The sequence below is a fragment of the Trachypithecus francoisi genome, unplaced genomic scaffold, assembly GCF_009764315.1.
Source record: "Trachypithecus francoisi isolate TF-2019V2 unplaced genomic scaffold, Tfra_2.0 Lachesis_group4, whole genome shotgun sequence".
In the NCBI taxonomy this organism is placed as follows: domain Eukaryota; kingdom Metazoa; phylum Chordata; class Mammalia; order Primates; family Cercopithecidae; genus Trachypithecus; species Trachypithecus francoisi.
The window spans coordinates 117,615,652-117,757,133 of record NW_022681469.1 but is presented as its reverse complement, the minus strand read 5'-3'; the positions used below and the strand labels follow the sequence as shown (position 1 = coordinate 117,757,133).

Here is a 141,482-nt window from a genome sequence, read left to right as displayed (position 1 = left end):
ACAGAGTGGGATCCTATCTCAGAACAACAAAAAACTGACAACCAATGAAACGTAATCTGTAAAATCTGGCTTCAGGTTAAGAGAGTAAAAAGAGGCTTTCATGTGGCCAGGTGCGGTGACTTATGCCTGGTAATCCCAGCTCTTCGGGAGGCCGAGGAGGGCAGATCACGAGGTCAGGAGTTCAAGACCAGCCTGGCCAAAATTGTGAAATCCCGTCTCTACTAAAAATACAAAAAAATTAGCCAGGCATGGTGGTGTGTGCCTGTAATCTACTTGGGAGGCTGAGGCAGGAGAATAGCATGAACCTGGGAGGCAGAGGTTGCGGTGAGCCAGTATGGCGCCATTGCACTCCATCTCCGGGCGGCAGTGTGAGACTCTGTCTCAAAAAAAAAAAAAAAAAAGACTTTTATGTATCTTGTCAGTTCCTAAGAGCCAATGAGTGGTAGGGTAATTTAGCCATCACAGTGGGAAGAACTAATTTAACACCAAGACTGTGATTCCCCTATTGTAGCTCCAGTATGAAGGAAGCATCTCAGGCATGCTTCTGGTTCCTGAGTTAACTCTAGTGAATAAGGTAGGCTGTGCTGTCTCCCCACCTCCCCCAGGCATAGGGGCAGAACAGCTGGGACCCAGTGGGCCAAGTGAGGATGTAAGTCAAAGCCAGTGCTTATTAAAGCACCTAATGCTGTACTTTTCCCATCCAGGGGAGGCAGAAGAGGATTGAGGAGGCAAATCCCCGAGCCCAGAAGACTCCAGTCAGAAAATAAGATGGTCTCCATGGGTAGTGGCCAGTCCCTCTGGCCTTTCAGAGCAGTGGCTTTGGCCTTGTCCACTTAGGTAACAGGCTCTGCTGCTGGTAGCTGCTTAAGAGCACAAAGTGAACCAGTGAGAAGGTTAAATGGAGGAGAAAGCAAAGTTCTTACACAAGACAAAAAAAAAGTACCCCAACAAGGACAGGAAACAAGCTCAATGACATAGGCACAAACAAGTGACAAACTCAGAACGTGGGGCCTTAAGACTGGCAAGTAGCCTGGTCTCAAAGAAGCCAGTATCAGGCGCAGGCGCAGTGGCTCATGCCCATTAATTCTCACACTTTGGGAGGCCAAGGTGAGAGGATTGCTTGAGGCCAGGAATTCAGGAACAACCTAGGCAGCATACCCATCTTTACAAAAAATAAAAATAGGTTTATTGGAAGGCCATGTTGAAAAAAAAAAGAAAAATTTAGCCGGAAGTGGTGGTGCAGGCCTGTGGTCCCAGCTACTCCGGAGACTGAGTTGGGAGGACTGTTTGCGTCTATGAGTTGGAGGCTGCAGTGAGCTATGACTGTCGACTGCACTCCAACCAGGGCAACCGACACCCTGTCTCTTAAAAAAAAAAAAAAAAGGGCAAAGAAACCTAATATTGAAATGCAATTAATGAATTTTAATGGGAGTCTAGCTGGTGCGGGAGGGGGATTAGAAAAAGCTATCAAATGCATTCTGAGGACAATTTAGAGAAATTTGCATATGGATTGATATTAGGAAATTATTAATTGGGTGATAACAGTATGGTGGTTATATTAGAGAATGTCCTTTTTTTTTTTTTTGAGACAGGGTCTCACTGTGTCGCCCAGGTTGGAGTGCAGTGGCGCGATATCAGCTCACTGCAACCTCTGCCTCCTGGGTTTGATTCTCGTGTCTCAGCCTCCCAGGTAGCTGGGACTACAGGCACGAGCCACCACACCCAGTTGTTTTTTTTTGTATTTTTAGTAGAGACAGGGTTTCGCCATGTTGACCAGGCTGGTCTCGAACTCCTGACCTCAGGTGATCCACCCACCTCCCTCCCAAAGTGCTGGGATTACAGGTGTGAGCCACTGCGCCTGGCCGAGAATGTCCTCTTTGTAAGGAGAAATACGAACGTTGGGAGTAAAATGCCAACAGCGACTTACTTTCAAGGTTCCACGACACACAGAGGAATGTACCTGCCATATCAAGGAGTGGGTCTGTAGCCGATCACTGTAACGTTCTTTTCAATTTTTGTGTTTGGGATTCGAACGCCTCAATACCACCTACTTACCCTTTACATGGAATTAAACATTCTAATTCAAGATGTCTGTTTTGGGACCACCACATTTCAACTATCCATATTTAAAATCACAAGGCCAGAGTCACATCAGTGCTCAAAGGCAGCAAAAATCCTATTTCAAGCTCAACCATTTTAGAAGAATGGACGGCAGTAGTTACCTCTAAGAATGGCAATGAATGGGTGATCGGGTAATGGGCATGCTGGCAGAGTTTCTGATAAACCAGGGGTCTGCTAACTACTGGCCAGAGTAAACATGTCAAGCTTCGTGGACTGCATACGGCCGCCTCACACTTTTGTATTTTGTAAGGTGTGTGCACTGCCAGTTCAAAAAATAAAAACCAGCTGGGTGCAGTGGACCATGTCTGTAACCCCAGCACTTTGGGAGGCTGAGATGGGAGGATTGCTTGAGGCCGAGTTCAAGACCAGCCTGGGCAGTATAACAAGGCTACAACTCTACAAAAAAATCAAAAAATTAGCCAGGTGTGCGTGGTGGTGGTGCACACCTATAGTCCCAGCGACTCAGAAGGCTGACATAGGAGGATCATTTGAGCCCAAGAGGTAGAAGCTGCAGTGAGTTGTGATCATGCCACTGCACTCCAGCCTGTGCAAGAGTGAGATTCTGTCTCTCCAAAAAAATAAAGAAAAAAAAAACAAAAACAGCTCGAGTCATAGTGTTCCTCAAAGTAATTCCTACAGCCTTTCCTCTCCAATACTCTGGATAACAGAGTGCCACGTGAGTGCCTTACATAACCTGAGATGTCTTGACTCATTGTCTTGCCAGTGTGATCCAGCCACTCTCGCCCTAACTCCTCACTGACCACAGCTCTGTGTGGTTAATGAGAGGTAGAGTTTGTGGCCATTCCGATTCAACCGCATTTATCCACATCAGAGTTGGAAAATTCAGATCAGTGGGCTCATTAGCAAGCTGGTATGCCACATGTTAATGTTCTGATTAGGCCGGTGACCCCTTATTGTCAACTCCTAGAACAGGATTACCCAGCTAGCGCTCAGAAGGTTGTTTCTCCAAGCTGGCTTTGGGAACTGTGCACCCAGGAGGGAGGTGCCATTCTTAGTCACTCAAATCACCCAGTGAATCAACATGCAGTTTCAGCTGACCAGAGCGGAGGCCAATGCATGTGGTCAACACACATAAATAGAGTGGAGGAAAACTGCTTTCCTGCTTTGCTGTACTATAAGGTCCCACTGAATTACCTCATGTATGGCCTCTCCACTCTACCCCTGACCTGAAGTTCTTGGAATGGAGACCTCTGATGTTTCACACTCTTATTTTTAATCACCTTTCAGACAAAGTATCAGTTTTTGTTTGTTTTTGAGATGGAGTCTTGCTCTGTTGCCCAGGGCTGGAGTGCAGTGGCAGAATCTCGGTTCACTACAATCTATCTCCAGGTTCAAGTGATTCTCCTGCCTCAGCCTCCCAAGTAGCTGGGATAAAAGACGCGTGCGGCCGGGCGCGGTGGCTCAAGCCTGTAATCCCAGCACTTTGGGAGGCCGAGACGGGCGGATCACGAGGTCAGGAGATCGAGACCATCCTGGCTAACACTGTGAAACCCCATCTCTACTAAAAAATACAAAAAAAAACCTAGCCGGGCATGGTGGCGGGTGCCTGTAGTCCCAGCTACTCGGGAGGCTGAGGCAGGAGAATGGTGTAAACCCGGGAGGCGGAGCTTACAGTGAGCTGAGATCCGGCCACTGCACTCCAGCCCGGGCGACAGAGCAAGACTCTGTCTCAAAAAAAAAAAAAAAAAAAAAAAGACGCGTGCCACCATGCCCAGCTAAGTTTTGAATTTTTAGTAGAGACAGGGTTTCACCATGTTAGGCAGGCTGGTCTCGAACTACTGGCCTCAGGTGATCCGCCTGCCTTGGCCTCCCAAAATGCTGGGATTACAGGTATGAACCACCACACTCGGCCTAGTATCAGTTATTTTTAAAATTCTAGAATGCACTGAAAAAGAGGCAAAAAAGACCTTTACCACTGGTGCCTGATCTACAGACTGATTTAATTCATGTAGTATGAGGTCTTTTTTGTTTTTTGTATCTGAGAGCAGGCCTTGCTCCGTCTACAAGGCTGGAATTCAGTGGCGTGATCACAGCTCACTACAGCCTCAACCTCCTGGGCTCAAGCAATCCTTCCACCTCAGCCTCCTGAGTAGCTGAAACTACAGGGGCACATCACCATGCCCACTTAATTTTTGTAAAGACAGGGGTCTCACTAGGTACTATGTTGCCCAGGCTGGTCTTGAACTCCTGGGCTCAAGCAGTCCGCCCACCTCAGCCTCCCAAAGTTCACAGGCGTGAGCCACCGCACCCACCTAATGAGAACTTTCTTAACCTTACTCTGCTTCTGCCATTCAACTTCAACTGTTTAGGTTCACCCCTTTCCAACCACTCATTTGTGTGATACTGTATTTTTTTCAAATACTTCAAGTGAAACAACGTATCACAACAGGCCAGGTGCAGTGGCTCGTATCTGTCATATCTGTACTCCTAGTGCTCTGGGAGGCTGAGGCAGATCACTGGAGGCCAGGAGTTTGAGATCAGCCTGGACAGCATAGTAAGACCCTGTCTCTAAAAAATAAAATGGCCCAGCTGGACACGGTGGCTCACGCCTGTAATTCCAACACTTTGGGAGGCCAAGGCAGGTGGACTGCCTGAGTTCAGGAGTTCGAGACCATCCTGGCTAACAGGGTGACACCCCATCTCTACTAAAATACAAAAAAATTAGCCGGGCATAGCAGCATGCGCCTGTAATCCCAGCTATTCAGGAGGCTGAGCCAGGAGAATCACTTGAACCTGGAAGGTGGAGGTTGCAGTGAGCCAAGATCACGCCACTGGACTCCAGCCTGGGCAATAGAGCAAGACTCCATCTCAAAAATACATGGCCCAGTATGGTAGCGCTCCCAGCTACTCGGGAGGCTGAGGCAGGATCACGTGAGCCCAAGAGTTTGAGGCTGCAGTGAGCTATGATAGAACTGCTGCCCTCTAGCCTGTGAGACAGAGCAAGACCCAGCCAGACCCTGTCTTAAGAAAACACTTGGCCGGGCGCGGTGGCTCAACCCTGTAATCCCAGCACTTTGGGAGGCCGAGACGGGCGGATCACGAGGTCAGGAGATCGAGAACATCCTGGCTAACACGGTGAAACCCCGTCTCTACTAAAAATACAAAAACTAGCTGGGCGAGGTGGCGGGCGCCTGTAGTCCCAGCTACTCGGGAGGCTGAGGCAGGAGAATGGCGTAAACCCAGGAGGCGGAGCTTGCAGTGAGCTGAGATCTGGCCACTGCACTCCAGTCCGGGCGACAGAGCGAGACTCCACCTCAAAAAAAAAAAAAAAGAAAAAAAGAAAACACTTATCACAACAGACGGGACACCTAAGCAGAGTACGTCTTAGCTCCCAAGAGATCTGCAAAACGGTAAAACAAAGCTACTCTTGCACCTGTAATGGGACATGATGCCGAAGGAACAAGGATGAAATAGTGGCAACTTTCAGGGGATCTATCTTCCTTCTTCTTCAGTGACCGTTAGAGCAAGCTTGACTGTTCTGATCTTGTCCATATCTGTGCCAAAAGTTTGTCAAAAATTTCGTTTTGTTTTGCTCTCGGTAACTGCCACACTAAAAGTGCTTGGTCAGCCATGTGCCATGGCTTATGCCTATAATCCCAGCACTTTGGGAGGCCGAGATGGGCAGATCACCTGAGGTCAGAAGTTCAAGACCAGCCTGACCAACATGGAGAAACCCCGTCTCTCCTAAAAATACAAAATCAGCCAGGTGTGCTGGCACGTGCCTGTAGTCCCAGCTACTTGGGAGGCTGAGGCAGAATTGCTTTAACCCGGGAGGTGGAGGCTGCAGTGAGCCAAGACGGCGCCATTGCACTCCAGCCTGGGCAACAAGAGTGCAACTCCATCTCAAAATAAATAAATAAATAATTAAAATAAGTAAAATAAAAGTGCTTGGTCAATGTGTGCTGAAGAGTTGGTTGCTGCCGCTCGGCCTAGTTTCTTATGGTCTCCTAGCGGTGTGAAAGCAGGCTGGTGTGAGCAGACCAAACTCTGGCAGGCAGATGTGGGTTATCAGTGAGTTACCCACGGGACCTCAGGTATAGCTGTCACTCCTAATTTCACAGCCATACACTTGCAGTGGCACCCAGGGTAGTTCTGGGTGACAAATGAGCCAACACAAGTGAATTCATTGAGTATATGCCAAAAGCCTATTCACAGTGTGTTATCATTCCTGAAATGTAAATTGATGTCTCTCAGAAAATTAAGAAGCTTGGCCGGGTGCAGTGGCTCACACCTTTAATCTCAGTACTTTGGGAGGCCAAGGCAGGCGGATCACTTGAGGTCAGGAGTTTAAGACCAGCCTGGCCAACACGGTGAAACCTGGTCTCTACTAAAAATACAAAAATTAGCCGGGCATGGTGGCAGGGTCCTGTAATCCCAGGGCTGAGACACAAGGATAGCTTGAACCTGGTGGAGTGAGCTGAGATTGTGCCACTGCACTCCAGCCTGGATGACAGTGAGATTCTGTCACACCCCAAAAAAAATAATTAAAAGCTATGATCCAGTTATTTAAACCTACAACCACACCCACACCCACACTCACCCAGGCTAAGAAGTCTGAATAATTTGCCCAGGAATCAAAAGGGGCCATAATTCTGGGAGGATCACCTGAGACCAGGAGTTCGAGCCCAACCTAGGCAATATGGCCAGACCCCGTCTGTTTTTTGTTTTGTTTTTTTAAAAAAAGGCAGGGCTGGGGGGTGCCATCAAACTCAGGTCTGTATTTCTCCCCAGTGGTAGCCCAGAAAGGCCCTCAGAGATCCAGTTGAACAGGCTCATTTAATGTGAGAAAAATGGAGGCCCAAAAGGTGCAATGGATTGGTTTGGTTTTGTTTTTTTTTTAACAGAGATAGGGTATCAATATGTTGTCCAGGCTGGTCTCAAACTCCTGGCCTCAAGTGATCCTCCCCCCTCGGCCTCCCAAAGTGCTGGATTACAGGTGTGAGCCACTGCTCCCACCCTAAAAGGTGTGATTTTTTTTTTTTTTTTTTTGAGACAAGAGTCTCGCTCTGTCGCTAGGCTAGAAGGCAGTGGTGCAATCTTGGCTCACTGCAACTTCCACTTCTTGGGCTCAAGCGATTCTCCTGCTTCAGCCTCCCAAGTAGCTGGGATTACAGGCACTCACCACCACGCCCAGCTAATCTGTGTATTTTTAGTAGAGACGGGGTTTCACCATGTTGGCCAGACTGGCCTCAAACTCCTGACCTCCAGTGATCCACCCTGCCTTGGCCTCCCACAGTGCTGAGATTACAGGCGTGAACCACTGCACCCTGCCTGGTGCCATGGTTTTTTAAGTCCCCAAACCCAAATCTGATTCCTGGTTGGAGGCGCTTTCCAGTATATACTGTCTTCCCCCTTTTTCCCGCCAACCCAACTTCATTCGTTGGGCTGGGGAGGGAAGAGAACACCAACATCGGATCCAACCTTCAAAAGCAAAGGACAGCCGAACTGACACAATGAAGCTGAGGAACACTGGCATCAGATCTGTAAGTTTATTTGCTCAAGGTACGACAGCTACATAATGACTCACATTCATGATATTCCATCACTGAGGAAACTGCTAAAGATGGTCCGTGTGTGAAATAATTCCCTAGAGAAACACGGAGCTGGAAAAATAATCACTGATTAGACCTTAAAAATAGTTCACCGCATAACATGACAAAAAGCACAAAGGCTCATTCAGAGAACATTTTCGTTGTTCTCCGACACTGTAATAGTTATAATTTCACCATGACAAACACCAGACATTAAGATTAAGCTAACACTGGTGTTTCTTTTGCTCCCCCCCTTTTTAAAAACAAAATATATAACTGCATGTCACTATAGCAACATCCAAAACAGATCAATTTGTTACAATCACTATTTGGTAGAGCAAACTTTACCCCCAAAAGGAAAAATTAAATTAAAAAAAAAAAAGAAAAAACCTTTAAAAAATTTGAAGACTTAATTTTTTTGTCATAGGAATACATAACACCTACAGTATAAGTTAATCAATTTCAAGCTACTGTATAGAAATACAACACTAGCATGCACAATATTGTATCAATAGAGTAATGGAGGAGTAATCATTTCACTGGAGAGACAGTATCATAGGCAAGTGCATTTCTTTAAAAATAAAGAAAAGAAAAACCATTCAAAGCTGCTTAAATATCAAGTCTCCCATTCCCTCTCCGTTTTTAGCCCTCAGGTGTGATTTTTATCTTGCATTATTCTAAAAAGCAGCCAGAGCCAAAGCTGAAATTTAAAGGAAAAATAGGTTTTGTAATTCCAGTAAATCATTTCCAAATGCTACAAGGAAAAACGCAACACTGCTCACTGGACATGAAGATAAATTAGGGAAAGCCCCACCTACCCCGCCCCCCCACCTCCGTTTTCCTCCCATGGCAATGACTTTAGGCGCCTGTAAGAGGCACAAAAGCAGCAAAGCTTCTTCTACTACTTCTTCTGGTAGGCTTCAGTTAACTGGGACTTTTGCTGTAGCGTGAGGAGGGGGCCTTCTAAGGAAAGTCATGCTGGGTAAACTGTGCAATGTTACAGAGCACATTGAGTCTGTGGTCATCATGGTTCTTCTATCTTCACTGTCACCTATATCCTGTTACACATACTCAGTTCCTAATTGTAAGCTCAATTTTGGTATTAGCAAAAGCATCTGTCAGTTTTTCCTCAATTACTCACACCTTTTCTTGCCTAAACAAAATAAACAAAGAAAACAAGTGTGGTGTCATCACACATCTCGGGAGTTCCTCTTGTCACTGACTTTACTTTAAAAAAAAAAAAAAAAAGAATGCACATGCGGGCCACGTTCACAGATAGACAGATTCACCCGAAATGAGAATGGAGGGCCTTAAGGCTGCCGAAAACAAATGGGTGGAAATAGCAATGTTGTTTCCGTCAATTCCAAATGTGCACTGGCTGCGCAAGACAAGCCAATCTCCAATGTCTACGCTTTTTTCATTAAAAAGAAAAACTATCTCGAGAGGAAAAAGTTCTGGTCAAACAGGAGTTCAGTGTTTGTTATCGGGTACCAGTTTTTTATCTTCCTACAATTACTCGGGGAAGGAGTGTCTTCGGGGAGGAAAACCCGAAACACTGCCAAGGCTCCCGAAATTGGACAGAATGGTTAAGGATACAGAGCTCTTCCTTTTGGGTTTTTCTACCAGTAGGCTTCTAGCACCTGAATTTTCACACACTGCACCACAGACCTTCTCCAAACGCCTCTCCGACCCCATAGCTTCTCCACCCAGCTGCGTCCGCCCGCACGAGGCGCAGTGGGAAACGCCCCAGTGCAGAGTGGGCGACGGCAGTGTGATCCCTGAGGGAGCTGCGGCAGCTTCGGAAGCGGGATGTTCTCTGAAAATACCAACACGATCCATGACATACAGACCTGAATTTTCTCTATTTTTGTGGCATTTCACGTTTCTCTCAAGAGGATTAATAATTTTGGTGGTGAATTTACGTTAAGAGGAAAGAAGGACCGAAAAAAAAAATCCCACAGCCACCTGCCGAGCACCTATGAACCAAAACCTGAAGTCACTTTCATTCTCCTCATCTAGCCTAGGAGACCAATCAACAGCAAAACCAACCTGGATAAGGCTGAATAAGGATGTTAAAGCCCAAACAACTAGCAAAGGAAAAGTACACAATTGATGGCTTGGTGTTACATATGGCTGTAATGTAGAAATACTGTAAACTGCAATTTAGTGTTAATACTGTCAACTAATCAGAGACTTCGGAAAACTGGCAAGGCCTAAACCATAAGGACGAATGAGACCTCAGGTTCTAAGTCTGTCAGTCTGGGATTTACACTGTTCCATGTCTGTAGGCTACACCCTGGAAAACATGCAGAGCCAAGACAGATGAGATAGAAAGTACCCAAAACGAGACACGAGAGCGTATGTACATAAAAATCCTTACTGGAACCACAGAACTTACTGAATGAGGGCCATTCCTCTTTAAGTTTTCTTTTCATCTGAAAACCCTATTACCTAGCAATAAGTTAAATTAGAGACAGACAGCTCCACTTGCATGAATCTACAGAACAGTCCAGACGCCAGTGTGAGGCTGCTATTCCAATACCAGCACAGCTAGCCTGACTTTCCACTAGTGGTATTTTGGCAAAAATGTCAAAGAGGCGATCAAAGACAGGACAGGTCGTGGGTTTCTCCCTGGGAAGGTCATCCCTCCCTTTCCCTCCCCCACCCGACCCCCAACTCATGGGAAAAAAATAAAGACTGCAGTAGTAGCATCCGCGTGCGCTGCCAGTCCCCCTGGGGCCTTAATTGTTGCCTTCGCCGCCGTCGTCGTCCTGCTGGTCGCTCGTCCAGAGCGTGAGGTTATCGCGGAGGAGCTGCATGATGAGCGTGGAGTCCTTGTAGGAGTCCTCGTTGAGGGTGTCGAGCTCGGCGATGGCGTCGTCGAACGCGGTCTTGGCCAAGTGGCACGCTTGCTCCGGGGCGTTCTGGATCTCATAGTAGAAGACGGAGTAGTTAAGAGCCAGGCCTAATCGGATGGGGTGGGTGGGTTGCATGTGCTCTTTGCTGATCTCGTGGGCTTCGCTGTAGGCCTTCTCAGAGGATTCCACCACCGTCGCCCTTTTCTCTCCAGTGGCCACTTCGGCCAGATAGCGGTAGTAGTCCCCTTTCATCTTCAGGTAGAACACTTTGCTCTCGTACTGGGTCTCGCTGCAATTCTTGATCAGGTAGTTATCCAGCAGGCTCAGCACATCCTGGCACACCGCCTCCAACTCCTTCTCTATCTTCTCCCGGTACGCACGGACCATCTCTATCTTCTTCTCGTTGCCGTCCGCAGATGTCTTCTGCTCAATGCTACTGATGACCCTCCAGGAAGAGCGGCGTGCCCCCACAACGTTCTTGTAGGCCACAGAGAGAAGGTTTCGTTCCTCATTCGACAGTGGCTCATTCAGCTCTGTCACCTGTCAGGAGGAAAGAACAGAGTTGTTATGGTACAGAAGGTGTCCACTAGGTTAACTGTATCTTTGAGACACTAGAACAGAGCTTTGTTGAGTAACATGATGAACAGAAGGAAATTACGTTGCGTGGGCTGGGGGAAGGGGGCTGCAGGCGGAGCACACACAAGGCAGGGAAAAGTGCGGCTGGATCAACGGATCAATGGTGTCTGAACCCCAGCTTCCTCCCCAGAAAAGGATGCAGGCTTATCACGTGTGTTCTACAAAACATTGTCAAGTCTAGGCCTTAGATGAGAGACTGTGAGTACAGATGGTCTAACTCCGCGGTTTTTTAGGAAAACAGACCGACAAATTCCTCCTAATCCTGCCCTGTCTAGTAAACTTCAGTCCCATCCCTTCCGGATGAGAAAATACTGAGTCAACTTCAAGCTGACTTCTGAGAAACATGGAGGCCTTTCTGATCATACGCACGTGAATTCTAAACCTCAGTGAGTCCAAATAAGGGGCCTGGGATTGAGTCTGATCCCTGTGATACTTTAGCAACCCAGGCAACATGTATTTGTGGCAGTGGGAGTGTCTGACTGAATACAATTTTACAACCAGCAATACAAAAGAATGAGGCAAGCACAGCGCCTCTGAGCTGAGCTGGGCAACAGGAATCAATGCTTCTCCCAAGATGGCCATTTCTCAAGGCTCCCGCCCTCACCACCCCCAAGATTAATCACCTTCAGAAAACTAAAGTGGCATCTCCAACCAATGTTGTATATTTTTATGACTACAAATCACTGCTTATAATAAAAAAATTCAGCCAATAATACTAAATTTATTTACCTGGTTTCTATAGTATCAGAGTCATACAATATTACATTATTTGTCAATCATATGAAATACATTATTATTATTACTATTATTATTGTATTTGAGACAGGGTCTCATTCTATCGCCCAGCCTGGAGTGCAGCGACGGGATCACAGCTCACTGCAGCCTCAACCTCCCTAGGCTCAGATGATTCTCCCACTTCTGCCTACCCAGGAGCTGGAACTACCGGCATATGCCAACTGGCTGGGGATGGGGTGAAGAGAGGAGAGAAGAAAAGTGGTTACTCCCTGTCCCCTGTGTAGATCAACCACAGCATCTGCATAACATTATATGACATACAGAGATAACAGGTAGGGAGCTAGAATCCAAAAAGATCTACTAAACCAAGCTTATCCAACCTGCGGCCCACGGGCTGTATGCAGCCCAGGATGGCTTTGAGTGCAGCCCAACACAAATTTGTAAACTTTCTCAAAACATTGTGATTTTCTTTTTGCAATTTTTTTTTTAAGCTCATCAACTCTCATTAGTGTTAGTGTATTTTATGTGTGGCCCAAGGGAATGTGGCCCAGGGAAACCAAAAGACTGGACATCCCTGTACTAAACTCCTGGGGCATGGAGGAACTGAACTACCAGACTTTTTTCTATGTTTGAATCATTATGTTCAGTATATTGGCACATCCCTGTAATCCCAGTGCTTTGAGACACCAGGTGGGGAGGACTGCTTGAGGCCAGGAGTTCAAGACCAGCCTGGCCAACATAACAAGGCCCCATCTCAAAAAAACTTTTTTTAAAAATTAAAAACGGGGGGTATGCTTGGCAAAACCGGTTACAATCACTACTCCAAGCAGCATCTACTCAGAGATAATTAAATCAAAACATAAACCAAATCATCTTATTAGTTTATGGCAGGCGGTTCATCTTCTGAATGAACTCATCAGCCAGTGCTGTATGCTCAAATATTCTCCAACTGATCGGTAGTGTTTTAAAGTCAACCTTTTCCTAGACATTACTGATGCTCTGTTTTAATGCTGGAGAACAACGTTACTCCTGCCAGCCGTGCCCTCGGTGAACCAGACTCAAAAGAGGGGAAGCACAGGGGGTTGGCACTACTTGAGTTCAGAGCAGAAGGAACCAGGAAAGAGATGCTTTGCTCCACCACCTCCTGTGCCCTGGCCTTCTGCAAACACTCCTGCATGAATAAACAATAGGCACCTCGTGTCTCATTCTGCACTATCTGTCATCCAGCAGCCCGCTGTCACTCATGCTGAATTCTGATGTGTCCACAAATAACTGGAAGATTGGGCTTTTCCCACTTTCATCATTTGCTAAGCAATCATGGGGACAAGCCGCTTCATTTCTCTGGGTTTTGGTTTTCTTATCTGCAAAATGGGGATTTCTGTCCTCTTTCATAAGGTAATATACAGGTATATCAGATAAATAAGAAAGTCTTTCTTTTTTCTTTTTCTTTTCGAGACATGGTCTTACTCTGTTTCCCAGGCTGAAGTGCAGAGGCATGATCACAGCTCACTGCAGCCTCAAACTACTGGGCTCAAGCAACCCTCCCACCTCAATCTCCAGAGTAGCTGGGACTACAGGTGTGCGCCATGCGCCACCATGCATGGCTGATTTTTTTTTTTTTGGAGACAGAGTTTCAAAAAGACCTGGTCTCGGCCGGGCGCGGTGGCTCAAGCCTGTAATCCCAGCACTTTGGGAGGCCGAGACGGGCGGATCACGAGGTCAGGAGATCGAGACCATCCTGGCTAACACGGTGAAACCCCGTCTCTACTAAAAAATATAAAAAACTAGCCGGGCGAGGTGGCGGGCGCCTGTAGTCCCAGCTACTCCGGAGGCTGAGGCAGGAGAATGGCGTAAACCCGGGAGGCGGAGCTTGCAGTGAGCTGAGATTGGGCCACTGTACTCCAGCCTGGGCGACAGAGCGAGACTCTGTCTCAAAAAAAAAAAAAAAAAAAAAGACCTGGTCTCACTCTGTCACCCAGGCTGGGTTGCAATGGCACGATCTTGGCTCACTGCAACCTCTCCCGGAGTTCAAGCGATTCTCCTGCCTCAGCCTCTCGAGTAGCTGGGATTACAGGCGTGTGCCACCATGCCTAATTTTTGTGTTTTTCCGTAGAGACAAGGTCCTGCTTGTTGGCCAGGTTGCTCTTAAATTCCTGGCCTCAAGTTATCCACCCACCTTAGCCCCCCAAAGTGTTAGGATTACAGGTGTGAGCCACTGCATCCAGCCATTTTAAAATTTTTAGTAGATACAAGGTCTCACTATGTTGCCCAGGCTGGTCTTGAAACCCTTAGTTCAAGTGATCCTCCCACCTTGGCCGCTCAGAGTGCTGGGATTACGGGTGACAGCCATTGTGCCCAGCAAACTCTTCTTGAAAAAGTAAAATGCTACAGAAATGTGAGGAACTTGAGGCGGAGTCTCGCTCTGCCGCCCGGGCTGGAGTGCAGTGGCCGGATCTCAGCTCACTGCAAGCTCCACCTCCCGGGTTTACGCCATTCTCCTGCCTCAGCCTCCCGAGTAGCTGGGACTACAGGCGCCCGCCACCTCGCCCGGCTAGTTTTTGTATTTTTTAGTAGAGACGAGGTTTCACTGTGTTAGCCAGGATGGTCTCGATCTCCTGACCTCGTGATCCGCCCGTCTCGGCCTCCCAAAGTGCTGGGATTACAGGCTTGAGCCACCGCGCCCGGCCAGGAACTACTTTTAAGAATACCCTGAATAATTTTCCTTTTAGTTCTCACTACAGGAGATGTCTACATTTCTTAACGATCTCCCAGCTCATCTTCCTGTTATCGAGTGTCTCTTCTCTGTTTCATCCTCTTCTCTGTTTTAAGCGGAAACTGCCTTAGCTGCCTCACATCCCTTCCTTTCCATAAACCCTAGTTCTATATAGCCTGAAAAAAAACTGCCCAGACTTGGCTTTGGAAGGAGCTAAGTCCTCGGGTGCTGCTGCCACCGGTCTCTGGCATACTTTCCTGAGTGTGCGGACGCTGAAGACAAACCATCCCGCAGCGCAGGCCTCATGATGCCTCCAGTGCAAGGGGAGGCCAGCGTGCCGAAGGCCACAGAGATCAAGTTCTGGCCTTTCCCCTAAATCATGCTGTCTTTATTTCAAGGGCCAGGAGCTATTTAAAGCTCAAATTACCTCACCAGTCCTGGGGGGGGCTCCTCCTGCCGCAAATGAAGTCTCCCTGCAGAGCCCAGAGTGGCAATCTGTACTTATGTAAAGTCTGTCTAGCTGTCCCCAGACAAATTGGAACAAGAAGATTACGAAATGCCAGTATCACCTTTGGATGCAGTAGCTCGACCACATTTGGAACACGCCCAGATGTTCTCTGCCAGTGAAAAACTAAGTTAGAGGGGAAACCCTTCAGCTCTAAAAAGTCTAAAGAAAGGCTGTTCTGAACACCTTAAACTAGAATTTTAAAAAATCTTTTATCCTTTAGATCAAAATTACTTGCATGAAAATTAATCTGTTATTTTTAAATTAAGAGATCCCCACCATACTAGTTTTAAAGGTCAAAAGATAACCTCTTAAAATAACAGAAGTTATTTTAATAGTGTCTAAAAAGATTTAATCAATACAGAATGACAGAATAACTATTCAATGTGGGACGATACAGGATCCGTATCATTTGGGAAGGGAGGTAACATTTTTCAAAACAGTCATTAAATTTGTTGTTGTTGTTTAAACAGAGACAGGGTCTCACTGTGCTGCCCTGGCTGGAGTACAGTGGTGTAATCATGGCTCACTGCAGCCATGCCACAAACTCCTGTCCCTCAGCCTCCAGAGAAGCTGGGACTACAGGTATCTACCACCACGCCAGCTAATTTTTAATTTTTTTTGCAGGGGCCAGGGTCACCATATGTTGTCCAGGCTGGTCTCGAACTCCTGAGCACAAGTGATCCTCCGGCCTTGGCCTCCCAAAGTTCTGGGATTATAAACGTGAGCCATCCTGCCTAACTTTCTTCTTCTTTAAAAAATAAAAAATTAAAAAAAATTAAAAAAGAAAGAAATAGGGTCTCACTCTGCTGCCGAGGCTGGAGACAAATGGTGTGATCACAGCTCATTGCAGCCTCAACTTCTTGGGCTCAGGTGATCCTCCCACCTCAGCCTCCCACCACGCCCTGGTTAATAAACTGTTTCTACGAATGGGACACTTGTAAACATGGTCCTCAAAATTTCCTGTCATGACTGTTGGAAAATGTAGGTTTCAGTTTTTATTCCCCAGAGTTGTATGTTCTGCTTAAAAACAAAATTAAAATTTCTGCCTTCTCTACTACCACAAGCTCAAGTTCAAATTTATTTTGGTGACTTAAAAGATGTTAAAGATAGCTGTAGGTAAAATGGTTAGAAAAATCTATGTTATTCTCACCAACAGTTTAAAAAGTAGAACTCCCCAAATCCCAGCTGCTAAGGAATCAGATATTAATTAGTGTCAACTATTTTCCCCTAAGAGTTGATGAGGAGAGAAACCTTTTCTACCTAAGATTAGCAACTCTTGAAATTCTTGGAAAGCTGCTCAGATGACTTTCTGACCTTAAGTCATGGAGCACCAGGTCATTCACAATTTCCTTATCTAACAAGAGCCTTACATTGTAATGGTAGGGACCAGGCACAGCCGCTCACCTCTGTAATCCCAGCACTTTGGGAGGCCGAGGTAGGTGGATCACTTGAGGTCAGTAGCTTGAGACCAGCCTGGCCAACATGGCAAAACCCCATCTCTACTAAAGATACAAAAATGAACCAGGTGTGGTGTGCATGCCTGTAATCCCAGCTACTTGGGAGGCTGAGGCAGGGGAATCACTTGAACCTGAGAGGCGGAGGTTACAGTGAGCCAAGATGGAGTCACTTCACTCCAGCCTGAGCAACAGAGCGATCTGTCCCCCTCCCAAAAAGTTATGAATACAATTCTGCATTTTTAATCTTCTTAAATAACTCCTGGGGGCTCAAGCAATCAATCCTCCTGCCTCAAACTGGAACTACAGGCATGCACCACCTCACTCAACACTTTGATTTAATAAAACTGAAAATCCCTACAAAGAACTGAAGTTCACATCCAAAAACTAACCCAGGAGAGATGAACAGGCAGAGCACACAGGACTTTCAGGGCAACAAAACTACACTGTGTGATACTCAGACGGTGGCTACACGCCTCTATACACTTGTCCAAATCCACAGAATGTAGAACACCACGAGTGAGCTTTACTGTAAACTGTGGACCTTAGGTGATAATGATGATACATTCATTAATTAGTTTAAGTGTACCCCTCTGGTGGGGGCTGCTGAGGGAGAAAGGCTGCGCTTGTGTGGGGGCAGGGGGGTATATGGGAACTCTACTCAATTTTGCTGTGAACCCAAAACTGCTCTAAGGAAGTCTGTTTTTTTCCCCCCAAGACAGAGTTTCGCTCTGTCACCGAGGCTGGAGCGTGATGGCGCGATCTCGGCTCACTGCACCCTCGACTCCCGGGTTCAAGTGATTCTCGTGTCTCAGTCTCCCAAGTAGCTGGGATTACAGGCACCCACCACCACGCCTCGCTAAATTTTTGTGTTTTTAGTAGAGACAGGGTTTCACCATGTTGGCCAGGCTGGTCTCGAACTCCTGACCTCAGGTGATCCACCCGCCTTGGCCTCCTAAGTGCTGGGATTACAGGCGTGAGACACCATGCCCAGCTTTTTTTTTTTTTTTTTTTAAACCTAGCAGGTGCTAGGTATGAGACTTGGCTCCATCTTACATTTTCTGTTCTCCTAGAATTTGAGAGTATTGTCACCTGAAAGGGCCAAGGGGCCATGAAAAAGAGAAATGCAATGAGTGCTAAATAGAAACAGAAAGAATTCTGACCAAGGGCAGGATGTGCGCTGATGTCCATATTAAGGATACACCATGCAGACAGTGGAATAAACCATTGCAAATGGATGGGACACGGTTCTCCTTCATCACAACTCATCGTGTATTCGAAAGACAACCTATATTTACTAAATAATCGACTGAACACTTTTGAAAATAACCTTATGTATCTGAATAACACGCCTCAAATGTGAACTCTATTCTGTGCAGAAGAGCTAACATAACAGGCTTGAGTCTGCTGTCTTTTGAAAGGTCTGCTTACAAGGCTGGTCTCTGGCTGGCACCTGAGAACACGGATTTAGGGAGGGTTCCCACCATTCCCTGATAAAGATAGCTCACTGTCGCCAAACTGTTGGTACAAACAATCTGGTTTATGTTAAACCTGTTTTCCTTCTGGGAATCTGGATTTGGACATGTGCTAGGTAGACAGAGGGTACTTAGGTAACCAGCCCCCAGCTGGTCTCTAACAAGACCCCTGGTAGGCAGCATTTCTCACATATTGTCACATATTGTCACAGTTTGGAATAATGACGCATATCCCGTGTGATTTCCCTGGGAGAGGACTCTTGAAAGTTTGTGCCTGGCTTCCTCTGATTTTCGTCTCATGAACCTCTTCCCTTTGCTAATTTTGTTTTTGAGATGGAGTCTCGTTCTGTCACCCACGCTGGAGTGCAGTGGTGCGATCTCGGCTCACTGCAGCCTCTGCCTCCCAAGTTCAAGTGATTCTCCTGCCTCAGCCTCCTGAGTAACTGGGTCTACAGGTGCCTACCACCATGCCCAGCTAAACTTTCTACTTTTAGTAGAGACAGGGTTTCACCATGTTTGGCCAGGCTGGTCTTGAACTCCTGAGCTCAAGTGATCTGCCTGCCTCAGCCTCCCAAAGTGCTGGGATTACTGGCATGAGGCACTGTGACCGACCTCCTTTGCCGACTGAGCTTTTTTTTTTTGAGGCGGAGTCTCGCTCTGTCGCCCGGACTGGAGTGCAGTGGCCGGATCTCAGCTGACTGCAAGCTCCGTCTCCCAGGTTTACGCCATTCTCCTGCCTCAGCCTCCCGAGTAGCTGGGACTACAGGCGCCCGCCACCTCGCCCGGCTAGTTTTTGTATTTTTAGTAGAGACGGGGTTTCACCGTGTTAGCCAGGATGGTCTCGATCTCCTGACCTCGTGATCCGCCCGTCTCGGCCTCCCAAAGTGCTGGGATTACAGGCTTGAGCCACCGCGCCCGGCGCCGACTGAGCTTTGCATACTTCACAGTAAAAAACCACAGCCATGAGTACAAGTATTCGCTGAGTCCCAGCAAATCACCAAGCCTGGAAGCAGTCTTGGGGACTTTCAACACACATTCATTCCAGAAAACTTGATACAACATGTTCTATAGGTCCAGTGACTAAGTAAAATATGCTTAATGGCCACTACTTATCAAATAATTAATTCATCAAGTATCCATGCACCATCTAGTATATACATCACATTGTACCACAACGTGAAGACACAAAACGTTAGTGGGATGTACTCAAGGTACTCAGTCTACACGGAGAAAATACAACTTATTCACATTGGAGTATCAGTCAGAGAATACTCTTAACGTAGCAAACTGCATGGCATACTTGGAGAAAATTTTAATTAGGAAGTAACAACTTTAGTTGGTTTTTTTCAGCAGCAATCACCTTGGCTAAAAACTGTGCAGAAGGGAAACATTCATTTGAGGAAAAGCAACAGCCTCAGAGTCGTGAAACTTCTATCCAAGGCCAAGCCAAAGTCTCACCGATGAGAGGACAGCTGGGTGACAGCCTGGGTTTGGCCGACAGTGCCAAGTCCCACTCTACAAGGCGGGTATTACACTCACTTTACAGGTGGGACTCAGAGAAATAACATGACTTTTCCCCAGAGTCACGTCATTAACACTCCACAGAGCAGAAAAAACTCCAGCCCTTGGGCTTCAAATGTTGTGCTCTTTTTCTATGCTAAGAGTCTCTGATGACGTAACTACTGCAATACCACGGAGAACGGGCTGATTTCTCTAACACATAAAAACCTCCAAAGAATTTCTAAGATCAACCAGTAACACAAAAATGGGCAAAAGGAACAGAGAAAAGGAAAACAGGAAAAATGCTCAACCTCATTCAGTGAATTTTTCTCCGATCACACTGCCAAGGCTTCCTAGTGAAGGTGACAGTGTGGGTAACAGGCACGTATCCAGTGGTCATGTGCACAGGACAGAAATCTAGATGGCACTAAAAATCATCTGTGCACTCACACTGCATTTCTAGAAGGGTCTGAACGCAAGACTGGCTGGGAAACAGTCAAGGGTGATTAGGTTGGACTTTGTACCGACGACTAGTAGTACCTATTCCAACAAACACTCTCCACTAGTTACCGTTATTCATACCTACAATTGGAGCTTAAAGACAACCCTGAAAGCCAAGTTTTCAGAAAAGCCCAATGCCAGTCATTTTATATAAACAGTTTATGGATGTATACAATAAACTCAGACCCACACTTCTTTGCTTTCTGTATGTTTTAACTTAGTTGTATAAAAATAATGGTAATAGGCCGGACGCTGTGGCTCACGCCTGTAATCCCAGCACTTTGGGAGGCTGAGGTGGGCAGATCACCTAAGGTCAGGAGTTTGAGACTAGACTGGCCAAGATGGTGAAACCTCGTCTCTACTAAAAATACAAAAATTAGCTGGGCGTGGTGGCGCGTGCCTGTAATCCTAGCTACTCAGGAGGCTGAGACAGGAGTCACTTGAACCCAGGAGGCGGAGGTTGCAGTGAGCCAAGATTGTGCCACTGCACTCTAGCCTGGGCAACAGAGCAAGATTCCATCTCAAAAAATATATATAGAAGTAATAATAATAATGTATAAAAATGATAAAGATACAATGAAGAACAAAGGATATCTTTATATGGTTAAAAATAGTATACAGAATATATACTCTACTGTTGACCCTTGGACGACACAGGTTTGAACTGCACAAATCCACTTACATGTGAATTTTCCTCTACCTCTGTCACTCCTGAGACAGCAAGCCCAATCCTCTTTGTCCTCCTGCTCAGCCTATTGAACATGAAGACCATGCGGATGAAGACCTTTACAACGACCGACTTCCGCTTAAGGAAGAGTAATATAGTTTCTCTTACACTTTTCTTAATAATATTTTCTGCCAAGCGCGGTGACTCACACCTGTAATCCCAGCACTTTGGGAGTCCAAGGCGGGTGAATTGCCTGAGCTCAGGAGTTTGAGACCAGACTGGGCAACATGGTGAAACCCTGTCACTACTAAAATACAAAAAATTAGCCAGGCGTGGTGGCATACATCTGTAATGCCAGCTACTCGGGAGGCTGAGACAGGATAATTGCTTGAACCTGGGAGGTGGAGGTTGCAGTGAGCCGAGATCACGCCATCACACTCCATCCAGCCTGGGTGACACAGTGAGGCTCCATCTCAGAAAACAAAACAAAACACACACAAACAAAAAAAACAAAAAAGTTACACATGGGATTTGACTGTGCCCCTAACTCACACATTGTGCAAGGGGCAACTGTATGAATCAGCCCTGTTTTACTAACAATCAATTCTATTATTTTTCCAGTTTATTCTCTACAAACATAACCTATGGCTTCCAAATATCACCTGTCCTTTCCCATAGTTAGAATTTCCTATACTTGAATCATATACTACCTGGACAAGGCCAATATCAATAATGCTTAAGAGCATTTTTTTGTTTTGTTTTGAATTCAATGGAACTATTTCCAGTGATTTCATTCTTAAATGTCAGCTCTTGGTTTAATTGTGTTTTTCTCTATCATGTTAAGAAAGTATCCATCTAGTCTATATTTTTCTAATAAACTTCTGTGATCAGAAATGGATTTTTCAACAAAACTATTAACTCCTCGCCCTCGAGACAATCATTTATGATTAAGTATCATTATTCCTAATTTAAAGAAAATTAAGGCTCAGAGCTGAAGAACAGAACTCAAATACACTGACTCCAAATCCTGCATGCTTTCCACTATACGAATAGTTCTTAACTAAGGAGGGAGGGCTTTTATAATAATCTCTCCCTTGCCGATTCAGATGGGAACCATGCATATTTATTTCTCTAGGTGAAGAATTGTGGCAGTTTCTCAAAATGCTTCCTTAGCAGCATTATGACTCAGCAATTCCACTCACAGATAAACACAAGAGAAATAAAAACATACGTCCATAAAAAATTCTTTGTTTTTGAGACAGGGTCTCACTCTGTCAACCAGGCTGGAGTGCAGTAGTATGATCACGGCTCACTGCAGCCTCAGGCTCAAGCAGTCCTTCTGTCTCAGTCTAGCTTCCCGAGTAGCTGGGACTACAGCCATGTGCCACCACGGCTGGCTAATTTTTTTAAGTTTCTGTAGAGATCGGGGTCTCACCATGCTGCTGCAGCTGGTCTCAAACTCTGGGCTTAAGTGATCCTCCTGTGCCCCAGACTCCCAAAGTGCAGGGGGAGCTATTGCACCTGGCCCATACAAAATCTTGTACAGGGGCTGGGAGCGTTGGCTCATGCCTGTAATCCCAGCGCTTTAGGAGGCTGAAGTTGGCAGATCACTTGAGGTCAGGAGTTTGAGACCAGCCTGGGCAACATGGTAAAACCCATCTCTACTAAAAATACAAAAATCAGCCAGGCGTGGTGGCTCGCATCTGTAATCCCAGCTACTCAGGAGGCCGAGACACGAGAATCACTTGAACCCAGAAGGCAGAGGCTATAGTGAGCCAAGGTGGCACCACTGCACTCCAGCCTGGGTGACAGAGCAAGACTCGTCTCAAAAAAAAAAAAAAAAAAAAAATCTTGTAATGTTCACAGCAACATTAGTCCTAACAGCCAAAAGGTGGAAACAATGCAAATGTCCATCAAATGAGGAATGGCTGAACAAAGTGTAGTGTGATCTATATAATGAAATATTATTTAGACACACAAATGATGCACTGATAACATGCTTCACTGATGATCTTGAAAACATTTTGCTCAATGGAAGCAGCCAGTCACAAAAGACTGCATACTGTATGATTCCAGTTACATAATACGTCCAGAATAGGCAAATCCATAGAAACAGAAAGCAGATTAGTGGTTACTTAGGGCTGGGTTGGGAGGGGAGGTGATGGGGAATGACTGCCAATATGGGGTTTCTTTTTGGGTTGATGGCACGTTCTAAAATGTGGTGATGGTTATCCAAGTCTGAACATACTGAAAACCATTAAATTGCACACTTTAAATGGGTGGATTGCATGGTATGTAAACTGTATCTCAACAAAGCTACTGAAAAATTGTTACACTATACGACAATTTATACAGCACTGTCACACACACCAGCAATCAAACATCAGCTCTTTTGTTTGAAATACAAAATTCGAAATACCTGACGTTTCATAATATGTGGACTTACACAGAGAAAACTCACTGGAACGGAGCACAGACCTCTGGCTCTTACATTTAATCTTCCTCTTGTGTCCTCCTAGTAGTATAATGCAGGTTATATTTCTTAATATCCTCTCCAAAAAGGGGAACGAAAGGGCTTGTTTTAAGTTTATGTACAGCTACCATAAAGGAAAGAAGAAAAAGGGCAGGAAATTTACATGTCCTGCCATGGGTATCTGTCATTATGAAGCATTCGATCCCACCAATATGGAGGAAAAAATCAAAGAAGAAACACTAAGACAACGTACTCTGAAATACAGATAATCCACTCTGCACTCCTTTCCCTCTTACAAACCCCGCTGGGTGAAGGATGGTCTCTGACCCTCTGTTGCACACTTCTGTGAGAACTTGGTTGAATTCCACCTTCAGAGGTTAATAAGTACTTGAATTCTTCATATCAAGGCTGCTTATTTCCCTACAACTGCCATTCGCTGGCCTTAAGATTGTTCTCTCTTGAGGGCCAGAATCTATTTTTGAAACTGGTGAGGTTGGTTCTCGTATCCTAGAGTCTTCTCTAACCTGTTTCCACAGCCAGGCCACACCTGCCTCCCTGCCCCGATCTTCCCCTAAATGCGCTCCCGCTTATCAATAACCCTCAGTCTGCTATTTAGTATATCAGGCTTCAAACCTCCACTGGGCTACTTTCTGAACTCATCAAACAAATTAGCGACTATTTCTAATTAATTACTAGTTTTATCATAGATCTGATTTGGAAGTCGGCGGGGGGGGAGAGGACTTTCCCAACAAAAAATTAAACTATTAAAAAAATTAACCAGCCGGGCGCAGTGGCACACGCCTGTAATCACAACACTTTGGGAGGCCGAGGCGGGAGGATCACCTGAGGTCAGGAATTCGAGACTAGCCTAGCCAACATGATGAAGCCCCGTCTCCACTAAAAATATAAAAATTAGCCGGGCATGGTGGTGGGCGCCTGTAATCCCAGCTACTTGAGAGGCTGAGATAGGAGAATCGCTTGAATCCAGGAGGCAGAGGTTGCAGTGAGCTGAGACTGCACCATTGCACCCCAGCCTGGGTGACAGAGCAAGACTGTCTCAAGAGAAAAAAAAAAAATTAATTTTTTTTTACGTGTAAAAGTTGTTGTAAACTATGGCATATTGCAGCCATTTTTAACAATCAGCTTTATTAAGGTATCTACTGGGTAGAGGCCAGGGATGCTGCTGAACACCCTACAATGCACAGGATGGCCTCCATATCAGCAAAGGATCATCTGCTCCAAATGCGTATACTGTGGAAGCAGAAGAACCCTCCTGTGAGTTCTCAATACCCCAGCCACCAGACTCAGACTCTTCCCATCACACCTCTCTCTGCTTCTTCACATTAATATAACGCTCATACTCCACCCCTAGAATCTAGGCTCGGCCATGTGAATCAGCATCACCCATGAATCATGGTGGGACCTTAACTCAACAGTCACCTCTGAATGTGTGCTGAATGACATCAATCTACACATGACGCACCCAGCAGAGATTGTTTTCAAAAAGGGTCCTAGTAACACCTCCTGACTCTGTCATTCCTTCCACCCACTTCCTTTCCAATATGAATCCAGCTACTCCCATCAACAGATTGGATATCTCTCTACCTCCACAATCTGAACTTGGTCATGTGACTTGGTTTTGACTAATGGAGCCTGAGCAAGTATGAGATAAGCAAGGCTGTATGAGATAAGCAAGGCTGTATGAGATAAGCAAGTGCCTGTGCGTTGGGACTCGCTGCTGGGATCTTCCACCACCACGTGAAGAAGCCTGGGTTAACCTGGAGGTGAGAGACTGTGGGTGAGGCCACTGCAGTTCACCCAGTCTCAGTGCAGCTGGCCTAGACCAGCTACTCAGCAAACCCACAGATTTGTGAGAATCAACAAATACTTGTTTGGGGTACTTTAAGACAAGCAAAAACTAATACGGTATTTCAAAGCTCCAAACTAAACTGACTTATGAAAAGCAAATCATACTCAATTCCTATTGAGATGGCAGTCAGAGCCTGAGATCTGTTGTTCTCTACAACTATTACTGTTAAGCAACACCTGCACCAAGTGGAATGGAACAAATGAATCTGGGGAGCAAGGTACAGGACTTTAAGCAAACAATTCGGCTTTTTTTTTTTGAGTCAGAGTCTCGCTCTGTTGCCTAGGCTGGAATGCAATGGTGCAATCTCAGCTCACTGCAGCCTCCACCTCCTGGGTCCAAGAGGTCCTCCCACTTCAGCCTCCCGAGTATCTGGGACCACAGGTGCATGCCACCACGCCTAGCTACTTTTTGTATTTTTAGTAGAGACAGGGTTTCTACTAAACCTTGGCCAGGCTGGTCTTGAACTCCTGAGCTCAGGTGATCAGCCCGCCTCAGAATTAGGCTTGTTAAAACACTTATTAACAATCAGGGCACATGACAAGCCTCTGCAGCTCACCTAACTCCATATCAGGAAGACACCTCATCAAATGCCATGAAAAAATCCAGATATACTATGTTCCAGCACTCCCATGGCTGGCAGTCAAAAACCCTATTCCAAAATTAGTTCGATCAAAATTAGTTAAAAAGGTTCTTAAACACACCCATATTGACTCCTACGTGATAATCTCTTTCAGGTCTGATCTTTGCTTCTACAATTTCTCCTGGAATCAATGTCATGCTCACTTTAAATAGGGTTATTTATCTGTGTCCAGACCTCTGGTTCCACTTCCATTATCCCAAGGCTATTCTCAAAAATGAATTATAAACGTTTGTTGAACTAGTCAATTGGGACAACTTACCCCAAACCACACTCTTGATCTTAAGCAGAATCATTCACTTTTAAAGTCAAACTCTTGTAACTTCCCAGTCCCCACTCTTACCTATAAGACTTACTCTTGGCTGGGCGTGGTGGCTCACGCCTGTAATCCCAGCACTTTGGGAGGCCAAGACGGAAGGATCACACGGTCAGGAGATCAAGAGCATCCTGGCTAACACGGTGAAACCCTGTCTCTACTAAAAATACAAAAAATTAGCTGGGTGCGGTGGCGGGCGCCTGTAGCCCCAGCTACACGGGAGGCTGAGGCAGGAGAATGGCGTGAACCCGGGAGGCGGAGCTTGCAGTGAGCCGAGATCTGGCCACTGCACTCCAGCCTGGGCGACAGAGCGAGACTCTGTCTCAAAAAAAAAAAAAAAAGACTTACTCTTGAATTCTGTCCTTTCTCTCTCAGCACCTTCCCTTCAGGCTTTATTCACTCCCTGCAAGGTTCATGGAGACCCAGCAACTCCATTCTTTCTGCAGGCATATCATGTCTTGTCCTTCTGCTACACCATCCCTAAAATACCCACATCAATCCAACCCCCTGCCCCTCCCACTCTCACAACCAAGATTTACGTGAGGGAGGAGGACACAGAGAGAGAACTAGAGGTTGAAGTCACTATAAACCTGGCAATCCTAGGTTACTGCCACCTCTTCTTCCTAGAGGAATGTGACCATTAGTTAGGTCCATCCTAAGGCCTTTCTTCCAAAGGTAGCTGCACCTATCACTACCTCCTCTGTTAAGTGCCAACAAAAGATGTTTCTTCCCCCTCCATGGAATCCCATTATTCTATTACATTCTATCACATTCTTCTATTCTCCCTCTCCTACTCTTTCCCATTAACATACAGCAAAAGTTAAGGTTTAAAATAAATACATGAGACAGGGAGCAGTGGCTCATGCCTGTAATCCCAGCACTTTAGGAGGCTGAGGCAGCCAGATCACGAGGTCTTCAAGACCAGCCTGGCCAACATGGTGAAACCCGCTTCTACCAAAAATACAAAAATTAGCTGGGTATGGTGGTGCGAGCCTGTAATCCCAGCTACTTGGGAGGCTGAGGCAGCAGAATTGCCTGAACCCAGGACCCGGGAGGTGGAGGTTTCAGGAAGCCGAGATCGCACCACTGCACTCCAGCCTGGGCTACCAAGTGAGACTCCACCTCAAAAAAATAAATAATAAATAAATAAAATAAACAATAAATGATGCATTTCAATCCCACCTCTTCCTGGTTCTTTCAAAATCAAGGTTCTGGAATTAAGTCTGCAATTGTTACCATTTCTTCCATGTTTCACTTCCTCCTCAACCCACAGCCCTACACAGTGGTCACTGTCTTCTGATCCCGTGACCCCACGCATGCAGTGCTCTTGGCCTTCATCTTAAGTCTGAATTCACAGAGGCATCTAACCCTGATGACCACTCTTTCCTGAGGCTCTCCGCCCCTTGTCAGCCTTCTTTCCTGGTCTTTCCTTCCTCGTTTCAGTCACTATTTAAGTGCCAACCACTGCATGTCACATTTTTCTCTGGGTGACCTTTGTTCTGCATGGTTCCAACACACATGGATACAAAGAAGGCTCCCTCTCGAGAGGATATTATATTCTGCAGGGGTTAGGCCAGCTTGGTTATTAGTGGATCCTAAATGTTTCTTTGCTTACACTGTGCCAGGCGCTGTTATAAGCGCCAAACTGACCTGTAGCCAAGTTAATTTGCCTCCACTTAAGTGTTTCCTCAAATTCAGCATAACATCTGAATTCATCTTTTCCACCATTTTCTCCTCTTTCCCTTTTTTTTTTTTTTTTTTTGAGACGGAGTCTCGCTCTGTCACCCAGGCTGGTGTGCAGTGGCCGGATCTCAGCTCACTGCAAGCTCCGCCTCCCGGGTTTACGCCATTCTCCTGCCTCAGCCTCCGGAGTAGCTGGGACTACAGGCGCCCGCCACCTCGCCCGGCTAGTTTTTTGTATTTTTAGTAGAGACGGGGTTTCACCGTGTTAGCCAGGATGGTCTCGATCTCCTGACCTCGTGATCCGCCCGTCTCGGCCTCCCAAAGTGCTGGGATTACAGGCTTGAGCCACCGCGCCCGGCCTCCTCTTTCTTCTTCTATCTCCGGCCACCCATTTCTCCCTCTCCAATCTGCCCTCGCCATTCTTGTCCAGGTCCCTGAAGACTAGACCCGACAATCTACTCCTCAGCCTTCCCTCCCTCTGCCTCACTGTCCTACTCAGTTTCCACACTGTTGCCTGGGATCTCTCCACACCAAAAAGTAGATTATGGTCCTCTTCAGCCTGAAGAGACTCACCATGGCTTAAGAAGAAACAAACTCCAGAAGGCCCTTCATGAACTGGTTCCTGCTAGCCTGTTTCAACTCATTTCCTGCTACTCCCTCAAAAGCACACCACCACGGCATTCCCTGAATGCCACCAACAGCAACTAAACAAATCACGCCACCGATTCTCCTTTTCCATACTGAAACTAAGCATCCCATGCCCTCTGCCTGGCTATTCCTTCCTCCAACCTCTCCCCCTCCTTCAAGCCCCACAAAGACACTGCGCAGGCATCACTTCCTCTAGGAAACCCTCCTTGACGACCAGTGTGAACTCAGTGTCTGTCTCCAGTTGCACAGCATTCCGGGCTTACTTCAATTGATTTTGCAGAATCAAGATCCCCAGAGATGTTCAACAGGAATCCCATCACAACCGTATCTTTCCTAGGATTTGAGATCAGTGCATTTATTTCTTCCAACTGCCTAAAATGTCTTCAAAACATTCAAATGCTTACATTCAAATACTCAAATGTCTGCCGGGCACGGTGGCTCATGCCTGTAATCCTAGCACTTTGGGAGGCCAAGGCAGGTGGATCACCTGAGGTCAGGAGTTCAACACCAGCTTGACCAACATGGAGAAACCCTGTCTCTACTAAAAATACAAAAAAATTAGCTGGGCATGGTGGCGTGTGCTACTTGGGAGGTTGAAGCAGGAGAATCGCTTGAACCCGGGAGGCAGAGGTTGCAGTGAGTTGAGATCGCGCCATTGCACTCCAGTCTTGGCAATAAGAGGGAAAATCTGTCTCAAAAAACAAAGAAACAAAAAAACACTCAAATGTCTACAAAAATCTTATACACAATATAAAAAACTAGCATCTCTTTTCTTCCTTTGATCTTCACCCAAATCCTCAAAACATGTTCCAAACTCCAGTTTGCAAATTCCACATAAAACCGTATTATACTGGTTTTTATTTGCTACACAAAAGGTTTTCTCTTCCTCTGAGATCTATTTCTTTTGAGTGAGGTATCCGCTTCCATTAAGTTCTGAGTGGTACCCTCATGCCTCCTGGCAATATCTCGAAGACTCCAACAGAAAAACTACAGCACTTACCTCATGTTAAAAATCTTAAGCTCTCCTTTGTTAAATGACATTTAAAAAACACACTGCAGGCCGGGCGCGGTGGCTCAAGCCTGTAATCCCAGCACTTTGGGAGGCCGAGACGGGCGGATCACGAGGTCAGGAGATCGAGACCATCCTGGCTAACACGGTGAAACCCCGTCTCTACTAAAAATACAAAAAAACTAGCCGGCGAGGTGGCGGGCGCCTGTAGTCCCAGCTACTCCGGAGGCTGAGCAGGAGAATGGCGTGAACCCGGGAGGCGGAGCTTGTAGTGAGCTGAGATCCGGCCACTGCACTCCAGCCTGGGCGACAGAGCGAGACTCCGTCTCAAAAAAAAAAAAAAAAAAAAAACACACTGCAATCGTGGGATCAAATGATGTTTTCTGAAAGAAACAGGGTTACACTTGTATTGAGTATACATCTTGCAACTGTCCTAGAGGAAATGTGTTCTTCTGTATTTAAACCTAGACGACACGCCACCACCTCAAGGTTCACCAATGGAAAAATTATTAAATATGCAGTAGTTTAAAAGGATTTTCCATGCATCTGCAAGCAATGGAACATAAGCTAAAATTAATTAAAAGAGATCAATTGAAACAACAGCTGGTATCCACTTTACCCATGACCCCTTTTCTAGAAAAACAAAAAAAACTTAAAATAAGAGCTTTAGACTTTGTTTTTTTGGAGACAGAATCTGTTGCCCAGGCTAGAGTGCCGTGGCACAATCTCAGCTCACTGCAGCCTCTGTCTCCCTGGTTCTAGTGATTCTCATGCCTCAGCCTCCGAGCAGCTGGGACTATAGGCGCATGCCACCATGCCCGCTAATTTTTATTTATAGTAGAGACAGGGCTTCACCATGTTGGCCAGGCTGGTCTCAAACTCCTGACCTCAGGTGACCAGCCCACCTCCACCTCCCAGAGTGCTGGGATTACAGGCGTGAGCCACCCAGCCTCCCAAAGTGCTGGGATTACAAACCAAGAGTCTTAGACTTTGAAAAAAATTAAGGCAAGTTAAACATTTCCACCTTTAAAATGAGAAGACTATCACTTTATAAAACTGTTGTTAAATTAATTGGGAAAAGTATATAAAAATGCTTCCCAAAGTGACAGTAAATATCAAACTATATTACAATATTTTATCTAACAGTGTGTAATTTAAAAAATCTTTTGTCTTCCCAAAAGATTTTAGTCAATGCAGAAATTTAGAGAATAGATGTAAAAAAATTCATGCCAAAAAGTACCCTAAGTTTTCCATTGTGGTCCAGATGCTTAGCTTAACTCATCAACATTTCAGAACTACAACAGCTCAGCAAATAATGGTACTATATTTTTACAGCAGATATAAACACTTGCTAAAGTGTTTTGGTCATCATTTATTAATACACACATACACATACACACACACACAGTCAGATGATAAACAGAGAAAACCAAGATCAAAATGCAACAGGTACCATAAAATGAAAATAAGAGGTAGTTGTAATTCACTCAGCAAGTGTTTTTGAGAATCTACATGCCGCAGTACCAAATAATGTCAGTAGAAATATATTCTACCTAAGTTTTAAAAATTTAATCTGTTAACGATAGCTTTGTTTGAAGTTTTGCCATATTGTTTTTCCTTCTTCAATAAATAGATCAACTTCCAAAAACCTGAAGCCTTTTTCTACAGGGCCAGTAAACGATGAAAAACAAAAGCACACCTGCAGGCAGATCACTTGAGGTCAGGAGTTTGAGATCAGCCTGGCTAACATGGTGAAACCCAGTCTCTATTAAAAAGGCAAAAATTAGCCAGGCGTGGGGGTGAGCACCTGTAATCCCAGCTACTCGGGAGGCTGAGGTAGAAGAATTGCTTGAACCCAGGAGGGGGAGGCTGCAGTGAGCTGAGATTGCACCATTGCACTCTAGCCTGGGCAACAGAGAGAGCCTGTCTCCAAAAAGCCATCTTCCATACTGGTAAAATAATCCCTGAGAAGGCCAGAAAGAGTAAGAAAATGTAATACAGATAAAAGACCAATATGCTGAAAAATGGTAAAGCTGGGTGTACGGGGGTTACTATACTATTTGTCTTTATTTTGTATGTCTGAAAGTTTCCATTAGTCAAAGGGAAAAAAAAGCAATCACTCCAAAGAAGCATAAGAGAGATGCGCCCTGCCTCAAATAAGCCAGCACTTGAGCCTACCCCTGCTTCAACCTCATTTTCCTTCCTAGAGGACAAAGGGCGACGGGTGCCTTTTGAATTCTGAAACGTGCACATAATACCTATTCAAACAAATTTTTCAAAACTTTCAAGAAAGAATACCCTGACTAGTGAGGACCTTAAACATTATTCTTAGCTGGTTTTCCAGCAATTCCCCTCTTGGGTCTGTCTTAATGTACGAATTGTGCCTGAAAGATACCAGATGCTCCTTGACATACAACTCGTTTACAGGGACGTGACCCTCCTAAGTGGAAGAGCTTACTGAATGCCTACTGCTTCTGCACCATCGTAAAGTCGAAAAATCGTCAGGTTAAGGACAGGCACCGTGGCTCATGCCTGTAACCGCAGCACTCTGGGAAGCCAAGCCGGGCAGATCACCTGAGGCCAGGAGTTGGAGACAGCCTGGCCAACATGGAGAAACCGCATTTATACTAAAAATACAAAAATTAGCCGGGCATGGTGGTACGTGCCTGTAATCTGAGCTACTTGGGAAGCTGAGGCACGAGAATCGCTGGAACTCAGGAGGCAGGGTGGTAGTAAGCTGAGATTGCGCCACTGCACTCCAGCCTGAGCAAAAGAGCGAGACTGTCTCAAAAACAGAAAAAAAAAAGAAAAGAAAAAAGAAAAGATCAGATCATCAAGTTAAACCATCTGAAATCAGGGACCATCTATACCCTCATCAATATTATTTACAAATGTAAATTTGGAAACAGCCTAAATACTAAGTAAAACAAAATCAAATTATGATATATCCACAGGATTATTCAGCTACTGAAAATAACGACAGAGTATCATTGAAATGATGTCAAGTGAAAAAGGCAAGGTGCAAAAGAATATAAACTGCAGAAAAAGACACGATGGAAATATCCCTGCATGTGAATCATTATGGTGATTCTTGTCATTTTCCCCCAAAATTTCTAGCATCCTAAAGGCCACCAACATTTCTGTCTTCAGTAGGCAATCCCATTGTTGACAGCCTTCCAAAGACTACAGACTCCCTTAAACAGGCATGGCATTCCAAAATCCAAGATACTCTAGAATATTCCTTCCCTACTCCCTTGTCCCCACTAGCTTTCCTCGCCTTGGAAGGCCCTTTTCTGTCACTCATATTCTCCTCTCCTGTTCATTCTTCTTGCCTTTCTGGGTAGGGTCATTTTTTTCAACCTAGTAGGAAAAATAATGTCCAGTCTTAACCTCTGTTACACAGATATAAGACCCAATGTAAAGGTTTGAAAATAATAACATCTATTCTCTATAGCAGGGGTCCCCAAAGGGTCTGTGGCCTGTCAGGAACCTGGCTGCAGAGCAGGAAGTCTGTCACTCCCCACCGCTCGAATTACCTGAGCTCTGCCTCCTGTCAGATCAGCGGTGGCATTAGATTCTCAAAGGAGTGCCAACCCTACTGTGAACCGCACACGTGAGGGACGTAGGCCGCACTCCTTATGAGAATCTGATGCCTGATGATCTGTCACTGTCTCCCATCACCCCTAGATGGGACCATCTAATTGTAGCATAAGCTCAGGGCTCCCACTGATTCTACATTACGGTGAGTTCTGTAATTATTTCATTACATACCACAAAGTAGCAATAATAAAGTGCACAACAAATGCAATGTGCTTGATTCATCCCCAAACCATCCCCCTACCCCTCGCCCCCAACCAGTCCATGGAAAAACTGTCTTCCATGAAACGAGTACCTGGTGCCAACAAGGTTGGGGACCACTGCTCTATAGCCTACCCAGGCCAGCCAGGTCTTCACATTAAAACATAGTGCCAATGAGTCTGGGGTTACCTGCATGGCTACTAACTATGCTGCACCTCCACTGCAAAGACATGCTCACTGCTTCATGTCAGATTGCTACAAAAGGAGTCTGTACAGAGAAAGTCAAAAATTCAAGCTGATTTCTACATTCTTCAAGAACCAGCCCCAGAGGCATTTTGTTTCCCAGATCTGGGTTTTTAAAACATGGTAGCTTAAGAGTCATGAGAAATTTCTTTCAGACAGCTCAAGAAATGTAAGTCATCTCTATGGCTTCAAAAGAAACCTGGCTTTTTAAAGCCTTCCCCCTCACTCGCTTAGCCATTCCTCACTTCCCTGCCCACGGCAGCTGCTCTTCATACTCAGCTTGCGGCAGGTTGGGGGTGGATCAGTGACTCCTCTTCAGCTACTGTCATTACATGTTCAGCTGGCTACTGTTGTCACTGTCATACTCCCAGCTCGGACACCCCTGCTCAGAGGAAAGCTGGGTACCTGGGTCCCACTCACCAAGATGGGCTTTATCTCTCCAAAGACAGGTACCTTTCCAAAGGTTAAGAAGCCCAAGAGTTTATTTGGAATAATTTTATTGTTTTAATGTTACGTTAAAAAAAATCTTAAAGTCTTAGTTAAATTGCTATATATGTAAGAACACTCTTTCCTATTCACAACCAAAACTTTTTTTTTTTTTTTTTTGGAGATGGAGTCTTGCACTGTCACCCAGGCTGGAGTGCAGTGGTGTGATCTCGGCTCACTGCAACCTCTGCCTCCTGGGTTCAAGTGATTCTCCTATCTCAGCCTCCCGAGTAGCTGGGATTACAGGCACACACCACCATGCCCAGCTAATTTTTGTATTTTTAGAAGAGATAGGGTTTCACCATGTTGACCAGGCTGGTCTTGACCTCAAGAGATCAACCCACCTTGACCTCCCAAAGTGCTGGTATTACAGGTGTGAGCCACTGCATCTGGCCCACAACCAAAACTTAATGCCATGCAGCACATAGTAGTAGTATTCAACTCAGGTAAAGAAAAATCTATTTCTGTAGGACACATGCTTAACAAGTGAAATGCTGGCAGCAATTTAACTAAGACTTCACCAGTTCTTTAAACAGAAAGAAAAGACTCACGCACATGGTCTTTTAAGATTTACAATTTTTATTTTTTCTACAAAATCATGGTAGCAAACCAATTATTTATAACTATTTACCTTAAAATTAAAGCTTTCTTTTGGGAATTTTTTTTTTTTCGAGATGGAGTCTTGCTCTGTCACCCAGGCTGGAGTGCAATGGTGCAATCTCAACTCCCTGCAACCTCCGCCTCCCAGGTTCAAGTAATTCTCCAGCCTCAGCCTCCCAAGTGGCTGGGACTACAGGTGAGCGCCACCATGCCCAGCCAATTTTTTGTATTTTTAGTAGAGACAAGTTTCACCATGTTGGTCAGGCTGGTTTCGAACTCCTGACCTCACGATCAGCCCGCCTCGGCCTCCCAAAAGTTCTGGGATTATAGGCGTGAGCCACCGTGCCCGACCCAGGGAATTTTTTAAATCAGTTTTCGTGTAACTAAATTTCTACCACTCAAATTCATAAATTCATTTAGCAAAATATCAAAATTTTCAAGGTTTCTACAAATGACAATTTTAAGTAAAATAACATGGTTTGGTAGTTAAGCAAAATGATAGCTGACACCTAAAATGGAATTTGGGGAAGATACAGAAAAATGATTCTGAGAGGAGAGGCCAGAGGGCAGCTGGTATTTGGTAGTCTTTGTAGAAAGGCAACATTTAGCTGCTTTATAATTATAGACTGGGCTGGGTGTGGTGGCTCACACTTGTAATCCCAGCACTTTGGGAGGCCAAGATGGGCAGACTGCTTGAGTCCAGGAGCTCAAGACCAGCCTGGACAACATGGCAACACCCCGTCTCTACAAAAAAAAATACAAAAAATTAGTCCGGTGTGGTGGCACGCACCTGTAGTCCCAACTACTTGCGTGGCTGGGGCTGGAGGATCACCTTAGCCTGTGAGGTGGAGGCTGCAGTGAGCCATGCTCCAGCCTGGGTGACAGATTGAGACCTTGTCTCAAAAAAACAAACAAAACCAAGCAATCAAACGCACACGTAATTATAGACTGGAATATCTGGTAAAACCCTAAATAGCTCTAAAAAGAAGGCAAAGAGAAGATAATGTTTTATATCATTTAAAAGTGATATTTCCCTTTGACTATTGAACACAGAAAGTGGTCCTTGAGGCTGAGCACGGTGACTCACACCTGTAATCCCAGCACTTTGGGAGGCCGAGGTGGGTAGATCACCTGAGGTCAGGAGTTCAAGCCCACCCTGGACAACATGATGAAACCCTGTCACTACTAAAAATACAAAAATTAACTGGCCGTGGTGACTGATGTGCGCCTGTAATCCCAGCTATTTGGGAGGCTGAGGCAGGAGAATCACTTGAACTTGGGAGGTGGAGGTTGCAGTGAGCCCAGATATCACACCACTGCCCACTGCACTCCAGCATGGGTGACAGCAAGACTCTCTCAAAAAGAGAAAAAAAAAAAAAAAGGTTAGGACCGGTGATCTTGGCAGTGGGCAAAGAAGGGAAAAGTAACGGTCCTTTTCCCATCCAGCTGCTGACAGTCACGGTGTACTGAATGTCTTAGGCTAGTGTCCCATCAGTTGACAGCCTCAAGCTGCAAGAGCTCCCCAGTCTCAGTCCTGCATCCTGCTCATTAGGAAACCACCACCACACAGGCGGCAAATCACTGATAATAAAGCCAGCCTTGGGGCTGAAAATGAGTCACAAGAACACCAGCAAAATTTCCATAATCCCCAAAGAGGTAATGATTTGCTCAGATTTCAAGTAAATTGTTCTTATTTATTTGGGTGAACATTATACGGTGTTCAAGTTCCATAACTTTTTAAGTGGGAATACAGTACAAACTTAACTAAAGCTAATTCCCTTTTTTCAGTTCAGAGGCTTGTAAACGAAGACAAAGGGAAAGACAATTATCGCCGGCTGTGAGCTGTTGTGGGCACTCCATTATCGACACATTCCTGAATCGGTAATGGCGTGCTGAATTCCAGCCAGCTGTAGGCCAGACCGGCATCACTTTTTAAAAGTAACCACTTTCTCCTTTCTTGAACATAGGTGATGGCTGCAAAACACTGAATGTACCCAATGCCACTCAACTGCACATCTGAAATGTGATGTGACTGTGTTAAAGTTATGTTATGCAACTTCCACCTCAATAAAAACACAATGTTCTCTCCACTCTTTTCAATAATTTAGACAGTGGCTTATTTATTTATAAGGCTTATTTATAAGGCTTCCCTGAATACAAGAGATGAACTCCTACCCAAGGTCTGCAGTTAATCCAGGACTGCAATGAGGATGAACATTTAGCGCCATGTTGAATCTCAGTAGAATTCAAAAGACACATAGGAGATTTCCAAAATAATCAGAAAAAGCACTTAATATCTGCTTCAGTTACTGTGAAGGCTAACACATGAATAGCAAGCTGTATGATCTGTATTCTTTCCACCCTCAAGAAGAGAACAATTCAGCCACATGACTCAGAATAATGGTTGGCAGAACTCCACCTCTGAAGAGTCTACAGAGGTACCATTACTCCATTAGTGATAATGGCTATTGATCTGGAAAAGCTGGGCAGGGGGGTGGCTAGGGAATGGAATATTTAAGATAGTAAGAATTTGAAAGTCTACTGATCCCACTAGGAAGATTTAGAAAAATTACTATAGCCTTTTGCCACCTTTGCCCCCACCACCCCTCATTGAATTAAACTGCTTAACCCAGTAACTTCAACAAAATTAGTAGCCCTGAACCTTTTCTCCCCCCGAGGCAAGTACCAGTAGCCTACTTAAAATATTAACTTCTCAAGAGACTATTAAAAGTCAAAGGACAAGACAGTATTGTCTAATACATAGGATACATTAGGTATTCACCCTCCTTCAATACAAGACTAAACATGTGTCTTAAAAGACCTAACATTCCTCTTTCCTTCTTTTCAAAATACTGGATAATACAGTATTTCTGTCCTGGTTGCCCACATAGAACTATCATTCTGCACAGATTCCAATAGTGTTAGCACCAGGATAATTTCATTAAACTCAAATAAATTTTAATCCATCAACAGGATGATTTCGGCCTTAAAAGAGAGCTCACTTGAGTGGTAAGACTGGGTTCTTTCTCTGCAGTTTCCAAATTCTCCATGATGACTTTTATAAACAGGAAGAAAATTTCTTAGGTAGTTGCCATTTGGGAACACCTACTACATTTCTTATTGAATCCGCACAACTTTTTCAAGTACTGTCCCATTTTACAGATGAGGAAAATGAGGGACAGAGCCTATTTCCTTAAAGTCACAGAAAACAGAGTTGAAAAAAGGTTTTTATTTTACAAACTGTTCTTTCCTCTATACTGTGAAGGTGCAGAAGCACAAATCTAGTAAAAAACAAACTTCCCAAATCTCGATTTAAAAGGTTTTGGAACTGGTTCTCATTCCCTAACAGTAACTGAAAATGACTCAGTAGAAAGTCATCATTTTTTTAAGGTTTTTATTAAAACCTGCCAAATTAATTATCTGAAATAAACACAAGTAAACATCTCATCTCTGCACTATTATCATAAACTATATTCTTGTTTAAAATTTCTTTTATTCCATAAAATATATTATCGTTTAAAATTTCTACTTTTATTCCATCATTGCCCAGTATTTTAAATAAATGAGATGAATGTTTAAAAATATAAAAAAAGCATCTTATAAACTTTTGTGAGAAAGCTAGCAATAGGGTGAACAAGGCCTAGCTAGAGGTCACGGATTTGCATGTTTAAGGGTAAATGAAATCCTTATTTTTTGGACTAATTCTTATCTGGTGGAACATTAAGTGCTTGATTCCACTTGGCTTATCGGCTAATTTCTGCATTACCTTGGATAAATGCCATTTGCACACTCCCTACCAGCCCTTAGGTGCATTGCAGCCTCTGTGTCATTGTGTGTGACATCACTTGGTTGCTATAGATATAGGTGCGAGGTCACTCGCTTTCCTGTGGAACTAGAAATATGGAAAAATTAGAAGAGTCTAAATTAAATAACACGAACTGAAGATATTTCCAATACTGATACCCATTAAAAGTGCAACTTACATCATTTGAGCATTAAAACCTTGTAAGACAGCGACTGTGGCCACAGCAGTATTCCAAATTTCAGAACCGGTTCTCTTCTTTAATAAGGCAAAAACCTTTCTTTGTTAAAATACCTGGTTTAAATGTAAAGGTATCAGCATTGTCCTCTTTTGAGAACCAGTAAAGTTATTCAAGAATTGATCTGTAATATCAATAATGCTTCATTTAAAAGATGTAACATGCAAGGTACACTCCAGCATCCACTTCACAATGGAGATGCATTTGAAAACCTTTGTTACATAAGGCAGGAAATTAAATATTAAGATAGTGGGGGCCTGAAACCATTAATTTTCTACCTTTCATTTCATAATGTTCAATACTTCCCCCTCCACTAATATCAAACTGGTTGACAGCCCATTAGATAAATGTGGTGTCACTGACAAAATGGTGCAATACAGGGAGGAATCTGCAACCCAGACAAAATGCGACAACTGGAGATCAGTATTCTCTTTTCATCAGCATGAAGATGTACTCGCTTTAAAAAAAAAAAAAAAGCCTCAGATGCATCTAACGACCAAAAATTTTTAAAAAGACTTTTTCCCCTTTAAAATAACTCCTCCCAGCCTCCACCCAGTCTAGGCTCTCTGCAATATGACAAATGCAGAATCTTCTGGAATGACTTGATACTGCCTCTCACCACCGCTTTGTTTGCACTATCAGATCAGACAGAATATTTTTTCCCCCAACTTATAGGAATTTCACAGACGCGTGCCTGTATTCAAAAAAGAAACGGCATATGTCACACGGATCGAACCAGTCAGCTACATTCACCACCTTTTATTTTACAGGCAATACCTACCCTTTTCAATACAAAAACATTAGGGAATAAAATAGAGATGACATGTTGAAAACGATCAATGAAAACGCTAGCGAGACAAACATTCCCCCTTCCTAAAAGCCGGAGGACTTGCTTTGGGGGAATGGAGAAAGAAGAGCCTTTTGTTAAGAAAAACGTGAGCAAGGTGGTTTCGATTTTGCGCCACGGAGCTCAGGTTTTCAAGAGACCCTATACAATGTTTCTGGGAAGATTCTCAGGGATCTGTCGGGACAGACAGTGGGGAAGATTTTGGGGGGGCTGGGGAGGTGGAAAACCGGGAGACCTGCTGAGTGAATGGGAAAGGCGCCGCCCAGACACCAGGGAGAGAAAGAGGAACCGCATCCATGCGGTCCCCCGCCCCCACGCCCAGGCTGGGAGGAGGGGGGAAGTGGGGCACAAAGGATGCGCACGGCTCCCCGCTCGGATCCCCTGTACCCCTAGAGCCGCTGGGACCTAAGACCCCGCTCCCAAGTCCAGCCCCGCGGGACCCCGCCCCGCCCTGCGCCCGCGCCGGGCCAGAGAGGCCGCGCCGCGGGGCCCTGGGGATGCCGAGGAGAGGCCGCGTCACAGCCCGTGTTCCTGTCGGCTCTGGGGACCCTCCCCAGACCCCCTCAGTGAGCGAGACGGGGCGGTCACCCCGCCATCGCGACAGGGCGACGAAGCCCCGGGCCTTCCACGCCAAGGACCGCGTCTTCGGAGGGGCAGGGAGCGGCGGGGGAGGGGTGGAGACACTCACGTTCTTCATGGCCGCGGCCATGTCGTCGTAGCGCTCCGCCTGCTCGGCCAGCCGGGCTTTCTGCACCAGTTGCTCGCGGTCCACCATCTTCGCGGGGCTGGGTCTGGCCGGAGAAGGAGGAGGACACTGGGGCGGCCTGAAGGGCTTGGAGGGCGCGATTGGAGCCCAAGTGCCGGAGAGGACCGACCCACGGAACAAGCGGCTGAGGCGGCGGCTGCGCGGAGGAGGCGGCTGGAGCTGCGACCGCGGGACCGGGAGCGAGGCGGCTGCGGCTGCTGTGCGTGCCACGGACGGACAACCCCCTGCGGCCCCGCCCACGCCGCATGACGCAGGCAGGCCCCGCCCGCCCGTCCGCAAGCCCCGCCCAGGCCCCGCCCGGCCCGGCCGCGGCTAGAACTCTCCGCTCCCCAACTCGGCTCACCGCGCGTCTTCCGGGCACCCCGTCCTTTCCCAATGCGCCCCCACTCTCCCCTTTATTCACTTCACTCCCCAGTTCCCTCACCCCACCTTCTCCAGACGCCCCCTTATTCCTCTCCCTTCAGCCCCCCGCCCCGCCAGGCCTCCGACGCATGGGCCCCTGGGAGTTGTAGTGTAACCTGCCGTGGGCTGAGGCGTTGAGAAGACCGAGGACAAAGGGGCGGGCAAGACTACAACTCCCAGCGGAGGTAGCGCGCAGGCGCAGGAGGACTGGGGGTGGTTCGAATCCCGAGGCCGCTGGGGACCCCTGGCGGGGATCAGGGCTGCATCAGTCCCTGCGAGTGCTGATTCACCGCCCCGCCCCATATTCTCCGGGAAATTACGAGAGGAGGGGGCAGGGGCCTCAGTCCTAGACCCTGTTTCCGAGATCACGTAGCAGGTCGTAGTGGGGGAAGGACAGGAGGCGCGTCCACTGTAGATCCAGACTCTCAGTGTGGTGCCTGCCCGCGGGATGGCTGAATTAAGGGTCCAGACTCTGGGGACTGTCACCTCCTCCCCCTACGAGCTTCCACTAACCCCCCACCCCACCTTGAGGCTCTTGGGCCTGACTAGGTGAAAACAAGGACGAACGACAAATACCGGCTGGCCACCCTGGTTGGTTTCCAGAAAGGATGCAGCTGTCTGCTGGCTGACCCTGGAGAACCCCTTCTTTCTCTCCAGGGTGGAGTGCTAAAGATTCAGTTCAGCTACCAGGAGCCTACTCCACGCCTTAATGGGCTGTGTCTAGGGCTTGGTTGTCCAGCCCTTCTCTCCCCTCCTAGGCATACATACCTACTGAGGTCACACTGATATATTCTTGTTCATATTATCCGACGTAGCTTAAAGATAGCATAGGTTTTTTTGCTTTGTTTTGTTTTTTGTAGAGACGAGGGTCTAGCTTTGTTGCCCATGCTAGTCTCGAACTCCTGGGCTTGAGCGATCCTCACGCCTCGGCCTCCCAAAGTGCTGGGATTACAGACATGAGCCACCATGCCTGCAGGCCCCATAGTTTTGACTGCACATTTTATTTACTTTATGTATTCAACAATTATCTATGAGAAGCTACTGTGTTCCAAGCCCTATTCTAAGCCACAAGGTACAGTAGTGAACAAAACAGAAAAAAAATCCCTGCCCAAGAAAATAGGCAAGACATGTACAGTATGCTAGAAGTCAATAAGAAGTGAGCTTTGAGGTTGCAGTGAGCTGAGATCGCGCCACTGCACGCCAGCATGGGTGACAGAGCAAGACTCCATCTCAAAAAAAAAAAAAAAAAAAAAAGGAAGTGAGCTTTGACCGGTCCTGGTGACTCACACCTGTAATCCCAACACTTTGGGAGGCCGAAGCGGGTGGATCATCTGAGGTCAGGAGTTCGAGACCAGCCTGGCTAATGTGGCGAAACCCCATCTCTACTAAAAATACAAAAATTAGCTGAGCACCTGTAATCCCAGCTGCTGGGGAGGCTGAGGCAGAAGAACTCTTGAACCTGGGGGGCGGGGGTTGCAGTGAGCTGAGATGGTGCCATTGCACTCCAGCCTGGGCAACAAGAGCGAAAATCCATATTAAAAAAAAAAAAAGTGAGCTTTGCAGACACTGCTGCCACCAGGAGTACTCTACTGCTGGCCATGGTCAATCCCACCGTGTTCTTTGACATTACGGTCAAGCCCTCGGGCTGCGTCTCCTTCAAGGTTAGGGGCCTGGAAACCAAGAAGCCAAGAAGTGACCTCTCTAAACCGTAAAGCCATGTTAACATATCAGAGCTGTTAGCAGACAAGGTTCTAAAGACAGCAGAAAACTTTCGTTTTCTGAGCACTGGAGAGAAAGGATTTGATTATGGGTTGCTACTCTCTCTTTTTTTTTTTTTTTGAGACGAAGTCTCGCTCTGTAGCCCAGGCTGGAGTGTAGTGGAGCAATCTCGGCTCACTGCAATCTCTGCCTCCCGGGTTCAAGCGATTCTCCTGCCTCAGCCTCTTGAGTACCTGGGATTACAGGCACGCGCCACCACGCCCGTCTAATTTTTGTGTTTTTAGTAGAGATGGTGTTTCACCATATTACTCAGGCTGGTGTCGAACTCCTGACCTCATGATCCGCCCACCTCAGCCTCCCAAAGTGCTGGGATTACAGGCGTGAGCCACCACGCCTGGCAAGGGTTCCTACTTACACAGAATTATTCCAGGGATTATGTGTCAGGGTGGTAACTTCACACACCATAATGGCACTGGTGGCAAGTCCATCTATGGGCAGAAATTTGATGACGAAAACCTCATCCTGAAGCATACAGATTCTGGCATCTTGCCCATGGCAGATGCTGGACCCAACACAAACACTTCCCAGTTTGTCATCTGCACTGCCAGACTGAGTGGTTAGATGGCAAGCATGGTGGTCTTTGGCGAGGTGAAAGCAAGTATGAATATTGTGGAGGCCATGGAGCACTTTGGGTCCAGGAATGGCAAGACCAGCAAGAAGATCACTATTGCTATGGGCGGGTGCGGTGGCTCACTCCTGTAATCCTAGCACTTTGGGAGGCCGAGGCAGGCAGATCACTTGAGGTCCGGAGTTTGAGACCAGCCTGGCCAACATGGTGAAATTCCGTCTCTACTAAAAATACAAAAATTAGCTGAGCGCCTATAATCCCAGCTGCTGGGGAGGCTGAGGCAGAAGAACTCTTGAACCTGGGGGGCGGGGGTTGCAGTGAGCTGAGATGGTGCCATTGCACTCCAGCCTGGGCAACAAGAGCGAAAATCCATATTAAAAAAAAAAAAAAGTGAGCTTTGCAGACACTGCTGCCACCAGGAGTACTCTACTGCTGGCCATGGTCAATCCCACCGTGTTCTTTGACATTACGGTCAAGCCCTCGGGCTGCGTCTCCTTCAAGGTTAGGGGCCTGGAAACCAAGAAGCCAAGAAGTGACCTCTCTAAACCGTAAAGCCATGTTAACATATCAGAGCTGTTAGCAGACAAGGTTCTAAAGACAGCAGAAAACTTTCGTTTTCTGAGCACTGGAGAGAAAGGATTTGATTATGGGTTGCTACTCTCTCTTTTTTTTTTTTTTGAGACGAAGTCTCGCTCTGTAGCCCAGGCTGGAGTGTAGTGGAGCAATCTCGGCTCACTGCAATCTCTGCCTCCCAGGTTCAAGCGATTCTCCTGCCTCAGCCTCTTGAGTACCTGGGATTACAGGCACGCGCCACCACGCCCGTCTAATTTTTGTGTTTTTAGTAGAGATGGTGTTTCACCATATTACTCAGCTGGTGTCGAACTCCTGACCTCATGATCCGCCCACCTCAGCCTCCCAAAGTGCTGGATTACAGGCGTGAGCCACCACGCCTGGCAAGGGTTCCTACTTACACAGAATTATTCCAGGGATTATGTGTCAGGGTGGTACTTCACACACCATAATGGCACTGGTGGCAAGTCCATCTATGGGCAGAAATTTGATGACGAAAACCTCATCCTGAAGCATACAGATTCTGGCATCTTGCCCATGGCAGATGCTGGACCCAACACAAACACTTCCCAGTTTGTCATCTGCACTGCCAAGACTGAGTGGTTAGATGGCAAGCATGGTGGTCTTTGGCGAGGTGAAAGCAAGTATGAATATTGTGGAGGCCATGGAGCACTTTGGGTCCAGGAATGGCAAGACCAGCAAGAAGATCACTATTGCTATGGGCGGGTGCGGTGGCTCACTCCTGTAATCCTAGCACTTTGGGAGGCCGAGGCAGGCAGATCACTTGAGGTCCGGAGTTTGAGACCAGCCTGGCCAACATGGTGAAATTCCGTCTCTACTAAAAATACAAAAATTAGCTGGGCGTGGTGGCAGGTGCCTGTAGTCCCAGCTACTCCAGAGGCTGACGCAGGAGAATCACTGGAACTTGGGAGGCAGAGGTTGCAGTGAGCTGAGATTGCACCATTGCACTCCAGCCTGGGTGACAAGAGCGAAACTCCACCTAAAAAAAAAAAAAAAAAAATCACCATTGCTGACTATGAACAACTCTAATAAATTTGACTTGTGTTTTATCTTAACCACCAGACCATTTCTTCAGTAGCTCAGGAGAGCACCTATCCACCCCATTTGCTTCCAGTATCCTATCGTCTTTGTGCTCTTGCTACAGTTCCATTTGGGTCCCATGTTTGTTTGTTTGTTTGTTTGTTTTGAAATGGAGTCTTGCTCTGTTGCCCAGGCTGGAGTGCAGTGGCCGGATCTCGGCTCACTGCAAGCTCCGCCTCCTGGGTTTACGCCATTCTCCTGCCTCGGCCTCCCGAGTAGCTGGGACTACAGGCGCCTGCCACCTCGCCCGGCTAGTTTTTTTTTTTTTTTGTATTTTTTAGTAGAGACGGGGTTTCATCGTGTTAGCCAGGATGGTCTCGATCTCCTGACCTCGTGATCCGCCCGTCTCGGCCTCCCAAAGTGCTAGGATTACAGGCTTGAGCCACCGCGCCCAGCCTGGGTCCCATGTTTTTCTTATTCCCTTCCACGTCTGGTTGAATTGCAGAGGTAAGATTGTGACTATGAAATAAAAACTAAATAACAACAAAAAAATCAATAAGAAGTGAAAAATAAAATAGGAAACATGAAGTGTGGATGAGAATCTGGAATGAAAGAGTTTCCGTCGGGGAATATTGCAGGCTCTATGCCAGCTGCTGGAGGACCCCTGTCCTCAAGGAATTCAGAGTATGTTAAGCACTGTAAATATTTTGTTTAAAAAATAACTTATTTCAGGCTGCATAGGAATAGGTTCTGAAAAACTTCTCCAGGGAGTTTGGTAACATTTCCAACCCAGACTTTAAAGGATTGTAGGATTTGAGAGCAGGCAGAGGCACAGGTAGCAAGACTCAAAGGCAAGTTCCTCCCTGATTTATTTATTTATGTACTCATTTTTTAGAGGTGGGGATCTCACTGTATAGCCCAGGCTGGAGTACAGTGGTAGAATCATAGTTCGCTGTAGCCTCCAATTTCTGGGCTCAAGTGATCCTCCCACCTTAGCCTCCTGAGTAGCGGGGACTACAGGCATGTACCACCACACCCAGCTCCCCTGAAATATTTATTGATAGGCAAATAATCTGATGAATCTGGTGTCTAGGTGATGGGTAAGGGGCTAGGGATAGAGTCACGGGCCAGAATATGAGGGGTACTAAATGGGAGCCCCAGGAGTTAAATTTTTATTCTAAAATTAATTGGAAGCCTGTGAAGAGATTTTAACAGTGGCAGAAAATGATCAGCTTCAGGTTTTGTCTTCTTCATCATCACCTTGGCTGCTCAGTGCTTAGCATAGTAACTGACACATGATAAATACATGGAGAGAGCATAGGAAATAAGTAAATGAATATGGCCGGGTGCAGTGGCTCATGCCTGTAATCCTAGCACTTTGGGAGGCCGAGGTGGGCGCATCACCTGAGGTCAGGAGTTTGAGACCAGCCTGGCCAACATGGCGAAACCTTGTCTCTACTAAAAATACAAAAATTAGCCAAGTGTGGTGACGCGTGCCTGTAGTCTCATCTACTCAGGAGGCTAAGGCAGGAGAATCGCTTGAACCCAGGAGGTGGAGGTTGCAGTGAGCCAAGATTGTGCCACTGCACTCCAGCCTGGGTGACAGAGCGAGACCACGTCTCAAAAAAGAAAAGAAAAAAAAAAAGAAATGAATGTGGTTATAGTCCTAGCTACTCAGGAGGCCAAGGCAGGAAGATTACTTGAGGCCAAGAGTTCGAGACTAGCCTGAGCAACATAGCAATACCTCATTTCTACAAAAAAAAAATTTAAACATTAGCTGGGCATGGTCATTCCAGCTATTTGGGGGGCTGAGGCGGGAAGATTGCTTGAACCCAGGAGTTGGAGGCTGCAGTGAGCAGTGATCACACCACTGTACTCCAGTCTGGGCAACACAGCAAGACCCTGTCTCTAAAAATAAAAAAAAAAATGAAAATAATGATTTTAAAAAATGGAAAGAAAGAAATGAATGAGGGAAGAAAGGAGTGTGCTTTGGGGAGACTGTACTGGCAGGAGGTGGATGAGATGGACTGAGTGGGGAGAGAGTCTAGAAATAGTTTTCTCCCCCTCCTCCAACATAAGATCTGGCCCGGACCCTCTTCTCTTACCACACCACCCAGCAAAATGCGATCCTGCTGCTGAATAAACCCTCCCACTTCCTTCTGTCTCTTGCATCAGTGTTCGCCAAGTCATTCCTCTTCCTTTCTCTTCCTCCCTGCAGGGCAGGCCTGAGCTCCTCTGGCCCCGGCATCACTAGTCCATGGGAATGAGCCCTGACTGCCAACCTGGGTTGCCCACATGTGGCTTAAACGGGTCCATGATTCAGGACCAGATGTGAAATCTCAGGAACTTCCTGGCCCATTTCAGGCTACCTCTCTGACCTCTCCACCTCAGTTCCTTCCCCCAACAGTCTAATGCACAAAGGGAAAAAAAAAAAAACAGCTCAGGCCAAATCTGTTTGGGAAAAAGAAAAATAAAGCAGATGCAAAGAAAACGATGTTTCACAGCCAAACAGGAATGACATCCGCAGCCTCCACACGGAGCCTCCCCTCCGATGGTGCAGGGGAGAGTTGGCCGTGCCTTCCTTTCCCTTCTGATTTTGCAAGGCTCTAGGCTTCCAGCTGCAGCTGCCCACAGGTCCTGGCTGTTTAGAGGGCGGCTTCGGAGGCATGACGACATCACAAAGAGCAAATGGCTTCAGATCCTGGCTTCCTCCTCCACTGCCTGGTGGTGCAGAAAGAAACCTGGAGCAAGGACATTAAGAGCTAGCATTCTGGCTTCTGCCTGGCCCCTAGCTCTGCATGCCAGACCTGTCCCTTCTCTGGGTCTAATTTCCCATCTTGAAAATGTGAAATTAAACTAAAGAAGCACTAAGTGCCCCACCCAGCTGTGATGAGTCATAGTTCTAGATTCAGCATGTTCTTCTTCTGAAATGGAAGCTACTGGCATTCTTTTTTTTTTTTTTTTTTTTTTAAGACGGAGTTTCGCTCTTGTTGCCCAGGCTAGAGTGCAACAGTGCGATCTCAGCTTACCACAACCTCCGCCTCCCGGATTCAAGCGATTCTTCTGCCTCAGCCTTCCGATTAGCTGGGATTACAGGCACGCGCCACCACGCCTGGCTAATTTTTGTATTTTTAGTAGAGATGGGGTTTCATCATGTTCGCCAGGCTGGTCTCGAACTCCTGACCTCAAGTGATCCACCTGCCTCGGCCTCCTAAAGTGCTGGGATTACAGATGTGAGCCACCGTGCCTGGCCACTACTGGCATTCTTTAGCTGTGGAAATGGGGAGTCCGGGAAATCTGTGCCTGCAGACCTGGGAGACAGTTGAGGCCCTAGGGTGGAAAAGCTCAGAATCATCTCTGGGTTTTTTTAGGCGGAGTCTTGCTCTGTCACCCAGGCTGGAGTGCAGTGGCATGATTCTGGCTCACTGCAACCTCTGCCTCCCGGGGTTCAAGTGATTTTTCTGCCTCAGCTTCCTGAGTAGCTGGGATTACAGGTGCACACCACCATGCCTGGCTTATTTTTGTACTTTTAGTAGAGATAGGGTTTCACCATGGTGGCCAGGCTGAACTCGAACTCCTGACCTCAGGTGATCCACCTGCCTCAGCTTTCCAAAGTACTGGGATTACAGGTGTGAGCCACTGCACCCAGCCTCATCCCTGTTTTTTAAGACAAGGAAGCGGAGACACAGAGAGGCTGTGTGATCAGCCAAAAGTCACACAGCCTCTCTGTGTCTCAGCTAACAGAGCCTGAATTCAAATCCAGGCAGACCTCCTAGACTCTTAGCAGCAAAGGCACCGTTTCCTGTCCAGGATCTACCATCCTTGGCATCTGCTCAGGAAAGGAGTGACTAACCTGACCGAAGGACACCCTCCATCCCCTTCTCCAGTGCTGGAGGATATGACATTTTAAATGCATCCTCTCCGGCTGGGTTGGTGGACACGCAGGCCAGCCAGGGACATGATTGTCCTGCTGTTTCTGTGCAGTCATAAATCCCTGCAGCCCCATCCCCTAGTTTCTGGCTTCCTCCTGCGACTGGAAAGCTCCCTGATTAGTGCAGAGGCAGCAGCAGCAGCAGCATCTTCTGAAACCAAGCAGCAATGCTCCCCGCCCTGTCCTTTGGGAACACTTCCCTGTCACTGCCTTAGCAGGCTGTCCTGCAGCAGGGACAAAGAATGACAGGAAATCTCTGCAGCCTGCCTCTCCTTCTGAGGATCTCAGGCCAGTGGAGGAGGCATGAGCCCGGGAGGCAGGACCCACACAGTTTGAAGCCCTAACTTTGCCATTAATCTTGCTGGGTGACTTTGGGCAAATCACTTTGCCTCTCTGGGTCTCAGATTGTGCATCTATAAAATAGAGGAACCAGGTGGATGCTTCTTGAGATCTTCCAGTTTATAGCAACAGCTTTTCAACTAATGGCACCATCTCAGTGTCTTTCCATTCTCTCTAGTGAAAGATCCAAAATATCTTTTTTTTTTTTCTTCTGAGATAGGGTCACGCTCTATCGTCCAGGCTGAACTGCAGTGGTGCCATCATAGCTTACCACAGCGTTGACCTCCTAGGCTCAGATGATCCTTCCACCTTAGCCTTCAGAGCAGTTGGGAATACAGGCTCACACCACCACACCCGGTAGAAAAAAAATGTCTACTTTTTTTTTTGTAGAGATAGGGTCTACGTTTAGTTGTCCAAGCAGGTCCCAAATTCCTGGGCTCAAGCAATCCTCCTGCCTCGACCTCCCAAAGTGCTGGAATTACAGATATGAGTCACCACACCTGGGCAGCCTGGGCTTTTTCTTTTCTTTTCCTTCTTTCTTTCTTTTTTTTTTTTTTCTTTTTTTGAGACGGAGTTTCGCTCTTGTTGCCCAGGCTGGAGTGCAATGGCACGATCTCAGCTCACCATAACCTCCACCTCCCGGGTTCAAGCAATTCTCTTGCCTCAGTCTCCTGAGTAGAAGGGACTACAGTCATGTGCCACCACGCCCAGCTAATTTTGTATTTTTAGTAGAGACAGGGTTTCTCCATGTTGGCCAGGCTGGTCTCGAACTCCTGACCTCAGGTGATCTGCCCGCCTCGGCCTCCTAAAGTGCTGGGATTACAGGCGTGAGCCACTGCACCTGGCCCAGTCTGGGCTTTTTCAAAAGCTGTTCCTTGTGCTGAAAACTCTTTCTGTGCCCACCCCCATTAGACCCATACCTCCTCATCTTCACTCAGACACTGAATTGAACTAACCACTCTCTCCTTGGTCCCCATGGGCTCTCCTGCCATGTTCTCTAGAGAAAAGCCCAGACCACCATATTGCACTCAGATGTATATGAGTCTGTCTTCTCTGAGGTCATATTCCTCAAAGACATGGACTCAATCTGAGCCATCTCTGATCTCTAAGCCTAGCATGGAGCAGGTGCTCGGCGAAGTTGTGTTCAATGAAAGAGACTCTCTGCTTTAAGAAGGGAATCAGGCCAGGCGTTGTGACTCACACCTTTAACTCCATAACCCCAGCACTTTGGGAGGCTGAGGTGGGAGGTTCACATGACCCCAGGAGTTGGAGGCTGCAGTGAGCTATGATGGCGCCACTGCACTCCAGTCTAAGCAACACAGTGAGACGCTATCTCAAAAAATACAAAAATAAAAAATAATTTTTTTTAAAGCCGGCCAGGTGCAGTGCCTCATGCCTGTAATCCCATCACTTTGGGAGGCCAAGATGGGTGGATCACTTGAAGCCAGGCATTCAAGACCATCCTGGCCAACATGATGAAACCTTGTCTCTACTAAAAATACAAAAGTTAGCCAGGAATGGTGGTACATGTCTGTAATCTCAGCTACTTGGGGAGGCTGAGGTTAGAGAATTGCTGGAACCCAGGAGGCAAAGGTTGCTGTGAGCCAAGATCGCGCTGCTATACTCCAGCCTGGGAGACAGAGAAAGACTCTGTCTAAAAAAAAAAAAAAATGTATCCCACCAAGGGAATATGTATCACCATGAAAAAAATGGGCCACTGTCTCAAAGAGACAAGTATTCTCAAGAGGGAGAAGAGCCTGGGCTGCAATTTTCTCCCAAAACCCAGCTGTGTGAACTTAGGCCAAGTACTTTACCAATCCAGAGCTTGGGTTCTCCAACTGAATCTTAAAGAGAAAACTGTACCATGCCCTTTGAATCAAACTGTGAAATGAACAGCAGTATTCTTCGACTTCATAGAAAAATCTGGAGTATTTTGGTACTTGGAATACCAACAGAGGACAAATGACTTGTGGGGGACCCACAGTGACGGGATGGTGGCAGCCTGTGGTTTTTCGCGTGTGTGTGTGTGTGCGCGTATGTGTGTGTATTGACACAGGGTCTCCCTTTGTCACTCAGGCTGGAGTGCAATGGTGTGATCATGGCTCACTGCAGCCCTCAACCTCCCAAGTTCAAGCGATCCTCCCACCTCAGCCTCCCAAGTAGCTGGGACTACAGGTGCACACCACCACACCCAACTAATTTTTTTTTTTTTTTTTTTTTAGAGACAGTGTCTCGCTGTGTTGTCTAGGCTGGTCTCAAACTCCTGACCTCAAACAATCTTCCCACCTCAGCCTACCAAAGTACTAGGATTACAGGTGTGAGCCACCACTGATGGCTGTTTTTGTGTTTTTAGAGGACTCCAAGTGGAGAAAGCCCATCAATTTCAGCTTAGTTCAAGGAAGTGATTTCTCCATCAGCTGGAGCTGTCCAGCAATGGCGGGGGAGTCAGGGGACAGAGACCACTGCTCATGGGTGATGCTGAGCGCTGGTCCTCAGCCTAGGTGTGCATCACAGTCCCCCAACACTCTGAGGAAGCTGATCTAGAATAGGCCCCAGACCCCACCTAGACATAGTGGATCAGTCTCCAGTGCTGAGAGGTCTGAGGATCTGTATGTTTTCAAATCTCTCTGAGGGTTTATGCACCACCAGTGGTCTGAAGGAGGCCAGCCTGGGTTGCCTGAAAAGGAAGGAAAACAGCCAGGAAGGGTCCCGGGAGCTGGCTGGAAGGGGTGCAGGAGCTGGCATTTTCTGGTATTGGCCGTTCTGCCAAGTCTGCCCAGCACTAATGCTTCCAGAGCGCAAATCCCACTTGGTCATGTAATAGGAACGCCAGTGCTGACGCAGCAGGCAGACAGGAGCCCAGGCTGCACCAGGGCAGGAGGTAGGCACAGACATTCATCCCCAACTCCTTGCTCTGAGCCTGGGGACAGGCAGGGGCAAAAGACACCATCTCCACCTCCAGCTTCCAGCACAGTCAAGATGACTCAGGGGCGTGGACCCTGCAGTGCCTTCTAGGTTTCAGAGCCAGCCAGATGCCCTTTCTGTCTTCCTGGAGTTTGGGATTGTTAAGTTGGAAAGGACTGCAGTGGGACTCTAGTTTGTCCAGGATAGAAATCTTGTATACAGCTCTTCATCTCCTTGTTCTCAGCCCTTCCTAGCACACCTCTAGCCACAGGCAATTTACCATTCCCCGAGGTCACCTTTCCACTATGGGACAGCTCTCACATTCCCAGAACCTTCTGTCCGTGCTTTCTTATTCTACCCTCTGGGATTAAAAGAAAAAAAATACGGGCCGGACACGGTGGCTCACGCCTGTAATCCCAGCACTTTGGGAGGCCAAGGTGGGAGGATTGCTTGAGCTCAGGAGTTCAAGACCAGCCTGGGAAACTTGGTGAAACCCCATGTCTACCAACAATACAAAAAATTAGCTGGGTGGGATGATGCACGATTGTGGTCTCAGCTACTCGGGAGGCTGGGGTAGGAGGATGGCTTGAGCCTGGGAGGCAGAGGTTGCAGTGAGCTGAGATCATGCCACTCCACTCCAGCCTGGGTGACAGAGTGAGGCTCCATCAAAAAAAAAAGAAAGAAAAGAAAAAGGATAACTTTCCTTCTCCCTAACAGCTTTTTAAATTTAAAAAAAAATGCCAGGCGCGGTGGCTCAAGCCTGTAATCCCAGCACTTTGGGAGGCCAAGACGGGCGGATCACGAGGTCAGGAGATCAAGACCATCCTGGCTAACCTGATGAAACCCCGTCTCTACTAAAAAATACAAAAAACTAGCCGGGCGTGGTGGCGGGCGCCTGTAGTCCCAGCTACTTGGGAGGCTGAGGCAGGAGAATGGCGTAAACCCGGGAGGCAGAGCTTGCAGTGAGCTGAGATCCGGCCACTGCACTCCAGTGACAGAGCGAGACTCTGTCTAAAAAAAAAAAAAAAATTTTTTAACTTGTAGTAGAGGCGAGATCTGACTATGTTGTCCAGGCTTAAGTGCAGTGGTAGGATCATAGCTCACTGCAGCCTCCAACTCCTGGGCTCAAGTGATCCTCCCACCTCAGCCTCCTGAGTAGCTGGGACTACAGGCGCCACCATGACCAGTTAACCTGTTTTGTGTAGGGGTGAGGATCTCGCTATGTTGCCCAGACTGGTCCCAAACTCCTGGCCTCAAATGATCCTCCGCACCTTGGCCTCCCAAAGTGCTGGGATTAAAGGCGTGAGCCTCCACTGCCAGCTTCCAGCAGCTTTTTTTTTTTCTTTTCTTTTTTTTTTTTTTGAGACACAGTTTCATTCTGTTGCCAGACTGGAGTGCAGTGGCCCAATCTCAGCTCACTGCAACCTCCACCTCTCGGATTCAAGCAATTCTCCTGCCTTAGCCTCCCGGGTAGCTGGGGACTACAAGCACGCACCACCACGCCCAGGTAATTTTTGCATTTTTAGTAGAGATGGGGTTTCACCATGTTGGCCAGGATAGTCTCGATCTCCCGACCTCGTGATCTGCCTGCCTCAGCCTCCCAAAGTGCTGGGATTACAGGCATGAGCCACCACGCCCAGCCCAGCAGCTCTTAACGATGACACCAAACATAAAAATTAGCCAGGCATGGTGGCACGCACCTATAGTCCCAGCTACTTGGGAGGCTGAGGCAGGAGAATCTCTTGAACCAGGGAGGCGAAGGTTGCAGTGAGCTGAGATTGCACCACTGCACTCCAGTCTGGGCGCCAGATAGAGACTCCGCATCAATAAATCAATCGATCAATCATGACACCAGAATATGTGAAGACCTTTTGTCCCCACATTGGACACTCTCCAGGAGTGGAGAGTAGGTTTTCACCAAGTGCTTCTCTCCATCCATAATGCCTGTTGTGCAATGGAAATGGAAAGATGACCAACAACATCGATGGCCACGACATGGGGTGCTAGGCTCTTGACACCACCCCCTTTGAGAAATATGAGCCCAGAGCATTACATAAGGCCAAAGAGCACCTTAGGACAAGTGAAGGTTTGGCCTCCAGCCCCAGGGTGGTCTACATAAAAGGCTGCCTTGGGGCCGGGCGCAATGGCTCACGCCTGTAATCCCAACACTTTGGGAGGCTGAGGCAGGTGGATCACGAGGTCAAGAGATCGAGACCATTGTGGCCAACATGGTGAAACCCTGTCTCTACTAAAAATACAAAAATTAGCTGGGTGTGGTGGTGCACACCTGTAGTCCCAGCTACTTGGGAGGCTGGGGCAGGAGAATCGCTTGAACCTAGGTGATGGAGATTTCAGTGAGCCGAGAGCATGCCACTGCACACCAGCAACAGAGTGAGACCAAGTCTCAAAAAAAAAAAAAAAAAAAAAAGGCTACTTTAGGCTCTGTAATTAATGCTCTATCCTCCCCTGTCCCTGCCTCGGTCCCCAACACTCAGACGGTGGGGAAAGGCCAATAAGAAGAAGAAACAGGGGAGCAAATGCGTGCCCCCAGACCCCAGTGGACAGCCAGTCAGTGGAGTCGCTGGGTTGTAAACCTGGCTCTTGTGTTTCCTGTTCCCTATCCCACCATCCAGAAGCACCAGCTCAGTGGAGGGAATTTCTTCTTTTTCTTTTCTCTTCTTTTTTTTTTTTTTTGAGACAGAGAATGGAGTGACATCTTTTTTTTTTTTCCAGATGGAATCTCTGTCACCCAGGCTGGAGTGCGGAGGCACAATCTTGGCTCACTGCAACCTCCACCTCTCAGGTTCAAGCTATTCTCCTGCCTCAGCCTCCTGGGTAGCTGGGATCACGGGTGCCCACCAACATGCCCAGTTAATTTTGTATTTTTAGTAGAGACAGGGTTTCACCATGTTGGTCAGGCTGTCTCGAACTCTTGACCTCAGGTGATCCACCCGCCCCGGCCTCCCAAAGTGCTGGGATTACAGGTGTGAGCCACTGCGCTTGGCCAGCTGGATTTATTTCTAACCCCGTCTATCAGAGGATGCAGAGGAAGGTAGGTAGGTGAGGGAGGGGACAGAGGGAAGAAGCAAATGACCTGCCCCCTCATGGGAATGAGAAGGAGTGTGCTCTCTGCAAGAGTCAGAGTCAAGGCCCCACTGACGAAGTTGGAGGGAGTGCAGTTGCCAGGTGGACTGCCCAAGACTGTGGCCATCCATGCTGGATTCAGGAGCCAGGACAGCAAATAGAACCCTAGAGGCCTGGTTCCAACAATGACTTGCTAAATAACCTTAAAGCAATCACTTCTCTTCTGTGGATCTTTGTCTTTCCTTTGTTAAATGAGGAACCAGTGATCCATCAGCTCAAAACAAGCCACTTGAGTTAATATGAGAACCTTTACATTTTCTTGCCTTTGCCAAAGTTATCTGAACTCCAGCTATCTTGTGCACATCAGAAGTGCTTGATGACAGTGGCTCACGCCTATAATCCCAACACTTTGGGATGCTGAGTCAGATGGATTACTTGAGGTCAGGAGTTCAAGACCAGCCTGGCCAACATGGTGAAACCGCGTCTCTACTAAAAAAAAAAAAAAAAAAATACAAAAATGGGCCGGGTGCGGTGACTCACACCTGTAATCCCAGTACTTTGGGAGGCCAAAGCGGGCAGATCACGAGGTCAGGAGATGGAGACCATCTTGGCTAACACTATGAAACCCCATCTCTACTAAAAATACAAACAATTAGCCAGGTGTGGTGGCAGGTGCCTGCAGTCCCAGCTACTCAGGAGGCTGAGGCAGGAGAATGGCGTGAACCCAGGAGGCAGAGCTTGCAGTGAGCTGAGATTGCACCACTGCACTCCAGCCTGGGTGACAGAACGAGATTCTGTCTCAAAATATATATATATATATATGTGTGTATATATATATACACACACACACACACACAAATGGGCCTGGTACGGTGGCTCACGCCTGTCATCCCAGCACTTTGGGAGGCCAAGGTGGGTGGATGAGACCAGCCTGACTAACATGGAGAAACCCTTTCTCTACTAAAAATACAAAATTAGCCGGGTGTGGTGATACATGCCTGTAATTCCAGCTATTCGTGAGGCTGAGGCAGGAGAATCGCCTGAACCTAAGAGGTAGAGGTTGCAGTGAGCCAAGATCGTGTCATTGCACTCCAGCCTGGGTAACAAGAGTAAAACTCCATCTCAAAAAAAAGAAACAAAAATTAGCCAAGCGTGGTGGTGTGCGCCTGTAATCCCAGTTACTCAGGAGGCTGAGGCAGGAGAATCGCTTGAACCCAGGAGGTGGAGGTTGCAGTGAGCCAAGATTGTGCCACTGCACTCCAGCCTCGGTGACAGAGCTAGACTCCATCTCGAAAAAATAAAATAAAAATTAAGTGCTCAATGAGCCATGCACAGTGGCATATGCCTGTAGTCCCAGGTATTTGAGAAGCTGAGGCAGGAGGATTGCTTGAGCTTGGGAGTTCAAGACCAGCCTGGGCAACATACTAAGACCCCATTTCATAGAAAGAGAAAATGCATACATATATAAAGAGGGTGTGATGGCATCATGGAGATTTTCTAGGTTCTGGGACTGGGGGACGGTAAGATAAAAGGTCCTGAGAAGCAAAACCTGAAGACAGACTAGCTGGACTAGCTGTTGACCTTCTTCTCTTTTCTTTTCTTTTCTTTTCTTTTCTTTTCTTTTCTTTTCTTTGACAGAATCTTGCTCTGTTGCTCAGGCTGGAGTGCAGCAGCGCGATCTGGGCTCACTGCAAACTCTGCCTCCATCTCAAAAAAAAAAAGAAAAAAGATTTGGAGTCCTGGCTGGGCACAGTGGCTGACAATTATAACCCAAACACTATGGGAGGCCAAGGTGGGAAGATTTCTTGAGTCTAGGAGTTGGAGACCAGCCTGGGCAACAGAGTGAGACCCCGTCCGTATAAAATAAAAAATTCAAAACATTAGCCGAGTGTGGTGAGCCGCACTTGTAATCCCCGCTGCTCGGGAGGCTAAGGCAGGGGGATTGCTTGAGCCTGGGAGTTGGAGGCTGCAGTGAGCTGTGATTGCACCACTGCACTCCAGCCTGGGTGACAGAGCAAGACCCAATCTCTTAAGGAAAAAAAGGAAAAAAGATTTGGAGACAACTGTTTTGAACAGTAAATTAATGGTCAGATGAAGAAGGGAGGAGCTGATATTGCTGGTGGCTGTGGGCAATAGGAAGACTATATTAGGCTGGGAGATGCCTGGGATGGTTTAAATGCAGGAGCCTAGAGAGAGTGAGGCTGGAGGGTTAGGGGTGGAGGTGGGAGGGACATATGGATAACTGGAAACGGGGAAGTCTGGAGCACTCAGGGAGGTTCCACTGAAGTGAAAGGCAAGAGAATCGACTTCTGAGCAGAGAGCAGGCAGGTCCCCGGGAACCTGTTTCTCTGAGAAGTGTTTCTCTGAAGTCATCTGCTGAGTCATGGAGGAGAATGGGAAGAGGTTGGAGAACAGGCTGAAGGTTTCCAGGAGCCTCCGGAGAGGGTGGGGGAGCACGCTGGGGAAGGACCGGCTGTTAGGATACCAGCTGGGCCTGGAGACCAGGCACTGAAGGCCCTGCATCTGTGGTTTTCTCCAGGGCCCTCAGCAGCCTGAGCCAGGAGCTGAGAAAGCCGTGGTCAGACCACCCACCGCAAGCAGTGGCCCACTGTGGCCATGAGATCGGGGGGTAGGGAGTTCAATATATCAAAGAGGTGAGTGCTCAGATTAGCCAAGGTGGAGAAAGGAAAGAAGGAGGCAGTCAAGGGCTGGAGGCCTGGAGGACCCTGAAGAATAGGTAGAGGGGGACAATGGAGTAGAGGTGCCAGAGCATCAAGAGAGTGCAGTGACTGGGCACGGTGGCTCATGTATGTAATTCCAGCACTTTGGGAGCCCAAGGCAGGCGAATCACGAGGTCAGGAGATCAAGACCATCCTGGCCAACACGGTGAAACCACGTCTCTACTAAAAAATACAAAAAACTAGCCGGCCGAGGTGGCGGGCGCCTGTAGTCCCAGCTACTCAGGAGACTGAGGCAGGAGAATGGCGTAAACCCGGGAGGTGGAGCTTGCAGTGAGCCGAGATCCGGCCACTGCACTCCAGCCTGGGCGACAGAGCGAGACTCCGTCTCAAAAAAAAACAAAAAAACAAAAAAACAAAAATTAGCTGGGCGTGGTAGCACACACCTGTAGTCCCAGCTACTAGGGAGGCTGAGGCCAGGGAATCGCTTGAACCCAGGAGGCAGAGGTTGCATTGAGCCGAGATCGCGCCACTGCACTCCAGCCTGGCAACAGAGTGAGACTCCGTCTCAAAAAAAAAAAAAAAAAAAAAACCAGGGAGAGTAGAGAGTGGAGAGTGAAGTGTCCTGGTTCTGGGACGTCCCCTAAGATCCACATAAACCCCTGGGTCATGGGTCATGGGGGGCTGATATGGATGCGGGCTGAAGCCCAGGTTTGAGAAGGTTCACCCTGACATACTCAGATGGAAGATGCCGTGTGCTGTGGATGCAGGAATTCCCCAGGATGAGGCAGGGTCTGGGGAAGGAGGAAAACTACAATCAGAGACCAAAGGTTTCAGGAATCCCACCTAGGACCAGGTGATTTGGGCAAAGGGACGGCTTATGGAGCTGCAGAACCTGAGCTTTGAGGAAAGGGGTTTGCCCAAGGCATCTGGAAGGGACAGCATGATGGATGGGGCAGCCGGGGCCTTGGGCTTCCACACCTTTCCATTCTGCCTGGGACAGAGGCTGGACATGCTCTAATTTCATTCGGTAAGCCTGATATCTGGGCAACGCATCCAGCTCTGTAAGATGGGGATAGTGTGGGACTCTTGGGCTTCATAATGAGGGAAGAGGAAGCCAAGGGCTTGAATAGATTGGAGCATGACAATGGGATTTTTTTTTTTTGAGACGGAGTCTCGCTCTGTCGCCCGGGCTGGAGTGCAGTGGCCGGATCTCAGCTCACTGCAAGCTCCGCCTATCGGGTTTACGCCATTCTCCTGCCTCAGCCTCCCGAGTAGCTGGGACTACAGGTGCCCGCCACCTCGCCCTGCTAGTTTTTTGTATTTTTTAGTAGAGACGTGGTTTCACCGTGTTAGCCAGGATGGTCTCGATCTCCTGACCTCGTGATCCGCCCGTCTTGGCCTCCCAAAGTGCCAGGATTAGAGGCTTGAGCCACCGCGCCCAGCCTTTTTTTTTTTTTTTTTTAGACACAGTCTCACTGTGTCCTCCAGGCTGAAGCGCAGTGGTGCGATCTCAGCTCACTGCAACCTCCACCTCCTGGGTTCAAGCGATTCTCCTGTCTCAGCCTCCTGAGTAGCTGGGACTACAGGTGCCCGCCACCACACCCGGCTAATATTTGTATAATATTTAGTAGAGACGGGGTTTTGCCATGTTGGCCAGGCTGGTCTCGAACTCCTGGCCTCACGTGATCCACCCTCCTCGACCTCCCAAAGTGCTGGGATTAAAAGTGTGAGCCACGGGGGCTGGTCTGTAATTTTTTTTATCTACTGGCTCATGTAGGCAGTGGAGGAGAGGTACCAGGAAGAGCAGGGGCCACTGTGATTCCTAAGGGGCTGGAAGTCCTGAGGCCATTCCTGGGATAGGAGAAAGATCAGGGAGGAAACCTTGAGGTAGACAAAACCAATAATAATAACAGATGAGAATAGGGTAATAACGGAGAAACAGACACACCATGGTGGAAACACAGCCCCAGAGAGAGATGAGGATCTGACAGAGGGACAGACAGGAAGACAGACTGCCAGAGATTGAGACAGGGAAAGAAGACGCTGAGTGCCTGTCCAGGTGCCCGAGACTCATCCCGGAAGCTGCTGGGATGGACCCAATCCGTGCAAGAGGGATGGCTGCTCGGGGATGGTGGAGGCCACCAGGCCAGACAGCTGGGGCGTCTCTTCCATCTGGACAAACTGCTGCAGAAAGCCCAGCGGGGTGACCCTGTTTCCCCACACACAGACTGAGGCAGGCCCCTGAAGGGCTTCCTCCGGGGGAGGATCAGGTCGTAGGATAGGGCTGTGTTGGAAGCATGGACTCCAATTCTAGCTGTGATGTTTGGCAGCCACTGAGATCCTTGCAGTCTCTTCTGGTTTTGTTTTTTTGGAGACAGAGTCTTGCTCTGTTGCCTAGGCTGGAGGGCATCATAGCTCACTGTAGCCTCAACCTCCTGGGCTCAAGGGATCCTCCTGCCCTGGCCTCCCTAGTAGCTAGGCCCACTTATTTTATTTATTTGTTTGTTTGTTTATTTATTTTTACTTTCTGGGACAGGAGATGGATGAGGAGCAGGGGTCTCCCTGTGTTGCCCAGGCTGGTCTCAAACTCCTGGACTCAAGAAATCCTCTCATCTTGGCCTCCCAAAGTGCTGCAATTACAGGCATGAGCCATTGCGCCCAGCCCACGTCTTGCAGTCTTCATTCTCATCTGTAAAATAGGAACAACCGGCCGGGTGCAGTGGCTCATACCTGTAATCCCAGCACTCTGGGAGGCCGAGGTGGGTGGATCACGAGGTCAAGAGATTGAAACCATCCTGACCAATATGATGAAAACCCACCTCCGCTAAAAATACAAAAATTAGCTAGGCGTGGTGGCGCACACCTGTAGTCCCAGCTAGTCGGGAGGCTGAGGCAGGCGTCTCACTTAAACCCAGGAGGCAGAGGTTGCAGTGAGCTGAGATGGTGCCACTGCACTCCAAGCCTGGTGACAGAGCAAGACACCATCTCAAAAAAAAAAAAAAAAAAAAAGAAACAACCTCCCCAGTCCTCAGTGATTCAGAGCAAATCTTCACCTGTCCCATAGAGATGGGGACCTGGGTGAGACTAGGGTATAAGGGTATCCTTCAGGTCCAACAAGAACTTAGAGTTAATATATGCCTCCTGCACCCAGCATCCTTTGGGGATGGTTTCAATAGTTTCAAAATCTAGCCAAGCTGAGGGTGGTGAGTGGTGAGAATAGGTTGTGATCCCAACTCCCAGGGCTGCATAATTTTCAAAGATCCCACCAATTAAGGGTTCCTGTCCATCACCCCCTTGTCCCCACGCCACTGCACTTCAGCTTGGGCAAGAGAGCGAGACTCAGTCTCAAAAAAAAAAAAAAAAGATTGAGTGCCTATTAGGTGCATAAAATAATGACACATTGGGCTGGATGCCGTGGCTCACACCTGTAATCCCAGCACTTTGGGAGGCCGAGGTGGGCAGATCACTTGAGGCGAGGAGTACGAGACCAGCCTGGCCAAAATGGTGAAACCCTGTCTCTACTAAAAATACAAAAATTAACTGGGCTCAGTGGCACGCGCCTGTAGTCCCAGCTACTCAGGAGGCTGAGACAGGAGAATCTCTTGAACCTGGGAGGCGGAGGTTGCAGTGAGCCGAGATCACGCCACTGCGATAGAGCGAGACTCCATCTCAAAAAAAAAAAAAAAAGAGACACACCAACAGAAGAAGCCTAGGATGCAGGATGCTGGGAGAAGGTATGGAAGGAGTCCATCTCCCCTTCCTTCCCCAGCTACCCAAATCCAGGTCCTTCAACCCCAGCTAAATGCTTGCTCTTCCAGAAGGCTTCCCAAAACTTCTACTAGGCAGGACATTTTCTTCTGCCTCTGATGTCCATAACATTTCTCCTGCAATGTCCCCGACATGGGGTCTCATACAAGGCCTAGGAATGTATATGAATTATATCCCACTAGGCTGTCTCCTCCTGCATGCAGAGTCCACATCCTGTTCATTCTGGCATCCCACAGCAGCAGGGGATCCCAATTTGGTGAATATGTATTTGTTGTGTGTCTTTGAACCTCAATGTAATTCAATGAATGCATACAGTTTTTGAGCCTCAGTTTCCCCACTTGTAAAATGAGAACAATAATTTTCACTTCCCAGTTGTGGCTGGCCAGGTGGATCAAATGAGATATTGCATGCAAAGTCTCCTGGTTCACTGGAGGCTCTTAAGCACTGCACAGACGTGGGCTGTTACTAATAATACAGCAATCTCAAGATTGGAGCTGGACTCAGAGAGGCAGAGAGCAAGCATCCCTCTGTCTGCAGCTTCCCCTCCTGCCTGAGAGTGATGGAGGGACTCTCTGAGCATAAAACAAACCAATGTGGGCAGCCAGACTGCAGGGGGAAGAGAAGAGGGTGAGAGCCCAGATACTCAGGTTCCAAGGCTGCCTCTAGCTCAGGGTGGGTGACCTTGAGCAGATTGGTCCCTTCTCTGAGCATCCTGTTTCTGCACCTGCCAAGAAAACATAATAATCCCTGGCTGGCTGGCAACAAGAAGATGAGACCAGGCACCCCAAGACAACGTCCAAATATTGTGCAGTTGTGGGGCTGCCGTGAGGTCTGCAGCAATCCCTTTGCAGACATCACCCTTTCTCTTCCAAGCCCTCAATGGATGCAGCAGCAGACCCTCTCCCTGGCAGACCAGACATAATTTCTGACCCAGAGTGGTGCTCAAATGTTTGTTGAATGAATGAGAAAATAATTAGCCAGGCATGGTAATGCACGCCCGTAGTCCCAGCTGCTCAGGAGGCTGATGTTGGAGGACTGCCTGAGCCCAGGAGTTGGAGGTTGCAGTGAGCTATAATTGTGCCACTTCACTCCAGCCTGGATGACAGAGCAAGACCCTGTCTCTAAAAAAAAAGAAAAAAAAAATGAGAGGATAAATGAACAAATACACAAATGGGGTCTAAGGGAGGGAGCTGTATTCTAATTCTCCTGAGCATGACAGCCCACTTTGGACAGGTCAACAATTCATCCTATTCTCACTGTCTCTACCACTCCCATCAGGGTTCAAACCAGTTCTCTCCCTGTACTATCATAGCAGTCTCCAAACTGGATTCCCTGCTCCCTACTGCCTCTGGATTCCCTGTTTCCCTACTATCTCTTCTCCACAGGATACCCAGAGTGATCTTTTAAAAATTCAAATCTGGCCAGGTGCAGTGGCTCACGCCTGCAATCCCAGCACTTTGGGAGACTGAGGCGGGCAGATCACGAGGTCAGGAGATTGAGACCATCCTGGCTAACATGGTGAAACCCCGTCTCCACTAAAAATACAAAAAATTAGCCGAGTGTGGTGACATGCGCCTGTGGTCCCAGTTACTTGGGAGGCTGAGGCAGGAGAATTGCTTGAACCAAAGAGGCAGAGGTTGCAGTGAGCCAAGACCGTACTATTGCACTCCAGCCTGGGAGACAGAGCAAGACTTCATCTAAAAGAAAACCCAAAAAGAATTCAAATCTGGCCGGGCAGGATCACTTGAGGCCAGGAGTTCGAGACCAGCCTGTCCAAAATGGTGAAATCCCACCTCTACTAGTAATACAAAAAATTAGCTAGGTGTGGTGGCGCATGCTTGTAGTCCCAGCTACTTGGGAGGCAGAGGCAAGAGAATCGTTTGAACCCGGAAGGCAGAGATTGCAGTGAGCCAAGATTGCACCACTACACTCCAGCCTGAGCGACAGAGTGTGCTCCACGTCCAAAAAAATAAAAAAAATAAAAAGTCCCAGGGCGCACTCTGGAGACCCTGCACTCTCATGTCTTTGCTGGGGTGCCTCTAGGCAGCTGGTCCTGTTAAACCCTCACTCTAGTGCACATGCCTGAGAGTGTACAGGAGCCCCTCCCTTTCCAATCCTGGTTTTATTAAAAATTGGTTTTATAATTTTTTTTTTTTTTGTAAAGACAGGGTCTCACTCTGTCACCCAGGCTGAAGTGCAGTATTGTCATCATAACTCACTGTAGCGTTGACCTCCAAGGCTTAAGTGATCCTCCCACCTCAGCCTCCAGAGTGGCTGGGACTACAGGCACGTGCCACCAACTTGAGTAACTTTTTAAATGTTTTGTAGAGATTGGCGGGGGAGGGGTCTCACTATATTGCCCAGGTTGGTCTCTAACTCCAGGGCTCAAGTGGTCCTCCCGCCTCGGCCTCCCAAAGTGCTGGGGTTACAGGCGTGACCCACAGCTTTACAATTTTAGCAGGCCTCTTTGGGTTACAAGGGTAAAGACCCCTGAAAACAAGAGTAAATACCCCAGCCTAGCCTTGGTGGGAGGGGGCAGGGTTGGGGGGAGATAAACGCTCTTTGTAAGTTTCGAGTGGCCACATAGACTAATAAGGTCGCCTTCATGCCAGGCTTGTGGAGGCCGTTCCTGTCCCTTCCTTCCTGTGCCCGCGTAGGCCGCAGGGCTCCGTGCCCAGGGCCCAGCCAGCCCCGCCCATCCAGTGGCTGGGCCCGGGATGTCCCCAGAAGCCCCGAGAGGTGCGGCGCGATGGGCGGGTTCTAGGGGAGGAGGAGGGGGTGTGGCCTACGCCCTCGGCCCCGCCTCACCAGCACTCTGCAGCTGGCTGTGATAGGCTGTGCCAGTCGCAGGCTCTCCAATCAGGAGGGTGCCGTGGGGCCAGGGGTGGGGCTCCGGTTCCCACGCGGGGCGAACTCCCGCTTCCCGTTGTCTCTCCAGCCCCGCCCCGAGCGGCTCCCCGCGGAGGCCGTGACTCAGCAGGAAGGCGCGACACGACTGGGCCGGCCGGAAAGGCCGAGTCACTCCGCGCCCTTCCCTGTCCCCCGTGTCTATGCCATCGGGGCAGGGAGATCTGTGTGCCGGGTTGGGAGACCCAAGATCTGGTCCCTGGCCTTTGCGTGTGACCCAGGAAAACCTCCCAGGCTTCCCTGGCCTTTAGTTTCTCTTCTGTACAGAGGAGGTAACAATAAACACTTGGAGATTTGGAGATAAGACAGTAACAGTTATAGGAAGAGCATGGAGCTTTGGAATTCCACCGTTCAGGGTGGAAATCTCAGCTGTGTGATCCCGCGCATCATCTCACTGCAGCCTAGAACTCCTAGGCTCAAGTGATGCTTCTGTCTCAGCGGCCCCAGTATTTTGGATTATAGGCACGCACCACCACGTCCTGGCTACTTTTTTTTTTTTTTTTGTAGTGATGGATTCTCATTATGTTGCCCAAACTGGTCTCAAACTCCTGGCCTCAAGCCGTCCTCCCTCCTTGGCCTCCCAAAGAGTTGGGATTACTTGGACAAGGTGGCTGACGCCTGTAATTCCAGCCTTTTTGGAGGCTGAGGCGGGCAGATCATGTGAGGTCAGGAATTCAACACCAGCCTTGCCAACATGGAGAAACCCTGTCTCTACTGAAAATACAAAAATTAGCCGGGCATGTTAGCGCATGCCTGTAGTTCCAGCTACTTGAGGCTGAGGCAGGAGAATGGCTTGAACCCGGGAGGCAGGGTTGCAGTGAGCTGAGATCGCTGCCACTGCACTCCAGCATGGGCAACAGAGAGACTCCGTCTCCAAAAACAAAAGAGTTGGGATTACAGGTGTGAGCCACTCTGCCAGGCAGGAGAGACCTAGCAAATCAAATAGGGCAATTTTTGAAGGCCGGGTCTCATAGCCACTAGACTGGGATAGCTAGACAGTTCTGCATTTTAAAAAAATGAGCAAGAGTCTAATGGAAAATGGGCAAAGGACTGAATAGACGCATTATCAGAAATAGAAAAGTGGCCAATAAGCAGATGAAAAGATTCTCAACATAATTAGTAATTAAGATGCAACTGAAGGCCGGGCGCAGTGGCTCACACCTGGGAGCCTTTGGGAGGCCGAAGTGGGCAGACCACCTGAGGTCAAGAGTTCGAAACCAACCTGGCCAACATGGCAAAACACCATCTCTACTAAAAATATAAAAATTAGCCAAGCGTTGTGGCGTGTGTCTGTAGTCCCAGCTACTCAGGAGGCTGAGGCAGGAGAATTGCTGGAATCAGGATGGTAGAGGCTGCAGTGAACTGAGATCACACCATTATACTACAGCCTGGGTGACGGAACAGGACTCTGTCTCAAAAGAAAAAAAAGATGTGAGTGCTAACTAAAACCAGGAGATACCACTTCATACCCACTAGAATAGCTAGAATTTTTTTTTTTTTTTTTTTCTGAGACGGAGTGTCACACTGCCACCCAGCCTGGAGTGCAATGGCACGATCTCGGCTCACTGCAACCTCCACCTCCCAGGTTCAAGTGATTCTCCTGCCTCAACCTTCCAAGTAGCTGGGATTACAGGTGCATACCACCATGCCTGGCTAATTTTTCTATCTTTGGTAGAGACAGAGTTTCACCATGTTGGCCAGGCTGGTCTCAAATTCCTGAGCTCGTGATCCACCTGCCTTGGCCTCTCAAAGTGCTCTGATTACAGGCGTGAGCCACCACACCCAGCCAACAATTTTTTTTTTTTTTGAGACGGAGTCTCGCTCTGTCGCCCGGGCTGGAGTGCAGTGAGTGGCAGGATCTCAGCTCACTGCAAGCTCCGCCTCCCGGGTTTACGCCATTCTCCTGCCTCAGCCTCCCGAGTAGCTGGGACTACAGGTGCCCGCCACCTCGCCCGGCTAGTTTTTTGTATTTTTTAGTAGAGACGGGGTTTCACCATGTTAGCCAGGATGGTCTCAAACTCCTGACCTCGTGATCCGCACATCTCGGCCTCCCAAAGTGCTGGGATTACAGGCTTGAGCCACTGCGCCCGGCCTTTTGTTTATTATTATTTTTTGAGACAGAGTCTTGCTCTGTTGCCCAGGCTGGAGTGCAGTGGCGTGATCTCAGCTCACTGCAACCTCTGCCTCCTAGGTTCAAGCGATTCTCCTGCCTCAGTCTCCCGAGTAGCTGGGATTACAGGCGCTCACCACCACACCTGGTTAATTTTTGTATTTTTAGTAGAGACAGTTTCACCATGTTGGCCAAGCTGGTCTCAAACTCCTGACCTCAAGTGATCCACCTGCCTCGGCCTCCCAGAGTGCTGGGATTACAGGCGTGGGCCACTGCACCCGGCCATGATCCCAGTACTTTTGGAGGCAGAGGCAGGAGGATCTGCTTTAGCCCAGGAGTTTGAGACCAGCCTGGACAACATGGTGAGACCCTGATCTCAATTAAAAAAAAAAAAAAAAAAAGAATTTCTGAATGTGCTGGAGACAGTAAGGCAGCTAGAACCTTCCAGTCCCTCTGCTCCAGCTCCTTGGATTCATAGCATTTTCATCTTTCATTTCTCCAGGCCTTGGCCAGGCATGGTGGCTCACGCCTGTAATCCCAGCACTTTGGGAGACCAAGGCAGGCAGATCACGAGGTCAAGAGATCAAGACCATCTTGGCCCCCTCTCTACTAAAAATACAAAAATTAGCTGGGTGTGGTGGTGTGTGCCTGTAATCCCAGCTACTTGGGAGGCTGAGGCAGGAGAATTGCTCGAACCCAGGAGGCGGAGGTTGCAGTGAGCTGAGATTGCGTCACTGCACTCCAGCCTGGTGACAAAGCGAGACTCTTGTCTTGCAAAAAACAAAACAAGAAATATTTCTCCAGGTCTCATCTTCCGATGACACAGCTCAGAGAACTCCCTGACAAATGGAGACAAAGCCATGACTGCCAGGAGCCGATGGAGTTTGGAGCCAAAGCATCCACCTCACTCCCTGGCTGAGAGCCATGACCCCAATTTGGAGCCTGTTGGAGGCAGAATACTGGCCCCTAAATATTCCCATACCCTAATCCTTGGAGTTTGTGCATATGTTCCTTTATGCAGCTAAAGGGATTTTGCAGATGTGATTAAATTAAGGATCTCGGGATGGAGGATGATCCAGGATTACCCAGGTGGGCCTAATATAATCACAAGAGGCCTTAAAAGATGGAGGAGGCAGACATAGAGTCAACAAAGGGAGACGAGAGATCAGGCAAAGTGGCTCAGGCCTGCCATCCCAGCACTCTGGGAGGCAGAGGTGGGAGGACTGTTTGAGGCCAGGAATTTGAGACTGGCCTAGGCAACATAGTGAGACCCCCTCTCTGCAAAAAAAACTTAAAAAAAAAAATCGGGGTGTCATGGCACACACCTATAGTCCCAGCTACTCGGGAGGCTGAAGTGGGAGGCTTACTTGAGCCTGGGAGGTCGAGGCTGCAGTGAATCATGATTGCACCACTGCACTTCAGCCTGACTGACAGAGCAAGACTGTCTCAAAGCAAAAGAAGGGATTGGGCATGATGGCTAATACCTGTAATCCCAGCACTTTGGTGGGTCCAGGCTAGTCGATCGCTTGAAACTAGGGATTCAAGACCAGCCAGGAAACATAGTAAGACTGTGTTTCTACAAAAAATGCAAAAATTGGCCGGGTGAGGTGGCTCATGCCTGTAATCCTAGCACTTTGGGAGGCTGAGGCAGGTGGATCACCTGAGGTCAGGAGTTTGAGACCAGCCTGGCCAACATGGTGAAATCCCGTCTCTAATACAAATACAAAAAATTAGCCAGGCATGGTGGTGGGCGCCTGTAATCCCAGCTACTTGGGAGGTTGAGGCAGGAGAATTGCTCTGAACCTGGAAGGCAGAGGTTGCAGTGAGCTGAGATCATGCCATTGCACTCCAGCCTGGGCAACAAGAGTGAAACTGCATCTCAAAAAAAAAAAGCAAAAATTAGCCGGGTGTGGTGGCATGCACCTGCAGTCCCAGCTGCTTGGGAGGCTGAGGTGGAAGGATTGCTTGAACCTGGGCAGAGGTTGCAGTGAACCAACATGGTATCATGTAACTGTAGTCCAGCCTAGACAACAAAGTAAGACCCTGTCTTCAAAAAAAAAAAAAAAAAAGGCCGGGTACGGTGGCTCACACCTGTAATCCTAGCACTTAGGGAGGCCAAGGTGGGCAGATCACCTGAGGTCGCGAGTTCGAAATCAGCTTGACCATCATGGAGAAACCTCGTCTCTACTAAAAATACAAAATTAGCCGGGCATGGTGGCACATGCCTGTAATCCCAGCTACTCAGGAGACTGAGGCAGAAGAATCGCTTGAACCCGGGAGGCGGAGCTTGCAGTGAGTTGAGACTGTGCCATTGCATTCCAGCCTGGGCAACAAGAGCAAAACTCTGTCTCAAAAAAACAAAACAAAACCGAAGAAAAAGAATTTTTTCTCAGCTGGGCATAGTGGCTCACACCTCTAATCGCAGCGCTTTGAAAGGCCAAGGCAGGAGGATCTCTTTAGGCCAGAAGTTTGAGACCAGCCTGGGTAACAAACATCCCATCTCTACAAGAAAAATCTTAAAACAGCTGGGCATGGTAGCATGCGCCTGTGGTCCTAGCTACTTGGGAGCCTGAGGTGGGAGGATTGCTTGCATCCAGGAGTTGGAGGTTGCAGTGAGTTATGAAGACCACTGCACTCCAGCCTGGGTGACAGAATAAGACTCAGTCTCTTAAAAAAAGAAAAAATCCAGGTTCAGCGGCTCACACCTGTAATCCCAGACCTTTGGGAGGCCAAGGCAGGCAGATCACCTAAGGTTAGGAGTTTGAAACCAGCCTGGCCAACATGGTGAAATCCAGTCACTACGAAAAATACAAAAATTAGCTGGGTGTGGTAGCGCATCCCTATAGTCCCAGCTACTCAGGAGGCTGAGGCAGGAGAATCACTTGAAACCAGGAAGCGAAGGTTTCAGTCAGCCGAGTTTGTGCCACTGTACTTAACAGGGCAACAGAGTGAGATTCCGTCTTTTTTTTTTTTGAGGCGGAGTCTCGCTCTGTCTCCCGGACTGGAGTGCAGTGGCCGGATCTCAGCTCACTGCAAGCTCCGCCTCCCGGGTTTACGCCATTCTCCTGCCTCAGCCTCCCGAGTAGCTGGGACTACAGGCGCCCGCCACCTCGCCCAGCTAGTTTTTGTATTTTTAGTAGAGACGGGGTTTCACCGTGTTAGCCAGGATGGTCTCGATCTCCTGACCTCGTGATCCACCCGTCTCGGCCTCCCAAAGTGCTGGGATTACAGGCTTGAGCCACCGCGCCCGGCCGAGATTCCGTCTTTAAAAAAAAAAAAAAAATTCTTCTTTCCTCTAGTGACTCCAATGCCTTGCTATGTGGCCTTGAGCAAGCTGCTTCCTTTTGCTGGACGTTGATTTCTATACATGTGAAAGGAGAGAGGAGTTGGGTTAAGGGACTCCCTAGGGGCCATGGAGGCCTGACACCATGACTCAGCATTTCCAGGATGCGATGGACCTGCTGAGAGCTCTCGGATGATGCTCTTGAACCGTCCTTCATCCCAAACCCTGTTTCCTCCCGAGAGTCCTGCCCAGAGTCTCTCCTGCTGCCACAGAGAATGCATTTGTGCTCAGACAGTGACTTCAGTTACAAGAGACGGGGGACAACGCTTTATTGACTTGGCACCTATGAACGGGTGGCTACAGGCCCCCAGGGTTCTTTGCTCCTGCAAAGTGGAGGCTCTGTGGTGGGGACGGCATAAATCAGAGATGCTGCCAGCTGCAGGGAGGGGCCACTGTCCCTGCTTTGGCCCCTCCCCCAGTCCCCTTGTCCAGCTGAGCACCATCTGAGTGAGTCCAGGCCCTCGTGGAGCAGGGCAGGGCAGGGACCCAGGTTCCTCTGCAGTCCCTGAGGGCCCAAGGTAAGAGATGTAGACCCCTCCTGCCTTCCCTCGTCTTGGGGATCCCAAGATGGATTGGGGGAAGAGGAGATACCCCATTTAAAGAGCCCCTGAGCCTCCTGGATCTAGGGCAAGGAAGGCAGGGGCTGGTGCTATAAAAAGAGCCCCACCAAAGGGAAGAGTTAGGAATCATTTCTCTTCCCCTCGTTTTGGTTTTGGCTGAGCAAAACCACGGGAGCTTTCACTGAACTGGGCTCACAATAGTCGATGACAGGCTGAGGTCACGCAGTAAGTGGATGGGGGTACAGCCAGGCTCCCCCACGCAGGACTGCACTGTCTGGGTAGGCTCTCTCCCAGGCAAGGGAAGAAGGGGCAAAGTGAGCTGTAGTCATCACAAGAGGAGGGCTTCCTGGAGGAGGGAGGGCAGATCACAGCTCCTGGAAGAAGAGGTGGTACGTAGAGCGGGCTGCGTCATGAAGGCTGGCACAGGACACCGGCATCCTCACTGTGGTCGCAGTTGTGGGCATCCCAGCGGATGTGAGAGCAGAGCAGCAGGGCACTCTCTTCCCCACGGCACTTGACATTGTCCAGGAGAATGGGGCCTCGGCCTGGGCCAAAGTGAGCCTCACCAGGGGCTGCGAGGGCCTGGCCACAGCCCAGCTGGCGGCACAGGACACCGGCTGCCCGCAGGTCCCAAGCATCATCACAGACAGTGCCCCACCGTTGCCCTAGGTAGAGCTCTACACGCCCCTCACATCGGTGGGCTCCGTTGACCAGACGTAGATGCCCTGTGGGGGGACAAGGGCTGGGTTGGAAGGGGCTGGTCCATGCCGGGCCACTCCCAAGCTAGGCCAGGTTGGGAGTAAAGAGAGGTCTGAGACACTCTGAGCACTGTCTTAGGAGCCACTAGATGAAGGCAGACACATTAAATTAAAGTAAGATTGGCACTGGCTGGGCACAGTGGCTCACACCTGTAATCCCAGCACTTTGGGAAGTCGAGGTGGGCGGATCACAAGGTCAGGAGATCAAGACCATCCTGGCTAACATGGTGAAATCCCGTCTCTACTAAAAATACAAAAAAGTAGCTGGGTGTGGACATGGGAGGCTGAGGCAGGAGAATGGCGTGAACCTGGGAGGCGGAGCTTGCAGTGAGCTGAGATCACGCCACTGCACTCCAGCCTGGGCAACAGAGCGAGACTTGGTCTCAAAAAAAAAAAAATTGACGCTGGGTGCAGTGGTTCATGCCTGCAATCCCAGCACTTTGGGAGGCTGAGGAGGGAGGACTGCTTGTGCCCAGGAGCCGGACAGCAGCCTGGGCAACATAGCAAGACCCTGTCTCTAAAAACAAAACAAAGCAAAAAAAAAAAATTAGCTGGGCGTGGTGGTGGTGTGTGCCTTGTAGTCCCAGGTACTTGGGAGGCTGAAGCAGGACGATCGCTTGAGGCCAGGAGGTCAAGGCTGCAGTAGCCATGATTGTGCCACTGAATTCCAGCCTGGATGACAGAGCAAGACTGTCTCAAACATAAATAAGATGAGGCCAGGTGCAAAAGCTCATGCCTGTAATCACACCACTTTGGGAGCCCAAGGCTAGAAGATCACCTGAGGTCAGGAGTTAGAGACCAGCCTGGCCAACATGGTGAAACCCCGTCTCTACTAAAAATACACACAAACAAAATTAGCTGGATGTGGTGCCACATGCCTATAATCCCACCTAGTGGGGAGGCTGAGGCACGAGAATCACTTGAACCTGGGAGGTGGGGGTTGTGCCACTGCACTCCTGCTTGGGTACAAGAGCAAGACTTCATCTCAAAAAAATAAAATAACAAATAAATAAATAAGATGAGCATTAGTCCAGACCCAGAGTCTCAGGACTGGGAGAAAGCGTGCAAACATTTTTGAGTGATCCGCGACGTGTGCTGGGTGCTCTGCTCGTAATCCCAGTACCCCAGCCCCAGGCCGGTTGTTTGGTGATTACATCCTATTGTGTCCCCTGGAGGTCATGATGGTCTCCATGGTCTCCCCCAACCCCCAGGGCTCCCAGAACTACATTCTGAATTTTTTCATTGCTCTGCTCAGGACAGGATCCTTATCCCCTCATTCTGATCTCACCTCTAGAAATCTCCAGATTTCTCTAGTTTAAAGCTCACCTCCTTCTTTCTGGATACCATATTCCCACAAAGGAGGCCTGAGACCAACCAAAAGGACCAGACTTCCAGGTCCCGGTGTTAATCTGCTGAGCTTTATAACCCAGGCTGTGACCTCCCCCAATCCATGTCCTTCAGACCCTCATGCCTCCACCCACTTTCAGGGGATTATGGGCACCTACCGTCTCTGGGCCGAGGAGTGGGCACCCGCGTGGTCTCAGAACCGTCCTGCTGGACTTGCAGTCCCAGCTCCTCTGGGCCTGGTTCAGGAAGGACAGAGATAAAGAGGTGGCTGTCACAATGGGGAGCATGTTCCTTAGGGCCAGGCCCCCTCCTGCTGGCCCCAGGAAAGCCTGTCCTAGGGACAAAAAGGACTTCACATGTTCCTGAAGAACTGCTCCCCTTGATCAGAAATAGGGGTTGTGTCACTGGGTGGGGGCAGTGGCTCACACCTGTAATCCCAGCACTTTAAGAGGTCAAGGTAAGGCTGGGCACGGTGGCTCACGCTTGTAATCCCAGCACTTTGGGAGGCTGAGGCAGGTGGATCACCTGAGGTCAGGAGTTCATAGATCAGCCTGGCCAACATGATGAAACCCTGTCTCTATTAAAACTACAAAGATTAGCCGGACATGGTGGCATGCGCCGGCAATCCCAGCTACTTGGGAGGCTGAGGCAGGAGAATCGCTTGAACCTGGGAGGTGGAGGTTGCAGTGAGCCACTGCACTTCAGCCTGGGTGACAGACTGAGACTCCGTCTCCGGAAAAAAAAAAAAAGTCAAGGTGAGAGGATCGCTTGAGACCAGGAGTTCAAGAATAGCCTGGGCAAAACAGCGAGACCTCATCTCTATAAAAAATACAAAAATTACCCAGGCACGGTGGCATGCCCCTTGTAGTCCCAGCTACTCTGGAGGTTGAGTGGGGCAGGATTGCCTGACCCCAGGAGTTTAAGGCTGCAGTGAACTATGATCGTGCCACTGCACCCCAGTCTGGGTGACAGAGCAAGACTCTGTCTCAAAAGGAAAAAAAAAAAGAAATAAGGGTTGTGTCTCTCCAAACCTTGGCCCCAAAGCAGAACCTTTTGTGGCCAAAACTATGGGAAGTAGGGCCTACTAGCCCTGGGGCACCAAATGAGGGCGAGGACATCAATTCCCACAACAATCAATGAATTTCACAATGTTCTGCCAAACTGCAAACACCCCTTTCCATTGATTCCGCCCAAAGGTCACACGCTAGCTCTGGTCAGGGTGATCCACTCTCTGCTTAATAGAGTTTTGCTGGGCCTAGGTTTAGCCGGGAGCAAACGGCCCCGCCCTTTACGGACTTGATGCCTTTCTCCAACAGGGATCGGCCTAAGCCCTGACCTTCCGACACCGCCCAGCACCGCTGCACCACGCGGCTCTCCCCAGGCCCCGCCCCATTTTCCACTGCAGCAGGCTCTCCGTTCCGGCCCCGCCCCGCCGCGCAGCCGCAGGGCGCACGGACGGCGGGGCGGCGCCCCTCTGCGGAGTGCGCATGCTCCCCGGGCGGCCGACCGCAGAGAGCCCTCACGCGTGGCCCCGCCCAGGCCGCGCCCGGCCCGGCCCCGCCCCGCCCCTCCCACGCCGCAGTGCGCGGCCCCGCCGGCGGCCTCACCTGCGCAGAGTGCGCCCGCGTCCTCGTGGTGGCCGCAGTTGTGCTGGCCCCAGCCCAGGTGGAAGCAGTCACTCAGGCGGGCCTCGGTGCCGGCGCAGCCCACGTTGTCCAGCAGCACCGGGCCGCGGCCGTAGCCGAAGTGGCCCAGGCCCGTGGCGCCCAGCGCGGGCCCGCAGCCCGCCTCACGGCAGGCCACGCGCGCGTCCGCAAAGTCCCAGTCATCGTCGCACACCGTGCCCCAGCCCCCGGCGTGCAGCACCTCCACGCGGCCGCGGCACGGGCCCGGGCCGCCCACCAACCGCAGCCGCCCGCCTGCGGGGTGCATAGGCCGGCGGCCAGAGGGGCTGGGCTGGGGCTGCCGGCTCCCGGGCAGAGCCCCAGCCATACCCTCCCCCACCCCCCGCAGACCCCGGGCACCGCCACTTACTTTTCTTCCCCGCGGCCCAGGCGGCGGTGGTGAGCAGTGCAGTCTCCCGGGAAGGCTGGGGGCCAACTCCTGTAGCTGCGGAGACAGGGCATCTAGAGCGTTCGTAGGGAATGAGGAGGCCTTCTGTCCTGCAGCAGGGCACGGGGACGCCTACCAAGACCCCCCAACCCTACCACACCCGTACCCCCACTCATCTGCAACCCCAGAGTCACCGCGTTGTCTGGCGTGCGTTGGGATCTCGGGGAAACTTGGTTGAATGAACCGAAAGCTAATTCTATGTATTACCCTAACTTCAGGTCCAGGGATAGTTTGTATCCTAATTTCAACTGCACTGCTAACCTTGATTCGACCTTCATCTCAATCGAACCCCTCGTACGGTGTCTCAATTCCCAATCTCAGCATCGTCCCATTTAAAAAAAAAAAAAAAAATTAACTTCGAGATGGGGTCTTGCTCTGTCGCCTAGGCTGGGGTGCAGTGATGCGATCATAGTTCACTGCAGCCTAGAACTCCGGGCCTCAAGCGATCCTCCTGCCTCGGTATTCCAAAGTGCTAGGACTGGCGCAAGCCACGATGCCCAGCTAGTTTTATTTATTTATTTATTTGTTTGTTTGTTTGTTTGTTTGTTTATTTTGATACAGAGTCTCACTATGTCGCCCCAACTGCAGTGCAGTGGTGCAGTCTGGGCTCTCTGCAACCTCTGCCTGCCAGGCTCAAGCGATTCTCCTGCCTCAGCCTTCCAAGTATCTGGGATTACAGGTGTCCGGCTAATTTTTGTGTTTTTATTTATTTCTTTTTAATTTTTGTATTTGTAGTAGAGATGGGATTTCACCATGTTGGCCAGGCTGGTCTCAAACTCCAACCTTAAGTGATCCACCTGCTTCAGCCTCCCAGAGTGCTGGGATTACAGGCGTGAGCCACTATCCCTGGCAATTTAAATATATATATATTTAGAGACAGGGTCTAGCTGCGTTGCCCAGGATGGTCTTCAGCTGACTTCAACCGATCCTCCCGCCTGTTTCCCAAAGTGCTGGGATTACAGGAGTGAGCCACCACCCACATCCCAAATTTTACTTCTGTGCTTTGAAGAAATCTCTTACTGCCTCCTCCCACCCCGCTGAAGTTTTCAGAGCTCTGAGTTTCATCATCCTTGCTCCTTCTGCTCATAATTCTCTCACCCACCTCTGCACCATCTGGCCAAAGCCCTGGCCTGTTAGCCAGGGCCCCCGCCTGTGGATCCAGAACATTCTTCCCAGTTCCCAGCCGCACCCACCATGCCCCTAACATTCCCGCCTGGAGGGCTGAGCTCTTTACCGGATGGATCTGTGTGCCAAGCCCAGTCCTCTCTTGTGGCCGAGGATGGCAGTGCTGTGAGCGTTGGGGGACCCAGGACTAGGGCAGGAGAGAAGGAGCAGGGTCAGAGGCTGAGATTCTGGTCCCTGGTCAGCCATGGGCTGTCAGGGGAGGATAGGAGGGTCTCCCTGGAGGAGAGAATAGATGTTACTTCCAGGTCTGGTAGCCCAGCCGCAGCAGGGGTCTAAGGAGGCCTGTCCCCACTTTGATAGTGGTTGTAATTCGCTTGTGCTGTGAGGTGTACACTTCAGTTTATACAGGGCTCTCAGAGACACGCTTTCATTTCTCTCCAATGTCCCATGTTCTCATCAGAAGCCCACTGTGTCCAACAGACATGGAGTACAGAAGGCCTTGCCCATCAGGGAGGACCATACACAGTCCTGAGTTCCCATTATCCTCCTCTTTTCTTTTTATTGAGACGGAGTTTCACTCTTGTTTCCCGGGCTGGAGTGCAATGCTGCAATCTCGGCTCGCCGCAACCTCTGCCTCCCAGGTTCAAGCGATTCCCCTGCCTCAGCTTCCCAAATAGCTGGGATTACAGGCGCCTGCCACCACGCCTGGCTAACTTTTGTATTTTTTTAGTAGAGACAGGGTTTCACCATGCTGGCCAGGCTGGTCTCCTGACCTCAGGCGATCCGCCCATCTCAGCCTCCCAAAGTGCTGGGATTACAGGCGTGGGCCACCGTGCCCAGGCCATTATCCCCCTCTTACAGAGAAAACAAGGCTAGCAGGGCAAGGGCCATGCCCAGGGTTAGCAGGGGCTCTGTCAGGGCTCACTGAGACAGACTTCTGCCCTTCTACAGCCCCTCTTAAAATAAAAAAAAAAACAAAAAGACAACTAATCTCAGGCCGGGCGCAGTGGATCACACCTGTAATCCCAGCACTTTGGCAGGCCGAAGTGGGCAGATCATGAGGTCAGGAGATGGAGACCATCCTGGCTAACACGGTGAAACCCTGTCTCTACTACAAATATAAAAAATTAGACGGGCATGGTGGCGGGTGCCTATAGTCCCAGCTACTCGGGAGGCTGAGGCAGGAGAATGGAATGAACCCAGGAGGCGGAGCTTGCAGTGAGCCAAGATCATGCCACTGCACTCCAACCTGGGCAACAGAGCGAGACTCTGTCTCAAAAAAAAAAAAAAAAAAAACTAATCTCTGAGAGGGAAATGGGGCGGGGTGTGGGCTCACTTGACTCGGGAGGTGGGGCTCAGATACCGGACCAAATTGAGGACTAGCTGAAACAGGGATGGGGTGGGAGTGCCTCTCAATGAGATACGCCCACCCGTGTGCCATGTCAGTTTACCATTGCCGTGGCAACACCTGGAGTTACCTTTCCATGGCAACACAGACAACCCAAAAATTACCATTCTAGTTATTAAAATATCTGCATAATCTGTCCCCTAATTTGCATATACTTGAAAGTAAATAGAATTACGACTGCAGACCCGTCTCTGAGCTTCTACACTGGGCACACTGCCTATGGGGTAGCCCTGCTCGGCAAGGAGCAGGGTCTCTGCTGCTGCTGTGCACTGCCGTGTCAATGAAAGCTGCTAACACCAGCTGGCCCTTAAATCCTTTGCTGAGGGAAATCAAAAATCCTACTGGACTAAGCTTCAATTTGGGGGCTCGCCTGCCTTGCGTCAACTGTGTGACCACGGGCAAGGTTCTGACTCTCTGTGCCTCGGCTTTCCCACCTATACACTGGGAATGATTGCCCTTAGTTTGCTATGAATTATGAGTTGTGGTCAACCACTTTATCTCTTACAGAGCAGAGTCCATCTGTGAAATAGCATGATTGGCCCTATTATTCCTCTTTGCTGAGAAACCCTCCCAAATTGGAGAGGGCCCAGGTGGGGAGAAAATACTATTATTAGAGCATCACAATGAGAGAGGGTTGTGCTAGGTAATTCTGTGAGCATTAGAGAATTCTGGACTATCTCGGGCAATTCTAGGGTGTTACTCTGAGTGTTATTCTAGAGTGTTACTCTAAAGTGGTCCAGGAACAGTACTTGCTGGAACGTTCTGGAGGCATCCTTGGGATATTGCTATAGAATTCTTGAGTATTGGTGAAGCAATAGTGCAGTTTTTGTTTTGTTTTGTTTGTTTGTTTTTTGAGACAGAGTCTCTGTCGCCCAGGCTGGAGTGCAGTGGCGTCAGCTCGGCTCCCTGCAACCTCTGCCTCCTGGGTTCAAGCGATTCTCCTGCCTCAGCCTCCCGAGTCGCTAGTATTACAGGCGTGCACCACCACGCTCGGCTACTTTTCGCCATGTTGGCCAGGCTGGGTTAGTGCAGTACTGTTACATAGCCGTGGAGTGTACCACGAGGAGTTCTGGGATATTCGGAGGCACTTCCAGTACAGTACTGAGATACAAGTAGTTTTGGAGGCTACCTGGAGAGCTCCGGGGAGCATCAAGACAGCTAAAGCACTCTCTACATCCACCTGCCCACTCAAGCCTCCTCCTCCAGCATTGGCGCAGGGCCCCGCCCACCTGCCCCGCCTCCGCCCACCTGCCCCGCCTCCGCCCACCTGCCCCGCCTCCGCCCACCGCCCACAACCCCTAGAGCCCGCACCTGCGCAGAGCGCGCCCGCGTCCTCGTGGTGGCCACAGTTGTGCACGCCCCAGCCCAGGCTCTGGCAGGCTGCCAGGCGGAGCTCGCCGCCTTCGCAATGCACGTTGTCCAGCAGGATGTGCCCCGTGCCATAGCCGAAGAAGGCGTTGGTGGTGGCGGCCATGGCCGCTCCGCAGCCCAGCTGACGACAGACCACAGCAGCATCCGGCAGCCCCCAGTCGTCGTCACACACGGTGCCCCACAGGCCACCGTGCAGGATCTCCACTCGGCCCTGACACAGGTTCGCACCCCCTACCAGGCGCACGCTGCCCTCACCTGGGGACGGGGCGGGGGCAGGGCGCATGTCCCACTGGCCTCTGCTCCCGTCCAAACCACAAAGGCAGCCCAGTATCCCAGGACCTACAACCCATGGGCATCTTCTCACCCTGCTGCCCAGGGTACCGCCTCCTTGGTCCAGACTGGGGGTGGCTTGTGGGATCACAGTATCATCCCTGCCTAAAACCAACCCCTCTATCCTGCTCCCTGTCTCCTGGCAGCCTGGGACGTGCTGCTTTCTCATCTACTGCAAATGACATCCTCAAGATATGGCGCCCACACCTCTTCCTCCAGGAAGCCCTCCCTGATCTCCTGAGGAACAGGACCCTCTTCCACCTCTGGACTTCCTTGCCTCTTTCACCGTCCCTCTTTTAGAGCACTTTTCATTTTCTTGTTCTAGTCATGATCATCATTCTTGGGCTCATCTGACTTTACTGTGAGATTAAGCTCCAGTCTCACCCCTCACTCATTTTCTCTCTTTGGTCTCACTGTGTCCCCCAGGCTGGAGTACAGTGGTATGATCTTACTGCAACCTCTGCCTCCTGGGTTCAAGTGATTCTCCTGCCTCAGCCTCCCAAGTAGCTGGGACTATAGGCACGTGCCACCACGCCTGGCTAATTTTTGTATTTTTTGTAGAGACAGCGTTTCACCATGTGGGCCATGAACTCCTGGCCTCAAGTTATCTACCTGCCTCTGCCTCCCAAAGTGCTGAGATTGCAGGCATGAGTCACCGTGCCTGGCCATTTTCTCTAAATGTCTTTCTCTCTCCCTTCCTTCCTTCCTTCCTTCCTTCCTTCCTTCCTTCCTTCCTTCCCTTCTTTCCTTTCTTTCTTTTCTTTTGTTTTCTTTTCTCTTCTTTCTTTCTTTCTTTCTTTTCTTTCTTTCTCTCTCTCTCTCTCCTTTTTTTTTGAGACGGAGTCTCGCTCTGTCACCTAGGCTGGAGTGCAGTGGAATAATATCGCCTCACTGCAACCTCTGCCTCCTGGATTCAAGTGAGTCTCCTCCCTCAACCTCCCGAGGAGCTGGGACTACAGGTACCCACCACAACGCCCGGCTAATTTTTGTATTTTTAGTAGAGACAGGATTTCACCATGTTGGCCAGGCTGGTCTCAAACTCCCAACCTCAAGTGATCTGCTGGCCTCAGCCTCCCATAGTGCTGGGATTACAGGCATGAGCCACCGCGGCCAGCCATTTTCTCTAACTTTCAATCTTCAATTTGTAATCCCTGTCTTCCCACTGCCTAGGATAGGGTGTGAGAGACGCCTTTCCCAAAACCCAGGTGTTGCCCACATTATGCTTACGTACTTTTTCCATTTGGCAGTGTCGTAGGGGGTGCTCTACTGGTTAACATCTTCCTTGTTGGGGGCTGCGTTGGCAAGAATTCTGGAAAGGACATGGGGTAGATGAAGGGGTCTTTCTGTTCTCCATCCTCACACCACAGGGTGTTTGAGGGGCAGGAGGATGGACCCATAAGGTGCTTGCCCCCAGAGCCTCTCTGGCCACACAGAGTCACAGCCAGGAACCCTGGGGTATGAGAGGAGAGGGGCCACACCAGAGTCCTGGACTCCTCTAAAGCACGGTTTTTTGTTTGTTTGTTTGAGATGGAGTCTTGCTCTGTTGCTCAGGCTGCAGTGCAATGGCGTGATCTCAACTCACTGCAACCTCCGCCTCCCTGGTTAAAACAATTCTCCTGCCTCAGCCTCCTGAGCAGCTGGGATTATAGGCGCCTGCCACCACACCCAGCTAATCTTTTGTATTTTTAGTAGAGAGACAGGGTCTCACCATGTTGGTCAGGCTGGTCTTGAACTCCTGACCTCAGGTGATCCGCCTGCCTTGGCCTCCCAAAGTGCTGGAATTACAGGCATAAGCCACCGCGCCCAGCCTGCAGCACAGTTCTTTTTTTTTTTTTTTTTTTTTGAGATGGAGTCTCGCTCTGTTGCCCTGGCTGGAGTGGAGTGCAGTGGTGCGATCTTGGCTCACTGCAAGCCCCGCCTCCCGGGTTCACGCCATTCTCCTGCCTCAGCCTCCCTAAAGCACAGTTCTTAAAGCAGTTCACCTCCCTTGGGAACTGTTAGTGATGCAGATTCTCAGGCCCCACCCAGACCTGCAGAATCAGAAACTCTGGGATGGGGCCTCAATCTGTGTTTTCATGAGACCCCCTGATTTTCTTGAAAACTAGAAGCACTGCTCTCAGTTTCCGCTGCGGCTCTATGCCACATGGAGCTCATGGCCAGTGTTACCCCAATAGTCGGTTTTTTTGTTTGTTTTTTGAGACAGGGTCTTGCTCTGTCACCCAGGCTGGAGTGCAGTGTCACAATCACAGCTCACTGCAGCCTTGACCCACTAGACTCCAGCGATCCTCCCTCCTCTGCCTCCCAAGTAGCGGGGACCCCCCATGCCTCACTAATTTTTCTGATTTTTCGTAGAGATGAGCTCTTGCTATGTTCGCAAGATGGTCTCAAACTCCTGGGCTCAAGCAATCTTGCCATCTTGGCCTCCCAAAGTGCTGGGGTTACAGGCGTGAGCCACCATGCCTGGCTGATTGTCTGCTTTTAAAACTGGGAGAGGGGAACCAGCGGGGTGGCTTGCACCTGTAGTCCCAGCTAGTGAGGCGGGAGAATCCCTTGAGCCCAGGAGTTTGAGGCTGCAGTGAGCTATGATCGCACACTGCACTCTGGTCTGGGTCAAAGAGTGAGACCCCATCTCCAAAACCTCCAAAAAAAAATTTTTTTTAAGGGAGAGGGCTCTGCTGGCACAATCAAAGCCTTACATGGAAGCAGTAGTGCTGGTTTCCTTTTGGTCCAAAGTCAGGCAATGACCCAGAAGAATCCCTGGGACCCAGGCTGGGACTCTTCCCCGCCATCAGGCATTGTAGCCTCTGGCCTGATCTGCATGGAACAGCCTTACCCATGGGAAGTCCCTTCATTTATCTAGCCTACAGCCCTGCTGCCTGCCACAGTCTGTCTGTCTGTCCCCCCAGGTCCCAGGGCTCCACTCACCATCACACAGGACAGCCACATCCTCGTAGTGAAAGCAATTGTGGACACCCCAGCCACGGCTGCCACACTCGCTCAGCGCAGCTTCCTGCCCGCGGCACTCCACGTTGTCCAGCAGGATGGGGCCTCGGCCTTGGCCAAAGGCGAGGGGCCGTGGCACAGGCAGCGCCAGGCCACAGCCCAGCTGGCGACACACTACGTTGGCATCCACCACGTCCCAGTCATCATCACAGACGCTGCCCCAGGAGCCACCATGCATGACCTCCAGGCGCCCCCGGCAGCGGCTGGGGCCCCCCACCAGCCTCAGTTCTGTGAAGAACGTGGAGCTGGCACCAGGGGGTCACTGAGTGCAACCTCCAGGATGCCCACTCCAGGATGTCCTTTTTTTTTTTCTTTTTTGGTAGAGACGGGGTCTCACTATGTTGCCCAGGCTGGTCTCAAACTCCTGGGCTCAAGTGATCTTCCTGCCTTGGCCTCCCAAAGTGCTAGGATCACAGATGTGCGCTACGGGACCCAGCCAGGTTACCCACTTTGCCGTGAATCCATGGGAACCTTGGGATCAATCCCTTCTGGAAAATGCGGAGACTACAGCTCCCCTGAGATGGGGGCATCTAGAGTCAAGGGGGGCTGGTTAGTCATCACTTCCCGTGGTTTCCTGTCTGAGACTGGAGCACCTGAGGGACAGGTGAGGGTGAGGAAGGGCAGGACGGGGCACCTACCTGGAAAGGTCAGTGGAGTGGGCTGTAGGGCGCTGGCTGAAACAGAGTGAGGAAGAGCATTGGCCCTGCCCACACTATGGCTCCCTGGTCCTAAGAACACACTCCCCAACCCCCACAGTCCTCAACATCACCCCCGTCTTCTTGGACTTCAGTACCCCTGCTTTGCCAAAGCCCCATCGTCTCTTTCTCTGACTGTCCTGATTGGTTTCCCTGCCTTACCCCTCTCCTAGTGGTCCCCGGGCCAACCCAGAGAGATCTGCAGGTGTAAATCTGTAGATCTGCACGTCTCAAACTAATGCTAAATCCCATAATGACCCCTGTTACCTGCAGGAGTCTCGCCTTCTTCTAGAATCTTCTAACCATTCTGACCAGCCTCGCCTTGCTTTTTTCTTTTCTTTTCTTTTTTTTTTTTTTGAGACAGTCTCTTGTCGCCCAAGCTGGAGTGCAGTGGCGCAATCTCAGCTCACTGCAACCTCCACCTCTGGGGTTCAAGCAATTCTTCTGCCTCAGACTCCCAAGTAGCTGGGATTACAGGTGTGTACCACCACGTCCAGCTAATTTTTGTATTTTTAGTAGAGATGGGGTTTCAACATGTTGGTCAGGCTGGTCTTGAACTCCTGACCTCAAGTGATCAATCCACCTTGGCCTCCCGAAGTGCTGGGATTAAGGCATGAGCTACTGCACCCGGCCTTTTTTCTTTTTTTTTCTTTTTTTTGACAGGATCTTGCTTTGTCACCCAGGCTGGAGTGTAGTGGTGCGATCTTGGCTCACTGCAACCTCCACCTCCAGGGTTCAAGAGATTCTCTTGCCTCAGTCATGTCCGGCTAATTTTTGTATTTTTAGTAGAGATGGAGTTTCACCACGTTGGCCAGACTGGTCTTGAGCTCCTGACCTCAGGTAATCCACCCACTTTGGCCTGCCAAAGTGCTGGGATTACAGGTGTGAGTCAACACACCTGGGCAAGAGCTTTCTTCAAGTCCCAGCTTGGAGTTCCTTCCTCTGGGAAGCCATCCTGGAGCCCTCAGCTAGAAGTGCTCTCTGTTTCCTCTGAATTCCTGGGCACTACATACCTAGGCCTCTTTCGGGGCCTTCTCCCTAGTAATGTGGCTATGCTTGTCTCAACTCTGTGTCCCCAGGACTCTCTGCTCAGAGCCTAGTACTCAGCAGATGTTCAGTAGCTCTACCTTAAATGTGTAAATTGGCTTTGGGATTCATTATATTTCCCTCCCTAAAGATTTACCTATCTGAGCCCTTCTACTTCATTCTTCTTCTTCTTCTTTTTTTTTTTTTTTTTTTTTTAGACAGTGTCTTGGTCTGTCACCCAGCCTGGAGTGCAGTGGCATGATCATAGCTTACTGCAGCCTCCAATACCTGGGTTCAATCCATCCTCCTGCCTCAGCCTCCAGAATAGCTGGGACTACAAGCTCCTGCCGCCTCACCCAGCTAATTTTTTTTTTTTTTTTTTTTTTTTTTTTTTTGGGGACAGAGTCTCGCTCTGTCACCCAGGCTGGAGTGCAGTGGCCGGATCTCAGTTCACTGCAAGCTCCGCCTCTCGGGTTCACGCCATTCTCCTGCCTCAGCCTCCTGAGTAGCTGGGACTACAGGTGCCCGCCACCACGCCCGGCTAATTTTTTGCATTTTTTAGTAGAGATGGGGTTTCACCGTGTTAGCCAGGATGGTCTCGATCTCCTGACCTCATGATCCGCCCATCTTGGCCTCCCAAAGTGCTGGGATTACAGGCTTGAGCCACCACGGCCGGCCTTTTTTTTTTTTTAGACAGAGTCTTACTCCATTCAGGCTGGAGCGCAGTGCCATGATCTCACCTCACTGCAACCTCTGCCTCCTGGGTTCAATTGATTTTCCCAGCTCAGCCTCCCAAGTAATTGGGACTGCAGCCGCGCACCACCACACCCATCTAATTTTTATGCTTTTAGGTAGAAATAGGGTCTCACTTTGTTGCCCAGGCTGGTCTCAAACTCCTGGCCTCAAGTGATCCTCCTGTCTCAGCCTCCCAAAGTACTAAAATTACAGGTGTGAGCTACCTTGGCTGGCCTTGAGTCTTTCTGCTTTAGCTATCATGTATGTCTTCATTGCTTTCTTTTTTTCTTTTTTTTTTTGAGATGGAGTTTCACTCTTATTGCCCAGGCTGGAGCGCAACGGCACAATCTCAGCTCACCGCAACCTCTGCCTCCTGGGTTCAAGCGATTCTCCTGCCTCAGCTTCCCAGGTAGCTGGGATTATAGGTATGCACCACCATGCCCGGCTAATTTTGCATTTTTAGTGGAGACGGGGTTTCTCCATGTTGGTCAGGCTAATCTCGAACTCCCGACCTCAGGTGATCCGTCCGCCTCAGCCTCCCAAAGTGCTGGGATTACAGGCGTGAGCCACTGCGCCCGGCCCTCATTGCTTTCTTTAGGCGAACTCAGTTAATCATTAGGATAGTTTATAAGTCAGGCAGGATTCTACAGACAGGGCAACTTCAGGGTTAGTGAGATTAGACAACTTACTCAGGGCCACATAGCAAATCAAGGGTAGAGCTGAGAGACTACCCAGACAGCCACACTCTTCTTCATCATGCAGTTCTGAGCATGATGTTTGAGAGTGGAGGTGGGAGAGGAAACAGGAAGGTGAAATTTGCCTACCAGGCAAAATGGAAAGCCCAGAAATTCCTCACTTGTGCTCCGGGTATGACAGTTCTGACACTTTCACGTACATTACCTTGTAGAATCCTTATAACCACCCCCTGCAACCTGCACTTGTGTACCCATTTTACTGATGAAGAAACTGAGACTCCACTTCTTCTTTTCTTTTTTTTTGAGACAGAGTCTCGTCCTGTCACTCAGGCTGGAGTGCAATGGCACGATCTTGGCTCACTGCATCCTCCGCCTCCCGGGTTCAAATGATTCTCCTGCCTCAGCCTCCTGAGTAGATGGGATTACAGGTGCCCACCACCACGCCCAGCTATTTTTTGTATTTTTAGCAGAGACAGGGTTTCACTATGTTGGCCAGCTGGTCCTGAACTCCTGACCTCATGATCCGCCAGCCTCAACCTCCCAAAGTGCTGAGATTACAGGTGTGAGCCACCGTGTCTAGCTGACTCCACTTCTTCTTATTTATTTATTTATCTTTATTTCTTTTTGAGACAGAGTCTTGTTCTATCACCCAGGCTGGAGTGCAGTGGCGTGACCTTGACTCACCGAACGTCCCAGGTTCAAGTGATTCTCCTGCCTCAGCCTCCCGAGTAGCTGGGATTACAGGTGCACGCTGCTACGCCCGGCTAATTTTTGTATTTTTACTAGAGACTCAAGTTTCACCGTGTTGGCCAGGCTGGTCTCAAACTCCTGACCTCAGGTGATCTGCCTGCCTCGGCCTCCCAAAGCACTGGGATTGCAGGTGTGAGTCACCACGCCCGGCCTTCTTCTTCTGTTTGGATAGTCCCTAGGTCATTTGATTTCATCTCTTTTACCAGCTGTCTTTCCAAAAGCCATTGGTGAGCACACCCTCTTTCTCTCCTTCCCTGTGCCTAGTGTCCCCTAACTGCCCATTCCCCGGGTGCGTTTACCTGTCACCTCCAATACTGAGCCCTTCGTTCCCCAAACTCAGACTCCTAGCTCTTTTGTCAACTCTGGGCAAATGTCAGCGTAGGAAAGAACAGCAGGAACGAGCTCATTCACAACCCCCCTCCTACTATAAAATTACAGCTGGGACAACCCAAGAGCCAGAAAGAGGAAGTGGCAAGGGCTAGCAGGGGAGGACTCACCCAGTGGCAGGAGGAGGAGGAAAGACAGGGCTTGGGGGAGGAAGGGAGGGGCAGCACTCCCATCTCCCCACCTCCACCCCCAGCCCTTGTCATCCGGCTGGGGACCAATTTGCATCTCTGCTTCCTTGTGCATCCAGATGGTGAAGGATGTTTCAGATGCTCCCATCAAGGCGCCAGGGATAAGTTACAGTTGGAACATCTGAAATTAAAGATCTCAAATGTTGCTGGGCCTCCCAGCACTTTGGGAGGCCGAAGTGGGAGGATTGCTTGAACCCAGGAATTCGAGACCAGCCTGGGCAACATAGTGAGACCCCATCTCTGCAAAAAGTTTTTAAAAATAAGGCCAGGCTGGCCGGGCGCGGTGGCTCAAGCCTGTAATCCCAGCACTTTGGGAGGCCGAGACGGGTGGATCATGAGGTCAGGAGATCAAGACCATCCTGGCTAACACGGTGAAACCCCATCTCTACTAAAAAATACAAAAAACTAGCCAGGCGAAGTGGCGGGCGCCTGTAGTCCCAGCTACTCTGGAGGCTGAGGCAGGAGAATGGCGTAAACCCGGGAGCCGGAGCTTGCCGTGAGCTGAGATCTGGCCACTGCATTCCAGCCCGGGCGACAGAGCGAGACTCTGTCTCAAAAAAAAAAAAAATAAGGCCGGGCTTGGTGGCTCATGCCTGTAATCCCAGCACTTTGGGAGGCTGAGGCGGGTGGATCGCTTGAACCCAGGAGATCAAGACCAGCCTGGCTAACATGGCGAAAACTCGTCTGTTTCAAAAAATACAAAAATTAGGCCAGCCGCGGTGGCTCATGCCTGTAATCCCAGCACTTTGGGAGGCTGACGGAGGCGGATCACTTAAGGTCAGGAGTTTGAGACTAGCCTGGCCAACATGGTGAAACCCCGGCTATCCCAAAAATACAAAAATTAGCCAGGTGTGGTGAAGCACACCTGTAATCCCAGCTACTCGGGAAGCTGAGGCAGGAGAATCTCTTGAACCTGGGAGGTAGAAGTTGCAGTGAGCCGAGATCATGCCACTGCACTCCAGCCTTAGTGACAGAGCAAGACTCTGCCTCAAAAAGAAAAAAAAATTAAATTTAAAAAATACAAAAATTAGAATTTTTTTTTTTTTTTTTTTGAGAGAGAGTCTTGCTCTGTGGCCCAGGCTGGAGTGTAATGGCACAATCTTGGCTCACTGCAACCTTCATCTCCCAGGTTCAAGCGCTTCTCCTGCCTCAGCCTCCCAGGTAGCTGGGATTACAGGCGTGCAACACCACACCCAGCTAATTTTATATATTGTTTTCTTTCTTTCTTTTTTTTGCTAGAGAGGGAGTTTCACCATATTGGCCAGGTTGGTTTCGAACTCCTGACCTCAAGGGATCTGCCCATCTTGGCCTCCCGAAGTGCTGAAATTACAGGCCTGAGCCACTGCTGCGCCCGGCCCAGAACATTTCTTTTTTTATTTATTTTTTATTTTATTTTATTTTTTGAGACGGAGTCTCGCTCTGTCACCCGGGCTGGAGTGCAGTGGCCGGATCTCAGCTCACTGCAAGCTCCGCCTCCCAGGTTCACGCCATTCTCCTGCCTCAGCCTCCCTAGTAGCTGGGACTACAGGCGCCCGCCACCTCGCCCGGCTAGTTTTTTTTGTATTTTTTAGTAGAGACGTGGTTTCACCGTGTTCGTCAGGATGGTCTTGATCTCCTGACCTCGTGATCCACCTGTCTCGGCCTCCCAAAGTGCTGGGATTACAGGCTTGAGCCACCGCGCCCGGCCTAGAACATTTCTTTTTTATGAGTCGGGTATGGTGACGCATGTCTGTAGTCCCAGCTAATGGGGAGGCTGAGGTAGGAGGATCACTTGTGCCAAGGCTGCAAGTAAAAGAAAAAAGTCCCAAGTGTTTACCTCCCGGAGGGGCCAGCTTCAGGGAAAAATGACATTTCCACTTGCCTTTGGCATTCTAAGTGGAGACAACGGCAGAGGCAATAGCTGGGAGGTGAGAAAGATGCTGCTTGGATGGAAATGCATGAGGAGTCGGACATGGCTGGAACTGAAGATGTGTGAAGAGGGCAAATGGTGGGAGAAGGGTTTGGGAGAGTTGGCTTGGCCCTAACGATGACCAGCCAAAGGGCTCAGAGGTTATCCTCCACAACTGCACATTTGATTTTTTCCTTCCTTCCTTCCTTCCTTCCTTCCTTCCTTCCTTCCTTCCTTCTTTCCTCCCTTCCTCCCTCCCTCCCTCCCTCCCTTCCTTCCTTCCTTCCTCCCTCCCTCCCTCCCTCCCTCCCTCCCTTTCTTCAGGCTGGAGTGTGATGGCACGATCTCAGTTTACTGCAACCTCCGCCTCCCGGGTTCAAGCAATTCTCCTGCCTCAGCCTCCTGAGTAGCTGGGATTACAGGCACCCGCCACCACACCTGGTTCATTTTTAGTTGAGATGGGTTTTCACCATGTTGGCCAGGCTGGTCTTGAACTCTTGACCTCAGGTGATCCGCCCGCCTCAGCCTCCCAAAGTGCTGGGATTACAGGCATGAGCCACCGCGCCCGGTCTGTGCATTTGAAATATATGTTGGTGCCATGGACAGCAACCCACTTAATTTGGGAGGATATAGATACACATGTTTTCTTTTCATTAATTCTTTTTAAATTGTACAATGCCTTCTATAAAGGACTCTGGTTTTCCATTTATTGGAACAATATAAAGTTTCCCTTTCAAATTAATTAATTATTTTTACTTTAAAGAATTTTTTTTTGATGTTTTAGAGATAGAGTCCCACTCTGTCACCCAGGCTACAGTGCAGAGGCATGATCATGGCTCACTGCAACCTCCCTGTCCTGGGCTCAAAGGATCCTCCCGCCTCAGCCTCCTGAGTAGCTGGAACTGCAGACTTGCACCACCACGCCCGGCTAATTATTTTTCTTTTTTCTTTTTAGTAGAGATGGGCTCTCGTGCTGTTACTCAGGCTGGTCTCAAACTCCTGGCCTCAAGTGATCCTCCTGTCTTGCACTTTTTTTTGTTTTTAATATCCCAATCCTAAATCAGAAAAAAAAAAAATCTTCAAAGTCTTTCCACCCAAAATGGGCCGAGCATTGTAAACAGCATTTACTCTCTCAGACCTTCCTTCACTTTTTTTATGTAGTATGAGTCATAGTACTTATGATTTCCTTAATATTTTTTCTCATTTTATTGGCTCATTTCTTCTGCTTTAAATTATGTATTTTTATGTATTTATTTATTGAGACAGAGCCTCCCTCTGTCGCCAAGGCTGTAATGCAGTGGCCTGATCTCAGCTCACTGCAACCTCCGCCTCCTGGGTTCAAGCCATTCTCCTGCCTCAGCCTCCCAAGTAACTGGGATTACAGGCATGTGCCACCACACTCAGCTAATTTTTGTATTTTTAGTAGAGACGGGGTTTCCTCATGTTGACCTGGCTGGTCTGGAACTCCTGACCTCAAGTGATACACCCGCCTCAGTCTCCCAAAGTGCTGGAATTACAGGTGTGAGCCATCACACCTGGCCCTGATTTAAATTCACTCTAGGCCAAGCATGGCGGCTCACTCCTGTGTACATTTTGGGAAGCTGAGGAAGGAGGATCTCTTTCTTTCTTTTCTCTTTCTTTTCTCTTTCTTTCTTTTCTTTCCTTCTTTCTTTTCTTTCTTTTTCTTTCTTTTCTTTCTTTCTTTCTTCTTTCTTTCTTCTTTCTTTCTTCTTTCTTCTTTCTTCTTTCTTTCTTCTTTTTCTTTCTTTCTTTTTCTTTCTTTCTTTCTTTTGTTTCTTCTTTCTTGACAGTCTCACCCTGTTGCCAGGCTGGAGTGCAGTGGCATGATCTCGGCTCACCGCAACCTCCACCTTCCAGGTTCAAGCGATTCTCCTGTCCCAGCCTCCTGAGTAGCTGGGATTACAGGTGGGCATCACCACGCCCAGCTAATTGAGGGAGGATCTCTTGAACCCAGGATTTCAAGACTAGCCTAGGCAACATAGTGAGACCCCATCTCTACAAAACTAAAAACAATTAGCTGGGCCAGGTGGTGCGTGCTTTGGGAGGCCAAGGCAGGAGGATCACTTGAGCCCAGGAGTTCAAGGCTGCAGTGAGCCATGATCGCACCACTGCACTCCAGCCTGAATCTGTCTCTAACTAAAAAGGAAAAAAAGAAGTGCATAAACCATGAGCTTAGAGCTCAAAGAGCATTCACACAGTGTAATCAGCGTCCCAGAAGCCTCTCTCATGTCTCCTTTTCTTGCAGACTTTTAGCAGGGGCCTGATGCATTGTGTGGACTGTGGATTGGTTGGTTGGGGAGAGATGGGAGGCTGGTTTAGAGACTGATGCAGTTGTCCAGACTCCAGGCCATGGGAGGCAGAGAGGAAGGAGAGATGCGAAAGGTACGTAGGAGAACTGGCAGGACTGGGCTTCTCTTGGTGTGGGGGTCGGGGAACTAGGAGCATCCATTTGGCTCCCAGCCACCCTGATGGGGACTTTGTAGGAGGCGGTGGTGGAGAGGATGGTGGTGGTGAGGATGGTTCTGTTTGGGCTACATTGAGAGTGGGAACTGGGGGACATGGGTGCTCGTCCAGAAGGAGCTCCCTGCCGTCCCCCAACCCCCTCCTCTCTCTGGCTTTACCTCTGCCCTGGTGTACACAGTCTGGTTGGGGAGAAGATGAAAGCCTATCTGGATGCAGACACGGGGATTTCAACACCCCATTCATGGGGCCCAGGACAGCCCCCAATGGAATAATCACCTTTTGTCCTCCTTCTGCCTGGACTGGGGACAGCTGGGAGATGGGAGCTGAGAACCGTGAAGAGGGGGAAAGTCATAGTCCAGTCTTTGCTTATTGTTGGGGGGCGGGGCGCACATAGTTGTCTGGGCCTCCTTCTGCCTCCTGGCCTCAATGCAACCCACTTCTCAGGCTGCTGGGATATTGGCCCCCCAGGCCAGATCAGCCCCCACCCTGGGGACAGGCAACTCCCAGAGACCCTGCCAGGAATCCTCAGCTTCCCCACCTCTATCCCCTGCCACCTTGGCCCAGGAATGAGGGAGAAGGAGCCCCAATCCTGACCGCCACGGATTTCAAATCCCAGGCAAGCCTGCCTCCTCACCCTCCCAGCTCCAAGGTGGGCCCCTCCAGTCTGCTCCTGCTTCACGCCCTGGGGAACACCGGCAAGACGAGGCTTCATCCTTCCCTGTCTTTGGTGGTTAGGGCTCTTGAAAGCCCTCCCATCCCTTCATATCCCTTCCCAAGTCCATCTATTGCCTGCATTCTCTACGGTACAGCCGGCGGCATAACACAGCGGTCATATTGCAGCATCAGCTCCACCATCTCCTAGCTGTATGACCTTCACCTTGCAAAGCCTCACTGTTCTCATCTGTAAAACGGCGTTTGTGATCCATTTTCCCCTTACCATTTTTGCCAGCTTCAATGAGCAATGTTTTCACAAGGCTTAGCTCAGTGTCTGGCCCACTCTAGGTATGGTAGCTATTGTTATCATTATTGTTTCTCCAACTAGACTGCAGACCCCTGAGAGCGGACACCAGATCTTGTTCAGTGGTTGCCCCTGGCACGGGGTGGATACTCAGGAAATGTTTGTTGAGTGACTGAATCAAGGTATTGAAAACAGCAGCAAGAAGGAGCTTGGGAGATTAACAAGGACAATTTACCATTTGACCAGTGGGAAATGGTTCTCTCTCTCTCTCTCTCTCTCTCTCTCTCTCTCTCTCTCTCTCTCACACACACACACACACACACGCACACGCACAAACACCCCAGCAAAAGCAAAGGATTCATACCTGGGGGAATGTTCTAGGCTCTTTCTGTCCCTTCTTCTACAGTCAATCCAGGATCGAATCACTTTGTCTGCCCCTGGAAGTTTAGGAGGAGGAAGGATCTTCCAAATAGAAATCAACACAGGCGTTTCTTCTTTTCTTTCCACAGCTGGAAGGTGAGCAGAGGCAAAGTCCCTGTCCATGGAGCTGGCTGGTGGCCCCAGCCTGTCCCCATCCGACTTTAGGGACAGCGAGAAGCAAAGGGGAGTGGAGGTGGCCGGCACCAGCTGGAGTGGCCCCAGAAAAAGGGCACCCAGGTGGAGGCGGAGCTACATGGTGGGGGGAGGCATGGACTGTCAGGGCCAGGCAGCCCCTCCTCCCCCCACAGCACCCCCTACCCCAGGGTTCAGGTTTCAGAAAGGCCTGGATAGGTCTCCACCCCTTTGCAGGGCAGCCAAGCATCCTGATCTTTGGAGGTAACCCTGATCCAGCCTGGGAGTCCCCATGTCCCCATGATAATGTCCTGACCCACGTCTCAGCTAAGGGTTTAAAAATGGTCCCAGGAGCCACAGTGTATGGAGTGGGTTTCCCATATAGGCAGGACCTCACAACCTCACTTGGAGTCTGCTGATTTTGCCTTATTTTATTATTATTATTATTTTTTTTTTTTTAGATAGAGTCTCTCTCTGTCACCCAGGCTGCTGGAGTGCAATGGCACAATCTCAGCTCCCTGCATCCTCTGCCTCCCAGGTTCAATCAATTCTTGTGCCTCAGCCTCCCGAGTACCTGGGATTACAGGCATGCGCCACCACGCCAGGCTAATTTTGTAATTTTAGTAGAGACTGGGTTTCTCCCTGTTGGGCAGGATGGCCTTGAACTCCTGACCTCAAGGGATCCGCCTGCCTCAACCTCCCAAAGAGCTGCGATTATAGGCTTGAGCCACTGCACCCAGCCTAATTTTGCCGCCTTGTGTAGTTCTTTTTTTTTTTTTTTTTTTTTTTTGAGGTGGAGTTTCGCTCTTGTCGCCCAGGCTAGAGTGCAATGGTGCGATCACGGCTCACTGCAACCTCCTCCTCCCGGGTTCAATCGATTTCTCCTGCCTCAGCCTCCCAAGTAGCTGGGATTACAGGCATGCGCCATGACGCCTAACTAATTTTATATTCTTAGTAGAGATGGGGTTTCTCCATGCTTGTCAGGCTGGTCTCGAACTCCTGACCTCAGGTGATCCGCCTGCCTTGGCCTCACCAAAGTGCTGGGATTACAGGCGTGAGGCACCGTGCCCAGCTAGTGTGTAGTTCTTCTTGAGTTCTGGTGCTTTTTGGGCTTTTGTAGTTATAGGTGGCAGGAAATGATGTGTGGCTTATTTTGTAGTTTGTAACCGCAATAAAGGGCTATGCTGGGATCCTGTGTCTTTCCCATGGAGGCACAAACTCTCAGAGCTGGAGGGGCCCTTAGAGCCCCTGCAGGACAGTTCTTAAACCTGGTGGTGCATCCCCATCCCTGCCCGGGGCATGTGTTTGTTTATTTTTTATTTTATTTATTTATTGAGACAGGATCTTGCTCTGTCACCCAGGCTGGAGCGTAGTGGTGATCATAGTTCACTGAAGCCTCCAACTCCTGGGCTTAAGCGATTCTCCCGCCTCAGACTTTTAGCATGCTGAGACCACAGGTGTGTACCAGCACGCTTGCCTTATTTATTTATTTATTTGTTTGTTTATTTATTTATTTATTTTTGAGATGGAGTCTTGCTCTTGTTGCCCATGCTGGAGTGCAATGGTGCGATCTTGGCTCACTGCAACGTCCGTCTCCCCGGGTTCAAAGGATTCTCCTGGCTCAGCCTTCCAAAGTGCTGGGATTACAGGCATGAGCCACTGCACCTGGACGGAAAAAAAAAAAAAATGCTGAGATGCTCTTGAGGATCAAACAAATTGGGGACCAGTCCCAGCTTTTTATGGTGAGGCTGGGAAGACTGAGGCCAAGGGAGGAAAACAGGTGTCACGGGCGTGGGCCCGGCAGGACTTAATTTCCTGACTCCTGGTCATGATGCTGTTTCCTGTTTATTGGAAAAAGAAAGTACTAGATGCGCCAGGCGAGGTGGCTCACACCTGTAATCCCAGCACTTTGGGAGGCCAAGGTGGGCAGATCACTTGAGGTCAGGAGTTCGAGACCAGCCTGGCTGACATGGCGAAACCCCGTCTCTACTAAAAATACAAAAATTAGTCAGGCGTGGTGGTGGGTGCCTGTAGTCCCAGCTACTTGAGAGGCTGAGGTGGGCGAATTGCTTGAACCCAGAAGGTGGAGGTTGCAGTGAGCTGAGATTGCGCCACTGCACTCCAGCCTGGGCAATAGAGTGAGACTCCGTCTCAAAAAAAGAAAATACTTGATGGAAGGCTGCCATCACCATGCTGCAAAATCTCCACACCCCTGCTGCCTGCACCCATCCTTCTTCCCTCCCTCCTCCCCTGGCCCGGGGAAGCCCCTTCCCCAAAGTCCAGATTCCATTCCTTCCATCATCTCAGGGACCTCGTTCCCTCCATCTGCACATCTATCTGTCTTCCACGTTTAGCTGCTCCTTCCCAGCCAGATTTTTCGGCTTCTGAGCAAGCTCTCATCTTTCTCATTAAAGCAAACAGTGGCCAGGTGTAGTGGCTCATGCCTGTAATCCCAACACTTCTGGAAGCCAAGGCAGGAGCATCCCTTGGGGCCAAGAGCTCGAGACGAGCCTGGGCAACATAGGGAGACCCCATCTCTATAAAAAATTAGAAACAGAGCCGGACATGATGGTGCACACTGGGCTGTAGTCCCAGCTACTTGGAAGGCTGAGGTGAGAGGATGACTTGAGACTGGGAGATTGAAGCTATAGTGAGCTATGATTGTGCCACTGCACTCCAGCCTGGACGACAGAGAGAGACCCTGTTTTAGGGGAAAAAAAGAAAAGAGAACTATGATGAGATATTGCCACCCACTTATCAGAATGGCTGAGAAAAACATAGTTAGTGATATCAAATGCTAGAGAAGATATGGAGAAACTGGATTCCTCACACATTGCTGATGGGAATGTAAAATGGTCCAGGCACTCTGAAATATAGTCTGACAGTGTCTTTAAAAATCTAAATGTACACTCACCATATGAACCAGCAATTGTACTCCTGGGCATTTATCCCAGAGAAATGAAAACTTACATCTTCACAAAAAAACCAATATATGAATGTTCATAGCAGATTTATTTGTAATAGCCAAAAACTGGAAGCATTCAAAATTTCCTTTAGCTGGATGAGGTGGTGTGTGCCTGTAGTCTACCTGGGAGGCTACCTGGGAGGCTGTGGCAGGAGGATCGCTTGAGCCCAGGAATTTTAGACCAGCCTGGGCAATATAGCTAGACTCCAACTCTACAAAAAAAATAAAATAAAATAAAATTAGCCAGGCATGGTGATTCTTGTAGACCCAGCTACACGAGAGGCTGAGGTGGGAAGATCACTTGAACCCAAGAGGTTGAGACTGCAGTGAGCCGTACTTGCATCACTGCACTCCAGGCTGGGGGACAGAGAGAGACTCTGTCTCAAAAAAAAAAAAAAGAAAAGAAAAAGATAAAAAGGAATAACTGTTGATGTATGTAACAACTTGGATGGATCCCAAGGGCATTATAATGAGTAAAAAAAGCTAATCTGGAAGCTCACACATTGTATGATCCCATTTATATAGCATCTTCAAAATGATGAAATTGCACAGGTGAAAAACACATTACTAATGTTTAGGTTAAAGGATTGTGGAGGACAAGAGTGGGTGTGAGCTGGGCGCGGTGGCTCACGCCTGTAATCCCAGCACTTTGGGAGGCCGAGGCGGGCGGATCACGAGGTCAGGAGATCGAGACCATCCTGGCTAACACGGTGAAACCACATCTCTACTAAAAATACAAAAAGTTAGCCGGGCGTGGTGGTGGGTGTCTGTAGTCTGAGCCACTCAGGAGGCTGAGGCAGGAGAATGGTGTGAACCTGGGAGTCAGAGCTTGCAGTGAGCCAAGATCACACCATTGCACTCCAGCCTGGGCGAAACAGCGAGGCTCCGTCTCAAAAAAAAAAAAAAAAAAAAAAAGTGAGTGTGATTACAAACAGGTAGTACAAAGGAGGTATTTATGATGATGAAACAGTTTGTATCTTAATTGTGTATGATAACAGAACTATACACATACTTTGTATCAATGTCATGTTCTTGGTTTTGGTATTATAATTTTATGTAAGATGTAAACATTGCTGGGCACAGTGGCTCATGCCTGTAATCCCAGCACTTTGGGAGGCTGAGGCGGGCAGATCACCTGAGGTCAGGAGTTTGAGACCAGCTTGACCAATATGGAGAAACCCTGTCTCTACTAAAAATACAAAATGAGCAGGGCGTGGTGGCGCATGCCTGTAATCCCAGCTACTCAGGAGGCTGACTGACGCAGGAGAATTGCTTGAACCCGGGAGACAGAAGTTGCAGTGAGCTGAGATTGTGCTATTGCACTCTAGCCTGGGCAACAAGAGTGAAACTCCGTATCAAAAAAAATAAAAATAAAAAAATAAACATTGAGGAAACTGGGGTGAAGGGTATTCACATATCCCTATACATTCCTTTCTTATCTTTTTTCTTCTTTTTTTTGAGATGAAGTCGTTCTCTGTCACCTAGGTTAGACTACAATGGCGTGATCTCAGCTCACTGCAACCTCCACCTCCCAGGTTTAAGTGATTCTCATGCCTCAGCCTCCCAAGTAGCTGGGATTTCAGGTATGCGCCACCATGCCTGGCTAATTTTTATATTTTTAGTAGAGATGTGGTTTCGCCATGTTGCCCAGGCTGGTCTTGAACTCCTGGCTTCAAGGAGTCAGCCTGCCTTGGCCACCCAAAGTACTGGGATTGCAGGCGTGAGCCACCGCACCAAGCCCCATTTTAATATTTGTATTCGAAAGCAAAAAATTTTAGCATTTCTCTAAGTCACCCCTTCAAGGTGTGATACATGGATTCTGACAAGTGGTTTTTCCTGACATGAGAAGCTGCAGGTGCCTAGGGGTTGAGTCACTGATTTTCCTCCTCAAAGATCCTTTGGGAGCAGCCTGGCATGACTGGAGAGCAGGAAAATCCACCTATAGTCTGTAAGTGGATTCTCTCTGAGTTTGCCTATTAAGGAATGTGGTCCTCTTCAACACTTCAGCTCCTGGGAGGTCAGTAACACTCAAGTGCTGCTGATTCCATTTAGGACAGTTAGGAAAAGACCTTCTCATGCAGGAACAGGCTCCTCCTCCTCCTCCTCCTCCTCCTCCTCCTCCTCCTCCTCCTTCTCCTTCTCCTCCTTCTCCTTCTCCTTCTTCTTTCTTCTTTCTTCTTTTTTGAGGCAGACTCTTGCTCTGTCACCCAGGCTGGAGTGCAATGGCGTGATCTCAGCTCACCGCCACCTGCGCCTCCTGGGTTCAAGTGATTCTCCTGCCTCAGCCTCCTGAAGAACTGGGATTACAGGGGCCTGCCACCATGCCTGGCTAATTTTTGTATTTTTAGTAGACATGGGGTTTCACCATGTTGGTCAGGCTGGTCTTGAACTCCTGACCTTGTGATCCACCCGCCTCAGCCTCCCAAAGTGCTGGGATTACAGGAATGAGCCACTGTACCCGGCCAAAACAGAATTTTATATAAATGTCACCATATAGTGGCCGGGCGCAGTGACTTACACCTGTAATCCCAGCACTTTGGGAGACTGAGGCGGGCGGATCACGAGGTCTGGAGATCGAGACCATCCTGGCTAACATGGTGAAACCCCGTCTCTACTAAAAAATACAAAAATTAGCCGGGCGTGGTGGCGGGTGCCTGTAGTCCCAGCTATGTGGGAGGCTGAGGCAGGAGAATGGCGTGAACCCTGGGGGAGGAGCTTGCAGTGAGCCGAGATGCGTCACTGCACTCCAGCCTGGGCGACAGAGCAAGACTCCGTCTCAAAAAATAAATAAATAAAAATAAAAAAGTCACCATATAGCAGGAACACTTTTGGGTCTGCTTTATTTCACTCAGCATAATTATTTTACTTTTTTAGAGGCAGGGTCTCACTCTGTTGCCCAGGCTGGAGTGCAGAGATGAGATCTCGGCTTACCACAGCCCCAGACTCCTGGGCTTAAGCAATCCTCCCGCCTCAGCCTCCCAAATAGCTGGCACTACAGATTCGAGATGTATGCCACAGTACCCAGCACAACTCCGAATCTTATGCAGCCATGGTACATTTGTCAAAACTGAGAAATAAACATTGGCACATTAATATTAACCAAAGCACAGATTTTATTGGAATGAATATTACCAGTTTTCTCACTAATGTCCTTTTTTCTGTTCCAGGAGCCAATCCAGGATACCACATTGCATTTAGTAAGCATATTTTAAAATTATGATATATGCATTAAAAGGTCTGGAACAAGGCCCGGCATGGTGGCTTACACCTGTAATCCCAGCACTTTGGGAGGCTGAGGTGGGCGGATCGACTGAGGTCAGGAGTTCAAGACCAGCCTGGCCAACATGGTGAAACCCTGTCTCTACTAAATTAGCCAGGCGTGGTGGCGCATGCCTGTGGTCCCAGCTACTTGGGAGGCTGAGGCAGGAGAATCCTTGGAACCTGGGAGGTGGAGGTTTTAGTGAGCCGAGATTGCGCCACCGCACTCCAGCCTGGCAACAGACTGAGACTCCATCTCAAAAAAAAAAAAAAAAAGGTCTGGAATGATTCAGCACAAACTATTAACTAAGACAATGGTTACCAATGGCTGGGGGTGGCGGGAGTGGATTTGATTTTTATTTTACATTCTATTTTTTAGGTGATATTAAATGCTCTATGATGAAAAGCAGGCTAGGGCTAGCTGCAGTGGCTCATGCCTGTAATTGCAGCACTTAGGGAGGCTGAGGCAGGTGGATCACCTGAGAGCAGCAGTTTGAGACCAGGCTGGCCAACATGGTGAAACCCCGTCTCTACCAAAAATACAAAAATTAGCAAGGCATGGTGGTGCATACCTATAATCTCAGTTACTCAGGAGGCTGAGGCATGAGAATCGCTTGAACCTGGGAGGCGGAGGTTGCAGTGAGCTGAGATTACACCATTGCGCTCCAGCCTGGGCAACAAGAGCAAAACTCTGTCTCAAAAAAAAAAAAAAAAAGCAGACTGGGTGTAGTGGCTCAGCCTGTAATCCCAGCATTTTTTGGAGGCTGAGGCAGGAGGATAGCTTGAGCCTAGGAGTTCAAGACCAGCCTGGGCAACATGGTGAAACCCTGGCTCTACAAAAAAATAGAAAAATTAATCAGGTCTGGTGGCACACACCTATAGTCCAGCCACTCAGGAGGCTGATGTGGGGGCATTGCTTGAGCCCGGAAAGTCGAGGCTGCAGTGAGCCGTGATTGCCCCACTGCACACCAACCTGGGGGACAGTGAAACCCTGTCTCAGCAAAATAAAGAGCCAAAATATTGTACAAAATATTTATTTTCCTTAGCTGCAGTCAGGGTCACATGTGAGATGAAATAGGCTATAAATTTTATATATCAGCCAGGTGGGTGGCTCACATCTGTAATCCTAGCACTTTGGGAGGCTGAGGCAAGAGGATTGCTCGAGCTCAGGAGTTTGAGACCAGCCTGGGCAAGATAGTAAGACTCTGTCTCGCCGGGCGCGGTGGCTCACGCCTGTAATCCCAGCACTTTGGGAGGCCGAGACGGGCGGATCACGAGGTCAGGAGATCGAGACCATCCCGGCTTAACACGGTGGAACCCCATCTCTACTAAAAATACAAAAAATTAGCCAGGCATGGTGGCGGGCACCTGTAGTCCCAGCTACTCCGGAGACTGAGGCAGAACAATGGCATGAACCCGGGAGGCGGAGCTTGCAGTGAGCCGATCACGCCATTGCATTTCAGCCTGGGCAACAGAGCAAGACTCTGTCTCAAAAAAAAAAAGGCCAAAATAATAACACTTCTTTGCACTGGAGTTGTTTTTTGGATGTATCTCCCCCGTGCACACATTGGGTGCTGTTAACTCAAACAGAAAGCGTCAGAGAGACCCTTGAATCTTGGTTTGGTTCCTCATTGGCTGTGCAAACTTGGGCAAGTTCCTTAACTTCTCTGAATGCTTATTCCCTCAGCTGTAAAATAGAACAAATAGTGCCTTCCTAGATGAGTGTCAGGATTAAGGAACTCAGTCTAGTCCCTGCCATATTGAGAGTGAGCAATACCTGGTCATTATTGTTATAACAATTTTGGTCATTATTTATGAAAGTGCTCTAAAAAGTCACTTTTTCTTTGTGATTTGTGCATTATTTTTGGAGGATAGGGTCTTATTTAGCAAATACTTTCCACCTCACTCTGCCCTGAAGATCATATTTTCTTTTTTTTTTTTGAGGCAGAGTCTCGCTCTGTCGCCCGGACTGGAGTGCAGTGGCGCAATCTCGGCTCACTGCAAGCTCCGTCTCCCGGGTTCACGCCATTCTCCTGCCTCAGCCTCCCGAGTAGCTGGGACTACAGGCGCCCGCCACCTCGCCCGGCTAGTTTTTTGTATTTTTAGTAGAGACGGGGTTTCACCATTTTAGCCAGGATGGTCTCGATCTCCTGACCTCGTGATCCGCCCGTCTCGGCCTCCCAAAGTGCTGGGATTACAGGCTTGAGCCACCGCGCCCGGCCGAAGATCATATTTTCTTCTCAAAGTTTTAGTTTTGTTCTTTGCCATTCAGATTTTTAATCTATCTAGAATTCATTTTTATGTGGGAAGTGAAATCCAGTCTTTTCCCAGATGGATAATAATTGACGCAGCTCCTTTTCCTGAAGAGTCCATCTGTTTTCTCCATCCTGTATCATGTTTCTACATATGCACATGGCTGTTTCTAGGCTCTCTCATCTATTCCACTGTTTCTGTTCTAACAGCAATGTGTCTTAATTATCATGTCTCTATAATATGTTTTTATATCTGTTAGGGTGTGTGTCTCATGATGTTCTTTTTCTCTCTTTCTTTTCTTTCTTTCTATCTCCCTTCCTTCCTTCCTTCTTTCCTTCCTCTCTCTCTTTCTTTTTCTTTCTTCTTTTTCCCTCCTCCCCCTCCTCCTCCTTTCTTCTTTTTCTGAGACAGAGTATCACTTGGTGCAATCTTGGCTCACTGCAACCTCCACCTCCCAGGTTCAAGTGATTCTCCTGCCTCAGCTTCCCCAGTAGCTGGGATTACAGGTGCGCACCACCACGCCCAGCTAATTTTTGTATTTTTAGTAGAGATGGGGTTTCTCCATGTTGGCCAGGCTGGTCTCAAACTCCTGACTTCAAGTGATCCTCCGTCCTCAGCCTCCCAAAGTGCTGGGATTACAGGCATGAGCCACCATGCCCAGCCTCTTCTTCCCTCCTCCTCCTCCTCCTTCTTCATAGAGATAAAGTCTCACTGTGTCGCCCAGCTGGTCCCAAACTCCTGGCCCCAAGCAATCCTCCTGCTTCGGCCTCCCAAAATTGTGTGCTGGGATTATAGGTGTGAGCCACCACACTCTTACCAGATGTTCTTTTTCTGCAAAAATCTTGACTTTTTGATCCTTATCTCTTCCATATAAATTTTGGAATCAGTTTACTAAGTTCTACCCACATATAGCTAAAACATGTTGGGATTTTGATAGAAATTACAGATTAATTTTGGAAGAATTGACATAATGATGATATTGCATTTCCCATCCATGAACATGGAATACCTCTGTAAATTTAGGCATTCTTTACTCTGGCTGCCAATACAGTTTTGTTAATTTTTCCTCAAAGATCTTACATATCTTTTTTTGTTTGTTTTATACCTAGGAACCTCATATTTTGTTTTAGCAATTGCTTTTGGAACTTGGTTAACAGCATCGTCTTCTGTCTCACTTGAATCTGACACAGAGTTTTTCATGTTTTTGGTTATTTTTTGTTTTACTTTTTATTTTGAAATTAAACTGATGAGAGTTGCACAGATAACACTAAGAACACCTGTTTACCTTTTACCCAGGTGCAGCCAATATGAAGATTGATACATAGCCTCCCTCTCTCCCTATATCTCTTTGTATTTATGTCTATATGTAACATATACACACATACATATATATCTCCACGTGTGTGTGTGTCTCTCCATTTTCTTTTTTTCTGAGACTAAGTCTCTCACCCAAGCTGGAGTGCAGTGGTACGATCTCAGCTTACTGCAACCTCTACCTCCCAGGTTCAACTGATTCTCCTGCCTCAGCCTCCTGAGTAGCTGGGATTACAGGCGCATGCCACTATGCCAGCTAATTTTTTGTATTTTTAGTAGAGATGGGGTTTCACCATATTGGTCAGGCTGGTCTCAAATTCCTGACCTCGTCATCTGCCCGTCTCAGCCTCCCAAAGTGCTGGGATGACAGGCGTGAGCCACCATGCCTGGCCATCTCCACATTTTTTTTGAGATGAGTTCTTACTCTGTTCCCCAGGCTGGAATGCAGTAGCATGATCGTGGCTCATTGAAGCTTAGAACTCTCAGGCTCAAGCAATCCTCCTACCTCAGCCTCCCAAGTAGCTGGGACTACAGGTGTGTGCCAACATACCTGACTAATTTCTTTGATTTTGTAGAGATAGGGTCTCACTGTGTTGTCCAGGCTGGTCTGGAACTCCTGGGCTCAAGCAATCTTCCCACCTTAGCCTCCCAAAGTGCTGAGATTACAGATGTGAGCCATTGTGCCTGGCAAATTTTTAAATTTTTAAAATTATATGTAATATATATACCCACACATACAAGTTTTTTTTTGTTTGTTTTTTGTTTTTTGAGATGGAGTCTCGCCCAGGCTTGAGTGCAGTGGTGCAATCTTGGCTCTCTGCAACATCTGCCTCCCAGGTTCAAGCAATTCTCCCACCTCAGCTTCCTGAGTAGCTGGGACTACAGGCATGTGCCACTATGCCCAGCTAATGCCATTAGTTTTTGTATTCTTCCTCCTCTCTTGCAGGAATTTCACCCAGGGACAGCATAGAGTAGGCCACTGGTAAATGCTGTACCTGTCAGTCCTTCATCATCTCCTGATAGGACCCTAGCAGTAAACTTTTTGTTGTTGTTGTTTTGTTTTGTTTTGAGACAGAGTATTGCTCTGTTGCCCAGGCTGGAGTACAGCAGTGTGATCTCGGCTCATTCCAACCTCCACCTCCCAGGTTCAAGTGATTCTCCCACCTCAGCCTCCCAAATAGCTGGGATTACAGGCATATGCCACCACACCCAGCTAATTTTGTATTTTTTGTAGAGACGGGGTTTCTCCATATTGGCCAGGCGGGTCTTGATCTCCTGACCTCAGGTGATCCGCCCACCTCGGCCTCCCAAAATGCTGGGATTACAGATGTGAGCCACCGTGCCCAGCCAATACTGTTCCTTTTGTGGCCTCTTTTTCCCACAGGGCTAAGTCCAGCATCTCAGCCTGGCACCCACAGGGTTCTGCCCGGCCTCCTAAACTGCTACTTTCACTCCCGGGGACCTGAGGCTTTAGCAAGTCTTGTTACCTACCCCAAACACAGGTCCTTGGGCTCTCAGTGCAATAGAAATTGACATGAGGTAACCAGGCGCGGTGGCTCACGCCTGTAATCCCAGCACTTTGGAAGGCTGAGGCAGGCGGATCACCTGAGGTCAGGAATTCAAGACCAGCCTGACTAATATGGTGAAACCCGGTCTCTACTAAAAATACAAAAATTAGCTGGGCATGGTAGCGGGCACCTGTAATCCCAGCTACTCAGGAGGCTGAGGCAGGAGAATTGCTTGAATCGGGAGGCGGAGGTTGCAGTGAGCTGAGATCGTGCCTGCACTCAGCCTGGGCGGCAGAGCAAGATTCCGTCTGAAAAAAAAAGAAAGAAGGCAAGGCAGGGCAGGGCAGGGCAGGGCAGGGCAGGGCAGGGCAAGGCAGGGCAAGGCAGGGCAAGGCAAGGCAAGGCAAGGCAATTGACATGCGGGGGGACACAGTGGCTAACACCTGTAATCCCAGCACTTTGGGATTACAGGAGGATCCTCCCAGGAGGAGGGAGGATCACTTGAGGTCCAGAGTTCAAGACCAGCCTGACCAACATGGTGAAACCCCATCTTTATTAAAAATACAAAAATTAGTTGGGCGTGGTGACGGGTGCCTGTCATCCCAGCTACTGAGGAGGCTGAGGTGGAGAATCACTTGAACTCGGGAGGCGGAGGTTGCAGTGAGCCTAGATAGCACCACTGCACTCCAGCCTGGATGACAGAGCGAGACACTGTCAAGAAAGAAAGAGAGAAAGAGAGAGAGAGAGAGAAAAGAAAGGAAAGAAAGAAAGAAACAGAAAGAAAGAAAAAGAAAGAAAGAAAAGAAAAGAAAAGAAAGGAAGGAATTGACAGGAGGCTAAACGAGTTTTCCTAAACAGGGCTTCATTGGAGCTTATGCACAGATATAAAGGAGGCAGCATGAGAGAGAGAGGGAGAGAGAGAGAGGGAGAGAGATTGAGATTTTTCTATCTGACTCTCCGAAAAGAGCCAGTAAGGCTTTTTATTAGGCAAAGCGTGGGAATTGACATCAGGGGTAGGGCATGCAGGCTGGCTGGGCAAAGTACGTGAGGGTATGCAGGTTGGCATTATCTGGTTGCCATGGTTATCTTGAGTAATGGGCCACCTTGTGGTCTGGCTGGTGGCAACAAGGCTATCAGTTCAGCATTGCTTCCCGAGGTGGGACACTCCACAACCTTGGTTTGATATTTGGATCTCCTAAGGTCAGTTCCTGGGACTCTCTTAAGTAAAAGGCATGTTTCCACAGGATGACGTCGGTGAGGTCGTGGTATGGGTCTGGTGATCACTGGGAATGCAGGAAAGAATGCCGTGGTTGGTGGCCGGGTGCGGTGGCTCAAGCCTGTAATCCCAGCACTTTGGGAGGCCGAGACGGGCAGATCACGAGGTTAGGAGATCGAGACCATCCTGGCTAACATGGTGAAACCCCGTCTCTACTAAAAAATACAAAAAACTAGCCGGGCGATGAGGCGGGCGCCTGTAGTCCCAGCTACTTGGGAGGCTGAGGCAGGAGAATGGCCTAAACCCGGGAGGCGGAGCTTGCAGTGAGCTGAGATCCGGCCACTGCACTCCAGCCTGGGGGGCAGAGCGAGACTCCGTCTCAAAAAAAAAAAAAAGAATGCCATGGTTGGGCCAGGTGCGTGGTGGGCCACGCCTGTAATACTAGCACTTTGGGAGACTGAGGCGGGCAGATCCCTTGTGGCGAGGAGCTGGGCGTGGTGGAACAAGCCTGTAATCCCAGCTACTGGGGAGAGTAAGGCACAAGAATTGCTTGAACCTGGGAGGTGGAGGCTGCAATGAGTTGAGATTGCACCACTGCACTCCAGCCTGGGCAACAGAGTGAGACTGTCTCAAAAAAAATAATGCCCTGGTGGGGGTGAGCTGAAGTCAAGCCCCGCTTCTGCTCTGTCTCAGTACGAACTCCCGGGGATTCACCCAGGAATGAAAAACCCAGGGCCCCTTCTCCACCTCCCTTCACACAGCTGCCTCTGCCTGAACTGACCTACCCGGCCTCCCATAAAATAAGGCAGAGACCCATGAAATTCCTTCTGTCTCCTGATTGATACTGCCTCCTTTATCTCACACTGGAATGAGCTCCTTATGTCTCGGATCTAATCCCCGTGACCCTTCAATCAAGGGCTTTATCCTGTGTCCTATGCAGACCTGGGACAGCTCCCTTGTCGGACTGTGAGCTTATTAAGGGCAGGGCCAGCAGGGGATTGGAGGGAAGCTGTGATACATTGTGGTGCACCAGGCAGCCAGCACACTCTTTGCAAACTTTAACATGAATACACGTGAGGATTTCCAAGCTAAAAACTTTCCAGTGGGCCAGGCAGGCCCGGTGGCTCACACCTGTCATCCTAGCACTTTGGGAGGCCGAGGCAGGAGCATCACCTGAGGTCAGGACTTCGAGACCACTCTGCCCAACATAGTGAAACCCTGTCTCTACCAAAAATACAAAAATTAGCCTGGCGTGGTGCATGCCTGCCTGTAATCCCAGCTATTCGGGAGGCTGAAGCCGGAGAATCACTTGAAGCTGGCTGGGAGGTGGAGGATGTGGTGAAACGAGATCGCACCACTGCACACTAGCCTGGGCAACAGAGCGAGATTCTGCCTCAAAACAAAACACAACACAATAAAAACAAAAAAATCACACGCGCACACACACACACACACACAAACAGCTAAAAAAAACTTTGACGTGAATACACGTGGGGGATTTCCAAGCTAAAAGCCACATTCTACTGTGGTCAGGCTGGGGTGAGGGCTGAGGGTTTGCAGGTCTAACAAGCTCGCAGGTGTTACTGATGCTGCTGGATGGGAACCGCTTTATGCAACAAGGGCCCAGCTGGCTAGGGAAGGGAGGCAGCTGAGAGCCCAGGTGGCAGCAGCCAGCATCCCACGGGTATAAGACGGCCAGTGGCGGCTGCCGGCTGCTCTGCAGGCGCCATGGAGCTGAGCTATAGGCTCTTCATCTGTCTCCTGCTCTGGGATAGTACCGAGCTGTGCTACCCCCAACCCCTCTGGCTCTTGCAGGGTGGAGCCAGCCGTGCTGAGATGTCCGTACAGCCCGTACTGGTGGAGTGTCGGGAGGCCACCCTGATGGTCATGGTCAGCAAAGACCTTTTTGGCACCGGGAAGCTCATCAGGGCTGCTGACCTCACCTTGGGCCCGGAGGCCTGTGAGCCTCTGGTCTCCATGGACACCGAGGATGTGGTCAGGTTTGAGGTTGGACTCCACGAGTGTGGCAGCAGCATGCAGGTAGAGAGGCTGGCGGCCCCGGCTTTGGTGGGAGGATGTTTGAGGCAGCCGGGGATGGGGAGTGTGGCCACAGGCGATGAGAGGTGGGGTTGGGTGGATCCCTCTCATTTGTAGGTGGGGAGGTGACCCAGTTGAGGCCTGAAGCTGGGCGCTGAGGGCACCGGGCCTAGGGCAGCTCCTGCCTCTGATTGCTGACACTGGGTAGGTGGGGTGGAGCCAGAGGTGGCAGGGCACTTCGGGCTGGCCCAAGCCACACCACTCTGACTCAGGTGGGTTTGTGACACTCACAGACATGCGTGATAGGGCAGCCCTGTGAGTAGCCTAAGGGGCTGTTTCTAATGCTTGGAGCATTAGAAACTCATTCTGAAGAGACCCAAAGTATTATCTTAAAAGCAACAAGTGGGCCAGGTGCAGTGGCTTATGCCTGTAATCCCAGCACTATGGGAGGCCAAGGCTGGCGGATCACTTGAGGCAGGAGTTTGAGGCCAGCCTGGGCAACATAGTGTAGACCCCTCTTAAAAGCTTTCAAAGAAACTAACTGGGGCCTGGTATGGTGGCTCACACCTGTAATCCCAGCACTTTGGGAGGCTGAGGAGTTTGAGACCAGCCTGGCCAACATGGTGAAACCCTGTCTGTACTAATAATACAAAAATTAGCCAGGCACGGTAGTGTGTGCCTGTAATCCCAGCTACTCGGAAGGCTGAGGCAGGAGAATCACTCAAACCCAGGAGGCAGAGGTTGTAGTGAGCTCAGATTGTGCCACTGCACTCCAGGCTGGGCAACAGAGCGAGACTCTGGCTCAAAAAATAAAATAAAATAAAATCCCACGTAGATAAGTGGTATGGGGGTGGGGGCATCATAACCTTGGTGTTGAAGACCTTATAAAGCTCCAGTGGGTCCCTGGGGGCAGCTCCAAGTGGGGAGGGCTTAACCTGAGGTACAGGCAGGAAAAGACCAAGAAATTCAGGCCAGACCTCCCTTCCCCTGGCCGGTGGGGAAAGAGGCTGCAAGGAGAGGCCTTACAGCAGGGCAGGGCTGGACACACAGCTCCCCAGCTGAACCCTGATCTCCTGGACCAAGTTCCTGTTGCCCCATGGAGGGCCTGTCTTCTCCCGACTCGGGAACCTGGCTCCTCCTTGCCAATAGTTTGCCTGGGGTGGGGGCAAGTCCAGCCCTCCGGCCAGAGCTCTGGTCTTAAGTGTGGTCTCCTGGGCTCTCTTTGAGGACTCAGGGCCCTTGTTTTCCTGGGGAGGGAGGCCAGAGAGAGCTTCAGGAGTTGAGGAATTATTCTAGTTTAGAGGCTCACAAACATGTCTTAGATTTACTTGGGGAGCCCTGTGCCTGGCTCCCCTACCTTCTGTGAAATGGGCTTGAATAGGTTAGAAGCTGATAAGTGGTATTTTTTTGTTTTGTGTTGTTTGTTTAAGACGGAGTCTCGCTCTGTCGCCCAGGCTGGAGTGCAGTGGCGCAATCTCGGCTCACTGCAAGCTCCACCTCCCAGGTTCACGCCATTCTCCTGCCTCAGCCTCCCGAGTAGCTGGGACTACAGGCGCCCACCACCACGCCCGGCTAATTTTTTGTATTTTTAGTAGAGATGGAGTTTCACCATGTTAGCCAGGTTGGTCTCGAACTCCTGACCTCGTGATCCTCCCGCCTCAGCCTCCCAAAGTGCTGGGATTACAGACATGAGCCACTGTGCCTGGCTGTTTTTTTTTGAGACATTTTTGCTCTTATTGCCCAGGCTGGGGTGCAATGGTGCCTATAATCCTAGCACCTCGGGAGACTGAGATGGGAGGATCACTTGAGCCCAGGGGTTTAAAGCCACTCTGGGCAACATAATGAGACCCCCTTCTCTACCAAAAAAAAAAAAAAAAAAACCACACACACAAAACCTAAATAACAGGGTGTGGTGGTGCCTGTCTGTAGTCACAGCTACTTGGGTGGCTGAAGTGGGAGGATTGCTTAAGCCCATGATTTGGAGGTTGCAGTGAGCTATGACTGTGCCACTGCATCCTAGCCTGGGAGGCAGGGCAAGACCCTCTTTTATTTAAAAACAAAACAAACAAAAAAACCCACCTGTGGAGTTTCTAAAAACCCTGATGTCCAGGCTGCTAAAATAGAAAGGGTGTGGGACCAGCTGTGGGTATTAAGGATCTCAGGTGACTGCAATGAGGAGCAAAGCCTGCAAACTCCTTCCTCTGGTGTGTTCCCCAGTTCTGCCTGGTAAGAATCACCTGCGGCTGACACCTGTAATCCCAGCATTTTGGGAGGCCAAGGTGGGCGGATCATGAGGTCAGGAGTTCAAGACCAGCCTGGCCAAGATGGTGACACCCCCATCTCTACTAAAAATACTAAAAAGTTAGGGGCGGGCACCTGTAATCCCAGCTACTCAGGAGGCTGAGGCAGAAAATTGCTTGAACCCGGGAGGTGGAGGTTACAGTGAGCTAAGATTGTGCCACTGCACTCCAGCCTGGGCAACAGAGCGAGACTCCATCTCAAAAAAAAAATTACAGCCAAGACCAGCTTCCCAGGTATACAGCCTGTGCAGTTCTGTGGGGCCCAGTGCTTAATTGAACGCCCTCCTGCCCTGAAATGGTAATAACTTGTGAATAAGGGGCTCCATGAACTATGCTGATTCTGTCTGTGCTGGGGCATTTGCTAATAAGGTCTAGGACTTCCCTGAAGATCGAGTTAGTTGGGTCAGGGCCAGGCAGCCGCCTGGGCTCTTGGGCAACCTTGACCTCCTAGGCTCAAGCCATCCTCCCGCCTCAGCCTCCTGAATAGCTGGGACGGACTACAGGCATATGCAACCGTGCCCAGCCAAGTTATCTTTTTGTAGAGATGGGGTCTAGCTCTATTGCCTAGGCTGGTCTTGACTTCCTGGCCTCAAGCAATCCTCATCCCTCCCAAAGTGCTGGGATTACAGGCGTGAGCCATTGCACCCAGCCCTCAAGTAGTTTTTAAACAAGCTCCCTGAGATGAGAGGTGGGGATAGTGAGCTTAGAATAGGTGGCTAGGGGTTGGTCACGGTGGCTCACACCTGTAATCCCAGCACTTTGGGAGGCTGAGGCAGGTAGGTCACCTGAGACCAGGCTGAGACCAGGAGTTCGAGACCAGCCTGGTTAACATGGTGAAACCCTGTATTTTTTTTTTTTTTTTTTTTGACTGGGCATGGTGGCACATGCCTGTAATTCCAGCTACTCGGAGGTTGAAGCAGGAGAATTGCTTGAACCTGGGAGGCGGAGGTTGCAGTGAGCTGAGTTCATGCCACTGCACTCTAGCCTAGCTGACAGAGCAATATTCCATCTCAAAAAAAGGTGGTTAGGAAGTAACTAAAAGAGGGGTTTCCAATGCTGGCTCTATGCCAATCACCTGGAAAGGTTGTAAAAATACTGATTCTCGAAGAGAATCTCATACCTTCATTCTACTGGGGTAGGGCCTGGTGTCACATTTTTCTAATATTCTAGCAACATCTTCAAACATAGGTGTTTGCTGTAAAACTATCTCCCAGGCAGGCCCTGCCTTCTGCAGCCCTATTGGACGATGCAAATTTCCCCAGTAGCACTCACCTGTGCTCTTCCTGCCTCGGGCAACCTCTGAACCAGTCTCCCCCACCTTATGTGAAATGGGCTTGAATAGGTTAGAAGCTGATGTGTTTGTTTTTGTTTTGAGACAATTTTGCTCTTGTTGCCCAGGCTGGGGTGTGGTGGCACAATCTCAGCTCACTGCAACCTCTGCCTCCCGGGTTCAAGCGATTCTTCTGCCTCAGCCTCCCGAGTAGCTTGGATCACAGGCATGTGCCACCATGCCCAGTTAATTTTGTATTTTTAGTAGAGATGGGGTTTCACCATGTTGGTCAGGCTGGTCTTAAACTCCTGACTTCAGGTGATCGTCCCACCTCAGCCTCCCAAAGTGCTGGGATTACAGGTGTGAGCCACACAGCACCCAGCCAGAAGCTGGTAAGTGTTAACAGCTGGGTACCTCCTGGCTCCTTCCTGGGGGCTATCTTAGCCCTGGGTCTCTCCTGAAAGAGGAAACTATGTATTGGAGGGTGTGGAGGGGGAGTGTCAGAAGGGAAACACGTATCCTGATGCCTCTGTTGCTTGGGTGCTGCATGGTATCTGCCATGTGGTTGATCCAGGGTGCCTGAGGTGGTGTCAAGTAGATTCTGAGGTACAAAGACAGTACCTGTCCTGCCTCTTTACTAACCAGTGGCAGAGCCTGTGTTCTTTTTTGGAGATGGGGTCTTGCTATGTTGCCCAGGCCAGTTTCAAACTCCTGGCCTCAAGCAATCCTTGGCCTCCCAAAGTGCTGGGGTTACAGGTGTGAGTCACCGCACCTGGCCTTGACCCTGTGGTCTCTCTGTTCCCCTGTGGGCTGCCCTCCCTGCATACTCATGTATGACTTGGTTACACCCAGGCAGGTGATGCCGGTAGCATTAACCTCTCACCTTTCCTCCAGGTGACTGACGATGCCCTGGTGTACAGCACCTTCCTGCTCCACAACCCCCGCCCTGTGGGAAACCTGTCCATCGTGAGGACTAACCGCGCAGAGATTCCCATCGAGTGCCACTACCCCAGGTCAGTGTGGGACTGACTCATGGCTCCTAGTGCAAAAGCACCTTGGGTGTGGCTGCAGGCAAGTGGGCTGGCTATTGGTGGCAGCTTGCAGCATGGCTATTAGAATTATCTATGGAAGCATTTGCAGCTGTGGTTACTACCCTGGGCGGGATTGGGGGTCTTGCTGAGTCTAGTTTGAGTCCAGAAGAGCATCAGGAGCCTGACTGCAGCTTAGCGGAAGCTGCAGAGCTGCCCAGCCCTGGGGGTGGTACTATGCCAGCCTGTGCCCTCCTTAGGGTTCAGAAATGGCCTTCCAATAGTGCTAGGCTGGGGCCAGGTGCAGTGGCTCACGCCTGTAATCCCAGCACTTTGGGAGGCTGACACAGGTGGATCACTTGAGGTCAGGAGTTCAAGACCAATCTGGCCAACATGGTGAAACCCCATCTCTACTAAAAACACATAAATTAGCCGGGTGCCTGTAATCCCAGCTACTCTGGAGGCTGAGGCAGGAGAATTGCTTGACCCCAGGAGGCAGAGGCTGCAGTGAGCTGAGATTGCACCACTGTGCTCCATCCTGGGCAACAAAGCGATATTCCATCTCAAAAAAATAATAGTGCTAGGCTGGGTTCTAGAATCTGACCTGGGCAGTGGTGGCCTACTCTTCTGTGGTCCTCGGGGCCCTGGCATCAAGCACGTGCTTGTGAACTCAGGCTCTGAAGTGGGAAGAGAAACTGTGGCTCCCAAGGACAATGCTGGGTCCTGTGCTGGTCTCAGCATGGGGTGCAGGGTACTTTGTCCCTGCCATTGAACCAGTCTGGGAGTGGGTATAAGATGATGCCGCTGGGTGCGGTGGCTCAGGCCTGTAATACCAGCCCTTTGGGAGGCCAAGGTGAGCAGTTCATGAGGTCGGGAGTTCGAGACCAGCCTGGCCAACATGGTGAAACCCATCTCTACTAAAAATACAAAAAAATTGGCTGAGTGTGGTAGTGCGTGCCTGTAATCCCAGCTACTCAGGAGGCTAAGGCAAGAGAATCATTTGAACCCAGGAGGCGGAGGTTGCAGTGAGCTGAGATGGCACCATTGTACTCCAGCCTGGGCAACAGAGCAAGACTCCATCTCAAAAAGAAAAGGCTAGTGTGAAGTGGGTAGGGAGCTGATGTCAGTCAGGATATGAGGGATGAGCCATGCCCCTGGGAGGGGTCATGGTAGGGGTTATCCTAGAACAGGATCTTGGAGTGGGACCTTGAGGCTGAGATAGCCTGGACAGAGCCATGTGGCCACATACCCCACGGGAGGGCAGTGTGCCCTTAGTAGGTGACATGCAGCCTAGGGGCTGGAGCCCAGGGACTAGGGAAATGAGGGAGCCAGATAGATGGGCTCACCAGCCTCCACGCAGGTGCCTCTCCTGGAATGGGTGAGGACTGAATCTCCCCCCGGGTCACCTGGTGGCTGGTGCAGAAGACAAGTGGGAACCAGTGGGAACCAGTGAGAACCAGCTGGGAGGCTGGAAAACCGAATTCGATGAGGCCTGACCCACGGTTGCAGGGGCTGTAGAGGCTGACTCAGAGGAGGTAAGAGCAACTGGAGGAGCTTGGTGTCTATGTGGGTAGTGGAGATGGAAGAATCAAGGGCAGGCCGCCCAGCCTGCGGGAGGGACTGAAGCCCTCCTATGGCAATGGAAGTCTCTGACTTCAGAGTAGCTTTGTCTGGGCGTGGCCTCTGAGGATGGCGGCTCACCTGATCCATTGGCTGCAGGCAGTACTAGAGAGGCTAGTTGTTAGGCTGGGATGCTTTAACCTGGCTCCAGATACCTGAGTCTGGTTATCAATAGATGCATCCATCGCTTGGAATAGCTGCTTCCAGCAGATCCTGTGGGGTCAGCAGGGTAGGTATCTGCAGATACCCAGACCTGCTTCCATGGACTTCCCAGTCACTGGTGTGGGTTCAGGCTCTCAGTAGCATCTCAAGACCCTAAGGGCCTATCTTTGATCTCTAAAGGATGGCCTTAACTGATTCCCCTCTCAAGCATCCTGTGGAGTACTGTGCAGGGCCTGCTATCAGACCGCAAACCTGAACCTCTAGGGCTAAAGTATGTGTGGTGGCTTTTTGGTTTTTTTAAAAAAAAAAAAAGTCTTAATCTGCCACCCAGGCTGGAGTGCAGTGGGTGCCATCATAGTTCACTACAGCCTTGGCCTCCTGGGCTCATGCAATCCTCCCATCTCAGCCTCCGGAGTAGCTGGGACTACAGGTAAATACTACTATGTCCAGCTATCTTTTCTTTTTTTATAGAGACAGTCTCGCTATATTGTCCAGGCTGTTCTCAAACTCCTAGCCTCAAGCAATCCTCCCGTCTCCATCTCCCAGAGTACTGGGATTGCAGGCACGAGCTACTGCACTCAGATCCAGGGCTCAAGGGGGAGCAGATCTCAGTCTAGAAACCAAACTCCTAGGTTCAGCTGTATCTGTCTTCAGCAGCCCACATAGCATCATAGCATCAGTTAGGATGGCTGGGCCACTCACAGGTGCAGAAGTTCAGGAGGGTCCGGGGGCAGCCTCGGGCTCAAGGTGTCTGTTTAGCCATCTTGCGCCAGCTACCTGGCTGGGCCATAGCTGATGATCCTGTAGTGGGGTAGCAGGTAGTGGGGTAGCAGGTAGTGGGGTAGCAGGTAGTGGGGTAGCAGGTAGTGGGGTAGCAGTGAGATATTCCCCATCAGTGGGGACCCAGGTGAGTGTGACCTGAGGCAGGTGTGCACAGCTGCTGTTCTTCTCTCAGGCAGGGCAATGTGAGCAGCCAGGCCATCCTGCCCACCTGGTTGCCCTTCAGGACCACGGTATTCTCGGAGGAAAAGCTGACTTTCTCTCTGCGTCTGATGGAGGGTAAGAGAAGGCTGGGTGGGACAGCTGTGGAAAGCCCTGGGCCATCTCAAACCCCTGCCCTTGGCTGTGTCTGTTTTTTTTTGTTTGTTGTTTTTGAGATGGAGTCTTGCTCTGACCTCCAGGCTAGAGTGCAATGGTGCTATCTTAGCTCACTGCAGTCTCTACTTCCTGGGGTTCAAAGATTCTCCTGCCTCAGCCTCCTGAGTAGCTGGGATTACAAGCTTGTGATGCCACACCCAGCTAACTTTCGTATTTTTAGTAGAGATGGGGTTTTGCCACTTTGGCCAGGATGGTCTCGAACTCCTGACCTCAAGTGATTCACCTCCCTCAGCCTCCCAAGGTGCTGGGATTACAGGTGTGAGCCAACCATGCCCAGCTGGCTGTGTCTTTCAGAGAACTGGAACGCTGAGAAGAGGTCCCCCACCTTCCACCTGGGAAATGCAGCCCACCTCCAGGCAGAAATCCACACTGGCAGCCACGTGCCACTGCGGTTGTTTGTGGACCACTGCGTGGCCACACCAACACCAGACCAGAATGCCTCCCCTTATCATATCATCGTGGACTTCCATGGGTGAGCACGGGACTCCCTGCCTAGAGAACCTTCCTAGCAAGATGACCCTAGAGCCACCTGTTTGTCTTTTTGAGACAGTCTTACTCTGTAGCCCAGGCTGGAATACAGAGGCTTGATCTCTGTCCACTGCAACTTCTGCCTCCTGGGTTTAAGTGATTCTCCTGTCTCAGCCTCCCCAGTAGCTGGGAATTACAGGTGCCCATCACCACACCCGGCTAATCTTGGTATTTTTAGTAGAGACAGGGTTTCACCATGTTGGCCAGGCTGGTCTTGAACTCCTGACCTCAAGTGAACTGCCCACCTTGGCCTCCCAAAGTGCTGGGATTATGGGCGAGAGCCACCGTGCCTGGCCCACCTGTCTGGCTTTAACACCATTCTGTTCTCTTCCAAGCTGTCTTGTCGACGGTCTCACTGATGCCTCTTCTGCGTTCAAAGTTCCTCGACCTGGGCCAGATACACTCCAGTTCACAGTGGATGTCTTCCACTTTGCTAATGACTCCAGAAACATGGTAAGAGCTTTAACAGCCTGGAAGAAGGCTGGACTTGCAACCTTCATATCCTGCTTGAGTGAGGTTGCTCACCAGCTCTACCCTTAAGCAAATGACTTAGAGTTCTGTCCAGTAACTCAAACTTACAAGTAAAGCCATGAGCTTTAGTGAGGCCTTCGAGCATAAGAGTGAACAATATGAAGCCTTAAGAGGTAGAGGCCAGGCATGGTGGCTCATGCCTGTAATCCCAATACTTTAGGAGGCTGAGAGGGGGCGGATCACTTGAGGTCAGGAGTTCAAGACCAGCCTGGCCAACACAGTGAAACCCCGACTCTACTAAAAATACAAAAAAATGAGCTGAGCGTGGTGGTGGGTACCTGTAATCCTAGCTACCTGGGAGGCTGAGGCAGGAGAATAGCTTGAACCTGGGAGGCGGAGGTTGCAGTGACCAGAGATCGTGCCACTGAACCTCCAGCCTGAGTAACAGTGAGACTGTCTCCCCCCGCCCCCGCAAAAAAAAGCAGGTGTTAACCTTCCTGGAGGCTTTCTCCAGATTCAAAGGTCAGTGTGAACTTACTAGGCAGGGTGGCCTCTTGAATTTGATCTAGGCTAGGCCGATTCTGAAGGTATCATCCTCACCTGGAGAGCTTGTTGAAACTGAGACTGGGCCCCAACCCAGGGTTTGTTTCAGGTGGTTGAGTGAGGCCTAGAATCTGCATTCTTGGCCAGGCACGGTTGTTCACGCCTGTAATCCCAGCACTTTTGGAGGCTGAGACAGGTGGATCACAAGGTCAGGAGATCGAGACCATCCTGGCTAACACGGTGAAACCCCGTCTCTGCTAAAAAAAAAAATACAAAAAATTAGCTGGGCATGGTGGTGGGTCCCTGTAGTCCCAGCTACTCGGGAGGCTGAGGCAGGAGAATGGTGTGAACCTGGGAGGCGGAGCTTGCAGTGAGCTGAGATTGTGCCACTGCACACCAGCCTGGGCGACAGAGCGAGACTCCATCTCTAAATAAATACATAAATAGAATCTGCATTCTTAAGTGTTGGTTCTGCCGGTCTGGGGCCTCTCCTTGAGAACCTAAACTAGAAAGTTCCAATTGACACTAAGAGGGAAGGAGAAGGAAGGAATAAAGATGGGAACTGCCTCTGATGGCTGAGGCGGGGAGGGATGCGGTACGAAGTACAGGTTCAGTGACCGACATCTAGCCAGGAAGTACTGGGAGGTGGTTAGAAGTAAAAATCAAATCATGGGTCTTTTGCCCTCTGGAGAAAGAGGCTTCCTATGCCTAGTCTGCAGTGCAGGGCAACCTCGACCTCCTGGGCTCAAGCCATCCTCCCACCTTAGCCTCCTGAGTAGCTAGGACAAGCTACAGCCACATGCTACCATGTCCAACTAAGTTATCTTGTGGAGATGGGGTCTAGCTCTATTGACAAGGCTGGTCTTGAGTTCCTGGCCTCAAACAGTCCTCCTGCCTCAGCTTCCCAAAGTGCTGGGATTACAGGCATAAGCCACTGTACCCAGTCCTCAGGTAGCTTTTATTTATTTTTTTGAGATGGAGTCTTGTTCTGTCATGCCCAGGCTTGAGTATAGTGGTGCCATCTCAGCTCACTGCCTCCTGGGTTCAAGTGATTCTCCTGCCTCAGTTTCCCAAGTAGCTGGGAGTATAGGTACCCACCACCGTGCCCAGCTAATATTTTTGTATTTTTAATAGAGACAAGATTTCACCATGTTGTCCAGGCTGATCCCAAACTCCCGAACTCAGGTGATTTGCCTGTCTTGGTCTCCCAAAGTGCTGGAATTACAGGTGTGAGCCACCGTGCCCAGCTTCAAGTAGCTTTTATTTATTTTTTAGTTGGAGTCTCGCTCTACAGTCCAGGCTGGAATGCAATGGCACAGTCTCAGCTCACTGCAACCTCCGCCTCCTAGGTTCAAGCAATTCTCCTGCCTTAGCCTCACAAGTAGCTGGGATTATAGGTGCCTGCCACCATGTGCGGCGAATCCTTGTATTTTTTAGTAGAGATGGGGTTTCACTATCTTGGCCAGGCTGGTCTCAAACTCCTGACCTCACTATCTACCTGCCTCAGCCTCCTGAAGTGCTGGGATTACAGGCGTGAGCCACTGCACCCAGCTTTTTTTTTTTTTTTTTTGGAGGGTCTCACTCTGTCACCCAGGCTGGAGTACAGTGGCACAATCTTGGCTCACCGCAACCTCCGCCTCCCAGGCTCAAGCGATTCTCCTGCCTTAGCCTCCCAAGTAGCTGAGATTATAGGCTCAGCCTCCCTAGTTGTTGGAATTACAGGCGCCTACCACCACGTCTAATTTTTGTAGAGATGGGGTTTCGCCATGTTGGTCAGGCTGGTCTTAAACTCCTGACCTCAGGTGACCCACCTGCCTCAGCTGTCCCAAGTGCTGGGATTACAGGCATGAGGCACCACACCCAACTTTTTTTTTTGAGGTAGAATTTCACTCTTGCTGCCCAGGCTAGAGTGCAATGGCGCGATTTCAGCTCACTGCAACTTCCCATCTCCTGTGTTCAAGCAATTCTCCTGCCCCAGCCTCCCAAGTAGCTGGAATTATAGGCACCCGCCACCATGCCTGGCTAATTTTTGTATTTTTTTTTTTTTTTTTAGTAGAGATAGGGTTTCACCATGTTGGCCAGGCTGGTCTCAAACTCCTGACCTCAGGTGATCCACCCACCTCGGCCTCCCAAAGTGCTGGGATTATAGGTGTGAGCCACCACGCCCAGCCTAGACCCTGCTTCTAAAAGGCCGCTATAGGGGTACTACCCTGGGATCTTAGGCTCCAGTTAGCTTCTTCCTAGTATGTTTTTCTGGTGCTAAGGATGAAAGTACATTTCCTTTCTGGAATAGACTACAGGGCCTTCGGAGCTTCTTACTTGCCGGGCGGGTGGCTAAGATGGGCAGCCGGAGAACTGCTAAACTGGCTTGTTTCTAAAAGTCTGAATTTACATGGTTTCAAGTTTCCCTGCTGGTACGCTTGGCCACTAGGTGGTGACTGAGGCTTGTGGCTCTGGGACTTCTGCTAGAAGGTGGCAGAATTGCCATGCTCTGCCTGAGATTGAGCGAGGAGGAATTTCAGCCCTGCCTGGAATATGAAGGAAACTGACCTGGGGACGGGCCAAGGCTAGACTGAGTCCTATCTCTGTCAAAATGGCCCCTAGCCCCAGTGGCAGGATGGAATGTCAGCTGAAGATGAGCAGGCTTGGCCGAGTACGGTGGCTCATGCCTCTAATCCCAGTACTTTGTGAGGCCGGGGCAGGTGGATCACTTGAGGCCAGGAGTTCAAGACCAGCCTGTCTAATATGGTGAAACCCCATCTCTTCAAATACAAAAACTAGCCTGGCCTGGTGGTGGGTGCCTGTAATCCCATCTACTTGGGAGGCTGAGGCAAGAGAATCGCTTGAACCCAGGCAGTAGAGGCTGCAGTGAGCTGAGATTGCACCACTGTACTCTAGCCTGGGCTAGATGGAGTGAGACTCCATCTCAGGAAAAAAAAAAAAAAAAAAAAGTGGGGGTGGCTTACAGGCACTTGACTATTCCCTGGGTAGGGGGTCGTTCAGCTCCCAGCAGGAGCTCAGATTGGGTTCATTCCCTGGTACTTGTCTAAAAATGTGGGTAAACATTTCCCAGAGGCTAGGACTGTCAGGGTGTCAGCCTGGTGAGTCTTCTGGTCATCATATCCCTTACAGGTGAAAGGAGGCTGACCTAGGCTTGACTAATAGCAGAGGCGTATGCGAGGAAGAAAAGCCCGGGGAAGCTTGCCCAAGGAGTGAGCCATCAAACTTTTTTTTTTTTTTTTTTGAGACGGAGTCTTGCTGTGTTGCCCAGGCTGGAGTGCAGTGGCCAGATCTTGGCTCACTGCAAGCTCCACCTCCCGGGTTTACGCCATTCTCCTGCCTCAGCCTCCCTAGTAGCTGGGACTACAGGCGCCGCCACCTCACCCGGCTAGTTTTTTTTGTATTTTTAGTAGAGACTGTGTTTCACTGGGTTAGCCAGGATGGTCTCGATCTCCTGACCTCGTGATCCGCCTGTCTTGGCCTCCCAAAGTGCTGGGATTACAGGCTTGAGCCACCGCGCCCGGCCTCCATCAAACTCTTAAGTCTGGCCAGGTGCAGTGGCTCACGCCTGTAATCCCAGCACTTTCGGATGCTGAGGGGAGTGGACCATGAAGTCAGGAGTTCAAGAAAATGCAAAAAAAAAAAAAAAAAAAAAATTAGCCAGGCATGGTGGTGTGTACAGTCTCAGCTACCCAGGAGGCTGAGGCAGGAGGATCCCTTGAACCTGGGAGGTGGAGGTTGCAGTGAGCTGAGATTGCACCATTGTACTCCAGCCTGGGTGACAGAGTGAGACTCTGTCTCAAAACCTGTTAGGTCTGAAATGGAAACTCCATAGGAGCAGGTCTGAAAGGCTTCTGTGTGCCCAAGGACCTCGGGTCACAAACAACTTGGCCTTGCCGTAGCTGGCAATACAGTGACTACATCCCTGAAGAAAAGTAGCTTGTCAACTAGTCAAGTGGCAGGTGGCAGTGTCGGGAGCCCAGCTAAGCTGTTTGCTAGTAAGGTGTCCACCACCCACCTCAGTCACCTGGGGGTGGGTGCAGGGGTTTAGCAATGCTGAGTTAAGCTAAGGATTGGCCAGGCACTAGTAGCTCATACCTGTAATCCCAGTACTTTGGGAGGCTGAGGCGGGCAGATCACTTGAGCCCAGGAGTTTGAGGCCATCTTGGGCAACATGGCAAAACCTCATCTCTGCAAAAAATCCAAAATTAGCCAGGTGTGGTGGCATGTCCTCATAATTTCAACTGCTCATGAGGCTGAGGTGGGAGGGGATCCTTGAGCCCAGGAGGTCAAGGCTATCGTGAGTCATGATCGTGCTACTGTACTCCTGCCTGGGTAACAGACCCTGTCTCACAAGTCCGGGGTCAAGCATGCTCAATGATTAAGTTTGGAAAAGATTCGGGGAATGATGGTGGATTTCAGTCTAAAATTAGTTGCTACTTGCTCTAACATTGGGTAAGTGAACCTTTAGGCCATCTTAGAGATGAGGCTCTTCCTTTCCCCTTTTTATTTTATGAGACAGAGTCTCACTCTGTCAGCCAGGCTGGAGTGCAGTGGCACGATCTCGGCTCACTGCAACTTCTGCCTCCCAGGTTCCAGAGATTCTCCTGCCTCAGCCTCCCAAGTAGCTGGGACTACAGGTACCCACCACCACGCCCGGCTAACTTTTGTATTTTTAGTAGAGATGGAGTTTCACCATGTTGGCCAGGTTGGTCTTGAACTCCTGACCTCAGGTGATCCACACACCTCGGCCTCCCAAAGTGGTGGGATTATAGGTATGTGCCATTGTGCCCGGCCCCTTCTCCCTCTTTCAAGGGTTAAGGGTTATATGAGAACTGGCATGTTAAACTCCCAGGCACAGCTTGGAACTCAGCCTGGAAATAGCTGTTATTCCTGTTGCAGATATACATCACCTGCCACCTGAAGGCCATCCCAGCTGAGCAGGAACCAGATGAACTCAACAAAGCCTGTTCCTTCAGCAAGTCTTCCAACAGGTGAGGAGGTCAGGTGCTCCATGACTGGGGTAGAAACTGAATCGGCGACGCCTTGTCTGTTTCTCCCAATGTATTATCAGCAAACTGCTTCCTGCAGGCAACAAAAAATCTAAGCTGCTTGTCTTTCATCTCAGCTGGTTCCCAGTGGAAGGCCCAGCTGACATCTGTCAATGCTGTAGCAAGGGTGACTGTGGCACTCCAAGCCATTCCAGGAGGCAGCCCCATGTTGTGAGCCAGTGGTCCAGGTCTGCTTCTCGTAACCGCAGGCATGGTATGTCACAGGACGGCCAAGAGGCTGTTCATCGTCCCCTACTCAGTTGAGGGTATCTGCTGTCATTTCAGGGTGATGGTCTTTTCCCTTGTCCTCAATTAAAGCTGTTTGCTCCTAGGCCTGCAGCTACCTTTCCCTAACACAAATCCTGGGGCTAAGCAGGAAGGACTCTTAGTCCTCCACCTCTAGCAGCCAGGGTAGCTCTGCTGTCATCCTAGGCTTCTACTGAGACATCATTATGCATCTAGGGGAAATATAGCAGCTGTTAAGATAATCTGGCTGGGCACAGTGGTTCACACCTATAATTCCAGCACTGAGGGGCCAAGGCGGACAGGTCACCTGAGGTCAGGAGTTCGAGACCAGCCTGACTAACATGGAAAAATCCCATCTCTACTAAAAATACAAAATTAGCTGAGCGTGGTGGTACATGCCTGTAATCCCAGCTACTTGGGAGGTTGAAGCAGGAGAATTGCTTGAACCCGGGAGGCGGAGGTTGTGGTGAGCTGAGATTGTGTCATTGCACTCCAGCCTGGGCAACAAGAACAAAACTCTGTCTCAAAAAATAATCTGGCCGGAATGCTGGGTCATGCTTATAATCCTAGCACTTGGGGAGGCTGAGGCCACGGAAATCACTTGAGCCCAGGAGTTCTCGACCAGCCTGGGCAACATAGCAAGACCCTGTCTCTACTAAAAAGACCCGATATACTAGGGAAATCCCTCTTGGGTGACCTACTTTCTCTGTATGAGAAAACTTTCCTTCCTCCTGCCCTGCCCCTCATGATGCAGTCTCGCTCTATTGCCCAGGCTGGAGTACTGTGGCATGATCTCCGCTCACTAAAACCTCTGCCTCCCAGGTTCAAGCTAGTCTGCCTCAGCCTCCCAAGTAGCTGAGACTACAGGCATGTGCCACCATGCCCAGCTAACTTTATTTTTAGTAGAGATATGGGGGTCTTGCCATGTTGGCCAGGCTGGTCTCAAACACCTGACCTCAGGTGATCTGCCTGCCTCAGCCTCCCAAAGTGCTGGGATTACAGGCATGAGCCATCACACCTAGCCGAGAAAGCTGTCTTTTTTTTGTCTATAAACTTTGTTAACCCACACAAAAAAGACAACATATTAGTTCAGCCCACTGAGGCAGAATAAACCTCCAACCTGATTCCTGGTTAGGGACTAAGATGACCTCCGGGTGTTTGTTCTCCTTCTACAGTGACAGAAGAAGCAGATATCACCGTGGGGCCACTGATCTTCCTGGACAGGAGTGCTGACTATGAAGTAGAGCAGTGGGCCTTGCCGGCTGACACCTCTGTGCTGCTGCTGGGCATAGGCCTGGCCGTGGTGGCATCTCTGACTCTGACCGCTGTTATCCTGGTTCTCACCAGGAGGTGTCGCACTGCCTCCCAACCTGTATCTGTTTCCCAATAAAAGAAAGCAATATCTGGTTGTGTGATAGAAGATCAGAATTAGTACTGACTGTGTCGGGTGGGGAAGACTATACCACCAGCCCCGTGCACTCACATAGCACAGTCCAGCAAGCACTGCTGTGCCGCTAGTGTAAACAGGGCAGGGTTCATATCCTTGGGGACAACTATGATCTATCACCTCTGTGGGAACCAATATGGAAACTTAGATGAAGGTCAGTCTGGCTGGACCCACCTTACTTCTAGGTTAGCAAAGAATCTCGTATCTCTGGCCCCCATGGATTTGACTCTAGATATGGGAGAGGGGAGGGGGGGAGCTTCCAGGCCCCCTTCTCCAAGGCAAGCAGGCAGCCAGCTCTGTTCAGACGCTAGAGGCCAGAAGGCCAGTCATGATTGGGCCCTCCCAGTAGGGCAGTGATGGGAGCTCTGCTTCTGCCTAGTCTTAGCTGTCATGTTGGGCTTGAAGCTATTTTCAGGGCATGTTGGTATGAATTTGTCAATGCTGTAGCAAGGGTGACTGGCACCCCCAGCCATTCCAGGAGGCAGCCCCATGTCATGAGCCAGTGGTCCTGAGGTGGCTCTGAGGTGGGCACTTTTCCTTTGGGGATAGGAGGCCTCAGGAAGGCTGAGAAACTGCTTTGATTTTGGGTTTGTTTTGATTTGCCCCTCTTGAGAGGGAAGGGTCTGGCTCTGTTGCCCAGGCTGGAGTGCAGTAGTAGAATCATAGCTCACTGCAACCTGGAACTCCTGGTCTCCAGTAATCCTCCTGCCTGAGCTTCCTGAGTTGCTGGGACTACAGGCATGAACCACTATGCCCAGCTTATTGTATTTTTGGTAGGAAGTGGTTCAAGCTGGCCTCGAACTCCTGGCCTCGTGTGATCCTCTCCCCTTGGCCTCCAAAAGCCCTGGGATTATAGATGTGAGGCCTCACTGTCACTGAGGGGAGCTGCTTCTCAACCTCCCCCACCTTTGTCGCTTTCCCTAAACAGGCTGCTTCCCTCCACCCAGGTTTTTTTTTTTTTTTTTTTTTTTTTGAGGCGGAGTCTCGCTCTGTCGCCCGGGCTGGAGTGCAGTGGCCGGATCTCAGCTCACTGCAAGCTCCGCCTCCCGGGTTTACGCCATTCTCCTGCCTCAGCCTCCCGAGTAGCTGGGACCACAGGTGCCCGCCACCTCGCCCGGCTAGTTTTTGTATTTTTAGTAGAGACGGGGTTTCACTGTGTTAGCCAGGATGGTCTCGATCTCTTGACCTCGTGATCCGCCCGTCTCGGCCTCCCAAAGTGCTGGGATTACAGGCTTGAGCCACCGCGCCCGGCCTCCACCCAGGTTTTGGCCATAGTCCCTGGGAGTACTTAGTAAGGGAATGGTGCCCCAAGGGGGGTACCCAGGGAGCTTGTGCCCACTTCTTTGGGGAAGGTGTTCATGGTACCTGTGAGGGATGAGAAGCCTCCCACAGTAGCTGGCTCCAGCCTTGCCCCAAACTCAAGCCATTCTCACTCAGGGAATTTCACTTTCACTGTGGCATCCCAGCCCGGCTGGCTACTTGCTATGAGCCTGCCAGTCCTTGTGGGCCACATGGGGTGGCACCTACTGAGCAGGATTAGGCATAAACTGAAAGCTGAAAGACACTCAGGTGCAACTGGCATGGCGCTTATCTCTGGCCTGCTGTCTGGCTGAGGGCAAGGGGCTCCAGCATGTTGACTCGGGTATAGACAGATATCTATAGTGCATTCAGAGCAAGGTTTGGGTAGCTTTGGACCTACTGAGAGAAGTGTGGTCTGTGAACATTGGCCTTACCTGAGAATTTGTTGGAACTGTATCAATTATAAGCCCCATCCCAGACCCAGAAATTTGCATCTTAAATCCCTGGGTAGGGTGGGCATGGTGGCCCACACCTGTAATCCCAGCACTTTGCGAGGCTGAGGAAGGTGGATCACCTGAGGTCAGGAGTTCAAGACCAGCCTGGCCAACATGGTGAAACCTCATCTCTACTAAAAACACAAAAAATTGGAATGGTGGTAGGTGCCTGCAATCCCAGCTAATTGGGAGGCTGAAGCAGGAGGATTGCTTGAACCTGAGAGAGGCAGAGGTTTTAGGGAGCCGAGTTTGTGCCACTGCACTCCAGCCTGAGCAACAGAACCAGACTCCATCTCAAAAAAAAAAAAAAAAAAAAAATCCCCAGTGATTTGAGTAGTTAAGGTTAAGTCCCTGAGCCAGGGACTTGCGGCACAAAGGGATTGTTCCGGGTGAGCCACTCGCGGCCCAAGCAGGTTGTGGTGAGATCTGTCTGTAGGGAAGTAACAGGCTGGGAGTAACATATCTTCAAAAAAGATCAGATATGGTGGCTCAGGCCTGTAATTTGGGCCAGCACTTTGGGAGACCAAAGTGGGAGGATGGCTTGAGCCTAGGAGTTCAAGACCAGCCTGAGTTGGCCGGGCGCGGTGGCTCAAGCCTGTAATCCCAGCACTTTGGGAGGCTGAGACGGGCGGATCATGAGGTCAAGAGATCGAGACCATCCTGGCTAACACGGTGAAACCCCGTCTCTACTAAAAAAAATACAAAAAAATTAGCCGGGCGAGATGGCGGGTGCCTGTAGTCCCAGCTACTTGGGAGGCTGAGGCGAGAGAATGGCGTAAACCCGGGAGGCGGAGCTTGCAGTGAGCTGAGATCCGGCCACTGCACTCCAGCCTGGGCGACAGAGCGAGACTCCGTCTCAAAAAAAAAAAAAAAAAAAAAGACCAGCCTGAGCAACATGGTGAGACCCCATCTCTACAAAATACAAAAATTAGCCGAGCACAGTGGTACATGCCTGTAGTCCCAACTGCTTGGGAAGCTGAGGCTGGAGGATTACTTGAGCCCAGGAATTCCAGGGTGCAGTGAGCTGTGCTCACTGCTCAGGTCCCAGCCTTGCTGCCTCCTGCTGTACTCCAGCCAGAGTGACAGAGCAAGACCCTCTCAAAAAATAAAATTGCCTAGGGGTTGGGGAGTTGGGCTTCCTGGAGGTGGTGATCCAGAAGCAAATCCTCAAATAACCATGGGGAAGTGGGTGTGGTGGCTCACACCTGTAATCTCAGCATTTTAGGAGGCCGAGGCAGGTGGATCACTTGAGGCCAGAAGTTCAAGACCAGCCTGGCCAACATAGCAAAACCCGTCTCTATTAAAAATATAAAAATTAGCAGGGTGTGTGGTGAGTGCCTGTAGTCTCAGCCACTGGGGAGGCTGAGGCAGGAGAATCACTTGAACCCAGGAGGCAGAGGTTGCAGTGAGCCGAGGTCATGCCACTGCACTCCAGTCCGGGTGTTGGAGTGTGACTGTCTCAAAAAGGGGGGAGGGAAGAGAAAGGGGGGAGAATCTGTACCCTGAGGGCATGGAAGGCCTCAATGCCTAGTAAAGAGTGGGGCTTGGCCTGGAGAGGGAGGCCTCATGGGCTGGAAAAGGGAGATGCTGGCCCATCTGGGCACGTATGTGCCCGTAGGCTTTCCCTGTCGAGATGATCAACTGGAAAGGCAGAGAATGCGGCCTGGAGGCTTGGAAACATCCTTGAAGCCATATCCCCAGGTCCTAGTCCTAACTGCCACTCTTTTCTTTTTTTGAAATGGGGTCTTGCTATGTTGCTCAGGCTGGACTCCAATTCCTGGGCTCAAGCGTTCCTCCTGCCTCAACTGCCCAAGCAGCCACACACCACACCTGGCTTCTTCCTGCCACTTCTAGCTTAGCAGGTGACTTCATCTGTTTAAGGGGATGACGTGACTGCTTGGGGGAATGAGTAGAGCCCTTGGTGGAATCATGGTTCACACAAGAGGTCTCCGGCAAAATGCTCCAGGCTTGGGGTCGAATGGGCACTTCTACCCCTGACAATCTGTTTACTTACCACCACCCTCTGTTCAGACAGGGAAGTTCTTTCCATCGGGATTAAAGTGAGGACTGGTCTTCATGGCACATTTGGCATCCGAGCACGTGTTGTTGGAGCTGTTCTATGAGCCAGGACACACCAGGGAATGGTTCCTGCAATAAACACCCGTCTCTTCCTTGTACTCAAGTTCTTCGGGGTTGCAACATTCTGAGAGCTTGTCCTTCATTCAACTTCTGTCCTCAGCAGAAAGAGGAAGTGGCTGTGTCAGGGGAGGGGAGGAGTCATGACTAAGATGTGACCCTGAGTGTCAGCTCCCCGCCAGCTCCAGATGGGCCTCGCCAGGAGCAACGGCCTCCAGCAGCAATGTCAGAGGGCGTGGCCTGCCTGCCTCCTAGGGGAACTAGACTAGAAATGAAAGGTAGTGGAAAACCACTAAGGCTTCTCTTGACTCCATTGCTTAATCCTCCTCTTTCCCTAAAGTTTCCAGAAACTTCCTATTGCACTGGAAAACCTCTGTAAACCAACACTTTGGGTGTGGGTTTATTTTTTGAAATGGGGTCTCACTCTGCTGCCCAGGCTGGAGTGCAGTGGTGCCATCATAACTCACTGCAGCCTCGACTTCTCTGCCTCAAATCATCCTCCCACCTCAGCCTCCCAAGTAGCTGGGATTACAGGGGCATGCCACTATGCCTGGCTAATTTTATTTTATTTTTTTTAGTACAGACGGGGTTTCAGCATGTTGGCCAGGCTGGTCTTGGACTCCTGACCTCAAGTGCTCCTCCTGCCTCGGCCTACCAAGTTGTTGGGATTATAGGCATGAGCCACCGCGCCCAGCCAGTTCTCATTCTTCATTAGAGATTGTAGCCAGGCCGGGCGCGGTGGCTCAAGCCTGTAATCCCAGCACTTTGGGAGGCCGAGACGGGCGGATCACAAGGTCAGGAGATCGAGACCATCCTGGCTCACACGGTGAAACCCCGTCTCTACTAAAAGATACAAAAAACCTAGCCGGGCGAGGTGGCGGGCGCCTGTAGTCCCAGCTACTCCGGAGGCTGAGGCGGGAGAATGGCGTAAACCCGGGAGGCGGAGCTTGCAGTGAGCTGAGATCTGGCCACTGCACTCCAGTCCGGGCGACAGAGCGAGACTCCGTCTCAAAAAAAAAAAAAAAAAAAAAAAAAAAAAAAAAAAGATTGTAGCCAGACATTAGAGAAAACTAGAAGAATCCAGAATCTAATCCAGTCTACAGGTAGATAAATAAACAATGAACGTTACTATAATAACAGGTAAACTATCATTTTCCTATTGAAACATAATTTTTCTCCCTATAGTCACCTCGAACTGACCTTGTGATTCACTCCCTTCGGTCTCCCAAAATACTGGAATTACAGGCATGAGCCACCATGCTTGGCCCTCCTTTTATTTTGAGACAAAATCTCACTCTGCCACCCAGGCTGGAGTGCAGTGGTACAATCTCGGCTTACAGCAACCTCCGCCTCCCAGGTTCAAGTGATTCTCCTGACTCAGCCTCCCTAGTAGCTGGGATTCCAGGCACATGCCCACCGCGCCAGGCTAATTTTTGTATTTTTAGTGGAGACAGGGTTTTGCCATGTTGGCTAGGCTGGTCTTGAACTCCTAATCTCAAGTGATCTGCCTGCCTCGGTCTCCCAAAGTTCTGGGATTATAGGTGTGAGCCACTGTGCCTGGACAGAGAACAGATTCTTACTGAACCTATGCAAATAACCATGTTGCTGTAAAAATAAGAATAATTGTAAATTGCTTCTAAATTCTGGAGGGTTCAGGTAGAGAAGAAAAGCAAATGTTTTCATTTTTGTTTTCAAAAGTACTTTACCAAATTACTATAAATTATACAAAGCTTAAAAGAAAAAAGATTCCTTAAATCTGGAAAACAATATTAAAAGAACCCGCAATGTTTGACATAAAGCAGCCTTAAAAATCCATAATTCAGGCCGGGCACGGTGGCTCAAACCTGTAATCCCAGCACTTTGGGAGGCCGAGTTGGGCGGATCACTAGGTCAGGAGATCGAGACCATCCTTGTTAACCCGGTGAAACCTCGTCTCTACTAAAAAAAAATACAAAAAACTAGCCGGGCGAGGTGGCGGGCACCTGTAGTCCCAGCTACTCGGGAGGCTGAGACAGGAGAATGGCGTAAACCTGGGAGGCGGAGCTTGTGGTGAGCTGAGATCCGGCCACTGCACTCCAGCCTGGGTGACAGAGCGAGACTCCGTCTCAAAAAAAAAAAAAAAAAAAAAAAAAAATCCATAATTCAGCTGGGTCTAGTGGCTCGCACCTGTAACACAGCACTTTGGGAGGCTGAGGTGGGAGGATCGATTGAGCTCAGGAATTCAAGGCTGCTGCAAGCCATGATCACACCACTGCACTTCAGCCTGGGTGACACAGCAAGACCCTGCCGTGAAAAAAAAAAAAAAAAGATCCAGGCCTGGTTTGGTGGCTCATGCCTGTAATCCCAGTACTTTGGGAGGCCTAGGCAGGCAGATCACCTGAGGTCAGGAGTTCGAGACCAGCCTGGCCAACATGGTGAAACCCCATCTCTACTAAAAATACAAAAATGAGGCCGGCCGCGGTGGCTTACGCCTGTAATCCCAGTACTTTGGGAGGCCTAGGCAGGCAGATCACCTGAGGTCAGGAGTTCAAGACCAGCCTGACCAACATGGAGAAACCCCATCTCTACTAAAAATACAAAACTAGCTGGGCATGGTGGCACATGCCTGTAATCCCAGCTACTAGGGAGACTGAGTAAGGAGAATCGCTTGAACCTGGGAGGCGGAGGTTGCAGTGAGCCGAAATCGCACCATTGCGCTCCAGCCTGGGCAACAAGAACGAAACTCTATCTCAAAAAAAAAAAAAAAATGAACTGGGCATGGTGGTGGGTGCCTGTGATCCCAGCTACTTGGGAGGCTGAGGCAGGGGAATCGCTTGAACCTGGCAGGCGGAGGTTGAGATCGCACCACTGCACTCCAGCCTGGGCGATAGAATGAGACTCTGTCTCAAAAAAAAAAAAAAAAGATCCGTAATTATTTTTTATCAGTTCATTCAGTCTTGTAAGTAATTCTTGCTCTGTATTAGCAATTTCACAAACCCATCAGTTTCTTCATTCGAGTTTTGGACTTTTTTTGTTTTTTTGACAGAGTTTCGCTCTTGTTGCCCAGGCTGGAGTGCAATGGCACAATCTCAGCTCACCGCAACCTCGGCCTCCCGGGTTCAAGTGATTCTCCTGCCTCAGACTCCCGAGTAGATGGGATTACAGGCATGTGCTACCATGCCTAGCTAAATTTTTGTGAGTCTGTGTTTTTTAGTAGAGATGGGTTTTCTCCATGTTGGTCAGGCTGGTCTCGAACTCCTGACCTCAGGTGATCCGCCCACCTTGGCCTCCCAAAGTGCTGGGATTACAGACTTGAGCCACTGTGCCTGGTCAAGTTTTGGAAATTTAGTTCAATAGTGTGAACTCAAAGTTATTAGAAACCCGTACTTGTCAGACTTCATTCTTTCCATGAAGCTCCTTGAAGACGTAACTCCCTGGGATTATAATTGCCGGCAAGAAGCTTTCAGAAAGACATTAGACTAAGGCAATTAAGTGTGGACATGAAGACTTCAAGTGGCCATGGCCAAAACCTGGTCTGAGTCCATCGTAATGATGCCATAAATGACAAGAATGTTATTTCTGAACCAAAATTGACTGATACCATTTACACCAAGACACATCAGATTTCTAGATATGTTTTACAATTTTTGAATATATTAATAACATACCCATATAAATATATCTCAAGGTGAAATATTTCTTATTTTGCCAATCCTTCTCTTATAATTTATTTATTTATTTATTTGAGACAGAGTCTCACTCTGTTGCCCAGGCTGGAGTGCAGGGGTATAATCTCTGCTCACTGCAAGCTCCATCTCCCGGGTTCACACCATTCTCCTGCCTCAGCCTCCCAAGTAGCTGGGACTACAGGCGCCCGCCACCACGCTCGGCTAATTTTTTGTATATTTAGTAGAGACGGGGTTTCACCATGTTAGCAGGATGGTCTCAAACTCCTGACCTCGTGATCCGCCCGCCTCAGCCTCCCAAAGTGCTGGGATTACAGGTGTGAGCCACTGCACCCAGCCTTATTTTTTATTTTATTTTTAAATTTTTAAAACTTTTTGGCCAGGTGCAGTGGTTCATTCCTGTAATCCCAGCACTTTGGGAGGCCAAGGCGGGTGGATCACCTGAGGTCAGGACTTCAAGACCAGCCTGGCCAACATGGCAAAACCCTGTCTCTACTAAAAGTACAAAAATTAGCCAGGTGTGGTGGTGGGTGCCTGTAATCCCAGCTACTCAGGAGGCTGAGGCAGGAGAATCACTTGAACCAGGAAAATGGAGCTTGCATTGAGCCGAGATGGCACCACTGCATGCCAGCCTGGCCCACAACAGCCAGACTCCATCTCAAAAAAAAAAAAAATTAAAATTTTTTTGTAGATACGGGGGTCTTGATATTTTGCCCAGGCTGGTCTCAAACTCCTGGGCTCAAGCAATCTTCCTGCCTTGGCCTCCTAGTGTTGGGATTACAGGCATTAGACACTGTGCCCAGCCTCATATAAATTAATATATCAGACAGGCCCAATTGGTTTAATATTTCTTTTTTTGCAGATCCTTTGAGAGGTTCAGGGGTCCTCTGGAACATCCTAAAGTTAGTTTGAGGTCAAAAATGCTTAATTTTGATTTTTTTTTTTTTTTTTTTTTGAGATAGGGTCTTACTCTGTCACCCTGGCTGGAGTGCATGGATGCCAGCATAGCTCACTGCAGTCTCGAACTCTTGAAGCAAGTAATTGTCCCACCTTAGCCCCAAGAATAGCTGGGTCTACAGGTATGTGCCACCATGTGCAGCTAATTTTATTTATTTTTTGTAGAGATGGGATCTTGTTATGTTGCCCAGGTGGGTCTCAAACTCCTGGGCTCAAGCAATCCTTCTGCCTCAGCCACCCAAAGTGTTGGGAGTACAGACGTGTGCCACTGTGTCTCCCTTAATTGTGATTTTTGAAAAGTTTGTCAAATATCAAAGTTTTAAAACGCTTGATCAAAGTAGGATCACAGGTCATTGTGAAATAAAACCAAAGTGAGAAAAGATTTCAAAGACACAAAGCACAATAAATACTTTTTTTTTTATGAGGGGAGTCTTTCTCTGCTACCCATGCTGGAATGCAGTGGTGTGATCTCGGCTCACTGCAACCTCTACCTCCTGGGTTCAAGCAATTCTCCTGCCTCAGCCTCCCAAGTAGCTGGGATTACAGGTGCTCGCCACCACACCGGCTAATTTTTGTATTTTAAGGAGAGACGGAGTTTCAGCATGTTGGCCAGGCTGGTCTCAAACTCTTGACCTCAGGTGATCTGCCCGTCTTGGCCTCCCAAAGGGCTGGAATTATAGGCATGAACCACCGTGCCTGGCCAATATTCCTGATGAAACAGAGATTCTCTGTTTCCTAGGCCAGTTACCTAAAAGGTAAAGAAAAATCTTTTACAATTTTCTTGTAAAGGGCAGATCAATGGTCCACAAAAACCCTGTGGTTCCAACATAGGGGCCCAAATTGTGGTCTTGTATCCATCAGTGTACTTTTGATATTAATGCTCAGTTTTTAGCCTAGGCAACATGGGAAGACCTCACCACTACTAAAAGTAAAAATTAGGCACGTGTGGTGGTGCACACCTGTAGTCCTATCTTCTTGGGAGGCTGAAGTGGGAGAATCACTTGAGCCCAGGAGATTAAGGCTACAGTGAGCTATGATCATGCCACTGAACTCCAGCCTGAGTGACAGAGCGAGACCCTGCCTCAAAAAAAAAACTTCAATTTTGGGCCGGGCACAGTGGCTCACGTGTAATCCCAGCACTTTGGGAGGCCAAGGCGGGCAGATTACGAGGTCAGGAGTTTGAGACCAGCCTGACCGACACAGTGAGACCCCGTCTCTACTAAAAATACGAAAATTAGCCGAGTGTGGTTGTGCACACCTGTCATCCCAGCTACTCAGGAGGCTAAGGCAGGAGAATCACTTGAACTGGGGAGGCGGGGGTTGCAGTGAGCCGAGATCGCGCCACTTCACTCCAGCCTGGGCAACAGAGCAAAACTGTCTCAAAAAAAGTAAATAAATAAAAGAAAGTTCAGTTTTTAGAAAGTCTTATATTTATGGAATTTTTTTTTTTTTTTTTTGAGACCAAGTCTCACTCTGTTACCCAGGCTAGTGCAGTGGTGCAATTTTGGCTCACTACAACCTCTGCCTCCCAGGTTCAAGCGATTCTCCTGCCTCAACCTCCCGAGTAGGTAGATTACAGGTGCGCACCACCGCACCTGGCTAATTTTTGTATTTTTAGTAGAGATGGGGTTTCGCCATGTTGGGCAGGCTGGTCTCTAACTCCTGAGCTCAGGTGATCCGCCCGCCTTGGCCTCCCAAAGTGCTGGGATTACAGGCATGAGCCATCACGCCCGGCCAAAAATCTTATAAATAATCCCCTTCTAATTTCAGCCAGCTTAATCACACACAAAATTCCTTTCATGAGATTAATCTTCCACAAACCTTCTACAACTTCCTCAAACCTTCAATTTTCTCCCATACTTCTTTTTTTATATTAGCAATCTACTTTAGGACAGAAATTTACTTTCCTTTCCTCTTGATTTTGACCAAAGTCCTCTCTTATGCAAAATGAAAAATTACTCTTTTCAACTTTCTTTACCAAAAATACATCCTCATACTTATAACTTTTCTTCACATCTCTCCTACTTACTGGTCTTCTTCCCACCTTGTTTCTATTTCCTTCCTAAATCCATATTTTGAAACAATCTTTAAATAACCCCCAAGTTAAACAAAATTGCTCTTATTTAACAAAAAAAACTTATCTCAAAAAACCTAGCACAGTCACCAAGCGTGCTTTTCTTTTCTTTTCTTTCTTTCTTTCTTTTTTTTGGAGGCGGATTCTTGCCCTTGTTGGCCATGCCGGAGTGCAAATGGCACGATCCTGGCTCACTGCAACCTCCGCCTCCCGGGTTTCGAGCGATTCTCCTGCCTCAGCCTGCCGAGTAGGTGGGATTACAGGTGCATACCATCACACCTGACTAATTTTTGTATTTTTAGTAGAGATGGGGGTTTTGCCATGTTGGCCAGGCTGGTCTTAAACTCCTGACCTCAGGTGATCCACCCACCTTAGCCTCCCAAAGTGTTCGGATTACAGGCGTGAGCCACTGCACCAGGCTTGATCCCTTTTCTTGAACAATCTATATATCCCAAACCAACGCACCAGAATATTCATTTACAATGAGAATGAAACTATCCCCACAGGAGTGACAAGAACTGTGTGCTGGGTTCTGGACAGAAATAGAGTTATAATTAAGCATTAATCAGGCTGCATTTTGGCCCACTTCCTTGTTGCTAAAAGTCAGGTGGCACTAGTTCCTGACCATTGCATACCATTGTTCCTGTAGATGCGGGCGGATCACGAGGTCAGGAGATCGAGACCATCCTGGCGAACACTGTGAAACCCCGTCTCTACTAAAAAAAAAAAATACAAAAAACTAGCCGGGCGAGGTGGCGGGGGTCTGTAGTCCCAGCTACTCGGGAGGCTGAGGCAGGAGAATGGCGTGAACCCGGGAGGCGGAGCTTGCAGTGAGCTGAGATCCGGCCACTGCACTCCAGCCCCGGCGACAGAGCAAGACTCCGTCTCAAAAAAAAAAAAAAAAAAAGATTTCTGACATTAGAGTCATAAGACTGTTTTAAGAATTTATTTGAGGATCTCCTGGGGCTGTATCACAAGGGGAAAAGTGAAATAAAAAAAGAATCAATTTGGGCAGGGCACAGTGGCTTAACCTGTAATCTGAGCACTTTGGGAGGCTGAGGTGGAGGGATCTCTTGAGCCCAAGAGTTAGAGACCAGCCTGGCTAACATAGTGAAACCCCATCTCTACCAAACAAAATATAAAAATTAGCCAGGCATGGTGGTCAGTGCCTGTAGTCCTAGTTACTCCAGAGGCTGAGCGGGGAGGATCACTTGAGCCCAGGAGTTGGAGGCTACAGTAAGATATGATCCAGCCACTGCACTCCGGCCTGGGCAACAGAGCAAGACCCCACTTCAAAAAGAAAAAAAAAAGAATTTGTATTAAAAAGAAAAAAAAAAAGGCCTGAGTTTGGATGCAGTGGCTTAAGCCTATAATCCCAGCACTCCTAAGAGGCTGAGGTGGGAAGATCTCTTGAGCCCAGGAGTTCCAGGCTACAGTGAGCCATGATCACATCACTGCACTCTAGCCTGGACAACAGAGTGAGATCTTGTCTCTAAAACAAAACAAAACTAAACTAAACTAAACTTGAGAATGATAGTGTTACAGGAAAGGGGTCCCTACCCAGACCCCGAGTGAGGGTTCTTGGATCTCACGCAAAAAATAAATCAGGGCGAGTCTGTAAAGTGAAAGTAAGTTTATTAAGAAAGTAGAGGAATAAAGGAATGGCCATTCCATAGACAGAGCAGCTCCGAGGGTGGCTGGTTGTCCATTTTTAAGGTTACTTCTTGATGATATGCTACACAAGGGGTGGATTATTCATGCCTCCTCTTTTTAGACCATATAGGGTAATTTCCTGACGTTGCCGTGGCATTTGTAAACTGTCGTGGCGCTGGTGGGAGCATAGCAGTGAGGATGGCCAGAGGTCACTCTCATTGCCATCTTGGTTTTGGTGGGTTTTAACCGGTTTCTTCACTGCAACCTGTTTTTTTCATTCATTCATTCATTTATTTATTTATTTATTTTGAGACGGAGTCTTGCTCTGCCACCCAGGCTGGAGTGCAGTGGCCGGATCTCAGCTCACTGCAAGCTCCGCCTCCCGGGTTTACGCCATTCTCCTGCCTCAGCCTCCCGAGTAGCTGGGACTACAGGCGCCCGCCACCTCGCCCGGCTAGTTTTTTGTATTTTTTAGTAGAGACGGGGTTTCACCGTGTTAGCCAGGATGGTCTCGATCTCCTGACCTCGTGATCCACCCGTCTCGGCCTCCCAAAGTGCCGGGATTACAGGCTTGAGCCACCGCGCCCGGCCTTATTTATTTATTTTTGAGATGGAGTCTCGCTCTGTTGCCCAGGCTGGAGTGCGGTGGCGCGATCTCGGCTTACTGCAAGCTCCGCCTCCTGGGTTCACGCCATTCTCCTGCCTCAGCCTCCCAAGCAGCTGGGACTACAGGAGCCCGCCACCATATCCAGCTAATTTTTTGTATTTTTAGTCGAGACGAGGTTTCACCGTGTTAGCCAGGATGGTCTCGATTTTCTGACCTCGTGACCCGCCCGCCTCAACCTCCCAAAGTGTTGGGCTTACAGGCGTGAGCCACCGCCCGGCCATTACTGCAACCTGTTTTATCAGCGAAGTCTGTCTTGAGCCAACCTCCTATCTCATTCTGTGACTTAGAATGTCTTAACCATCTGGGAATGCAGCCCAATAGGTCTCAGCCTCATTTTATCCAGCCCCTATTCAAAATGGAGTTGCTCTGGTTCACCCGCCTCTGACAATAGCAGGAGGAGTTAAAAAAAAGAAAAGAAAAAAGAAATTCTTTGGAGTCTCGCTCTGTCACCCAGGCTGGAGTGCTGTGGCCGGATCTCAGCTCACTGCAAGCTCCGCCTCCCGGGTTCATGCCATTCTCCTGCCTCAGCCTCCCGTAGCTGGGACTACAGGCGCCGCCACCTCGCCCGGCTAGTTTTTTTTTTTTTTTTTGTAGTTTTTAGTAGAGATGGGGTTTTACCATGTTCGCCAGGATGGTCTCGATCTCCTGACCTCGTGATCCGCCCGTCTCGGCCTCCCAAAGTGCTGGGATTACAGGCTTGAGCCACCGCGCCCGGGCTGAAAAAAGAAATTCTTTAACTCCACTTCAGGTGGCATTTCTTAGTGCCTCTGAAGGTTCTGATCCTAGAACCAGCCCCCAGCTCGCCCAGAGCAAGAGAAGATCATGAAAACCCAAGCAAAAGCAAGACACTGGGTTCCAGCATCAAATGCTAAGGGCTAGAGCATTTTCTGGTGTTTTGCTTGGAAAGGCAGAATTTGGTTCTCTAGTGCCTCTACTAATTGGCCTCCATCTGACACCCTAGAGGGATGGGCTGATTAGAAGCCACAGCTGCTTTGCTCATTATTTCTGATGAATGGACATCACCTGGTGTCTCCAATGATGGCCCCTGCTCAGGACCCAGGTGTGACCTGCACAACAAAGAAAAGCAAGATGGCTTTGCAGCCAACATGGCAAAACCCCATCTCTATTAAAAATACAAACAAAAAACAAAAAAAATTAGCCAGGCGTGGTGGCGGGTGCCTGTAATCCCAGCTATTCAGGAGGCTGAGGCAGGAGAATCACTTGAACCTAGGAGGCGGAGATTGCAGTGAGCCGAGATCACGCCCCTGAACTCCAGCCTTGGCGACACAGAGAGACTCTGTCTCAAAAAAAAAAAAAAAGAAAGAAAGAAAAAGAGAGGAAAAAAAAAAGGGTGCTTTACAGCCCTGTGGAGTAAACCAGTCTTCTCAGTCTTCCCCAGAGAATTATCTTATGTAAGTCCCAGCCCCTTGGAACATGTTTTGAAAGGGCTCACCCTGCCGGGCACGGTAACTCACACCTGTAATCCCAGCACTTTGGGAAGCTGAGGCAGGCGGATCACCTGAGGTCAGAAGTTCAAGACCAGCCTGGCCAACATGGTGAAACCCCCATCTCTACTAAAAACACAAAAATTAGCCGGGCGTGGTGGCACACGCCTGTAATCCCAGCTACTTGGGAGGCTGAGGCAGGATAATCACTTAAATATGGGAGGTAGAGGTTGCAGTGAGCCAGGATCACACCACTGTACTCCAGCCTGAGCAAGAAGAGTGAAACCCCATCTCAAAATCCAAAGAAAAGGCTCATCCTTTTCACAGGTTCCCTTGTGGCAAATCTAAAGTAAGGTACATGTGCTCGCCGTTCATTCATCAACTGGTGGAAAAGTTCCAACAGTTTGCAAACACGCTCTACCCATGCCCAGCCCCCACTTGTTCTATTTTTTTTTTTTTTTTGAGACAGGATGTCACCCTGTCACCCAGGCTGGAGCACAGTAGTGTCATCATAGCTCACTGCAGCCTGGACCTCCTGGGCTCAAGTGATCCTCCTGCCTCATCCTCCCAAGTAGCTGGAACCACAGGGGTATCCCACAACACCCGGCTAATTTTTTTGTTTTTTGTAGAGATGGGGTCTTGCCTTGTCGCCTAGGCTGGTCTCACACTCCTGAGTACAAGCAGTCCTCCCTCTTGGACCTCCCCAGGTGCTGGGATTATGGGTATTAGAATCTAAATTTCTTTGCTCAACACCACTCCCCATTGTGTGGCCAACAGTCACATTCTTTCTTGGGCCACGTCATTCATTTTCAGTTGCTTCTTGGGCCACATCATTCATTTTCAGTTGCTTCAGAGCGCTGGTGGCCTGGGTGTGTTGAACAAACCTCAGCCTTTGAGGAGTTTAAAGAAAAAAAAAAAAAGACACCATCTCTAGGCAGAAAATTTCAGACAAAGAACTCCTGCCAGGAACGTTTCCTGCTGCTGCTCCTACCACTGCCCCTTAGGCTGTGGACCTTTATGCAAGAACACCAGTGGTAAACTGTCCTACTGTGTGTGTTGTGGGGAGTGGGGATACTGCCAGAGAGGAGAGAGCCTTATTTCATTTCATTTCATATTTTATTTTATTTTATTTATTTTAGAGACTGAGTCTCACTCTGTCGCCGAGGCTGGAGGGTAATGATGCGATCTTGGCTCACTGCAACCTCTGCCTCCTGGGTTCAAGAGATTCTCCTGCCTCAGCCTCCCCAGTAACTGGGATTACAGGCATGCACCACCACGCCTGGCTAATTTTTGTAATTTTAGTAGAGACGGGGGTTTCCCCATGTTGGTCAGGCTGGTCTCGAACTCCCGACCATCGGGGATCCTCCCACCTTGGCCTCCCAAAGTGCTGGGATCAGAGGCATGAGCCACCGCGCCAGGCCGACAGCCCTCTCAAAATCTTTAAAAATTCAGTCAGGCGCGGTGGGGTGGCTCACGACTGTAATCTCAGCACTTTGGGAGGCTGAGGCAAGAGGAACGCTTGAGCCCAGGAGTTTGAGACCAACTTGGGCAACATGGTGAGACCCTGTCTCAACAAAAAATACAAAAATCAGCCGGGCATGGTGGTGCACACTTGTAGTCCCAGCTGCTCAGGAGGCTGAGGCAGGAAGATGACTTGAACCCAGGAGGTCGAGGCTGCAGTGAGCTATGATCACGCCACTGTACTCCAGCCTCGGAGACACTGTATCAAAAAATAAATAAATAAAATCTTTAAAAATTCTTCAGCTTATCCCCCGACCTTCTGGGGGCTTCTTGGGTCTCTTCCCAGAAACTTTCTTTTTTATTGTATGCAATTGTTTAAAAAACACAAATGGGTGCATATTCCTATATTCTCTACCCTCTATTTTGAAAGTTCCTTTTTTTTTTTGAGACCGAGTCTCACTCTGTCAACCAGGCTAGTGCAATGGTGTAATTTTGGCTCACTACAACCTCTGCCTCCCAGGTTCAAGCGATTCTTCTGCCTCAGCCTCCCGAGTAGGTGGATTACAGGCACGCACCACCGCACCCGGCTAATTTTTGTATTTTTAGTAGAGACGGGGTTTCATCATGTTGGCCAGACTGGTCTCGAACTCCTGACCTCGGGTGATCCGCCTGCCTCCACTTCCCAAAGTGCTGGGATTACAGGCATGAGCCACCTTGCCTTGCTCAAAGTTCCTTTTTGGCTTAACTATAGATCTAGGGCACTGTGAGTCTTCCTCGTTCCTTCTAGGGCTGCCTAGTGTTCTGGGGTTATTTAACCAGCCCCCTCCTGCCAGGCAGTTCTTTTGTCTCTGACCCTTTGCTACATATGTTAGTTTAAAGTTCACTTTGCAAGTGGCCAAGCCTGTTTCCCTCATTTCCAGGTTCCCAGGGGGCAGACATCCTGCTGCAATTTCAGAAGTCAGCACACTCTTCTCTCTCCTGTCAAAGATATAAAAGTCCATGCCCCCCACTCTCCCTCTTGATACTGCCCTATTTTACTTCTTTTCACAACCAGAACTTTTTATTTTTCCCAAATAAAAATAGTCCGTCTTTTCAGGTTATAAAAATGGAACTCTGGCCAGATGCAGTGGCCCTCACCTGTAATCCCAGCACTTTGGAAGGCTGAGGCAGGCAGATTACCTGAGGTCAGATTTTTATTTTATTTTCCTTTTTTTTTTTTTTGAGATGGAGTTTCACTTTTGTTGTCCAGACTGGAGTGAAATGGCGCCATCTCGGCTCACTGCAACCTCCGCCTCCAGGGTTCAAGTGATTCTACTGCCTCACCTCCCGAGTAGCTGGGATTATAGGCATGTGTCACCACACTCAGCTAATTTTTGTATATATATATGTTTTTTTTTTTTTTTTTTTTTTTTTTTTTTGAGACGGAGTCTTGCTCTGCCACCCAGGCTGGAGTGCAGTGGCCGGCTCTCAGCTCACTGCAAGCTCCGCCTCCCGGTTCACGCCATTCTCCTGCCTCAGCCTCCCGAGTAGCTGGGACTACAGGCGCCCGCCTCGTCGCCCGGCTAGTTTTTTGTATTTTTTTAGTAGAGACGGGGTTTCACCGTATTAGCCAGGATAGTCTCGATCTCCTGACCTCATGATCCGCCCGTCTCGGCCTCCCAAAGTGCTGGGATTACAGGCTTGAGCCACCGCGCCCGGCCTATATATATGTTTTGAGACGGAGTCTTGCTCTGTCACCCAGGCTGGAGTGCAATGGCATGATCTCAGCTCACTGCAAACTCTGCCTCCCCAGTTCAAGCAATTCTTCTGCCTCAGCCTCCCGAGTAATCCTGATAAAGGATCAATGACCTTAGGATAATGTCATTCCAGGTAAGTATCTCTAACTGGGTACATGGTCCTCCAAGATTCAGAGAAACTTGATCCCACTGAAACTGTATACATAATATTCAACATATGTAATATGTGCACACATGTGTGAACACTCACATTATCTAAAGTTCATCACAATCTTACCCTGGCTTCTCCCCATACTCCTCAGATCCTGCCATAGCCTACTGCATTTTCTCCTTCCTCACTCCCTTCCCTCCATGTGTCCCCTGTCCTGGCCACCAGGAACGTTGGGCTGCCTCCGGAGTGCATGAGGCACTTTCACATCTCTCTTGCTTTACAAGAGCTTCCCTGTGCTCCAAATGGCAAATTTCTCTATGGACTGAAAAACCCACATAGCCTTTATCTGTCTTGTGATGTCTTCTCCCCACCCCCAAGTTAGGCATATCCTTCTGTGCCCTCCTTTATCCAAACATTTTCCCCACTATATTGTAATTGTCTGTTTAAGTGCCTGACTTTCCAACTAGATACGAAGCTTTCCCAGGAGAGAAACCAACCTAGCTTTCTTTCTTTCTTTCTCTCTTTCTTTCTCTTTCTTCCTTCCTTTCTTTCCTTCCTTCCTTCCTCTCTCTCTCTCTCTCTCTTTCTTTCCTCCTTTTTTCAGACAGATTCCTGCTCTGTTGCCCAGGCTGGAGTTCAGTGGCGCGATCTCAGCTCACTGCAACCTCTGCCTCCAGGGTTCAAGTGATTCTCCTGTCTCAGTCTCCCGAGTAGCTGGGATTACAGGTGCGCGCCACCACACCGAGTTAATGTTTGTGTTTTTAGTAGAGATGGGGTTTCACTATGTTGGCCAGGATGGTCTCAATCTCTTGACCTCGTGATCTGGCCCCAGCAGCCTCCCAAAGTGCTGGTATTACAGGCGTGAGCCACCGCTCCCGGTGAGAAACCTTTTCTTTTTCTATTCTCCTCCTCCTCCTCCTCCTCCTCCTCCTTCTCCTCCTCCTCCTGAGAGGGATTCCTTCTCTGTCACCCAGGCTGGAGTGCCATGGTGTGATCTTGGCTCAGTGCAACCTACGCCTCCAGGGTTCAAGTGATTGTCTTGCCTCATCCTCCCGAGTAGCTGGGATTACAGGCACAAGCCACTACGCCTGGCTAATTTTTTGGGTATTTTTAGTAGAGACGGGGTTTTGCCAAGAACGGCCAGGCTGGTCTAGAACCCGACCTCAGGTGATCCGCTGGCCTTCGCCTCCCAAAGTGCAGGGATTACAGGCATCGGCCTCTGCGCCCAGCCGAGAAACCATTTCTGATTCACCTATTCACTCCCACACTCCCACTACACAGTAGCAAGATAAATAAATAAATATTAAAAATAAATAAAAAAGGAAAGAAAGAACAAAAAAGAAAAGAAAAAGACAAAAATTTAAATTTAAAAAGGCTGTGCTCGATGGCTCACACTTGCAACCCCAGTGCTTTGGGAGACTGAAGCAAGAGGAT

General features: G+C 49.2%; 3 protein-coding genes and 2 pseudogenes across 4 annotated transcripts; 3 read left to right on the top strand and 2 right to left on the bottom strand.

Moving 5' to 3' along the window:
- Positions 1-7,617: 7,617 nt before the first annotated feature.
- YWHAG (tyrosine 3-monooxygenase/tryptophan 5-monooxygenase activation protein gamma) lies at positions 7,618-40,385 on the bottom strand. Its single transcript, XM_033192625.1, has 2 exons — positions 40,059-40,385; positions 7,618-11,071 (listed from the first exon to the last, which is right to left on the bottom strand). Exons 1-2 carry the CDS (start codon positions 40,143-40,145, stop codon positions 10,415-10,417), a joined length of 744 nt encoding a protein of 247 aa, XP_033048516.1. The 5' UTR covers positions 40,146-40,385; the 3' UTR covers positions 7,618-10,414.
- Positions 40,386-42,136: 1,751 nt separating this feature from the next.
- Positions 42,137-43,019, top strand: LOC117072219 (annotated as a pseudogene).
- A 304-nt stretch (positions 43,020-43,323) lies between these two features.
- LOC117072218 lies at positions 43,324-46,763 on the top strand (annotated as a pseudogene).
- A 23,048-nt stretch (positions 46,764-69,811) lies between these two features.
- On the bottom strand, positions 69,812-86,232 carry SSC4D (scavenger receptor cysteine rich family member with 4 domains). Its single transcript, XM_033192623.1, has 10 exons — positions 85,976-86,232; positions 82,216-82,251; positions 81,500-81,805; positions 79,806-79,883; positions 78,185-78,499; positions 75,575-75,652; positions 74,263-74,337; positions 73,836-74,147; positions 72,387-72,464; positions 69,812-70,848 (listed from the first exon to the last, which is right to left on the bottom strand). Exons 1-10 carry the CDS (start codon positions 86,139-86,141, stop codon positions 70,532-70,534), a joined length of 1,761 nt encoding a protein of 586 aa, XP_033048514.1. The 5' UTR covers positions 86,142-86,232; the 3' UTR covers positions 69,812-70,531.
- On the top strand, positions 78,336-122,283 carry ZP3 (zona pellucida glycoprotein 3). 2 transcript variants are annotated; one of them, XM_033192621.1, is made up of 9 exons: positions 78,336-78,464; positions 98,068-98,097; positions 110,951-111,069; positions 113,822-113,925; positions 114,319-114,496; positions 114,888-115,005; positions 120,469-120,560; positions 120,695-120,831; positions 122,039-122,283. In XM_033192621.1, exons 4-9 carry the CDS (start codon positions 113,919-113,921, stop codon positions 122,251-122,253), a joined length of 747 nt encoding a protein of 248 aa, XP_033048512.1. In that variant the 5' UTR covers positions 78,336-78,464; positions 98,068-98,097; positions 110,951-111,069; positions 113,822-113,918; the 3' UTR covers positions 122,254-122,283. The 2 variants fall into 2 exon arrangements, with proteins under 2 accessions (XP_033048512.1, XP_033048511.1); XM_033192620.1 differs by lacking the exons at positions 78,336-78,464; positions 98,068-98,097 and adding an exon at positions 105,983-106,489 and having other exon boundaries at positions 122,039-122,265.
- Positions 122,284-141,482: the final 19,199 nt, after the last annotated feature.

Bases quoted from the DNA above. Each gene is read 5' to 3' on its own strand.
- YWHAG (XM_033192625.1), bottom strand. From the start codon at position 40,145: ATGGTGGACCGCGAGCAACTGGTGCAGAAAGCCCGGCTGGCCGAGCAG. The intron at 11,072-40,058 runs GTGAGTGTCTCC...TCCTCCTGACAG, and splicing joins TGGCCGCGGCCATGAAGAAC to GTGACAGAGCTGAATGAGCC.
- SSC4D (XM_033192623.1), bottom strand. From the start codon at position 86,141: ATGGGAGCATCTGAAACATCCTTCACCATCTGGATGCACAAGGAAGCA. The intron at 82,252-85,975 runs GTGAGTCCTCCC...ACTCTGTTTCAG, and splicing joins CCTCCTCCTCCTGCCACTGG to CCAGCGCCCTACAGCCCACT. The intron at 79,884-81,499 runs GTGAGTGGAGCC...TGTCCTTTCCAG, and splicing joins TGTGGCTGTCCTGTGTGATG to AATTCTTGCCAACGCAGCCC.
- ZP3 (XM_033192620.1), top strand. From the start codon at position 106,178: ATGGAGCTGAGCTATAGGCTCTTCATCTGTCTCCTGCTCTGGGATAGT. The intron at 113,926-114,318 runs GTAAGAGAAGGC...TGTGTCTTTCAG, and splicing joins CTCTCTGCGTCTGATGGAGG to AGAACTGGAACGCTGAGAAG. The intron at 120,832-122,038 runs GTATGTCACAGG...CTCCTTCTACAG, and splicing joins TTCTCGTAACCGCAGGCATG to TGACAGAAGAAGCAGATATC.